This window comes from Amphiura filiformis, chromosome 16 (assembly GCF_039555335.1).
Source record: "Amphiura filiformis chromosome 16, Afil_fr2py, whole genome shotgun sequence".
In the NCBI taxonomy this organism is placed as follows: domain Eukaryota; kingdom Metazoa; phylum Echinodermata; class Ophiuroidea; order Amphilepidida; family Amphiuridae; genus Amphiura; species Amphiura filiformis.
The window spans coordinates 59,998,494-60,142,672 of NC_092643.1; the positions used below are offsets into that span (position 1 = coordinate 59,998,494).

The window sequence follows — 144,179 nt, forward strand, 5'->3', positions numbered from 1 at the left end:
AAGATTATTTATGTATTAAGATTATTTATGTATTACATTGTTTTGTGATGAAAATCGTAATGATTTATTCATCAATTAAAAAAAAAAGAAAGATTTTTTATGTATTTCATGAGGAAAATGTTTTGTGACGAAAATCGCGACGTTTCACTCGATCACGTTGGAAAAATATTCTAATTAAAACTTTGTTGTAACGTTTCCACAATAAAATAGATTAGTATTTCTTTTCCATAAAATGTTAGCTATTACTAACATAAATGACCCCTTTTAATTTTGAGCCGGACAACTGAGGTAAAGCAAAGAATACTGAAATGTATTACGAGCGCAGAATTATTGTGTTGTGAACATCGTGTACGCGTTCGACTAATATTTCCATCGTAATAATAAAAAACGACGATTCCTGGGTTTTATTCAAAATCTCGAATTTTGACAAAACTACAACACCTAAAGTCTTGATTTTTGAGGGCATGTTAGTTTAATAAAGTACATTACAATCGTGTAAAAAACAGAAGTTTGACAAATATTGAGGGCGTCCTGCTCAGCACTATTAAATTATTACGAGCTATTACGCATAGTACACACTTTCTCTTAGTATAAAAAGTAATCATGTACCTAATTAACCTGGACAGTGGAGCTGCACTATATACCTTTATTTCCAAACCCACCAGAATTTGACAGATGAAATGATAGAATTAATAATAACCCCAAACTACCTCTACATTGAAGTTTAAACTGCAGAATAGGCAAAAAAATGCACTTCAAGACTCATTAGGAGTATCTAAATCATTAAAGTCGCACACAAATTTGAAAATGTTAAATCATGAACTATTACATAATAATGTACACTGAGGTAGCTTGAACCTGAGCTTGAATCAGATTATCACCAGATACTCACACTTGCCATTGTTTACCGTTTGTTTATGTGATGTGCCCTGAGTAACTTAATTTAATTTTTGTTTATAATTTAAAGCTATGTCATGAGAGATATGAGGAAGGGGTGAATGGGAAGTACCGATGTGTGTTTTAAATGTATGTGTTTTTATGTGCTTGGGATGGAGGGCGAAAGCGTGGGCGAGAGCTTATTTTGTTAGGGTTAAGAGATGTGTGGGTGCGCGTGAATTTATGTTGCTGCGTTAATGTATGTTTGCTGTGTTTGTTTTTGTTGGTGGTGGTGTTCTTGGTTTTCGAACCGCACCGCACACACAGATTTATAGGTCTACACAGTTACAATGAAAATCATACAACAAACAGGTTTAGCTCGCTCTTATATGAAATATAATTTGTTCTTTTACATCTCTTACAATCGAACCTGTAATGCAACATTATTGTATCTAAACAAACGGTTCAGTATCAGCATTTTTATGATATTGATCAACGTTAAAGCCATATTGTAACATTTCTATAAGATATAGAATTGTATTCCTATTCCACAAAATATTGGTTTTCACTGTCTGGTATTTACAGATTCTCAAAATGGGTTGTTTGGTCATACCTAAGAATTCACTCATTTCTAGGAAAGCTAATTATATGTAGAACTTAGAATTTGAAAACAACACCACCTATAATTGTAGTGCTATTCATACCTCAACAAAATTAAACTTCCCTGGTATAGATCATTCTGGGACACCCAGTATATCAAAAAGGGAATAGAGAGTTCCCGTGTTTTGGGTTACCCGCCATCTTGGAGGGAAACCTAAACTCCGTTTACAATTTTCAGAATACCAACACTCGCGCAATAATTAGCAAATGTTATTTTGTAGAATGTAGCACCAATAGGGTCATTGACCAAATCAAAGGAATGAGGAATACGGCGGTTCGAATCACGTTATAAACACTATTGTAGTCCGTTCCGCTTGAAAACACGGGAACTCTCTATAGCTTTGAATTGATGTGATGGGATTCGATTTTATTCAATATCTATGCTACCAACAGATCGTTCTACGGTTTCACGATTTAAATTACTATCCAATAAAAATACAGTCCTAGAAGGCATTGAGACAAATAGCATGTATGTGAAATGTTCTGAAGGTTAACGATCGAGATGAAGGTAATATGAGGTATGAGGTAATTATCTAATAGTTATATTAAATGAAATGAAATCATAATACAAACAAACCTCATCTTCATTCAATCGTCTATATACTAATTTTGTTCTCTTGAAAGCAAGTAGAAGTATAGATTGTCAACTTTCAACATGGCACCACGTTATGATGTATATCTGAGGTTGTCGCGAAGGTTAAGTCAAGTTTGACATGGAGATCCCTTTAGGGCGCACCATTTGATTTCCATGGAAAAAGCTTTTGCCTGCCGAGGGCGGGTAAAAATCAAAGTAGCATGCCCTCTCAAAATCGAATGGTGCGTCCTATAGGATTCTTGGTCCTAAGACAGAGAGGAGAAAAAAAATAACCTAAAAGTTGAAGTAAAAGAATTGAAAATGTCATATGCCTACGTTTGTGAAAAAATACTTCAGCGTCCAATAATACAGGCTGAGTCAAAAAGAAGTAAACTCTTGTTTGAAGGGCTGTAAAAGGAGATCTGTAAGGAATCTGCTAAAAATGAAAATATCATTGAAAAGAGCACATTCTACACATCTAATTTAAAAAAAGAATGGTTGGAATTGCTCACATGCACAGCAAACTCAAGTTATACTCATTTGAATACAACCACCCATTTTTGTAGCTGCACACGGTTTCACTTCCCAAGTACCTATTATATTGTTTGGTAAGGCGCGATATTCAAATGCAAATAAAGTTCTGTGGCAGGTGTGGTTTCGATCAATAATTCCCTCATGTTAATGGGTTCTTTTCAATATGAATCTTACCTCATTGCACTACATTATTATGAAACGGGCCAAATGACAACATGGCACTACAATTTACCGCACGGGATAGCACGTTTCTGTCGACGAAATATCATGAGTCCTACTGAAGTTCATCGTCTTTTGCGTCTCCAGTCTCCCACAGCTAATCGGATTCCATGTAAGGGAGCAGTATATAAGAATGTGATCAAGCACAATGTGCATGGGACACTAAAAACAGACATCCGGAAGCTTCACGCACACAACGAACTGCTAGATCACAAGTGAAGATTGCTAGAGTTAGACATGCGTTACAGCAAGACCCAAAGATCAGCTCAAGACAATCCTTTACCCAACATTCCCCAGTCAAGCTTCTGCCAGATCGTTCGTAAAGACTTGACTTTGAATTGGTATCCATACAAACTACAGTACCGTCATGGACTTCATCCTGGGGACGCCGTTTGTAATTAATTAAAAGCAAAAGTTGTCAATTCAACAATAAATCTTGTTAGTACTTTGTTGATTCGAAATTGAAATGGATGAAAATCAATCGGCCGTGTGCAGCTACAAAAATGGGTGGTTGTATTCAAATGAGTATAACTTTAGTTTGCTGTGCGCAATTACAACAATTCCTTTTTTTATTTAGACGTGTAGAGTTTGCTCTTTCCAATGATATTTTCATTTTCAGCAGATTTTTTACAGATCTCTAGTTACAGCCCTTCAAACAAGAGTTTACTTCTTTTTGACTCAGCCTGTATGTAATTGTGTATAGTAGGCTCTATATGAAAAACAATATTTTCTTTCTGAATTGGCTGTATTTTTATGTGTAAGAAAATTTATTGCATTATCATTGTTCACTGTAGCGTAAATTGGGGCCCTATTGGACTCATTGGAATGTTCTTAACGAATGAATTGATCGGTTCTTACATTACGCAGACTGCAGACTAGCAGACTCGATTGTTGCAGGTTCATGAAATTTGTTGGGAACGACCCTCAAAGCAAGACCAAAAAATGTCAAATTCATTTTGGGGTCATCCGGGGTCAAATCACCATAGAAAAGTTTTGAGTGAGACAAAAGAATGTCAAAGTAATTTCGGGATCATCTGAAATCCCCATATCATTGATTGTTGCAGATTCATGGAAAATTGGTGCGAACAAAAAATGTCAAGGATAAAATGCAGACAAAGAAAATAAAACACACCCAGAAAAGACTATGGCTCTTGGAGAGTTGCAAACTTTTAATTTGTGCAAACGATCCTTTAGGCCTATAAACATTCCTGCACACGTAGTACAACAATGTAGTTTAATAAAAGAACCATGTATGTATTATGCTTAGGGTGGTACTACACCCCTGGCCAAGTTTGTGCTTATTTTTGCATTTTTCTCAAAAATTATAGCGCGTTGGTGACAAGAAAGATATGTATATTATAGGGGCAAGGACTACAGCTACCGCACTGGAAATTTTATTTCAGCACAGACACCAGCTGTGGAGTTATAGTAAAAAATGAGGGAAAACCAATCTTTGATCAATAAATCAATAACTACTTGCCCTGAGTTGCTGAATTTCCAGTGTAGTAGTTGTAGTCCTTGCCCCTATAATATACATATCTTACTTGTCAACAACGCGCTATAATTTTTGCGAAAAATTCAAAAATAGGCACAAAATTGCCCAGGGGTGTAGTACCCCCTTAAGCTTATTAAAGGGGAATAGTTGGTATGACATATACCATTATCTTTCCATCATTCTATTAACCCAGGCCTTGCTATAACACCCATAAAAATTATTACAAACTGTTTGGAATGAAATTCTCTTGTATATTATGTCCTGATTAAGATACCTATAAATTAGCCAGCATACCAAAATGTTATTAACATCAATAATCATGATAATAGAAACACTTAATGAATGAATCCTCTATAATAGCTCTACATATCAATCCTTCTTGAATGAATCCATTGTGGCATTACGCTGCTTCTAAGGGATTGTTGCCATTCTGCATACAGTTTATTTCTAGAGTTTCTAGAGATATTAGTCTCAGGTTCTAACCTAGTTTGCTACTGCCACTGCCAGTCAGCCAGTCTGCTAGTCTGCCAGTCTGCAGTCTGCCAGTCTGCATAATGTAAGAACCGTGAATTGATTATGATTTACGTCTCCATTGAAATTCCATACAGATTGGCATATATCTGACTAGATTCTACGTATAATTATGTGCAAATGTACCGCGTGACACTTTTTAGGTGTAATTAAAGAAAGGTAAACGCACGCTTGGAGGACTATTATTGTTAACTAGCGCACACCAGGATTTTTGGCCATTAAGTGTACATCTTGCTCGTGTCCTCTCCTGAACGTGAATGTTCCTCGTGTTTACCGCGTTTGCATCCCGCGCATAACAATTTCAACTCCTTGCGATACTGATCATACCGAAAGGCATAAATAAATGGGTTACATGCTGAATTTAGTATAGCCATGCTGATAGAAAACCCATTTAACCACCCATCGTAATCAATATACCCTCCCAGATTGTATTGTAGAAATAAGAACTGATTCGTTGACCAGCAGATAAAATAAACAGCAAACACCATAATAAGCGTAGTGGTGACATTTCGCGTTTCCTTGGATGCTGCGGATGTCGAAGATGTTGAAGCAGACTGTTGCGACCTACTATTACACCCAGCATTTCCCCTTCCTTGAGAATCAGTCGCATTTCCCGTGTTTGTTCTATAAAGATAAATCGTTGCCCCGGATACAGTTGGTATTTCTGTTTTCTTCCAGCATTTTCCGCGTTTCCGTAAGTTTAGTGCGATGCGAGTGAAACAAAACCCCATTATAATACATGGGATGAAGAACTCCCAGAAAAAGACGAGTACCCCAATTATGGATTTGTCTTTCTGTGATTTTATATACCAATAAGGAGAGCACTCTCCGTTTTGGACGCCAGCATTACCAATGATCACATAGAGGACTTGCATCACTGTGCCTAATACCCACGCAAGTGCAGCAAAGAAGAAAACCTTTGTGCGTGAAAGGTTGTTAGCGTACGAAAAAGGGTGTAACACGGCAGTGTACCTCTCCAAAGATATAGCCACTAGATTGAATGTGGAAACAGTGAAAAGGTAATACAAAATCCAGCCAGGCGTTGAAGGCGTTAGACGGTATTGCAAGTGGGAACATTGTTGTCAAAGTCCAGAGTACTAAGGTCAGCGATGTCAGAAGGTCGACAATTGCTTGCGTAACAATTAAGATATGGACCTTTTGGTGTTTCAAGCGCACGGTAATGAGACACACCATGAAGTTACCTATCAAACCAACCAAGCCGATGATGATTTTGACAGCAGCAATGATTTTCTCTGCTGTTGATGCAGGTTCTGCATCAAATATTTTGCCTGAGTTCAGATCTTCGCTTGAGTTGGTTGCGGCAGACTCCATGCTATTATTGAATGAACGGTTTCGTTTCCGGGTTTCGTTTGTTCTCCTATCAGATCTGGTTATAGTGTCAATCGCAGTATTTATTTTCTTTAATGTGTCGTACACTTACATTCTGAAACAATACAAGCAATACAGACAATACATAATCACGACTGAGCAGAAATATGCAGCAAACACGTGTTAGTTCTAAATCTATTCATGGCCATAAGTCATGTAGAGTCATACTATAGTTCAAAATGTATAATAGCACTCTTAATCATACGGGCAAAGCTTTGAGTATTTATAATAATAATAATAATAAAACAGCATTTATATAGCGCATTGTGAATCGCAGATTCCTCAATACGCTTGAAAAAAGCGCAGTGATTTATAGTGCGCTACGCACAGGCACAACGCCTCACGTTGATCCACAAGCCTCAGCACACTTTACAGGTTGTCGCTGACCACTATGGCCCCACATCATTCCATAAACCATTAAACAACAATTCAGGGACTTTGCTGCTTCAAGAGCGCACACCCTAGACATTCCACAAATAACCATCGCAACCAGGATCAGCTCCCCGAGTTTCGTACGGGTTACAACGAGACAAATTAGCAGTGAGTTCCTTGTCCAAGAGAATTTCAAGCTAACTCAATTTTTCCACGAGAGCATACTAGGCACCACCAGGGTTCGAACTCGCAACCTCTCGCACCATAGTCGAACGCCTTATCGATTGAGCTAACTTGACTGCTATTAACCCTAACAGAACTAGGACTCACTAAAGCTCACTATTAAAACCGCTCTGCGTGCATGCATTCCACGGGACTTGATGACGCAATCAGACCAAGTCATATATACCCAGGGAATCGTTGGCCGGGCCAACGTCACCTGTGTAGCTACATGCTGGGGATCTTCTGCGTGGCATGCGAGGGGTCCGAGGTTCGAATCCAGGGGTGCCAAGTGACTTTCTTCTTCATCTTCTCTCCTTTTTCGTTCCTTCTTTCCCTTCCGATAGCCAAAAAACCTCGGGTAGGGTTAGGGTTAATGGGTACGAACGATACGAAGATGAGCTACAAAGGCCGGTAAGTACGTGTACTTACCTATTATCCGAGTTTTACTACATGTAGCAGCTAATGTACAGAATCATCAAAACAATCTGACCATAATATACTAGATGGATCAGGAGTCAAAACTGTACTATTGTAGTTTTGGCAGTGATTTTATGTGGCCTTCAAGATCAAGCTAGATTTTAACCTACTAGCATTATTAGGAGCTATTACGCATGTTGATCTGATGTAAATTATAGCTCTTTCTCTCAGTAAACAAATTAATCATATTCCTAATTAACATGGACAGGGCAAGATGTAGGGCAAGATTTGCTTTATTACTTTGTTGTTTTGTAATAAGAACCATGATGTTTCATTTGATCGCTCTCGAAAAAATAATTTATGAACGAAATATCGTGATGATTTCACAACTTTCGAAAAAAAAATGATTTCTTATGTATTACATTGTTTTGTGAAGAAAATTGTAATGTTTTATTTCATAACTCTTAAAAAAATAAATTTCTTATGTATTAACTTGTTTTGTGATCCAAATCGTGATGTTTCATTTCATCACTCAAAAAAATGATTTATGGACATTTATAAAAATCGTGATGATATTTATTCATTACTTTCGAAAAAAAATTACATTGTTTTGTGAGGAAAATTGTGATGTTTCATTTCATCATGTGAAAAAAAAATTTCCTAATTAACCTGGACAATGGAGATGCATTATTTATATTACGAGCTTTCTCTCAGTATGAAAAGTAATTATATTACTAATTAAGCTGGACAATGGAGCTGCACTATATATTCCTTTATTTACACATCCCACGATATATGCACGTTTGTATATGATCCTGTGTCACAACCTGGGGTACCTTTGTGTTACATAGTAAAAAAATGAAATGGTTCAAACATTTTACCTACACATCTCATTTGAAGTGGTTCATCCTTCTGAGGATTTTGACACCTTTTTTTTTAATGGAAATCGGTTAAAAAATGAGAGAGTGCGGGCAAAAACAATCACAAAGTAGGGAGGATGTAACCCCACCTATTTTTTCCACATTTTCAGTCATTCTGAGCAAGTATTGGTCTTTTAAATGAACTTCTGTATTTATTTACTTGGTTTAGATGTCTGGGAGTTCATTTAGACATTTTTTTACAAGATTCAAATTTTTAAAGGGGGTTTTAAATCAAATTTACAATATGAATCCCTCCCCCTAATCCTCCTCCCACTAATCTTCAGCCACCCTTGGCAAATTTTATGTCAAACGTCAAAAGAAAATAATTGAAAAATATTTTAAAACAGGATAAAAACATGAGTAATATAGAATAAATTAGCCTCAATTTAAGACCTAATTGAATCTTCTAAGTGAAGGAATACTCAAGAGACAGTGTTTTGAAATCCAAACTGCACATCAAAATGTAACAAACCCACCTTTTTGGGTACCCCAGTATATGACACAGGATCATATTCTTGACCTGTTCTCATTGGCTATCGGAATAATGCATTGTCATGATTGTAGGATATATCGAAATGGGTACACAAGAAATGGATTGGACCTGATTGGACACATCTGTTTAACCTCGCAATCTGAAGTGCAGCAACACCAGTGCCATCACGTTTAAGGTTAGCAACTATTTTAAACTGTTGTGATTTGGTAGTTCACAACATCTTGCGAATGGTAGTGAGCTTTGGCAAGAATTGCATATGAAATATAGCAAGCGTATAGAAGAAATATCACATATATACTTTTGTAGGTCCTGTGGTTCTTGAGTTATGTTGTAAAGAGGGCTGAAACAACAACACTTTTGTAGAAAGTACATAACACATTAAGGTTAGCCGAGAGTTTTTCATGCGCTTGATTTCAGAGGGGCGTAAGTTCATAACAGAAACAGCCATGCAGAAAATGAACAAGCGTACCCGGACGTAGGCCTACTTACAATAGAATATCGATCCACGGTCAAGAAAAAGGCTATGAAACTTGGCTTGGCTCGTGCCCGGAGCTCGTGAGTCGCGGGGGTGGGGGGGGGTCATGAGGGCGGCATGCCGGGTCGGATGCCGGGGGGGGGGGGGCGCAAGCCGTTTTCGGCAATTTTCATAAGGATTTTATAAATTTTAAAATTGATTGGGGGCACTTCGGCAAGCTACGCCCTGGAAAATGTGTTGATTTTGAATTTATAGCCTTGATATCTTTGATGAAATCAATGATGCTGCTATTCCCCAGATTACAATGTAATAGGGTACAACAATAACATCAACAACAATATCAAAAGGCAATTATTTGCAAATCGAATTTGGGAAGAATATCAACAAGACAGACTTAGCAGGCCTACAAATTTCTGAATTATATAAAGTGGAAAACAGTCAATCACGATTCACTGCAGTCAGCGAATCAATCAAATAAAACTAAAAAGAAAGGAGCAAATAAAGAAATAGTGAGAAAGAAAAAGAACGAAAAAGAAAGAAAGAAAGAAATGAAAAAAAATGAAAAAAGGGAGAAAGAAAATTGAGGAAAGAAAGGAAGTAAAAATGAGAAAAGAGAAAAAAAAAAAGAAAATTCAGCCACACGGGGACTCGAACCCACAAAAATTGTTCATAACATGTTCCCAGTCCAACGCTCTATCCACTCGGCCATAAATCAACTTACGCAATTGACTGTTTTCGAAGCGGATATATAACTATAATTGGATGCAATTACGTGATTACAATCGCGTCCGCACAATGGCTCTTAGAATAAACACGCATGTCGGCGCTGACATTTTGAACGAACTGATGGAGGAAATACCTTGTTTTTTGCAATACTAGCTTCAATTTGGAGTGAAAATCAAATGGGATAGCAATTGGCAGAATGTTGAGAAATAATGTAGGTATTCAGATGTCTAAATTAACGTCCCGTAATCAACATATCGATAATTTCACAAAACAGTTTTTTCTCGGGCAAGATTCTCGAAAATGTTCCCCCAAAACGGGCTTTTAAATTTTAATCGGTACTGTATTTGGTTCTTCCCCATGGCAACATTATTTCTTCAATCGATTTGTAGTACAATACAAAAAAGAAGAAAACAATCACTCGGCGTGGTTTTATACGGGGCACACATTTGAAAAAAACGTCATGGAACGTGTTTTTGATCTTGTGAACATGGTGCGAAAAATGGCTTTAAACGAAGGATTTTCAAATTTATTCTAAAATTTGTCTAAACACACAAGAAAAATGTTAAGCTACATCCAATGCACCAACATTTCACTTGCTGCGATATTTGATTACTGAGAAAACTCTGTTTTAGAGAACAACTTTATACGTCTTTTATACGTTTTTTATACGTCTATTTGTGTAACCTTAACAACAATAAATCAAGCAAGTTTTCAAAGTATATGATTTCTAGAATGAACTTTTGTAAAACATCAAAGTTTTATTTTTCAATAATATATTGATTTGGATACTGGAGATCAAATTTTTTGGGTTGCTAATCTAACCTTAAGGCTTTTTACATGCCCTTTTCTTGTTGACAGATTGTTTCGAGTTTTGTGTTCAAGAAGACCCATTAAACGAGTATTTCGTGATCCAAGCATCCTCTTTTTATGACATTTTTCAATAGATATCTACGATAAAAGCTTATTCCCAAAATGTCAGTTGATTCCGATTTTGCGTTTGCGAGTTATGCATGATTATGTGTATTACACTATATATGTTGTAATTTCGATCTGGCATACCAGAACGAAATTCAAATTTCACGATATCTTTGCTAAACGAATTAATTTGTAAGAAATTTTCTGTACATAAACATTATGTAGCCAGAGGTTTCCAGTGATATAAAAATCTCAACTTTTTTTGAGAAAAGTGGGGGATGAGGTTGTGGATCACGAAATGCCCTTTTTTGTCATTTTTGGAGCGTCTTAATTCTGTTTTCTTTCTTTTCTTGCGCTGTCAAAGATTTGTGAACTTTTCCCAGGTTTGGCTGTTTTTATGACGCTTAATTGTATACACTTTTCTTTTTACGGATGCGTGTGGGTTATAAGTGGGGGTGTGTTTGTTTGTACGTGAGGTGGTGGGCGAGAGGGGAGTATGTCAGTGTGCTAATAATATGTGAAGGTTAGGTTATGTGTGTGGGTCTGCAGGCGAGTTTATGTAAGTACATTTAGGCCTATGTAAATTAATGTGTATCTGTTTCGTTTTTTTCTTCTTGTTTTGTTGTGTATCAAACCGCATCGCGCACACGGATTTTTAAGTATACATAGTTAGGCACCAGAAACAAATTTGTTCGATCTTTGGACTGACCGTCAATGCTGTTTCGATGCTTATTATTAATGAACTAACAATTAATGATAATTAATGCTGAATTAATATTGGTCAATATCAATACTAAGGATCGACCAAGCATCGATGTTCGAGCAAAAGATCGAACTAATTTGTTTCTATTGCCTTACAAAGAAAATCACACAACAAACTGGTTTAGCTTGCTCTTACTTACCATGCTTACATTATATCAAAAATAGTGCGTTTTATTTATCATCTATTTAGAACTCTTGAGCTGAATTTATACTTATATCGCTGTGGAATTGCGATGAAAAGCAAATTTTGCAATATGTCTCTCGTCGCTTTTGCATTTGTTATGTACTAAACATGGCGATCACGATTGCAGACGACACTTGGAATATTCAGAAGGCGATCTTTTCCGATCTTACCAAACTAATTCTGCTCAGAAAATAGGCTCCTGTTATTCAACCTTTATTTTCAAAGACAGCTGCAAATTAAGACACTAATCGAAACACTAATTTCTATCAAGGGTCTTCGGGCTCTTGATACTAAATAAAATTATACCTGTTAAATACACATTTATATATACACTGTGTACTAACCTCAGCTGCCACTTTGTTGTCAAACGACTCTGACTTGCAATGACACAATTGCGCGCGGATCGCGTGAAAACTCCTGAACAAACATCACGATAATGAAGGTGAATTGTGGACTTAAAACAGTCTTTCAAATGATATATACGTTGAAATTTGCGCGAAGCTCGTGAACATTTTGACTAGGGGCGCTGAATTGGTCAATTCGGCGCCTCCTAAAACGGCATCCAGGGCACGTGCACTCCCTTTCCCCTAGCTACGCCGATTTAGGCTTGTGCATAGTCCGTTTAACAATATTAAGGTGTGGGGGTGACTATGTATTATTATTATTATTATTATTATTATTATTATTATTATTATTATTATTATTATTATTATTATTATTACATGGTAAAACACGACTAAGTTTACACATTGCTCTTCCAACAAGCGTGTTAAATATTAATATATAATTTTATAAATATAAGTCAAACTCCATAACATAATGAACGTATGTCCAGGCACTCCATAAACACAATACAATAAGAGCTAATAAGCATCTCACTCAAGCACACACAACTGCACACTCAAAACCGTCAGCTGAAAAGTTTATTCCATACAACCATTCCGCACACATACCAACAATTCACACAAAGAAACACGCCCACCCGGGCCCAATAAACCAACATTATACCCATTACACACCACGCAGGCATCTCCAATACGCATACAATTTGAGATCTATAGGCTATTACCTACATTTGCTTATTCTTTGATAGCCAGTTATCATTTTTGACACCATTAATTTCGTTAACAATATCAGTTAATCTCTAGACGAATGGAAGATTGATGTATCATCTGCAGCGTACATACTGATTTGAACACTAGAAACATAGTTCGGAAGTTAATTAATACACACAATAAACGGCAACGGCCCTAATATAGACCCTTGTGGAATACCGGATCGCGGTTGTCCATATTCCACTCGATCAATATCGGGACAATAGGCTGTGATTCGGTAGCATTATCTTGTCAATTGGATTTGTGTTTTCTTGTACTGCAGAATGTAAAGATTTCGATGAATGATAACAGACTAGCTCCGAAAAATAATCCAAGGGCACCTCCAATGTCACCTACAAACGAAAAAAAATATCATAACAAATGGACATGGCCGGCATTTTAATATCAATGTAATTTACAAATTTAACTTATTGATGAAATACTATATGTACGCTTAATATTTCTGCTTATAAATATTAATGTTAAAACAAGTCAGGAGTTGTGTACCGTGTACCCTGTGAAGGCTGCGAGAAAGTGTACGTGGGTGAAACCAAGCGAGAGAGTGTACGTGGGTGAAACCAAGCGAACCCTCGGTGAGCGCTTGAGCATACTGCCAAGACAACCTCAAATCAGTCGGCATTAGCAGAGCACAGCAAGGACACCGGACATAAACCGGACATTGCAAATGTTAAAGTCCTCTGCAGAGAAGACAAGTTTTTGCCGAGGAAAGTGAGGGAAGCCATTAAAATCAAACAAGAGACAAGCCCCACCCTAAATAGGGACGGGGCCGAGAACTTTCTAGAATATATGATTCTCTTCTAGAAACACCATCACAAAGGACAAAAAGGACATTGTCAACAACATCTAGAAACACTGTCACTGGAGAATCATCAGTCAGTCTACCAACAGCATTACACCGCTGAGGACGGAGAATGGTTTCTCTGAAATATTCGGTTCAAAAAGTGAGTGTTGTTGACCAGTTTTAAAATATACCTTTAATGTTAAAACTGTTTAATATGTACAACAACATCCAAAATATTGGTTTAAAAAGCCAAGACAACCAACGTTTCGGGAGCATAAAAACACCTCCTTTTAAGTTCCCCTGCTGGTCAGTTGGTACTGCTTTAGGTGTTTTTTTAGCTGCTTATAAATAATCAAGATGTTTTTGTGGAGAGGGAATTAAGCTTAAAGTTTTGAAACAGTAGCACGGAAACCATATTTTTATCAAGTATACAATAAGGACCTTAATGTAATGTGAAAACAAAGCAAATAATGAACGAATTTTAAAGTTATGAATGTTCAAGAAACATCTGGATATTTTGTCTTTTGAATCCTGTGGTAAAATTTGGGGAAAACGCCATGTTGGAATTGATTTTGCTTAAAATCTGACTGTGAACCCTTCCTACCCCCTTAGATTTGTTATTAGTTCATAAAAAACCCAAATATATGAATATTTTGAAGTTCTATGAACAAATTCTATCCCGGTCGGGCCCACATAATATCAAATCTGGACACAGAGATGGTTATACACAAACAAATAAATAAATAAATAAATAAATATAATATGAATTTGGTTCATTTTTTTTTCAAACCTGATTTTTTTCATATTTGTAATGTTTACACACGTCCCAACTTGCACCTGACTATTTAAATATGACTTTATGCCTTCCTATAGAACTGCGTGTTAAATGGCCAAAAAACCAGTGGGATTTCTATCACTTTGCCTTGTTATTCCAGCTTAAAATGGACAGTATAACTCTTCCCGGCAGCTAATACTAATATTATTTCAACATGGTTAAAGAATAACCAAATTAAAATTTGACGGAAATCTTAAAACTTGTGCAGGTTGATACGGATGCTGGCTGTAAGGATTTGAATCTTTGAATCCCCACGGTTGAGTTTTTTTCAAACCTCTAAGATTCATTTCCATGTCTCCACGCATTAGGGATTTACTTCGGGATTTCCCTTGAGCATTGGGGATTTGTTTGGACGCTTCGCCTTATACTTACATATCATTTGGAAAAATTCGTATCCCTTTTGCTCTTCTATCTTCTCCAATTTCAACTGTTCAAAGAAGACATCAACATGGACCAAGTTTGATCTGTAAAGAGATACAAATGTCCAAAGCTTGAATAAACCCGGTAACGTCTACTGTTTACATATAATAGGCTATTGAATTTTAAGGATCTATACAATAATTGTAAACTTAAATAGCAGATGGTTTTTATACACATTGCCTGATTTTGTAAACAGTCTGCGTATTCCTATCTGACTTATATACCAGCAACGACTCACAACCAGATGATTTTGCCTCACTAGCTGTGAATCGTAGTGCTTGGAGAAACTCTGTAGTCGCCTGCACCGAATGAAATACAGATTGAGGCTGCGGAGGACGTTGGCAATTGATTACAGCCATGGTTACAATCAGATGGCATTATACATGTACATTGTCCATAAATAGTTGAGTGCCTTTGTGGACGCCTGCTTAGCTGGGCAGATTATTACCACAATTGTGCATTTGGTGATACAAGCACCGAAATTGTCACACATGCTCCTGTTGGGTCACTTAATACAAAAATAACGTTAGCCAAATTAAAATCCAAGATGGCCGCCATTTTTCAAGATGGCCGCCATCCAATGATGGATATTAATGTTGTGGTGGATAAAGTTGCAATACAAGCACTACAAATTGGACTTAACTGTTCTTTGGGCCTTCCTATGGGTCAATAACAACATATCAGCCACTTAAAAATCCAAGATGGCCGCCATTTTTAAAGATGGCCGCCATTGAAGGCCAAATATTGATATAACCGAAGATCAAAAGGATATACAGGGACCAAAATCAACATCCCTTTGGGTCCATCATCATGAACATTGCAAATAATCATTAGTCACTTGATAATTCAAGATGGCCGCCATTTTTCAAAAGGGCAGTCACAATGCGACACATACAATGTATGCATAATCATATTACAAAGTGTCTAAGGGTCATACAGAACCAAATGTTGCAGTTCATATCTCCCTTGAACCTATCGAGACAAGAATCAACAACTTGTATCTACAAGGTGGGTCCCATTTTCAAGATGGATGTCATTATCAAGATGGTCGCCATTTTCAAGATGGCCGACACCATGCATCACAGCTTAGAAGTAAGCAGCTTGAAGTTAGTATCACATCACTCTTGCCGTTGCTTCGTGATCAACCCCATTATGTTGCCACTATCAAGCATGGCATGGACAAAGTTAGAGACACAGTGGCATTATTGAATCCAGTACTGTCATTGCTGCAGACCAACCACTCGCTACATTAGGCAAGCAGATTCAATGGTCCTGGCCTGGGAATTACGGTGAATACAAGTTTGTGATCATGTTCGAAGGATTATACACATGGAGATGGCTGCATTCCGATCCATTGGATCTCTTCTTAAAGATAGTGGTTGAACAAGTGCATTTCCTTAAGCTGGGGTGGCATCGCCTGGTACTTCAGGGTCTTTCTTGTCAGCTTCAAGCATCACAAGAACGCGCCAAGCACATCACATATTCAGCTGTCGGTCTTTATAGGCTGATGAAGATAGCATACAATGACTATATACTCTAGTGAAACACTTGCGAACAGAAAATACGCAATCAGTTTCGGAGACTGGCAAGAGGGAAATGTCAGATCCCGCAATTCCAATTCTGGTATCTCATTCTCGTCACGGAACTCACTATTCTGACACTGATACGTTCATTCAGAGTTAGCAAACTTTGCTTTGTACTGTGAGGCCTTGTCTGGATAGTACTGATACCATACTTCTTTGCTAACAATAATTTCAATTATGCACGTTGGATACAATTTATGGTAGGGATATGATGACCCTTGAGCAACGCCATCTTGAAGTAACCAATGAGTTTCGGAATGGAAATCATATCGGAACTTCTCAGCAATGGCTATAGACGAAGCTCAAGAACAAGTCAATGCTGTTATTGAAAGTGACGGGGAGCAATTGGTGTGACTGAGGATCCATCAGCCCTCCCTCAGAAGGTGGATGGTCGCTGACACTGAAGTCAACCATCTGGTTTCTGAATATGAAGCAACATCAGAGGCTAAAGATGCAACAGAAAACACCAATCACCATGAGCAAACAATGAAAGTACAACAAGAGTTCTTTGACAAAGCTTGGAACCTAACCAAAGTTCTTCAAGACATGGGCAATCCTTTCCAGGAGTCGTCAAGTGACTGGCTCTTAGCATAAAGGACATTGCACAACCTAGTGTTCATGAACTACTTGGCAAACATTATGAAAGGGGCACTGAGATATTTGGTGAGTTTATCAATCGACTAGAGAGCCAAGAACAAGACTTGTTCTATACATCCATCACAAAGAACACAATTAGCTTCTTCATTCACGAACGTGCTGCCACTGATTCCAAGCAGAAAGCTACACTGTAATCTCTTTTCACAGCTCTTCATATCATGACAAAGCAGGCAGTGTGATATAAACGAGTTCTTCAAATATGAAAACCAGCCGGGTTCCTGCATCTCTGAGTGACAACGGAATGCTATGCACGTGCCCGAAATCTGACCTTACTGATATTCTTCAATCTCAAGTGGTGATACACCAGACAAAGAGCCAGAAGCTATCGTTGTTGATGGATCAGCATTGATAAACTGTCTGTCCTCACGTACATTAACATCATTTGACGAATATGCCAGAGTAACTGTCATCCCATATGTACAAGCAATGTCTGCCAAGTACAAGATAACAGACAATGTCTTTGATGTCTACCTGCCGCCCAGCTTAAAGTCTGAAATAAGATTGAAGCGAGGACCAGGAGCCAGAAGACGGTGACAGAATGGTGCTAAGAACAATACAGAACTCTTCCACTTACTTGCAGACAAAATCGCCAACATGGATACAGTCGATCCGGTAGTCGTAACTAAGGAGGAACTTGCCCTCAGCAATAATGTGATCAGTTTGGACGATTTCTCCATGCAGCCACGAAGAGGCAGATACGCGTATGTTTGTTTTATACGCCAGGCATGCGGTAAAGAAAGGCAAGAAAGTCCTAATGATAAAGGCAAATGATACTGATATTGTCGTTGCAATACCTACTTTGCCATCCTTGCAAGAACTTGGCCTGCAGAAGTTGTGGCTTTCCTCTGGTCAATGATCATATCTGAGATGTATACCAATACATGAAATCGTTGATGCAATTGGCCATGAAAAGACTAATGGAATGCTCTTCGTTCACGCCTTTAGTGGTTGTGATATTGAGTCTGCCTTTCATGGTAAAGCAAAGCCTGGCAAACATGGAATGTGCATAGTGGGGTATCAAATGTTTTCTCAAAACTAAGTAAATATCTGCCAACACTTGATGCTGCTGCTCTTGAGACAGGTTTGTAGTCACAATGTATGACAGGTCCAGCACTGCTACAAGAGTGAATGATGCACGGTAAGAACTTTTTGTTCGTAAGCAGAGATCATTTGATTCGATCCCACCTACTCGAGCTGCATTTATTTGGTAAACAGGCTGCCTACCGTACCAGGCAGGTATTATTTGGAGTCAATCAACAGTATACCAGCCAGAAAATTGGGGCTGGACACAGGAAGCTGATATTTGTAAGATCTTCTGGAGTAACTTTCCTCCTATTGCGACTATTGGGCAAGAACTAACAAAATGTGGATGTACTAAGGAATGTCGTGGACGATGCAAGTGTTACAAATATGGTCTTCCCCGTACACCACAGTGCTCATGTTAATGCCAGGACTGATGAGAACAAGTTTTATCACATTTATGTTAAAACACAGATTTGTAAGCATCAAGGGTACAATCAAGGCTCTTCAATTATGACACTACTTAAATATATATATATATATATAGCTGTATATATTTAGATGATTTGTACTTGATAAGTGACCAAATGAGAGGTTGACTGTAGCTTCACTGTATGACCATTTGATTCTTTGTAACAATGTTTGGTATTCAATGGCGGCCATCTTGAATAAAATGGTGGCCATCTTGGATTTTTAAGTGGTTTTTATTTCTTCATGACAAGATACACAAGGAGAGGTTAACTGCAACTTTTGGTGGTTGTATGACCAATTAATTGTTGTAGCATCAATATATGTCATTCAGTGGCGATCATCTAGGAAGAAATAGCCGCCATCTTGAAAAATACAGTCACCATCTTGGATTTTTTACGTGTTTTATATTTCTGCTTGATAAGTGATACAAAGAAAGGTTAGTTGCAACTTTTGGAGCTTGTATGACCAATGAATTCTTTGTAACATTAATATGTGTCATTCAGTGGCGGCCATCTTGAAAAAATGGCGGCCATGTTGGGTTTTAATTTGGCTAACGTTATTTTTGTATAAAGTGACTCAAAGGGAGTGTCTGTACCAATTTTGGCGCTTGTATCACTAAATGCACAATTGTGGCCATATAAGTCAATAATCTGCCCAGCTAGCTCCGCATCCGAATGAAATGAATGATTCAAGCATCTTTGTTGTGCGAGTATGTGCGTCTTTCAAAGCGGCGAGAAACTGAGAACTAAATGTGCGAACTTGATCATACTACCTTGTACAAGCTAATATAACATTATTAGCTAACATTGATGGACAGACTGTATCAAAATGATTATAAATTACACCGACTAAATGATTGTATAAAGTGCTACTTGTTAGGATGAGTTTGTAATTTGTTGCGAATTTCACGCAAACGAAGAAAAAAGACCTTTTTTAAAAAGTGCTCACTTAACAGAATTACGTTATTCTCATCAGCTACGGCATTCTTAGCAATTTGATTATCTAAAAAATTTACACCAACAAGTTTCAGCAACATGAATTGAAAATAGTCTGAGAAGAACAACTTACAGCCTTTACCATGTTTACATATATGTGATGCGATCAAGCAAAATCAGTCGGAACTCGGAAATATTGATTTTGAGATATAGCCAAACAAAGGCAATATTTACACAGCCGTGACGTTAGTCACGGCTGTGTCTTTTTTCTTACAGGTTCTTTCTTCTTTCTTTCTTTCTTTCTTCTTCTGTCAACCATTACATTTGCTCTAGCACTCACACGCTTACATCGATTTTGACCTAACTTGGTCACAATGATCATTGACCGTGCCCCTACATGTCACATGAAACTTGTGGGGTCAAAGGTCACGCAGAGGTCATAGGGGTCAAAAACGTGATTTCAACTAAAAATGCATCTTCTCCCACAACTTACGTAGGACAGTGACGCCACTAGCACACATGCATTGTTATCATCCAGTGTCTATATGGTGTACACAGATTTGGGGTCAAAGGTCATTAAGGGGTCACTTCCGGTGTAAAACGAAATACCTTCAAAAATTTTTATTAGCTAAACAAAATATAGGGCAGTACGGTATGTTCACATCTGAGTTGCAGTTACCTAGTGTATATGTGATATTTTTTTTATATGGGTCAAAGGTCATTAAGGGGTCATTTCCGTTATAAAACGAAATAACCTTTAAAATGCATCTTCTCCCACAAATTACGTAGGACAGTGATGCCACTTGCACACATGTATTGTAATTACCTAGTGTCTATAGGGTGTACACAGATTTGGGGTCAAAGGTCATTAAGGGGTCACTTCCGGTATAAAACGAAATATCTTCAAAAATTTGTATTAGCTAAGAAAAACGCAGGACAGTAACGGTATATGCACACATAAATTGTGGTTGCCCAGTGTATATGTGGTATTTTTTATTTTGGGGTCAAAGGTCATTAAGGGGTCACTTCCGGTATAAAACGAAATACTTATAAAATGCATCTTCTTCCACAAATTACGTAGGACAGTGATACCACTTGCACACATGCATTGGTGTTACCCAGTGTATATGGGGTGTACACAGATTTGGGGTCAAAGGTCATTAAGTGGTCACTTCCGGTATAAAACGAAATACCTTCAAAAAAATTTTATTAGCTAAGAAAAACAAAGGACAGTAACGGTATGTTCATATATGAATTGTGGTTACCCAGTGTATATGTGGTATTTTTTTATTTTTGGTCAAAGGTCATCAAGGGGTCACTTCCGGTCTGAGACGAAAAACCTTCAAAATGCCCCTTCTGCCACAAGTAACATGGCATAGTGATGCCACATGCAAATGTACATTGACACTAGCCAATGTCTATGGGACTTTCATATATTTTGGGGTCAAAGGTCAATAAGGGGTCACAACACGGCTGTGTTCGTGGTCTTAGACCACAGCTAAGTCTAGTTCCTTTTGTTTCCTCCTGTTTTGGAAACTCTTCAATCGCTCATATCTTTGGAACTGGTTGTTGAATTTCAATGGAGATTTCTGCAAAACGCAGCTTTGCAAATGCTATTTACTATCCTATAAGAAACTGAAAATTTAATATTGCCGAGTTCCGACTGTTTTTGCTTGATCGCATCACATATGTCAGTGATGTATCGTTCGAGTCCGTCCGAATTCAAGTCATCCACTTTTGTTCGGACTCATACTCGGCTTGGACTCGGGCGCAAAAAAACAAACAAAATCGGGATTCGAAGGCGAAACCGAGTCCGGTCCGAATCCAGTCCAATCAAATTATATAACATGTGAAGTATCTAAATATATCAATTATGTGTATAATTTTCTTAAAACATTGTGGCGGTATACAGCCATGTACCATCATGTACAATGGGATTGGTTCAAAATCCTTCTCTGCCTGGAATCCTTTTTTGACTTTCTTGATGATTTATTGATAATGCAGGAAAAAACAACAAAAAAAAAAAAAAAAAACCTGGCTCATGTCCAAAAGATCACTGATCCACTTAGCATGGGTTGCCACTTTTGCCAGTCTCCTGACGCAGGTCAAAGTTGTCAGTGAAATATTAAGGTATATCGTAATTTTGTATTGAGATCATAGCTAAAAGGAATAAAATTATTAGTAACACCGCTGATCTTTCATAAGGATTATAGTTTTGCTAGACTCGGACTCAGCACCTCGGAGTTCTGGACTCGGACACAAAAGGACTCTGATAAAAATGGATTCAGCTCGGTACGGATGAGGTGGACACAGTTATAAATTCAAGCTTCATGCGTGTAACTGAGGATATAAAACGAAACCACATTGGTTACACATACCTCATATAGTCTGTCGTCACAATCTCCAAATCTAGTGTAGGCAACACTTCGGTTTCAGCCACATTTTTCATCAATTCATACTCAGCATCATATGAAGCGTTGAAAACTTGATAAAAGAAATTTTCAAACTGAAACTGATCGTATACGTAATCCACGTAGGTATCATCAACGTCTGCAGTACCGTCATCTAACCCCGTTTTCAGCACATCCCATAGAATGTATGTCTCGACGTAATTTTCGAACCCCAAATCCACCTGCTCCCAGTAGAAGCGGCTCCCACGGCCAATACTCTTGTAACGGTTGGCCCCAATGTTTGGATACACATCGTAAAAAAGATTATTCCCCATCGAGTCATATAGATCATAAGGTACGCTATTAAAGATTGCATGGCTCATGAGATCGGAGACGCGGTCGACAATTTCCGAAGAGGTGAATTGCAGGAATGTTACTCCTTGGGAATTTTGCAGAGAAGCAATGGTCTGGCGAGTCCTCGGGACGCTACTTTCCAATAGTCCTTGAAAATATTCAAATGCCTCGTACCTATAATGAAACAGAAACAAAATATTATGTTGCGTTTTTCCGCCATAGCAGTATTTTTGATATTTTAATACCACAAATTTTGAGATCAAATTTTGAATATTTGGTTTCTGTGCATGAGATATTTGACATTTGACCTTATTTACTCAACAGGGTGTCCCAGAATGATTTGTACCGTGTTTGCAAAAATAACTAAAAATAGAAGACGGGCAGTGTTTCTAATTTTGATACCTGCATTATAATGTTGGACATGTCTTCTAATTATTCTGTTAATTTCAGCACGCTACCTTTATTTGTTTTGGCGTGGCATGCAATAATGTAAAATCGATGAAAAACCTGCTTTTAATTTTCAGCGCAAACGACTCGCATACCCTTGAAAAATGGCACAACACACTTGATCAACTTATGGAGTCTTTTTATGTATATTTAATGTAAATCAAACAACTTTCATTCTTTAGCTAATTTCTTCTTTTATTGTTTCAGTTTCTTTTCTGTTATTTTGCTTCTACTTTCGAATCGTATTCTCAAAATGGTAAAAACAAAGGTGTTTACATAATGTCTGTCAAAACAACAACGGAAAGCAAAAAGCAATGCAAAGACGGAAACTGGAAAGATGAAACGGCTGTAATCCAATGATTACTTCGTAACGTCATAAATAATAGATAAATATCGGCCATTTAGTGGAAATATGAACGGGGCACAACTAAAATACCTGCATAACTTTTTCCCAAATAACCGTGCTGAACGGTTAGTAATTTTACAAATTTTCAAAATAGGTTGCACTGTCAAAACTTAGAATTCACCATTTTTTCTACTAGAAATGTCCAAATTTAAAAATCTAAAAAATCTGAGAAAGCTAAATATATGTAAAACTAAAAATGAAAAACAATATGACCAATCAACATGCACTTCATACCTAAAAAATTCCATCTTTCCCGGTATAGATCATTCTGTGACACCCTGTATAACTCCCGAACTAAGCATCCTAGTTACATTGGCTGCCGGTTGGTTACAGAATTGTTTACAAACTGTTGCTCATTGTTTTTAAATCACTAAATGATCTTGCACCAGAATATATCAAATGTCTCCTCCAACCATATAACCCTCCTCATATGCTCCGTTCTAGTGACAAATCGCTTCTCTGCGAACCCCGTTCAAAACATTCATGGGGGGATAGGGCTTTTTCAATTGCTTCACCACGTCTCTGGAATACTCTGCCAACCCACATTAAACTAAGTACATCTTTAACACAGTTTAAAAGTTCTTTAAAAACTCACTTAATGAAAGAAGCATTTTACTGATGTGCATCACCATATTTTGTTCACCTATTGATTGTTGTTCATGTGTAGATTAAGTTGTAATGAAAATTAATTTTTATTTTGTAGTTTAAGTTAATCTTTGTATCGCGCCTTGAGCGCCATTGATTTGGTGGAGATGTGCGCATTAGAAATTCACATTATTATTATTAGTGTAATATGACAATTGACTTTTTTTTATTCCTAGCAATGAGAGGTACAATTTGAGATATTACAGCATGATTACAGCATGATAGAACATACATTAACTTTTGACCCCATTATGACCTTGGACACTTGTGGGAAGCATAGGGGCAAAGAAAAAATGGAACAAATTCTAGTTTTATTCTTTGAGGTGTAAGGATGCAAAAAAACATTGGTTCCACTAATGTAGGGAAAAAAGGTCCCAAATCAAAAATCACCCTTTAGCGCCCTGTACTATGCCCCTAGTATCCCAGAAACTTACGAAACTACATCGCCAAAACCCAATGCCACAAACTCCCAATCCTTATTTGACGCTAATACGTTTGGTACAGCATACGAAGGAAATAAGCTTTGTGAAAGAGATGCTTTATAATAAGTCTGATGACACGGGGTAAACAATTACAAACCTCCTGTCGAACTATGCTGAAAGATTCTAGAATGAAACAAAAAGCTCAGAATTAGACCAGAAATTCATATCGAACAATAGCAAGTGATTTGGTCACATTGGCGACACGTTCATCGTAAATGGTTATCGTAAAGGGAATGTGGAATCATGTGACGATTCAATTTGTACGTGCCTTCGTTCTCTCACCCTCATATTGGGGTCTTCCAGAAAATGCAGTGTATACGAACTCACGGAATTGTCATTTGGAGGCATGAGCCCCTCAAAATTAGGATTTACGATTGAGAACTATTTTTGCTGGATTTTTTCAAATTTAGACACTGAACATCTGGATTTTCAGCAAACATGACTCAAAATACAGTATACGGAAATCCATTTACACAGACTAAAAAACGTTTGCTTTGACACCCCTAATGCAATCATTTTTCTAGGCGAAAATCGAAAACAAAGTTTCTTACCTAAGGTTTTATAAACGCAATTGGCGAGTAGATCCGGGGAACAAAACGGAGCCTCGCCTGTGATCATAAAAATAAAATCATTAGTCGTGGTCGAAAAACTATAGGGTCATGTTAACACAACCATCAGAACATTATCGATCCACCTCCGGCCCACATTACCCGTGTTCACATTTTGTTAACACCCGTGTTACACCCAGCGTAAACTTACGCTAATAGCGATAGAAAATTCCACAAATATAGCTAAATATTTCAACTCCTGTCGTGGCGTGTCCACACTTAGCCTTCTCCTAACACTACGCCAACCAGTTCCACTTCCCATAGCAAAAAGAAAAGGTATCGGTATAGTTCCGGCTACTATACGGGATAGTATCCGGTAGGTATTCTGGAGCTATCCAAAAGTATCTGCTAGCAGATACTAGTTGGATACTAGTATCGGTATAGTGGTACTATTCCGATACTATCCCGATACTAGTATCTGATACTATAGTATCGGAATAGTACCCGCTTTCAGCTGGCGCCAATCCATGTCACATGACTAATTAGAATAACTGCCATATCGGCTTGGAGCCAAATTGCTATACAGTCAAGGAATGAGTTCCTCTGATTCAAAGGATAATATATACTGTTGTACAAGGAATTGTACAGTGTGTGCTATTTCTGGGCTTCACAATACAGGTATGGTTGTATTGGGTGACAGTTTTTGAACAGAACTTTATATTTTATCTTAATTTAGTATAAGCTTAAGAACATCGTACAATGTAGGCTATATCAAACCACGGAGTATGTTGAATTCTGCACCCAAGACAAAATGGTGCTCAATGCATGCAATAAATGTGAATGTGTATATGTGTTTAGCATGCAATTGAGCATTCATAAGGTACATTTTCAATTGCTTTTTGCCACAAATTTCAATGCTGCATGTATGTGCAATAATCAATTGCTACACATTTCACATTTAATCATGTACAACTATAATCATTTGAAATTTTCCAGTGACCTTGTCCGTATACCATGTAAATCTCTGGACATATCTCTATGACCATATTTGGGCAAAACAATTTACATGCGAAACAAATAGTATCAGACACTATCCCGATACTAGTATCAGGTACTTTCCCGATACTAGTATCGGGCACTATTCCGATACTATTTATCAGTGTCTCCCAGTAACAGTATCGGATACTATCCCGATACTATATGTCCATATATGGGCAAAAAATTTGCATGTGAAACATATCCGGATACTATACCGATACTAATATCCCACTAGGTAGCGGGTACTATTCCGGTATTAGTATCAGATACTATCCCGATACCTATTATATTTTGATATGGGTTCAACTAGGCTTATCACTTCCGGTGTTTCCGTGACCTTATTTCAACCGCACGAAATTTAATTTCTTAGCTCCGACTAAAAAGATCACAAAAGATCAAACTTACACTGGGTGCCAGGGGTAGCTGCGTTCCGATTGCAAAATACGCCTGGCGGATACTACCCCCATATTTCACCTAGCTCGCCTACTCCCGGGCGCCTACTATTGTCCGAGCAAATCGTCGGATTTACGCCTGGCGGGACGTACTGACTGTCGCTCACACTCATTCCACTCCAGCTCCACGTGGCGTACCTCAACGTTGTATTGTAAAACACCCCCAACCTCACCCCACCCCACCCCCACTCGGGGCCCCGAAAATAGTCTCCACAGCAGCCAATTTGGTTCCGCTCCCTCCACACAAACAGTCTGCCAATAATAACGAACGAGTTCTTTTTGATTGGCTAGCACTTTTCCCATGACGTCATTTAGCACGTGCTAATTATTCAGCCAGGAGTTCAACCCACTGGCAATCAAGTGCCCGGATGCATCTCTTCTGATCAGGTTCTCATAGACTTTGCATTGTCGCCCTCTTAGCTAATCAGAAACGGCGTATGCGTGGTCATTGGCAGACTGTTTGTGTGGAGGGAGTGTAACCAAACTGGCTGCGAAGCCTCGGAGATTACCCCGAACACAACCCAAACCTGCTCGTATAATAATACCTCGCATGTAGTAGGTGCGGCATTGACATTGTTCCACAAGGTATTTTGTCTCGCAATCCAGAAAGCATTTGTCGTTTGTATATCCCTTGTTCTTGACACATTTACTATAAGGCGAGCCGAGTTTCTCAACCTGAAAATATATTCCAATAAAATAAAGAATTAGCGTACGGTTGTTAGATGGCATGTAGAACTGTATTCATTTTTAACCAAAGTTGAACACTGATGGCGCCATTTATATTAAATCTTGTTTGCATCGTTGCAAGGGGCAGTGACTTGCATAATGGCATAAAACATCCGACAACTGAGTAACAAATAGCACGAAAATTTCCTTTAAAAATTATTATGAAATGAAATGAAATGAATAAATCATCTTATTGGGCTAAATTAACTTAAAATAGCGCCCTCAATTTGCACACAAGTATACAATTTATAGAATAACAAGAGCGGTTACTGCACCGCAAACTGGTGGACCGAGTTAAAGCCATATTATAACATTTGCTGAGGAAGACGCCCTCACTGAATTTTTAAAATTCCTTTTTTAACACGATTAAATTGTACTTTATTAAACCAATATACCCTGCAAAAATCAAGACTCTAAGTGCTGTAGTTTTGTCAAAATCCGTGATTTTGAATGAAAGGCTGATTCAGCGCTTTATTATTACGATGGAATTATTAGTCGAACGCATACACGATGTTCATAACACACAGTACGTCACGGCGTGCGGGACGGTGATATACACAACAAAGGGTCGTACCACAACATGACCGAAGGAGTGGTAGGTATTGGCGACATGTGCGCTGGTAGTAAATTCTAATTTTCTTTGCTTTGCCGTAGTTGTTCGGCTCAAAAATAAAAGGGATATATCTGACAGTAAAAGCTAACATTTTATGGCAAAGAAATGCTAATCTATTTTGTTTGAAAATGTTCGTACCTTATAATATTGCTTTAAGCCTATCCCGTTGACCCCATATGACCTTTGACCTTGGTTGACCTCTGTCTGATGACCTTTGACCTCGGATGGCATTAATTAATTAATTAATTATTAATTAATTCATTTATTTATGTTTTACTTATTTATCTGACTATACTTTCTCTCTCTCTTTCTCTCTCTCTCTTCATTTAGAGGGTTAATATAATGTTGCATCCACATTGCACAACATTGTAAAATCCTATAAGGGGTTATAGGACCTTTATTTCACCTATATGAATTTGGCAAGTTGCCACATACTATACGTGTCCTAACCTGTCACCCATACAGCAGCACTGAATTAAGCTCACTTGCATCTTTCTTATTTTTTTCTCTTTTATTTGACACCACTCGGAGGGTTATAGGTTTGTGGAATTTCGAGATATGCCCATTTAAGACTGGTTAGTCAGTTAGTAAGCTAGTAAGTAAGCTAGTAAGCGCGTAAGCTAGTAACATACACTAATGTAGGGTGTTCCCGCTATGCGGTCCACTGACCAAAAATTAACACAAAAAGGCAGAAAAAGATGAGAAATTTGATAAAGAATGGAAGGTTTATGTTGAAATAGCTAAAATATTATGTATGTATATTAGTATGGTAGCTGTTGGAATTGTCCAGGTCTAGAATCGAAAATTATGTTTTGTTAGAATAATTAATATAAATGATCACATTAAACAACAAGGACACAGAATACGACATTGGGGTGTGCGGCAGTAGAGAAATGACCGTATTTGCCGGAACGGGTTAGGGTTAGGGCTTCCAGCGAATACGGTCATCGTCACTCTCGTAGGGACCCTCGTGTGAATATAATGCATTTATGCATGTAGGCGTTGTCAACTTATAATGACTTAGTAGGATTGCATTTGTTTGAATACATCTATGCATGAGACCTTGTGATAAAATACGTCACTTGCAGTTAACGTTTTCAATATTCCAAACATAATTAGGGTATGCGAGCTAAAGACAATTCTTCTCTTCAAAATCCATGTACCTTTGTAACCTCGAGCCCAAATGCAACATGAGAACCTGGTTGTATTTCCTTTCCACGATCATCCATATTAGGTGGCAATTCATTCTGCGCATGTGCAAGTATTTTGAATCCAACACTCTCACGTGGAGCCGCGACGTACAGTTTCTGTTGTGCATTCAAAATGAGACTCAAACCTCGCCGCTGCCCTAAAATAAAACCATACGTTGAAACTGATTTTGTTAATCAGTATTATTATAATACATATTTGACATGTTTGATCAGGGAAGCAGTTTGATACATAAGTTTGATATGAACAAAACAGGTCCCTTTTTTTCCATGAGAAAACAGATGGCAACTAAGTTGCTTAAAAGGGTGTTGGCTCTAAAAGAAAGTTGTGCCTTGTTATGTAAATCAGTTTTCACGCTCCGTAGCTTTTACACTAGATTTCGGAGCTTGCTCAAACCTTCCCCTGTTTTTGGGTGTGCAGGGTCGTTCCTACACCAGAAGAATGAAGCATGAATATATCGTGCGGAGTAAATAACACATTAGTGTACTCAAGAATGGAATGGATATCCACACCTACGGCCTAACGTCTAGGCCAGATGAAAAATTCAATACACGAGACTATCAGGGGGAGCGGGTTAACGACGTTGTTTCTCCTCGCATTGCACCACGGAGGACCGGGATCGAGCCCCGGCGGTTCCCAGACAATCTAAAATGTATTTACAGATTCCAGTACATTATTAGCTCTTGCAGGTTTTTTCCGGGTTCTCCGGTTTCCTCTTGCATCGAAAACTGGGCTTTCTTCCCTTGGAATTGGAGGTACATGTATTGGAAAATGGCGCAAATTGTCTGGGTAAAAACCGAAAAGCGCCAATAAAATGCAAGCACCAAACCCTTATTCTTTGGTTCACCTCAATGTTCGGTATCGACATAAATGCTTTTTCGCGGTTGCGCTGCAAGCATACCGACAAACCGCCCTTGTAAGCGTGCGTGTACACTCTTCACGATTAACTTTACGCGAGCGATTCCATACTGCGACCACCGAAATACGCACCTACGTCACTACTGAACTTGAGGCGAAACAATGTATAGGAAAGTTTCTCCAATCCCATCTTTGGGGTCATTTTGGTTCACAAACTTCAGACACCCAGGGAGCATCCACCGAACTCATAAGGCACCGAGCACGAAAACAGTGTTCAATGGTTCCAAGTTACACACACTTCACACAAATTTTCTCAAGACCCCGGGTTCAAGGCGAGTTACTTTCGTTTACACCTATGTGGGCAAAGTAATGCTATCCATTTTTAAACCGGAAACTTACTGTGACCCATCTAGACGCCGAATTGACCCGGGCATATAATTAAACCAAGGTCACAAGTACTTTAAGGTCAGCACTCGAGAAAATCAAACTAATATCATTCGATCACGGGGATATCGTGACATCCCCTAAAATTCTTGGGGATAACTTTGGGGCAAACTTAGGATTGGAAGGTTTTTTGCTCGAGAACGACGTTTGATTATGCAAAAAATTCTGCGGGCGCGCCTGAAGATTTTTTTCGAATTATTTACCTGCTTGATTGACGTCCAGCGTGGGTCGACCATCTCTACCGCTATTGTAGGTATAGCATACCCATAGTTAGTCAGTATAGGTGTGAAATTTCCCGCGTTACACGGCTCGTCGTTGAAAGTACATCTGTATAAACAGTATTATAATAAATATTACAAAAATCTGTATTAATGCTGGGTTGTTCACTCCCCAGTTTGTATAATGATTTTGTAATGTAATAGAATCAGAACGGTACCGGACGGAACCGGTTGTCAACCGCCGGACGAGTTTTGATTTCATCCCTCAACAAATATTTCAACAATACCATTCTAGAGAGGTTGCCAATTAAAGGCCGATTCAGTGATTTGGTCATCCGGACGATCGTAAAAATCATCAAAATTCAGATTTTGGTACCTTTGTCATTGTCATAGATGTGCTAACAAAGCTTGCAAGTGGTTCAGTCGAAAGCTGTGTATTTCATACAAAATAAGGCATTTTACATGAATGTGTAATTTATATACTGACAGTATAATAAATTAGCTACATATATTTGAATGGGGATTTAACTTAGTCTTGCATTGCAAAAATACCAAATGACAATTTGAATGACTTATCCTTTACTTTTAAACAATTTATAAACGATTTTAAATCTTACACTTTCGCTGGAATCACTGAATGGGACTTTAATTTTAGACACTTTTCCCGAAGTCAATATCCCAGCAATTCTCCACCACCAGGAATTGAACCCGGGACCTCATGCATTAAAGGCAAGTACCCTAACCATTAGTCCATGCTCTACCCTTTTGTAATGAATTAGTGTACTTACGCGGCCAACATTTCATCCAGTCGATGAGAATGTTCCAAGATGAACGAATGTAGGTCCATATCACCCGGATAATGGTCGCTTAATTCTGGCTTTTTTGCCTCATCAATGTTGTTACCTATTCCCATCTGTGGGAATAGCTGACGTAGTTGACCTAGCCCAGGATCCACAAGTCTGTCATATCCTCCGTAGGAATTTATTAGTTTGTCATACCTAGGAACACCAAAGCATTTCCAGTAAAAATTTAAGTGATATTAAATGTGGGGATTTGAGTTGTATTCGCTATATATGTACAACAATTGGAACACAGTCTGCAAAGACCATGCACCTTTCACTTTCAAACCAATCTTGTTAAATCCCATGCGTTCCCTTACACCTCGCCTACTCCAATACATATAATTTAAATTTAATATTCTTTCCTTCGTTGATGAAATTCCTTGAACAAATCAAACCCCTTGCATTTCCTCACATCACATCCAAGCTCACATTGGGCGCGCCATTCCCTTTTAAAGGAATCTTTTATTTATTTTCAAGCTTGTTGTTAGCTAATGGTGCGCTTTTTGGCATCTAGAGCAAATCGAGGTTCAGAACAGAAAGCCTTAACTCACTTTTTGGCAATTTTGAGATTTTGGTACCAAAATAATCACAAATACCCACAGATTCTTTTTGTGAATATAATGGGTCAGTTTTTGTGTAAGAATGGTTATGTATTACACCCACAATTTTCTGTCAGGCCAATTTGCAAAACATCGGTAGATGCTAAAATTTGAGGGTTTGGCCAAAGTTAGGGTCAAACAATTTTCAATCTCGTCATTATTAGTTTCGTGAGGTAGATATTTGTAATATCTTTCATTGGATACCAAAAATGTAAAAATCAAGGCTTTTGTTAATAAATGACATGCATTGATGTCTGACGTCACGCGCCATTGCTCACGACACTCAACACATCGCACATCGTCATCATCCCTATATCTTCGTGTTAAAAATTGCCGTGATAGTACAGCGAATCCTCTCGTTTTTTAACAGCTACGCATCGCGATTTTGTTCGAGATAGGCCGAGCGACTCAGGCTAAGCATACCATGACTATCATATGAGATACCACAGGATTTTGTTTCCAGTACACTCACTCGAAAAGCAGTACACTAATTAGCGGGGCCTTGCAGCTTGCTGTGGATATCTTTTACTGCATTTTTAATGTAAAAAATTTGAAATCCAATGTAAAAATTGAGATATATTTAATTTTGAGAATGACAATTATACTTTATAGGTATAAAGGAATGCGTTTAGCCCATTTAGTTAAGTTCCAGGTACACGTCCTATAACACAATGCATATGGAAACTTTTTTTTATCTGTGTCAATAATAGAATATTGATTTCAACGGAGTATTGAGCTGTATGGAAAAAAAAAAAATTATAATACAGGGTGTTGACACTGTGCATCGCTTATAACCAGGAAAAAATAGATGAAGGAGAGAAAAGCGCATAATAATGGTGGCTTTCAACTAATACTGAGTGAAGAGGGCGCAGACTCGGAAAAAACAACACCCCTTCAAGTGCCTTCTGGATACGTCACTAATCAGTGATTTGCATAAAGAATATATTCCTATTTAAATGTTAGTTTTCACTGATCACATTATCCCCTTTTAATTTCGAGCCAAACAAAATTGATTCAAAACGAAGAAAGTTGCTATTTCATTCCTGCGCCTACAATGCGTGCATGTATTAGTTCGCCGATCGTATTATTATAATGAATATTGGCGTAGCTTCACACAGCTGGGACGAACAAACATGACGTAAGACAAATAGCGATATGCACACAGTTTACGTCAAAACGTAAGAAAGAAGTGGTTAAATTCTGATATGTTACTCAAAAACTCAAATCAGTAACATAAAAATACAGGCCAAGACGTATTCAAAACTTGGATTGGTTTTGGTTAGGCGCACAGTTATTTCTCCAATGGGGTCCAAAACGTGATTATTTTTGTTAATTTGTGAAATAAAAAGCTAATTTCTCCCAAGTGTCAATGGCACTCCCTCACTGAAAAAATAAGCTGGTGCAACCATTGACTGTGGATCACAATGACGTAGATTTCTTTTGACATGGGGTGTGGGGTGGTAAAAATTCTTGAAGTATTAATAGTGAATCCAAGTTTTTAGGTTAAATGGTCAAATATGAGGTTAATTTGGTAACAAAATCCATATATAAGCGTAAAGATGGGGTGTGTGTGGGTGGGGTGTGTGGGGGTGGGTGTGTGTGTGTGTGTGTGGGGGGGGGGGGGGATTGTATAAACCACCCCATATCAAAACATGGGGGGGGGGAGTAATCCCCCCAACCCTCCGGGATCTACGCCTATGGACTGGATCATTACCTGAATAGATTGACATTGCAAAGAGTTACAGCTGGGAAATCTAAATATTTGATGTCTTCGATGCCATATTTGGTATTGCTTGGGAACGTGCTGTACTTCTTGATTGAGTTGATGACTTGGTAAAGCAGTCCAGCGAGAGCTAAACACACAATCACTGTCCAAAAGAATCTGAAAGGATAAAAATAATCATAGTAACAATACACTAAAAATGGCAAGCGCACTAATAATTAAAATTTAAATAATTATATATTTGTTAATGATTATTATAACAATAAACAGCACAACAAAATATAATAATAAGGCCAAAAAACCAACATGTTTGTTTCCTGTAGCAGGTCAAGAAGCGGTTTTTTATTTATATTTATTATATTATATTTTATTTATTATATTTTATTAATCCATGTCTTCAAATGAAAAAAAAACAACCTTTTTGCTGCAAATTGGAATGGGAATTCACAGTGGGTCTCTCCGATCCCCTTTCAACCTGCAAATTAAAAAAAGCTATTAAAAATGTGTGATGTTTTCTCCAGTAGTTTTTCAGTACGCTCGTTTATTGTGTGATGTGTAAATGTTTACTCCAGTAGTATTTTACAATATTTTTTGCGATTTTTTCCGGTTTGGGTTTTTTTTCCTTGTAAGTGAAAACAAAATTTCTAATGCGCAAAATAAGCCGTCAAAAACATACTGCGCGCGCTACGCGCTACAGGAAACAAACTTGTTTTTGTTTTTTGACCTAATAATAATAATAAAAATAATATTAACAATAATAGTGTTTTTTATAAGAAAAATTCAGACAGCTGAGATAAGACTCAATTCAGACAGCTGAGATAAGTTATGTGATGAATACATATGGCACAATCAGTGGTTTAGCATGAATCATCGTATGGGGAAGGGGACCAGGTCTGATTGGAGAAAAAAAGCCGTTTTTGGCAATTTTCCTATGGGATTTCCTAAATGTTCAAATCGATGGGGGGGGGGGGCACGTGCCCTCCGTGCCCCTAAGACACTACGCCACTGGGCTCAATATATAGATATTGGATCAGGTGGATTTTGGCTTGCCCCAGTAACTGAGTGTCACTTTAAAACAAAAGTTCTAAAGCACGCATAAAAAATCCTGAAAATAAAAATAAATCGATATCCTTTTTATACTACTACTATCAAAAACAATTATTTTTTGATATAAACATTAAGGGCTCGGATAGTGACGTTTTCACGTAGCAGACATATCGAATTGCATTTTGAAAACGGGGAATGTCCTTCTGATATCAAATAATTTTGATTCTTTGAAATTCGCGATATGAAACACATTTTATGGCAAATTATTAAAAAATTGATATTTTTATATTTTTTATATTTTAGTCCTAAATGTAAATCTACTGATATGTACTTAAAGTGTATATAGCTGGGAGGAAAAAAATGACCTTCAGTATTGAACATTTGTATTACGTTGTATATCGCGAATTTAAAAAAAAATCAAAATTATTTAATATCGGAAGAACATTCTTCGTATACAGTATCAGGAGACTTCCCTGATCAGCAGAGGCGTAGCAGGCGGGGGACAAGGTAGACGAAATCCATGGGCCCCGAGGGTTCAGGGGCCCCGGGCAAACTAAGCGAAAATGAAATAAGAGGAAAAAGAGTAGGAACGAAAGAAAGAAAGCGTGGGCCCTGGCTTTAATGATTATACCTGGGCTTCAAGTTCAGATGTTAAAGCAGAGCCTTGATGACTGATATTGAACATGTAGCTCTTTAAGTGCAGTGTACGTATTGTCAATTATATTGACTACTAAATTTAATAACGAAACTAAACATTAAAAGCGGTTGGGCGGCTTTTCATAGTGCAGTTGAGGTTCAATACAATTATAAATGCTATTAAACTGTCCTGATTATGTCTTCTGTTCAGTTAATTTACTACATGAAAGTATGTGCCTTAATGTTGTGACATATTGTTTTATTAGTACCAAGTAATAAAAAGTGCAAACGTGAAAACGCTTTATAATTGCTTCGGAGATTGGGATAAATCCCCCCAAATATTTTAATAAATGTTGACGCCTGCACTTTTGCACCATATTTCACCATTTTAGCTTCAAAATGACGAAGATGTTAGCGCGCTTCGCGCATGTGAACCATAAACCTACTCGGACACCAAAAAGCTCCAAGAGGTGCTAGATTCACTATACTTCAGGAATTATTCTCCAACCCCATCCCCATATCAAAAAGAAATCTATGCCACTGGCTTCAGACGTGTTAGAGGAGTGAATCTTGTGCAATGGTATTATTTACTTTGAAAAAATATCCATAGTAATACAGACCTTCTTCTTTGAATTGAATGTGGAGAGCATGAGAGATGGACGTAGGACTACATGGGTTAGGTATTATGGCTGATAAAGGAAATGTTAAAAGGGCCCGCACTGCTCCTTGTCCATGGGCCCCCGAGGCTCATGTTACGCCCCTGCTGATCAGGGAAGTGGCTGTGTTGCTATCCAAGCTAGTCCTAATGAAAGGAAAATATGTTTTTTCAACCACCAAATGTACATGATGTAATAATATGATATGAAGTAATAATAATTATTTCTTGTTATTTCATTTTAAATAAAAATGGTACCAGGTGTTTTGAAGCACCTTTGTGTGTGCTGTTGGAACCAGCTTAATAAACTGGGCTTGTTCTGAAGGACTAAATTAACTAATTGATCAGTATTTTATTTAATTCAACGGCAAATTATTTTTCTCTTTTGGTAAAAAGTTGCATATCGAGAATTCCAATTTGATAACCGAATTTGAGGTATCCGCTATCGTATTTGCATAATCGCTATTCACTTTAGTAAATAGCCCTACTGATGGACCCAATATCTATCATTATATTATATATCACCAATATGGAACTTAATTGGGCAGTAATAAAAATAATGTCCTTCTTGTACATGGAACTGAATAAAAAATTATTTAATTAATTTTTAAAAAAACCCTCTTAGATAAATAAATCAAATTGATCTTAGCGGTTCCGTGCACAATTAAATTCCATATTGTGATATATAATATCAAAAGGTCCATCAGTAGGGCTATTTACTAACGTGAATAGCGATTATGCAAATTAAATAGCGGATACCATTCGGTAATCACATTGGAATTCTTGATATGCAACTTTTTACCAAAAGAGAAAAATAATTTGCCGTGGAATTAATTAAATACTGATCAATTAGTTAATTTAGTCCTTCAGAACAGGCCCAGTTTATTAAATTGGTTCCAACAGCACACACAAAGGAGCTTCAAAACACCTTGTACAATGTACCAATACCATTTTTATTTAAAATGAAATAACAAGAAATAATCATTATTACTTCATATCATATTTGCATCATGTATATTTGGTGGTTGAAAAAACATATTTTCCTTTCATTAGGACTAGCTAGCAACACAGCCACTTCCCTGATCAGGGAAGTCTCCTGATCAGGAGATCGGCCCGTATAAATGATGTGCTCTCAGGCCCCACAAAAAATACTGTGCAACGGTGGTTGACCGACCCCTTAGATAAATGTCAATTTACCTCATCAAATACGACAGACTGTTATTTCCAGCATGCTTCAAACCATCAAATCCTGTCTCTTGGAAAAATTCTTGGAAAATGTTCTCATCCGCTTCCTGCTGAGATCCACTTGCCTTAGAGTCACTGGATTTCGTCTTTGATCTTGATTTCTCCGGGTACGCGGTATCGCTATCGCTCGAATACTTGAATATGAACATGTTGTCATCGTAAGTCATGTAGGACTCACCCGACGAGGTCTTGACCTCATTGGAAGCTGCTGCTGGCAGAATTGGCTCATCATTGTGATTTGGCGAAGCCATCCAAAATCCATGATTGCTGTGTGCTGGAGATTCTGCCCTACTAGAAGGATCATGTGTAGTATATCCGTAAGGATCTCTCGCAAAACCACCAAAAGGATCCGGTCTTGTTACATTAATCCGCTGAGTAGAGCCACGGCCACCATTTGCATTTGCATTTGGTACATAATATGGCGCTCCAAGTTGAGACGTATTACTTTGCCGGTTTGGTCGAGGACTGATTACCCCTGGTGTGCCGAGTTGTCTCCAGAGTCGACTCATCTTTCGAATGATTATAATCCGGGAATATGACTACATTTGATTAGTATTTAAAAATTGTGTACTCAAAATGTGGCTATATTAAAGCCGCTTTCTTCGTAAATGGATGCTGTCTTTGGGCGCATTCATTTGCATTGTTGAGTAGTTCATTTTACACAAATTATCGCTCGCATGGATAGATTTTTCACTCGCCCACGTCACGTCCAAGTTTAACTTTATTTATTTAGTTACCTGTTCATTCGCGGTATATGCTTTATACATTAACCCTTTCAACACCAATATGCAGTCACAAGTCCGATGTTTTACCATAAAAATGACATGCAAATTGTACTTATTAGAATTAACGAAATGTAAACTACTTAAAAAATAGCTAGCCTAGTACGATCGATCCAATATACACTGGTCATCTGTTTTAATATTTAAAAAAAAACCTCTCAATAGGTATAGTTTTGATATTGCCAATAGGTAATACTATTTTAACAGTTTCCCATAAAGTTAAAATGTGTGTGAAAAATCACTGGCAAAGAACAATGGTACTTGTGCGTGTCAGTTCTGCTTCAAGTTTTTACTTCACTTCCAATATGAAATGAACGCTAATTCAGGTGGATAATTTGATGTTTATTCAAACTGAGGACCGTCAGAGTACGATAGCTCGAGCGTAAATTATTTTGTTTGTAAAGTGGTACCTACAATGCCGTAGTTAAGTTTTCGACTTTTACGTAAGTTATGTTTTTGTTAAGTAAGTTATGTTTTAGTAAGTAAGTATGCAATTTTTTTACACGGGTAACATGTCAAAGAGGGTGTTTCAAATATATGTCCTTAAAAATAATTAGGTGCATTTTACAATTGAGAGTCTATTTAATTTATATGCTGTGTCATTTATATTTCTAATCCCCGATATTAGGAACAAAAATATTGGATATATGTTTAAAACCTCATGGTTAAGTTTCGACTTTTACGTAAGACTTATATTTTTGTTAAGTTAGTATACAATAGTTGAAAGTTATGTAAATTTATCTGTTGTGTCATTAAAATGTCTAATCATGCAAAATATCATGTTCAATTTTTACGTAAGCGATGTTTTTGTTTAATAAGTTAGTATACAATAGTTGAGAGTTATGTAAATTTATTTGCTGTGTCATTTATATGTCTGATCGTGCTGCACACATGAACAAGAATATTGGATTTATGCTTAAAATCTCAAGGCACATTAAACCCATAATACGTGATTTACTCCACAGCGACACCCTCAATTTTTCGTGAATATCTTCTTTTTGTATTATTATACGCGCTGGAATGAAATAGCGGTTTTCTTTGTTTTATCTCATTTTGTTATTACAACAAGACCGAGTGACAAACTCTAATGAACTGTGACATCATCACCCACTGCAATTTACATCTCGCCGTGATTTAATAGTGTATTTATTATGCAAATAACCACTTTCCTTGCTCCACAGTGTATCGGGAACTAACCCTTTATTAATATGCTGTTTTCCGTGTCCAAAAATGACACCGAATTTCTAGCGCACTTGTTTATAATATTGTGTAAATGGTTCGCCAAATATGGGCATTATAGTGGTATATTTATGAATATTGCATGGTACCTGAAGGTAAAATACCCGGATGGTATCCAAATGTGGCTCGAATATACCTTATGGTCGATACTATCGATATTTTTATGAATGAACTGCAGTATGAATGGTAGCACACCGCCATCCACGGCCTCGATTCAGTAAAAATGCTTGGTTGAAATTACATCAGTACCTGAGTCGGTTTTTTAAATTTTTTTAAACATTTTTTGCATGAAATATGAAGATAACATATTCAAATCAATATTAATTATGATATTTTGGCCTAAATACATTTGTTTAGCAAGATACGGCTTTCGAAAGGAGTGGCTACGTGCAGTTGACCTATACCCTTGAGTGTGTGATTATTACGTAGTCAATTCACCACACACGGGTGAATGGGAGATGTCCTCCAACTTTTTCTAATGTTTGGCTCAAAATTAAAAAGGGTAAAGTGATCAGTGAAAACGAATAAGTATATATTATTCTTTATTGATATCGCACAATATTGCTTTAACACCCATGAGAGAAATTACGTTTATTTGAATATAGTTACTTCATCAGTTCATTAATAATGGTCACAATATTGTGAATGAAACTTACGAGTTCCGTCAACCAGTTATTTGGTGAAAGAAATAGCCGGCTGACGGAAATCTCCCGAGGAATGACGCTGAATATACGAAGAGAAATAAACAGATAACAAAGTATATCTTCACTATAATCTTTAATTCCGCATCTCAAATATAGACGAAGTCTCACAACATAAATTATAAATTCCCGTACGCTTGCGATCTTTCTCTTTCAAAAGCTGGCTGCCGACTACAAAGAATCGTAGGCAATCGTGATCGACGAGAGAGAAATACCGCGGAGCGTTATATTTAAATAATTGACAAATCGATAGAAAATAGCGCCATAAAAATATCAAATACCCCAAATTTTGGAAACTTATATCATAGAGTCACAAGCGCATTTTGAAGTCTGTGCTACTAACTGAAAATGCAGTAAAAATGTGCACCAAATTGGCTTTAATTAGGGCTTAATTTTTGGATTTTCCCCCTTTTGTAATTGTTAAAGGTCATCTGAGGTCGACTAAGTATAAATAATATTGTTGGAATGTTCAAATCGTGTCATTAAACGCAATCACAATTAAGCAGCAAAACCATCAAGGTCATATCAAAGTTAACAGTTACTGATAATAGATATTTGGATTGTCATGGATTGTCATGAATTGGTTATGATCACCATTGGGCAGCAAACATTCTTAAGGTCGTCTGAATATAGATTGTTGGATTGTTGCGAAACTCGGTGCATGTGATTTCCATTGATCCCTTTGTTACAAGTATGAATTAAATGTAGACCTATTTAGCACACATTTTTGAATTTAGCTTTCAACATGAAACTTCTTGAGAATTTCCTAGTCTAGTATGTCATTGGTGGTAACAATATTTCCCCATCCGGTTAGTTGTGTCGGTGTCACACACAAACAATTTCTAGCATTCTAAGTACTTGTCAATGTAAAATTATGAAACATGAACTTCATCAATGGCGTTGTCTTTTTAAAGACATTTCTTGTTTATTATTTTTTTAATTATTATTTTGTTGTTGTTGCAGATTTAGCTGTTGGGTAAGACATGTGTAAACATTGAAATTAAACTAAACCAACATACCTATTGAAAAGGAAAGCGTTCACATCACTTGTGACACAAACACCTCATATCTCATATGGCCCCATTTACCATGTTTTAGTCCCTCAGCTAGCATCGATTTAATCACCTCAGGCTCCAAAATTCTGACAGAGTCTATCTTATTCTGACAGAGTCTATCTTATTCAGAATTTTCCACAGAATTCAAAAATCAATTTCTTACTCGCCAAAGCGCTGGCCATGGGGTGAAAATTTCACTTTTTACCAAAACCTCCATTTTAATAGGAAAATCCTCAAAATTAGTATTTTGATTATTTCATCAGTATTTGGTAAGCTATTGATGTCTTAGTGTCAAATTAAAGCCACGCAAATGTTTTTCAATCGTTTTTATTACTTTTTGGTTTTTCAAATGTGTTGAAATCTTTAATGTGACTTAAAACACAACTCTGTATGCTTATCCTAAGAGACAATATTCTTTTGATTACAAAAATGTCTTTTTTTCAAAAAAATAGTGAATTTAAAGGTGAGAAATGCATTTTTTACCAAAAACCTCCAGGCAAAAATCATGGTTTTTTTACCATTTTTATTAATTTTTGATTTTTCAGATGTTTTGAAAATTTAAATGACTTAAAACACAATTCTGTATGATAAGCCTAAGAGACAATAATCTTCTGGTTACAAAAATGTCTTTTTTACCAAAAACCCCCCATTTAAAAAAAATCTAGAAATCGGTATTGTGACCATTTTATCAGTATTTGGTGAGCTACAGATGTCTTTTTGGTGTCAAGTTAAAGCCATGTAACTGTTCATGACAGTCAATTTGTAATCTTTTTTACATGAAGTACTTCTACTTTTCAAAAATACCAAAGTTGGGCAAAAATTATGGGTTTTTTTTTTACCATTTTTAATCATTTTTGTTTTTCAAACATGTTTTGAAACATTTAATGTGTATCCGCAAATAGATTCATCAGGATTGTCCAAATACAATTATATAAAATGTTCGTAAACAAATCCAATAAAAGGTGATGTTAACATACCTCAATGACGTTTCGTGCTGTATCACAGCACTTTCTCAAATTGAATGATCAGCTTTGACCTTTCTCGTCTGTTGCTTCTTGGTAGCAGACGTAGGTGGCGCTGTTAGCAGCTGATCATAAATACGTATGAAAGAACATAAAACTGAATCTGATTTGGCGTCGGAGAAACCATACAAAATGTTTTGGCCTAAATACTAAACAGTTAACTTTCTGAACACCAATCTGTCTCCGATGTCTATGCACTGTTTTTGCTGTTTGCTTAGAAACAGCGATTATATGCATGCAGCATTTTAAACACTTTGTACTTTTATACAAAGTAAAATGCACAAATCTTGCATGCGTCAAGATATCTTATGGTTAAAATGCATCAATACTGATCGCTTGATTGAAATTCACATCATGTAGTTTGCGAGATGATCTATACCGGTATCGTATAACAGATGAATTGTAAACATATCATGAAATAATTTATTGTTATGATGTATTTAAATAACATTCATATTGAGTTTTTAGCTTTTATTTTCTACCAAATACGTAAGTTTTTATGTATATAATAATTGATGAAGGTTATTCATTTTAAGCCTTACAATCTTTTGAAATAAATGATAAAAATATATCAATCATTTTATCTAATAATATTATGGAGAATAGATGAGACCCATTTTTCTGTTGACACAGCATTTCAATATGTTTATGTTCACTTTCATTCATTTAATCACTCAATATATTGAGCAAAATGATTATAGTAGTCTACTAAATTATAGGCTTGTACTTTATGGGTTCACCACTTTAGTGATGTCCATTCAACAAAATGTTCAAAAAAAAATTTAATCGGTCGTCAAAATATTAACAAAGTTTGTTGTGATGTGTTGTTTATTTACCGGTCAAAAGCAGATCGGGGCTGGCACCTTCTCTATAAAAAAAGGAACATTTGTTGTACGATTTTGACAACCATGTTTTGCATGTTTGCACAATTTTCAGAATCTTAGGGGTAAAAGCTAAGTGCTATGAACTGGACTTAATTACAGATAATATGAGTCAAAAACTTAAGTTTTTGTACTTGCATTTCATTGAAGACGGAATCAAACTCTAAAAGCTTTTATCTGTATAGTGATAATAATGCATGCAGCTACCTGCGTCATTATACACCTATCCGACTTCGCCATTACTGCGCATTACTGCAGTGTCTCCGACGTAAAACTGCGGTGTCCCGAGGTCGGGGGTTCTGCCATTATTTATTGTGTGCTATACAGAATTGTACCCGGGAATTATACACACAGTGATATTCAATACACAATCATGAGTATTGAATTACGAATTAAATCCCCCGCTCTGGTACATCTGTGGTTCCGTCAATAGAGAGCCAAATACAGTAAACGCTTCTCGGATTGGTGTATAAGATGTTCTCACAAGTGGACTTAATTCCGATCATGTAAAGCAAAACATAAGTTTCATGTACTTGCTTTTCACCAAAGAAGTATTTAAACTATACAAAAGATTTAATTATAGGCCTATACAATCTGTGTAACAGTAGTGTAACAATAGTAAAATTTATATTGTTTTGTAGTTACCTGTGTCGTGGGATGTGCTCTAAACTGGGCTTAATTTCAGATAATATATATAGTAAAAATTATGGATTCATTAATGGATTCCCGAATTCTTTCAAGTTTGTTTGTGCTCAAAATATTTTTAGCCTCCTATTGTGTACTGAGTGATATTTATCCCGGCTCCGAAGTTGTAATTAATCTTCAAAGAAATAAATATGATAAATCTTATGAAAAGATAACACTTAGCAATAGTAATAGCAATAATTGATTTCAAGCGATAGCACAATGATACTATAATTGAACGATTGTTGTCTGGTGCCCATATTTGTTTAGACCCAAATATTTACTGGGTGCCCAAATATTTACTGGGTGGGTATTTTGGGGCAATGGGCAGGTTAAGTTTACTTGGTCGGTTAGATGGCCATCTACCCACCAAGTTACGTCTACCAGTTATATACAATCCTGCTCCCCCTTTGAAAAACCTGAATTCGCCATTTTATGTTGTCTATCCTGTCGCATTTTATCCATGTTTCTCTCATGTTCTCTCCCCCTTTTTTAGGGTGGGTGAGGGCGTGTCCGCGCCTGCTCCAAAATAGCGGTTCCTTCAGTATTTGTATGTGCATCTGGACGTATCAAATGTGGATTTCAAACAAGGGGTTGCTGAAGTGTTGGGTGCGCTCAAAAGTGCGCGAAAATCTGATAAGTGACCGTAAAAAGCCTCTACTGAGCATCTCTACTACATATTTTAAGCACGGATTTTCAATTGTCACTGCACTGATCTTTAATTTCACTGCACGAACGTGTCGGGAGGCACGTTAAAATAGCCCCTGTTTTGACATGACAGTTGACACGTCACAAATGTATCTGATCGATCTGTAATTGCATCATGTTTCGCTACAGAATACTTTCTAAGTAACACTCACTGTACATGTTAAGGGTACTACACCCTGGCCAATTTTGTGCCTATTTTTGCATTTTTCTCAAAATTCTAGCACATTGGTGACAAGTAAGATATGTATATTATAGGGGCAAGGACTACCATTACTGTACTGAAAATTCAGCAACTCAAAGCAAGTAGTTATTGATTTATTGATCAAATACTGGTTTTCCTCATTTTGACTGAACTCCACAACTGTTGTCTGTACTGGAATAAAATACCCAGTGCAGTAGTTGTAGTCCTTGCCCCCTATAATATACATATCTTACTTGTCCCCATTGCGCTATAATTTTTGAGAAAAATGCAAAAATAGGCACAAAATTGGGCAGGGGTGTAGTACCCCCTTAACTCATTACAGTATTATGTATATTCCATTTCAGGGCTATCTGCTGCTCCATTGGATGTGGAAAGAATATTTAAAATAGCACTGACAGTTTCATCAGATGGGGCCAATGTTTCTTTGGGTTCTGATTTACATGTAGAATGAACTTTCTTCATGTGATTATTCAGGTTGGTTTTGTGCATAAATGTTTCTTTACACAGTTCACACTTGTAGGGGTGTTCTCGGGTGTGTGTCCGGATGTGCTTGGCAAGATAGTCGCGACGAACACACCTATACTCACACAGATGACAAGCGAATGGTCGCTCACCTGTGTGAGTGTAATTATGCTTAACCAGCTCATTGTTTTCTTTAAAGGACTTTCCACACACTTCACACACAAATGGTCTTGCTTTGAGATGTGTAATTTTTATATGGTATTCCCTTGCCCCTCGTTGAAGGAAACTTTTATCACAGTACGTGCATTTGTATGGTCTGGGTTTACTTTTACAATGTACAGTCTCCACGTGGTATTTAAGCTTTGAGCTTGTTATCAAACCTGCGCCACAGATGTGACATATGTGTTTTCTTCTGTCAACTCTGTGAGTATCTTTGTGCTCTTTCAAATAGGGTAAGGTTTTGAAACTTTTGTTACAGCCGTCATGATCGCAAATGTATGGCCTGAAAAGCGAGTGTGCGGTTATATTATGCAGCGTCATTTTGTCAATCCCTTTAAATGTCGCGTCACATTGATCACAAGTGTATGCGCGTGTCACAAGGCACTCAATCTGTGGGTGTTTATGTTTCATATGGTTCAAAAATATAGGCGCAGCTTTGTATTCTTTCGTGGGACATAGTTTGCACCTGTATGGTTTGCTCCTTATTCGTGGCTTATCCATGAGCGCCACGAGTCTTGGATCCACAAATTTTGTTGCCTCGTCCCAATCTATGTCATCAGGGGCTTTACAAGTGTTTAATTCTGCATGCTGATCAAGCGTGGCTTGATCTGCAAAACATTTTCTACACTTTCCGCATACAAAATCGGATTTCAATTCTGTTCTATGGGATTGTTTGTGCTTCGTTAGCGAATATTGTGACAAACATGTACGACCACACCCATCACATTCAAGATTCGCTTGATACCCATGAACTCTTCTCTCATGTTCATTAGCTTTCTCTCTGCTAGGGAAGGGCTTCTTACAATACCTGCACAGACGTTCTTTTCTTCTTCTTGAATGGTCAAGTCGCTTATGTATGGACAGATCTCCTTTTCTCAAAAACCCCGCACCACATACCTTGCAACAATGACCTTTAACACCTTTGTGCACATCCAAGTGGCCTTGAAAAACCTTTCTTTCCGTGAATGTGAACTTGCATTCTTTGTAAGTACACTGCTGAGGAGTCTTCAATTTGAGATGGCCATTTTTATGCTTCTTGAAAGACTTTGAAGAGTAATTCTTCCCACAAATTGGACACTTCAGTGGCTTCTCCAATGGACCTTTATCCGTGTGATATGACACATGGTTAGCAAATGTTCCAATAGTAATGAATGTTGCATTGCAAACCTTACATTTGAGGGGTCTTTTTGGATCATCTGAAGGCAATGTGAGTTCCTCAAGTTCAGGATCAAGAAACTTGGTGAGGTTTTCATCTGGTTCTTCCAGCAAATTTGATGATGCCACCAGTTCAGGATCCTCTTTCATTTGCATCAATTCCTTGACTTCTTCGGCAATGTCTTCATCTGGCTCACTCTCCATGGCAGTGTCCTCTTCATCTTGTACCTCATTGTCAGTATTTTCATAATTTGACTCCGAATCAGATTCCTTATCTTCAGTTGATACTTCATCATTATTGCTGTATTTTCTGGTTGCTATTGTACCTGTTCTTAACCTTGTAACCCTGGCGCATTCTTGGTTTACATTTACAGGTAGTTCTTGTCTGGCTACTTTTGTAGTCTTTGAATCGGTTTTGCTAGGACAATTGATGATAATCTTCGTATCTATATTCACTGGTTTTACAACATCATGGTCATTTGAAAGTATACCAAAATCTTCACTGTGACCATAGCTGTCTTCACTTAGACCACACTCTTCATTTTCACCATCGCTGTCGACATTTGGCTCTTTCGTACCAGATTGTTCAGACTTCTCAGTTTTGGCATCGTTATATGGTTTCACTTGCTTTTGGCAAATGCCACATGTGTTTGGCTCAAAGTATTTTTCTGTAAAGAGTTTTTGAAGTTCTTCTGTCACATCACAGACTCGTTGCAAACCACAAGTTTTGCAGAACAATAACTGAATTTTCTTGCTAGATGACTCCATTGTATGTCTGAAAGAGGAAAAATGTAGAGATAAATAAATAAAATGATTTTATGAAATATTCTATGCATTTGTTCATTTCATTAGCTTCTACATGTAATACCAGAAAATGGCTTTTTGATGTACAGTACCATGATTGATGGTCAAATGCAAACTTGGAATCTCAATTCTACATGGGGCCAGAGGATGTTTAAAGACATTCCCACAACCCAATGGGGTTTCTGACCTTGTATGTCTGGCTTTTGTACACATGTGGTACAGTTGATCATACCTTGCATTGGTTGTGTGTGCAAATATCTGGTGTTTTCATCCTATTATTTAACATTCAAAATATCGAGACTTATGAATAAAATTAATGCAGTGTGACAATATGAATGTTTCCTGTAAGAAAATCAAATATCAGTCATAAGTCTCAGCTATTAGCTTGTTGGCTACAGTTTTAAAATTACCATTTTGTGTGTGTGGCAATGGGGATTTTGCCTTTAAAATTAGGTTATATTGACCAAATTTCCCAATCATAGTGCATTGTAGGAATGCCTTTAAGCCTCCTCTGACATGGGGCGATGAGTTAATATATATTAAAATTGTTTCTGAACTTCTCATATCGGTACCAGGCCGGGTAACAGGCTGACAGTTGATGTAGTGGTGTATTAGGTAGGCCAAAAGCATCAGGGGGCTGTTTGAATGCCTATAATATATACTGTGAAAAATACTCGGGATTTGAAAACATCTTTACCTTTTTCTTTCAAAACCCTACATGATTTTGTAGAATTTGTCATTTTTCATGATAATAAAATGAATCATCAATTATTGAAGTACTCTACAACACATAAGCCTACACAATAATCGTCCATCTTATCTTCTGATACTACCATGCAAACGGGACTCTCTCTGAGACCTGTTTCCTAGCCCATAAGCCGCTGTTACCCATCTTTCAAATCTAGAACCAATACAAATCCAAAATGCAGGGTCTTGTTTTTAAATGCACATTTTTAATGGCAATCGAAGATTCATGGATTGTGTTAGAGCCACTTTCATTTGCATACACTGATAATTAAAGCTGGAATGGAGCAAAATGAAATTACTCTCTTAATGGAGTCAATAATCCATGATTCTTTTAAATAGTCAATGAATAATATTCATAACAGCTCACCCATTTCACCCCTGGATAGAGAGAGGAAAGTAAGGTAAAGCACCTTGCCCAAAAGCACAACACAATGGTACCTAGTTTTGGTAGCAAGATGGCGGATCCGTGCAAAGGGTGAATAGGCCTAGTCCCGCTCATGGACTTTTTCATTTTACATGAAAAGTCTATGGCGATTAAAGTGTACCAAAGATGGGAGAGATTGAGTATTTTTTAATGATTTTAAGCAACTTTTTCTATACAGAAACACTGGCATAATTTTGCAAGTAAATGTAATTCCCAGACATCATAGACTTTGAGGGCCAAGCGTAAAAATAATGACCTATATTTTTTCCCAGTCAGAGGAATCAGGCCAGGGCTAATTTCCACCATCATAGCTGTCACTAAGAATTGAGTCGCTCCTGCGAAGAAAATATGACTTTTTCTTGAGCCAAATTTAGTACATATCTCTATGGGGATTTATTTGGTGGTGTGAGATCGTATAAAGCATCATTAATTGATCTCGTACACTGTAATAGCTAGCTGTATGGGGTTCAAGTCCCCGTACAGTATGTCCGAAGTTTTTACAAATGCATGTCATGTTTCCATTTGTAAATTCATGTTTAATTATGCTAGTGTGCGAATTCTTCTTTCCCTTGTAGTAAGTTGGCTTTATTATAGATATTGGCGCGGGGGTCACTCCCATGTATTGACATACATCATGTGCCCATGAACAGACCCCCAATGACCCTGTTTTGTACAGTAGCCTACATTGAATGACCCCCTTTTTTGAACAATTAGTTTTCAAAATTGAAATTTTGGCGAGCTTGGCGCGTATTTTGAGTTTTTTCTATTTTGTACTGTAAAATTGGGTAAGAAGCTATTTTTGATTGTCAATGATGTGAAATTTTGGACGCTCCCATACAAAATCACCCTGCATCGACATTGTCAACACAGAATGACACCCTTTTTTCTGAAAATTTCTAAACCAATAGACCCCTAGTTTCGTATGCTGGTGGGCACAGGTACATGTACGTCACTTTTATATTCGAGTGCCACTCCGGGGATATCGGTCGGAGAATGTGCATAGAGAAATCCAAACACTAAGTAACTGCAAGGTGCGGTGGTGGAGTAGACTATCAAGATACAGATTATCATTTAAAAATTACGGGAACAGCGTTTGTGAGTGAAGTGCAGTCCATTGAAATACAAGCACGTTAATAAGGAGCTATAAGGGGTGGTGCAATTATGTGTACCCCTTTTGACGTGACAAAAAACCTTTCATGCAAGATTTTGGGGTACCTAAATTTAAAACCTTAAATGTGACCATCCAGCACAACTGAGCCCTGAAGTTGCCAATCATCGTTTTTGAGATATTCAACCAAAATATTCTGCTTGAAATTAGCTTTAAAATGATGTATATCATAGTACTTGACATTTAAGTAGTGAAAAATCAATAAAACAGTCAAAAACTCCTTTGTTTCCTATTGTTTATTGTTAAGTTTAATGGAGCATATCTCAAAAGTGGCACTGGCGACATCCTGGCTCAGTTGTGGTGGATGGTCACAAATTGGTTTTTTTCATATAGGCCCTATAAGCACAGCGAGCAGGATATTTTGCATTACCCCAAATATCTGTGCCAAAAATTGCTTGACCCACTCCCCTTTCGACCTGCCTAAAAATGCTGCCCCCCCTTTCGACCTGCTAATCGCTTTACCTCTCAAAAAACGCCCCCCTTTTGGCCTGCCAAATATTCTTTTCCCCCAGTAATTCACCACCCTTTTTTACGCGTAGTACGGTACACATAATTATTGCACCAGCCCTAATCTCCACCGCATATGTTCCTGTTCCGTAAAAACGAGAACGAGTACGAGTACTATCATGAATACATATACATAAAAAAAAATATATTGTACATCCTTACATTTCCGGTCTTCCTCCATTTATGATGTATTAACTGTATTGTAATACCGGCATGACCGGCCGAGTTAGACGAGTACAAAAACCTGAAGCGTACGTCCGGCACACTGCAGTCTGAACCAGAGCTTGTTGCGTCCAATGAATTATAGGGGACAGCTAATATAAAGCTGGTACATCAAATTGTGAATCGATATGCAGAATTTACCGTTTTTTGACAAAAATGAAGCAGCAATTCAAGCCAGAAAAGTGCAGTACATGTAAATGTACTGCTCGTCGGTCCTTCGCTATACCTACTATTCACAGCCCGTAACCAGACAAAACAAAGGAGGCACACCACGAAATAAACGTCCCGTCGAAATTCTGGAAAGATGCAACATAGGGCATTGGAATTGGCTGCAAATTGATTGCACCAATAAGGGTGGTGCAATAATTATGTGTACCCCAGGGGGTGAATTCTCAAAATGGTCTGCCAAAAATCGCTTGCCCCCCCCCCCTGGCCGTGCCAAAAAATCTTTGCCCCCCCCTTTCGACGTGCCAAAAAACCCTTTGCTCCCCCCTTTTGACATGCCAAAAAATCTTTGCCCCCCCCTTACACATGCAAGATTTTGGGGACCCCGAATTTAAAACCTTAAATTGTCTTAACATATAATGCGAGCGCAGCGAGCAGAAAATTTTGCATATTCAAACGTGTTCGTAACTTTTTCCTACGCCTTTTTAGGGCGTAATATAGAAACGGTGCCCAAAATATCTGTGCCAAAAATTGCTTGCCCCCCCTTTCGACCTGCCAAAAATCGCTTGACCCCCCCTTTCGACCTGCCAAAAAATGCTTGCCCCCCCCTTTTGGCCTGCCAAAAAATCTTTGCCCCCCCCCCTATAATTCACCCCCGGGGTACACATAATTATTGCACCACCCCTAAGTAATGAGAAATTTGATAAACAGGTCAATGCATGAATGTTGTATATGATGACATATTTATCAGAGTTTTAATTTTTAGTAAAGTAAGTGGTAGTAAATTCGAATTTCCTTTGCATTACATCAGTTGATCAGCTCAAAATTGAAAGGGCCTATCCGGGGGGGGGCTATCTGGTAATGAACATTTTATGGAAACCTATTTATATGGAAATGTTACAATATAGCTTTAAATATAGGTTCAAGTGGGTCACCTTATGGAAATGCCTGTTTACATGATAGTTAAAAAATATTTATGAGGTAGGCCTATAGTAAAATAAATATATAATATGGGAGAAAGAAGTGAAAACTACCATTCTGTCGGTTTGGCCTATTTTTGACTATCCACTGGTGCATCAGGATCAGTAGTTTACATTTCTTCCCCTCAAAACATGTTGTATTTGTATATGTGACATGTCATATGTTAAAAACAGACACTTTTGGGCAAGTTATCAATTCGGAGGTTTTTACATATTATTAGCATCGCAATTTTGCAAAAACCCAAATTGTGAATAAGTCACCCCAAGCATATTTTTGGCTATTTCTCCATTTATGATCCTGCCCAAAAGCTTTCGATATACATGTACCTTGTCACATATTATCTACTCAAAAAATAAAAAGAGGATTCATTTTGGAAGAAAGACATGGTTGCTCTGCAATATTTAATCTACATTTAAAATATAATTTGAATACAAATATAAATTGCAAAATTGCAATAAAACTTGGCCTTCACAATCACACCATCTCAGTTTATACATTAAGGCGACTCTTAGGCCTATATAGATTTAATTTATTGTGATAAACGCGTGTCTTTACAACCCATCTCAGTTGCATCATGGTGAAAAAAATATATTGCAAACAAAATTGCAATAAAACTTGGCCTTCACAGTCACACCATCTCAGTTACATCAAGGTGATCTAATATACTATTGTGATAAACGTAGGTCTTCACAACCCATACCAGTTGCATCATGGTAAATATTATTTAAATTTAATACAAAATTGCATTACAAAAACGGCATATTGTGACTTGCGACTGCTATAACGTTAGTGCAGTGCAGTGAGTGTACAAGCAGGATGTACATAGCTAGTTAGTCTATAATCTACATCAACATCTAATATTTCATAATAGTGGGACCCTGGAAAATTGGCAAGGACCAATTAGAAATTTTCGCTTGACAAAACCAGTAAGTTTTTACTTACTCTCTAATATTTCGTCCTACACGTCGGAGGACTTCTTCAGATGTGAGACATCTGATCCACTCAAGTTCCCGGGAAACTGACTTCCGGTTGTGATTGGTCTTGTATCCAGTCTTTAAAAGTGGGTCATATACGTGACTTAGGAAATAAGTGCCTTCCTCTCTATTCATGGTCTTTGTCCCCCTCTTTCTGATCTCCATCGCTTCTCGTACTTCTCTGGATCTTCTGATATGCTCTTTGCCAAGTATCTTGGAGTCCTCCCAGTTGACAACTTGATTTGCTCTAGCGACATGATTTCTAATTGATATGTCTTACAAACCTGATGAATCTATTCACTGAAGTTGGCAAGACCCTTGAAATTTTAAAGGCAAGTGTCCAGGATCGGACCCTTGAAAATTGGTGAGGACCCTTGAAGGTCCCCCATATCAAAAAATGAGACCTTTCCGGATAACTTCCCGATAGTCACCGGGTAGACACCGGCAAATTTCACATGCAAATTAGATAGGTAGCGGGTGACTACCCGATAATTTTTGGGAAACCATAGTGGATACCTTTCAGGTAATAGCTACCGGATGACTACCCGATGACTTTTTTGGGAAACTAGCGGGTAACTACCCGGTGACTTTTTTGGGGAACTAGCGGATAACTACCCGATAACTTTTCGGGGACCTAGCGGATAACTTTTGGTGACAATAAACCTGGTGACCTCTTTGGAGACTTCCTGTTGACCTTTTGGGGAATGCAGAAATACAAATTCATGAGTATGCACAAATTTATTAGACAGTTAGTAAGCTTATTATTTGAATTGTAGTTTTGGAGAAATACAACTCTGTAGGCATGGCAGTTGAGCTTATAAAGTGCTATCTTGCAATAAGAAACTTGAAAGTGTACAATGTAATTGTAGTTATTGTACAAAAATATTCTTCTGATGTAATTTGGTTCACACCTTTATAAGGTGCATACCTTAATTAATGTACAACCAAATTGTTATGATATAGCATATGTATTACAGTACCTAAATGTGCAGATATGACACAGCCTATAATTTATATATCAAATATTAGAATATATTTACAAAAAATACCTTAACATAAAGCTTATATCAGTTAATTGACATATTAGCTGATGATTAGTAATTTAATTGACATTAATTTACTGTCAAAATCATGTATGATTTACTAGAAAAGATATAAACTAAAACATTCAAATGTGTCATAGGTACATGTATAAAGACTGCATCAATATACAAATCATTTCATACAAATTTTCCTACCTGCATTATCATATGAAATCAAGCATTCAATGATTTATAATTCCTACAGCATGTTCCAGATTAATTAGTAAACATCTTGTAATGTCCTACATGTAAATCCATACATTTTGGACCACAAATAACTTGAATATTCTGCACAAATATATTCCAACTGCCAACAGCTAGCTGCTCCATTTTGAATTCATTCAGTGACCTTTGACCATATACCCACCCACAATGCATTCTTAAGATGCTTTATGCTATTTTCAAGGTCAAATTAAAAGCGGATAACCACCGGGTAACTCCTGCAAAGATTCTATGTTTCTGGGAACCTTCTGGGTAACTCATTTGAAATATTTGAGTTTTTGGGAGACTTCCGGATGTCTACCCAAAAACTTTTGGATAACTTAATTAGGTATCCGCAAGGTATCCGCTAGCAGGCACTTTCGGATAACTCTGGAAAAGGTACCCGAAAGGTTTCTGATGACCACCGAATGGTCATCGGGTGGTCACCGGGAAACTTTTCTTTTTGCTATGGGCCGGAGGACCCTTGGATTTTTTTCTTATTTCGAAGCCTGATTAAATATAATACAAAACTGTGACAAAACATTGTTTTCCTGAGTCTCATAGCTTGTGAGAAATTAACAATTAATGCAAAATGCTTTTTTTATACTTTTTTTGTCTGAACAGGCTTTGGGAGAAGCATTTTGTGCAGAAAGTATCCATGTCTGTTGCAAATGTAAACAAATAAAGTCACTGCTACAAAATAATTCATCTGTGTTGAAAACTTGAAATCAAATAGGAATTTTGAGTTTTATTTTCACCTTTTTGTTCAAAAAAAAAATGTGGGTGGCAGCTTTGAGACTCAGGTTTTAATTAAGATGGCATATATAACAACTTCTTTTCAAATAATCTCAGCTGCCATACAGAGAAATTAATGAATTGAATACAAAATTGCAACTTAACTTCAACCATCTCAATTACCTCATGATAAACTTAATTAAATTAAATGCTAAAGTTGATAAAGCTTCATTATCAATTATCTCGGTTGTGGTGTGATCAAGCAAAATCAGTCTCAAGTCGGACATATTCAATTTTCGGTTTTCCACATGATTGTATAAAGCATTTGAAAAGCTACATTTTGCAGAAAACCCCATTGAAATTGAACATTTAGTTCCACAGATATGAAAAGTTGAATTATTTCCAAAACAATATGCAACAAAAGAAATTATTGTCTTTGTTTGGCTATATCTGGAAATCAATAAATCCCGACTTCCGTTTGATCTTGCTTGATCACATCACATTTGGTCTTCATTGTTAGATCACCCTTTCATTATTACATGCTAAATTTACATACTACACATTTTTATGCTTCATGGTTTGGTCTGTATTAAATGACTTATTTGCAAGTAGTATTTAATACTGCCATCCAAATTACTCCAAATTACCAAAAGTCAATTACCAAAAGTCATTTACTTTACAATCACTAAACATCTTGCCATGTGTCTTGGTACCAGGTGGTAGGAGAGCCACATATACCAGTGTCTCCGCTCCTTCATCAGTGGTTTTGTTGCCAGTCCCACTTGACATGTCCGTCTTCACCCACCCTGGATCAGCCTATGGAAATAATTATGAAGAAAAAGATGACAACACATTATTGCTGAATACGATGATTACCATTAAAGCAATATTGTCACATTTCTATAAAAATAGATGAGTATTTCTTTTCCATAAAATGTTAGCTTTTACTGTCAAATATGTTCCCCTTTAATTTTGACCTAAACAAGAGAGGTGAAGAAAATGAGCAAAGAAAAATGGAATTTACTACCAGCGCCAATGTGTGTTACTCATAAGCTTAAAAAGTTACCTTTTCAGAGTCTGAGTTGAGCAAAGACGTAGCTAATTGCGACGCCATCACGGCGTCTTCATTCAGCGTAGTGATTACACTCCTCCGGTCACCTGACCACCCGGTGGGTGGACAAGTGGCAGCAGATCGTCATCGCCATTAGATGGAGGGCAGGTAGTATCCGGCATCCCTGTTGAGTGTAGGTCTTTGGGTCTTGATCTCTAAGGCTTCTCTGATCTTTCGGTTCCAGAAGTGGTCCTCCCTACCAATAACTTCAACATTGTCCAAACTGATGTCATGCTGGTGATTGGATTTATGTTCATCAACCGCTGTTAGAGGAGCTGTGGTTCTAGTGTGCTCTTTAACCCTAGTGGCTAGGGCTCTCGCTGTCTCTCCAACATAGGTGTCCGTGCACTCGGGGCAGCTGATTTTATATATAACTCCACATTTATTGGCGTCCGGGGTTTTGTCCTTGGGATGGACAAGAAAAGATCTTATAGTGTTAATCGGCTTGTGGTAGGCATTGACCCCGTGGTCACGGAAGATGTGGGTCAGCTTTTCTGACAGACCCTTGACATATGGGAGGGGGACAATGATCTTTCTCGTTTGGACGGTAGTGTCTTTGAGATCTTTCTTCTTCTTAGGCTTAGGCGTTTTGAGCATCCAAGTCTCGTATCCATTCGCTTTAAGCGCAGATTTGATATGGTTTCTTTCTTGCTCTTTGTCGTCCTCGGAGGTAACAAGTTTATCAACTCTGTCCAGTAACGTTCTCACGACTGACCGTTTATGCTCAAGATGGTGGTTAGAGTCAAAGTTCAAGTACTGGTCAGTGTGTGTGGGCTTTCTGTAGATTGTGACTTTCGTGCTACCATCATCGTTGACGTGTATACAGGTGTCCAGGAAAGGGAGTTTACCCTCCTGTTCCGGTTCCGTAGTGAACTTAATGTTTGGATCTAAGCTATTGATGTGAGTGGTAAAGACATCAATGTCGTATTCATGAATGAGAACGAATGTGTCGTCAACATAGCGAAACCAAACAGAGGGGGTGGGGTGCCGTAGCGAGGGCCCTGGTCTCAAAAGTCTAAGTAGTCATTGTGCCATCAACGCCGCCATCTTGTGGGCACGGAGTGCCTTGTTGCTAAGATCACCGCGTTAACGCTTGACTGAAGAGGTGGGTCACGCGCTGCGACTTCCGCGTCATCGGGTGCATAATGTCTAACGTGTGACGTGCAGATCGGCAGTACCCACAAGATGGCGGATCCCGCGGAAAAGGCTGACGGCCTCTATACACCTTGTTTTGCTGTTTCCTGTACATTTCAGAGCTATATTCAAGGACCTGGCCCTCGGGTCGACTACTGAGCAGTGGTGGTGCCAGGATTTTTTTTGGGGGGGGAGGGAGGGGCAGGTGGGGAAAAGTGAATTTCAGGGGAGAAAAATTAACAAATGTGGGGAGCATCTTTGTCTTGATGTGAGTTAATAGTTGCCTGTTTTAATACAGAGATGCATGTGTACAGTGTATCTCTCCACCACACCCCCACCACCCACCCCAGGGCCAGGCAGCATTTACAGATCCTTAGCAACCCGGTGTAGTTTTACTCCTGAGTAATATGGTCAATCCAAAGCATGCACACACCCTCACCATACACACCAAGCAACACCCCATGTCCACACCCAACCCCACACATGCATCCACCTACATTGTTTACACCTTCATACTCATGCACCCCACTTAGCATGTAAGTAAGTAGCTGTTCTTTGTACATTGTACACCCCTGTTTATCTTGTTTGCATGATAATATGCTCACATTATATTTGCACATGTAATACTTACACAATTGACACGAATGTCATTTATGTTATCAGCTAACATAACACACCCCCACACACCATGTAAGTAGCTGTCCTTTATACACACCTGTTTATCTTGTTTGCATATTATGCTTGCATTATATGTGACCGTCCACGGCGAATGAGCCGTAAATTCCTCCCCGGTCAATTTTGTTTTATTTCGTGTTTAAAAAAACCATCATAAACTTAATAATGGTATATCATTTGACTTCAAACGATATCCAGAAGCGGGGTTATGGTTTGTTAAACTTTGCTCCTTCAACAAAATTATAGCTTTTTACGTTTTTACATGTGTCTCTTTTTCCACATTTGTTGGCAATAAATATCAAACAGTCATAATTGGCGGTCATTTCAAATCATCCCCAAGTCAACGAGGTTTAAGAAAGTTCTCTCATTGTTAATTGTTGGTTATGCATACCTGTACAACATACAATGCCTGGTAACCCACCACTTGAACAGGATTTAGCAATATAAGCAAACAAAGACCAGAGCTATTAAAAGTTCTATAGCCATCTAAGGTAGAAGCTTATTATCCACTTCAACAATAGGATTATTGATTAGATTATCGAAATGAGACGGATGTCGGGCCAGCTTAAGTTACCGATGAATATGACCTTCGTACACATTTTACACCGTAACTCAGAATACAATTTAGGGAATTTACGGCTCATTTGTGCTGCCGGGTCACATATGTTTATGCCTGTAATACTTACACAATTGACAAGGATGTCCTCTCTACTATCAGCTAACATAGCTTCACCTTGAATCTTTGTAAGAGCACAAACACCCATCTTAGTTGTCATGAGGGCACCATCAATCCAGCCTTTATCTTTGTGCTTGTCAGTCTGAGCAAGCCTGAAATTGACAATAACAAAGCAAACATTCAAAAACAATGATTATAATACACTGCTGAAAACAAAACCAGTTACTGCAGGGAAATGTCAACACAAAGTTTCTCTGGAAAAGCAGTGGACCAAGTCACTTGTGATCATAATGGCCCACAGAACAGTATGGCAATGACCACCATGGGGGATGTGGCTATCACTTCGTCTTTCATAACATTTAAAACCTGAGAGGGGGGTCTTCAATAAAACTTGTACGGGGATGTACCATGCAGACTTTCAGATGTTGACTTTCTCTATACCTACTTTTTATTGTTTTTGCTACCCATCAGTATACCAATTTTCGACAAAAAACACCCAAATATTACCCAAATTGGGCACTTAAGGGCACTTTTGGCAGACATTGTCTTCTCTTAACTAAAAACCCACCCATTGATATGCCAAAACTGCTGAAAAGGTACCCACAACCGTGGCACATCGTTCCCTGTATACCTTCAACCAGGGAGAGACCTCACACCCACCTAAAATGGACTTCATATTTCAGACCTAAATTTTTCAGTGGGATTATGAGAAAAATGTGAGCTTTCCTGAAGCTTGCAATATCTCGATTTAAGTGTGTGTGTGTGTGTGGGGGGGGGGGGTGAGGCTGGTCACACCCCTTTAACTCATCACCACTCATTTTCCCCATATACCATTTCCGCTGCAACATGACACAAAGCACACACAGTATGCTCGGGTTAGATATACACGTTTGTGCTAATGTTTTCTAATCAGAAACGAGTCTCCGAGTATTTCTAATTTTTACTGGGGCCCGAGCACTGATGAAGACCTCAGCATCGCTGGATTTAGATGTTTTTGCCGACTTCGAACTTTTGCCATGTTCAAAGACTTTTGTCTGACATAGCGTTTATTTTATAGGCCTATTGGTCTAACGGCTCGCATCCAAACACTTTGCTTGGAAAACCACTAGTTTATCACCTACTATGCGTGCCGACGTAGCAACCTTGTCTTGTAACACACAATATGCATTGTACTTACTCTACAAATTCTGCCATTAATTTGATGACATCATCTTCTGTCTTTACTGCGTTGAATCGCTTTTTCAAATCTTCACTTATTTTCTTCCACAACATTGGGGCTACAAAACTAGCTACAGAAGATACCCTGTAATAAAATAAATATGTATAATAAATAAAAAAATAAACATGTTTCACGTCCCCTCACGCTTCCTTTTTGAGGTTTCTTCAATTTTATTTTTATTTTTTGAAATTCAGTTATAACTTTTCAAAAAATATATTTAGGAAGTAGATATGCTTTCTATAGTCTTGTATATTACAAGAAACACTTTTATAAGGTTTTGTGATAGTTAGAGGGGCCTATCTCTCAGAGCAAGAAACAAAAAGAGGCCTAGCTCTTCCTTTTTCCAGGCATTATTGTATACGCTAAAACAGCGCTATATTGGTATTCACACCGATTTTGTGGTAAAAAAAATAAAAAGCCCCCTCTTCCTCCTTTTTTTTCAAAAACCCGGACGTGAAACATGTTTTTTATTTTACTTGGCCTAATGTGTTATATGGGGTTGGAACCCGGGGTTGGAAATGTGAGAATTGGATTGAATTATTATAAACCTTTTAAGTCCTAACCCTTAACCTCATCTATATCCTATCCTTAATCCTAACCCAAAATGACATAAACCCTAACCCTATCAGACTAACGACAAACGACTCGGTTAGCTTGATCACATTACCAATTCTTATACCAAGAATATCAAAATGTACATGCCAGCCAGGCTAGTAAATATGGAATATTGCATACCCGAAAGCAAAAGCACATGTCTATTCTTGAAGAAATTCATCAGGTTTGTGTGATACAATTAACAGAATGTTCTTCTTGTCAAAACCAATTAATTTTACTGACCTGACAGTTTCGGCCATCTTGGTCGAAGGCCATCATCGGAGTGATGGTACTTGATCCTTCCTTCTGGTTGATTCGTCACCAACAGAGGGCGCACTAGCGCCCAGAAGGAAGGATCAAGTACCATCACTCCGATGATGGCCTTCGACCAAGATAGCCGAAACTGTCAGGTCAGTAAAATTAATTGGTTTTGACATTCTGTTAGTTATAAAAATTCCTTTAAAAAAGGAATGGGGCGCCCAATGTGAGCTTGGACATGATATGGTGAATTCCATGGCATGGTGTTCAGATTTGGTATTATAATGATTTTTTCTAGGGAAGAGTAGAAGATGATCAAATGCAGGAGAAATGTGTTTGATTGGGGAAGGTGTATCACAGGACCGTTTTGGATGAAATGAATTGGAATGAAGCTGTCGTGTCAATTTGCGATTATGTGGGGTGGGGGAGTTCTGTTTTGGGGGCATATTGTAGTGACGATATTGCTTTGGATATTGAATATTGTTTAATTTCGTTATGCAGGGGGGTATATGATGGATAGTATAGAAGACACAAATAGGTAAGCTCCCCCTTGCAAAATATTGGGGGGGGTTATCCCCACCCGGGATCTACCCCTATGTTGACCAAAAGAAAAGTTTTTATGAATGTATAACGTCTGTGATACATATACATCATCTACTTGCTAATACACTGAAAATCTAATAGAGATGAAGGATAAAAAACAATTACAGAACATTCATTCTTCATAAAAGTAGCTACCCAGCAAACACAAAACGTTTTCGACATCATTCGCAAAAGGTTACAAAAAGGTTGTCAGAAAACGTTTAAATGTTGGTTATATAAAGGGTACATTAAGAGTATAAAACGTTTTCATAACATTAAAAAACATTTGTTGGTAATTTACTGCACAGCAAACACAAATGTTTTACAGAAAACATTTAAATATCGTATTATATAAAGCGTATAAAAACGTAATAATAACATTCCAAAAACATTTGTGAAACCTTGGTACAAATCATTCTAAACAGAATGTTATTTTGGAGTTGAAAAAATATTTTGCCAAAAATGTTTGCCCAAAATATTTTAAATAACGAACGTTTTATAATGTTTTCACGACCTTTATATAACCCGCCATTTAAATGTTATTAAAACGTTTTGTAAAAAAACATTTTAAGAATCACCCGTTTCTCCAACATATGTAGATTCACAACCTTGGCATGGAATTTCATACACACAATCTGTGATTTTATCCTTTTCTCTTTTGTTCTTGGGATGTACCAGAATATTGCGCAGAGTGGTCATGGGCTTCATTGCTGTGGCAATATTGTGTTTTTTGAAAATCAGCTGTGCTTTTTCTGACAGACCTTGTACGTAGGGAATAACAACCAGTCCTTTATTTCTGTTGGTATCATCTTTCTTTTTTGCTGCTTTACCTTGTTGCCGCTTTTGTTTTATGGCGCTTTCCACTTTTTCAAAAGCCCACTGAGGGTAACCACATTTCTGGAGGGCTGTTTGGATGGTTTGTTTTTCAGCCTCTTTGTCACTTTCTTCTGTTACTACCTTATTCATTCTGTCTAGTAAAGTTCTTATCACACCTAGCCTGTGCTGTAGCTAATGATGAGATTGGAAGTTCAGATACTGGTTGGTGTGTGTCTTTTTGCGGTAAACAAGAAGTTTAATAGAGCCGTCTGGGTTTTTCACAATAAGTGTGTCAAGAAGTGGAATTTGATTTTCCTTGTCTGTCTCATGAGTGAATTTGATACTATTTGTTGGGTCTACTTGGTTGAGGTGCTGCGTAAGCATGTCTACCGATCCTTTCTGAATTACTTCCAAAATGTCATCAACATAACGTTTCCATAACTTTGGTTTGCAGTCAAGGGGAGCAGTATGGATGGCCTGTTGTTCTAACCACTTCATAAATAAGTTTCGGTGAAACCGGGCTTCCCATAGCCGAACCAAATTTTTGTCTGTACATGGTGCCTCTTAAGAAAGTACGTTGTGGTGAGAACAAATTTTAATAACTCTATGATGTCGTCAACTGTCAAAAGAGTTAAGAGAATCTTTTAAAGCTTTGTCTTCTTCTAGCTTACACTTGATGATGTTTAGCGCCTCGTCTATTGGAGTATTTGTGAATAATGACACTACATCATGTGAGTTGAACATGTTATTATCGTCAATTACGTAGCTTGTAAGTTCTTCTGCTAATTGACCCGAGTTGTTTACATGGTGAATGGTCTGCCCTACTAACGGTGCTAAAATGTCAGCAAGTGATCTGGACACATTATATGCAATTGAGCCTGTGTAGTCCACAATTGGCCGATAAGGACAATTTTCTTTATGGATTTTAGGAGTCGCGTTAAGTCTGGGAATGTTTTCCGCGGTAGGATACAAGAAATCCCGCTGTTGTTTGGTTATTTTCTTTCCTTCTGTGAGTCTATTTATGATGCGAACCAATTTGGATTTGTACACAGCGGTTGGATCCTTATTCAACTTCTCATAAGTCTTTTCATCTGCCAGCATGTTGGAAACCTTCTCATTATAGTCATCCTGATCAACAACAACCACTGCCTTTCCCTTATCCGCACCAATGATCATAATAGATTTCTCCTTTTTCAAATCAGAGATAGCTTTCCTTTCAACTTTTGTGAGGTTAGATTTAGGCAGCTTAGATGACTTAACAGCGCCTACTATTTCTGCTCTTAATTGAACTGCCTCATTGTATGGGAGTTTTTTTACATGCCTGTTCAGTAGCAGCTATGTAATCATCCACTGGAAACTCTTTCAGGCTAACAGCGAAATTAAGACCTTTAGCTAGAACGTCAGTTTGTGACTTGGAAAGTTTGTATTTAGAAATATTGACAACCCATTTCTTGAGTTGGGAACCTGATAAATCAGGTTCACCAGATGGAGTAGACTTACATGACTGGCTTTTAACTTTCTGTTCTAGACGATCTAATTTTTTAATTTGACGGGTTTTACACTTGCGAAATTCTTTCTCACTTATAACTTCCAGATAACTAATCAGATGATACTTTGGAAAACAAAACATTACCTCTGTCCGTTTGGCTTGTTTTTAACTGAGTGATTTTGTTGTTGATGGTACGTATTCTTTCTCTCACCAATTCCTTTTGAGCTTTGTCTATGATGATGTGGGCCCTGTTGGTTTTGATGGGGCATTTAAGCTTTAGGCTGGGAGGCACGAGATTAAGGTCTTTACATCTCAGAGTGTATATACTATCTTTTTATGCACATTCTCAAAGTCACGTAGTTGTAGCACTGTGCTTTGGCCATATTCTTCTCTAACATTCTTGATTAAGTACATCAGGACTGTAGTATTCCATTAATTAAAGATTTCTTCTATGCAAGTCCAATTGAAACACTTACTGTATGGGACGATTCAAGAGCTAAGGTCTGCTCTTTTCATCAGCCAAAAACAGATTTACCAGGGCAAACAGGAAAGCATCTGAATCAGAATTTCTCACTTCTGCATTAGCTGAGCACGTAGCTCAAAATAACCATGTTATAGGCTGGGAGGATAGCGCAATTCTTACAACTGAAAATGACAAGTATACAAGATGGGTCAAGGAATCCATTTGGATCCGGAGGCGGGGCACCCAATCTATGAACAGAGTTGATGGCACATTCAAATTAAGCCACCTTTATGATGTATTGATTTCTGGTGATGACAGTGTTACTTCAATCAATACCAACAAGAAGTCAACTGGCAACCCAAGCAGATCAGTGCATCATCTGGCTGATGAAAAGAGCAGACCTTAGCTCTTGAAACGTCCCATACAGTAAGTGTTTCAATTGGACTTGCATAGAAGAAATCTTTAATTAATCATACTCTGCAAGTTAGGTCAAATTTTGCACTATGATTGTTTATTTGAGGTTATTGGACTATGCCATTGAGATTAGGCTATTGTAGTCCATAGTGTTGGTCACCGTCTATCGGGTTCTAAGAGGCGGTAAACTGGTTAAGTCATACAAAGGTCAAAGGTCTCGATTTATTTGGTGTTTTTATAAGTCCATTAATTTTGTATTTTATACAAAGAATATACGCACAAGATTTTATCCCGTGCATATCAGAAAACAGTAATAAAATCAAATCCAAGCAAATTGTGGTTTTATTTTTAAGCTGGGCATACTTTTAGCAAAACAATTGCGAAGTGCCCCAAAAAGCACATGTCATTGGTGTTCGGCTCCTGGTTGTGTGTGGATGTGTGTTTACCTTGCACCAGGCTTGAGTATCGGAAACAAAGTCCTGCAAACATTGAGATGAGCTGTGAAGTTGGTGGCCATGGAAACACTAGCTTGCTCTGCAAATGGTGCAGGATCTTTTACCTGGAATTATTGGAAAACAAAAACTTTAAAAAATTAGAAAAAATACATGCTTCCATATCAGCAAATACAAAATGTTTTAAAAACATTATAAACATGTTACAGCCTAATCAGTAATCTCATTTTAGTTTCGGTCAAAACATTTAAAAACATTAAATCTTGGGTTATATAAGGTCATGAAATCATGAATTTTATATTAAAAATAAAATACAACAACATTTTTTTAAATGTTAATTCAAAATGTTGTTTGGCAAACACTTTTTGGTTATTTGGAATAATGAAATGTTTTCTGAGTCATATTAAAATGTTTTCTATCCTTTATAACATTTAAATGTTTCTGTAAAATCATTTGTGTTTGCTGGGATATCAACTGCATACATGTAGTTATAACAATGTTCTTATTATTGCACTGTTTTATCAAATTACAATCAAGTCAACTATATAAAGAGAATTAGTTCTATTATTTGGATTCACTGCTAGTGGAAACTTTGGGTAGAGTATATCATTTAATAGTCTCCGGTGGAAACTGTGTGTGTATATAACATATTAAAAGGGCATTTCGTGATCCACAGCCTCATCCCCCCACTTTTCTCAAAAAAAGTTGAGATTTTTATATCACTGCAATACTCTGGCTACATAATGTTTATGTACAAAATATTTCTTGCAGATTAATTCGTTCAGTAAAGATATTGCGAAATTTGAATTTCGTTCTGGTGCACCAGAACGAAATTACAACGTATTGTCTATGGAGCAGTGTAATACACATAATCATGCATAACTCGCAAACGCAAAATCGGAATCAACTGAAATTTTGGGAATATGCTTTTTCGTGGATATGTACTGAAAAAATTCCCTTTAAAAGGGAAGGCCAGCCTCAATGCAGAAGAGGTCTTGTAAATAGTTTGGGTCACCGTGAAAGGCATTTTTTTAGGATCACTCTTACATCCATGTTACATGACAGTTCACCAAACCATCAATGGTGAGAACATGCACACTGAAACAGCAAAAAACATTAACTCCTATAACTCCTGTCAACTCTTTAATTCATTACTCCAAATTGTTCTGTATTTTTGTCTTTACTGCTTTTTACCCATGCTTATTATTAAAATCAAAAAATACACTGCAGTTGTTAGTTAATTCGCTATGTAAACTCAACTTACATGCACATTTTATATTAAAATGATTTTATATTATTTTGCAATGTATAGTTTACTATAAAGTAGATAGTGGCAAGCACATGATAAAGGACTGATCATTCACTACAATCTTCACTTTTAAACTGTATTTTTTGAATGTGTTGATTGTTAGTCCGAAACTCCTGCAAAGCTATGGACATGGCATCTTACCTAATTCTGTAATAGTCTGCACTATGTGTTTTGTCAGTCTTCAATCATTTTGTTGAATGCAATTTTATGAATCAAATAAAAAAGATAGAAAGTGGCCTCACTTTAGTTATGTGTCATTTTACAGTATTTATAATTTATAAAGTAAGACAATAATTTATTTATTTTCTATAAGTGCATGTCAAAATATGGGATATATTGTTCAATATTATAGCTGGCCCCTAAAAACTTTATTTTCCATCGGATTTTTCCCGTTGAAAAGACAAAACTGATGTTAAAGATAGCAATAATATCATCAATAACATTTTGAGTCAATTTTATTTTTATCCATAAAACGATACAGGATAGGAGAGATAATTACTTTGACTTCAATGTGGTCCATATAATGAAGATTTTGATTCTACAACATTATTAGATCTGTTATCAACATATCAATTATGCACTCACAGGCAACCAAACATCATGCTATGCTCAGTAGTCCACTGATATGACCTTGTTCCAGTGATCATTCCCCACTAATTACTAATTGTTGACCATGTCATTTTTTTGATATGCTGATTGCTGAACAAGTTTATGTTTATATGTGTAGGCCTAACCTATGATAACTTTTTAAGTCATAATTAATTCAAACATAACTTTGGCATTACTCAATCGTTTTCTTTCGTTGAAACGGCAAAACATACTTTCTTTTCCTTGCAAATCGAATAAGCAGACATCAAAAACATTTCCACCACAAGAAGTAAAAAAAATAATTCATACCAATAGAAGAAGGCTATAATCTTAGCTAATCTTTAGTGTACACAAATCCCATCTCAGAATTAGATACCAGCCCTATGGGCTGGCGAAAATGTCATAAAAAGAGGATGCTAGGATCACGAAATACTCCTTTAATGAGAAAGATATTCATACATTCATACGTTTGCTTATAAGTTCAAGTTCAGGTTCAGGTAGTTATAGACTCTCAGAAATGCAATATACATATTTATAGATGAGTTGACCTACATTGTATTATGTCACATGTTTACATTTCTTTGAAATCTTTTATTTGTTATTGAAATATTGATGCAATTATAAGGCATATTTTGAACCCAAAATATTTTCAACGAAAGTCTCAATGGTGGAGAAATACACAATTTTAATCTAAACACAAATTGGTCATAAAACAGGTTTTTTTTGCGACTCTCTCCGAAAAAGAATGATTTTTAATACGCCAAACCTCTTTTTATATTTCATTTAGATTCTAATACTCTATTCCTTTTTCGAAAAATGTATACTTTTATATGTATCATGTACGTGAAAGAAGTGAAAGGACTTTTTTTTTTTTTCATTTTTGCTGGGAAGTCTCCAGCCACCTTAATCTTGGGAAATGTTAACATTTTCCAATTTCAAAGTTTGCAGATTTATTTGATTCATAATTCATAATTCACCTTAAATGCAATGGCAGCATTTTGAATAAGTATATCCAGTCCGCCATGTTCTTTCTGCAGATCATCTCTGAGTCTGTTGATGCTTTCTTGATCATTAATATCCAGTTGGTGGAAGCTAGGATTCAATCCTTCTTTCTTCAACTCTTCTATTGCGGTTTTTCCTCTTCCTTCATCTCGTGAAGTCAAATATACAATTCCACCATCAAGTTGTTTGCAGAGCGCCCTCACACATGCAAAGCCAATGCCTTTGTTGGAACCAGTTACCTACAAGAATTACGTAAGGAATAGGAAATGTGATAAGGTCACCACAATTAAGGTAATGTTTTTAGCTCTAGTACCTACAATTATTAAATAGTTTACAAGGATCTACCAACATTATTCTGAGTGATGATGCCTATCACACACCACAACCAATAGCATATATAGGTTCTACAGTAATAATCTTTCTTTATTTGGAATGACGCCCTCTATATCTAATATCCCAGGATTAACCCATGGCGCTGGGTTTATACTTAGTGGTCGTTTAAGATTATTGCGATTTCAACTGCGAGACAGGACTAGAAGCTTTTGTTATTGTAGGAAAGTGCTTTTACTTGATTGATTGCTAATCAATAACTCACAGCTTGGCGACTGATTATAGATCACTATAAATCGGATGTACTGTTGACCTCGCAGTTACGGCTAAGAATACTAGACATACACCGGTTAGTCCATGCCAGGAAAGTTGAAAAAGAAGGAGGGAGAACGGAATTATATCCTTGAGATAATCCCGTAGGTAATCCTGTCGCACCTTTTCATAGTCCTTAATCCTCAAGTAGTTACACATCTACTTGAAAGTAGCCTTTGATGTGATGTGAGTTGCCGACTACGGTTGATTAATTTTCACTCCAGAATTGAAACCATATCCAATGTTTCTATAGAGAATCCCTTGAAAGTATGACACGTGTGTGTTAAGTACCTGATGTTGCTCTGAAGGGATGCCACACGTGGATACTATAAGAAAGAAATGTAGTTTTGTAAAGATTCCAAAAAAATCCGCCCATTTTGGAACATATATTAATTATTTAGAAGAATGTTTTAGGATTTTGTTAGAAAAGGGATGATTTTTGATCATCTATATTTTATTGTTTTATGTATTTTCCTGTCATTTCCTGCAAACCTAATAAAGATATTTTGATAATTGAAAATAGGCTGTATCATAAATCGTAGAGGTTGAAAGCGTAACCAAGCGTGCAAAATTATTTGCCATGGAACTTCGGTCATATTTTATTTGAAATAAACTGGATGTTAGGATCTGCATGCATGGTATGCATAGTATTAATGGTATACAGACACTGACCTTTCCCTAAAACTAGTAAGCAGCAACTTGTGTATCACACCCGTCATGGGTTCGAACCCTTTTGTTGTATTTTATTGTTAAACCTAAATAGCGTGATTGCTTTTGAATGAGCGGCAACACACATATTTTGTTTGAGGATAGCTGGATCTATCTCCTTTCTTTACATCTTCTCTGGTCCATGCTAAGCCAAATAAAAAAAAAAATTCGTTGTATGCCCACCTCCTTCCTCATTTTCTGGGATCAGTCCATATTTTTTTATTTTTTTTTTCATATTACATTAAAAGGTTTCAATACATGAGTGAAATGTTAATCAGCATGAATCACTTGCAAGTGTTTTTGTGGAACTCCTCATTAATGATAGTTTCGTCGTTTTCCTCATTCCTGGCATATGCTGAAAACTGCTAGCAATGTCAATTTTACCCGAAAACTGCTTTATTTAGGCAATTCAGCAAAAAACAAAGCAAAAAAAAACACAGCCCGCCCTCCTCACTTTTCCAAAAGGTGGGATGCGAAACGAATTAAAAAATGTATGTGGCCATATAGCCGGGCGCTATGTTGGTATGTTATCAGGCCAAAAGGATGTATGCTACGTGTCGGATGTATGTACTGTACTTCTTTTGTTGTGTTACAATAATCGTGATAAAAAGTCCCGAACATTTATTATAAAATTAAAGATAACACGCATTCTTCTGTTTGGCTTTTTTGGACAAGAACTATTTTGTGAGCATAATAACACGGACAGTTTTTTCTTTCGGGTGGTAGAATTGGTTGTAAATTGACAGATTTACGATGTTTATTGTAATTTTTCGTTTCCATAAAAATGTTACTAGAAAAATGCCAAAATATCACATTTAAAAATTTTTCTGCCTATAATTAGGCATGTCCACTAAAAATTGAAGTACTTTTAAATTGATTCAGACCTAACTTATTGGCTGAGAATTGATGAAAGAAACATTTTGGTGTTTAAATAATCTTAATCGGACGTTTCATTCCAGAGATATGGCCTTTTGAGTGTTACGGTTTTATATAGGGCTGCTAGAACATGTTAAAAAGTTAAAGTCCAAAAAGGATTACTAACAGAAAGTGCAATTTTAAGGTACTTTTTCTTAATGTATTTATTAACTAGCGTTATCTGGAACATTATATTTGCTTATAACAACATGAAAATAAGATCATCCTGAAAATTTAATCGATTTTGTTGACATACAACAAAAAATATAAGACCTCAAAACCCATGGTTTGTTTGGTGAAACCGCAAGCATGATCATAGATGGCCGCCATGGAAAATATCTCCATAGAGGAGATGAACAATAAGTGCATTATTTCAAATGAATGGCGGTAGTCTTAAACATTGTTCAATCTTTTACGGTCAGCACATTTTATCTTCAAAAATTATTATATTTCATCATGGCATAAGTTTGGTAATATTAATCACTACCAATTTTGAGAAATTTGCTCCAACTCAAAGGTTATCTTTAATACATTGAGCAATACACTGTGTGTGCATGGAAGCCATGATGGATAGCATATGAAATGGACATGGTAGTGAGAAGTGCATGATTTGAGATGGGCCGCGGTAGGCTTAAACATTCTTAAATTTCTTAACATCCTGTACATTTTGTCTTCAAAAATAGTTACATTTTATGACTATGTAAGTTTGCTTGTCTGATTCACTCCAAATTCGGAAATAATTGCGTTTGAACACCTGATGCACGGAATGGTGTCACTTCAACCTGTTGTAGTTCTCATCTCATTAAATTTTTCATTAAAAAAGTTGATCTCTGCATGGAGGAAGGTCCTCTCTATTTACTGACCAGTCAGGAAAAAGTTTGGTTAATGTTTTCCGGTGGAATCAGGAATTTCTTGAAACACCCTGATATAGGCCTACATTTGGATCAAAAACAAGTATGTACGCCATTTAACAGGCCTGGGATTTCTTGTATCGATCAGTTTCTCCATAGACAATACGTGTGTGAGTGCACGCACACAGTAAATGAAAAATCGTTCTAGTGGAAACTGTATGGACAGTGGGCATCCCTACTATAATGTAGCTTCGACTTTAAAGTAAACATATATATGGGACATATCATATTTCATTGAGGTGTTCTATGAATGCAAACTTCGCAAAGATCATGGTGCGTCACAACAAATTCCCAAAAAATATGGCCACTTGCATGATTTATTTTAGGTATTTACGTTTAAAACGATCCCTGCAGCATAGTCTTTACCAAAGACGAAAATTTAAAGTGTGCTGCTGAATTTATGCGTGACCCTTTCATAATTATAGAGTGCTTGCACGGAAGGTTATTACAGGAATAATAGACAAAGGGATAGGCATCCTAGTCTGCTGCCCTCTTTTGAAATATGTATCCTAGGTCTCACAATAGGCGGATTAGCGGCCATTTTGTCTTCGACATGATTTTATTCACATGTCCTTATATTTTAGTACACAAATATACAAGTTAACAGGTTTACAATTTTAAAATTATATTTTGAGTATACAATATATTCTGTAGTAAATAGATCAAATGACGATGATTGTTCAGGTATTATATGCTTGATAGAATTAAACTGTTTGACCAGCCAGTATTCTCCTCCGCCGTCAGTGTGATTCCAGTCACTCCACGTACCGTGTTGCGAAGGTGGAGGAGTCTAAAGCTGTATTGACGAACACGCATGCGTTAAAAATGATGTAGCCTAGGTCGAACAATAGCGTGACGTAGTTTCCGGCATTGTTCCTATGCACTTTCACCCTCCTGGTTATTATTTCAAATCATCCACCAGACACGCTCCAGAAGACATGCAAATGCATGGAGTACACATACCAATATTCTTTTGTACTCCATCCCTCGTTTCATCTTTTCTGTTTCGGGAGCTCTATTGTTCAGAAACGAAAACGCAAGGGATTAAGTAGGATGGTGTGTAAGTTGACTTCATTGTTACGTTTGGGGCATCATGCTTCTCATTTGAAGAGGTAATAATAGGTGCTGTCAATCACACTTATGTCTGTCAATAAGGTTGGATAAGTCAATTAGGGGGCTTATATGCAACACTGGCGTCTCAAGTGGGCAATCTTACTCATGTCATAGGCCTACATCAGGTCCGAACGCAAATTTCCCCCTCCCCAACTCTCACCTGTGCCATCTTTCAGCTGATCTTTTGAATTATGTAGATATCTGAATTATATTGGATGTTGTATCTCCTCTCCTCTGAGATGAAAATAAAATGTAAACACAATATCTTACACAGATGTTCTGCATCGCTCCGTAACTGCATCACTCGTGTATTCAATAATTGCATACTTAGTAACATCGATGGTCTTTACGATAATCCTCATATATGGAATCAGTATGCCCATATTAAGACAAAATAATTGCAAAGGTATGGCAAAGACCATCGGATGCACACGATCTATGAGGTTGATGAACTACGTCATACCCCCCTGGAATAGTGCATTGTGGGATAGAGGAAAAAAGGTCTATTATCAGCGAATTTGCTTGAAAACACATGAATTCATGTTGTGTAAACATAATTAGCATGTACACAAATGAAATTACGATGCAATACAATGCAATTTGAATGCGCAGCAGATCTATAGAAATAAGGCTGCCCGGTTTTATGCAGAATTGACCATCCCTGCTCGTCCGCTTCCCTACTAACATGACTAAGGAGGATTGGGCAGTACTCAAGAAGAAGAAGACTAAATGACTATGTTATACTTACCACTGCAACTTTAGCCATGATTCGATGCTTAAAACCCGGCTTAAAATAGCTTGTTACTGAAGGAAAGAAAAAACTGCTATGTCATGGCACAGTTTTCACTAGCCCTAGAACTCTGGCAATAGTACCCGTTTTTACTTCTACTAGGGCCAGAGGCACTTACATTGAAAAATTTGTTGGAGATGCTTGAACGATCCCGTACAAAAAATTACAGTATTTCAATGCTTGATCGAACCAATACAAATGTGTGTCAGATCACAAATTAACATGATAAAACCCACTTGAGCACACACAATCGCCGGTAATTTCTAAAGATGCATTTATACCATTATACTCAATCGCTTTTGCAGAAACCTGAATCGCACGCATGATCAGTGTACTAAATCGCCGTCGTATATGCCTCACATGCGCATGATTCGTTGTTTTTCAAAAGCGACACGTAGGCCTATATTAACATCCTCTGTCGGTGAGACGAATGTCAACGTTCTCTAAAATTGTAAACATAACTTGTGCAGTTAGCGACAATGATTCAGTCTGATGATGAGTAACTCGTGGGTATAAACAAAGAGCTTTTAAATAGAAATAGAGTCGCAATAGATTATACAATCTTTTGTTCGTTTGATGCCGATTAGAAGTTGCGACAGGCTATTCATAAAAGTGGTACCATTGTTACGAATAAAGGAGTTCCGCCATTAAATTGGTCACTGATCCGGCATCATATTAACGCTCTACACAACAGGCGAGTATCAATAAGTGACCACACTACAGTCATGTGTAAGTGTAAGTGGTACCATTGTACTCATGTATCCCAAATGTGTGCTTGTGTGGGTCTGTAGACTATAAGGAGTGGTCCAAGAGATAGCAAGAATTTCTTTGACAAAAATGACCAGGTGTCTTGTTATGATAGTTGGATAGAACATCCCATGGGACATCTGAAAAGTGAAGTCTTGAGTGTCGTGAGCGGTGGAGCGTGACATCAGAGGTCAATGACCTCAAATTTGACCCGTTGTCCGCGGTGGATGAGGCGGTGAGGGCGCTTTTTTTTTCAAAATGGTCGCCAAAATCAACATAACTAGGCCAGTGAAGCTCCTACCAGCATAATTATGATGTCTACAGCCATGTTTTTAGGATCAAGGAATACTATAGTATCACTTACATCAACAGGGGACCTAAATTTCCAAGATGGCTGCCAAAATTTCAAAATGGCCGACATTGAAAATGAAAATTATCTATATCTCAGTCCTTGAAGCTCCTGCAAGCATAATTTTGATGTCTATACCCATGTTTGCAGGATCAAGGAGTCCAATAAAATCACCAAGAACAGCCCAGGACACAAATTCCAGGATGGCTGCCACTGAATTTTAAAATGGCTGCCATTTAAATCAATTTTGTCTATATCGCACTCGTTGAAGTTCTAAGGAGCGTGTCTCTGATGCATTATGCCGTATTGTCGGAATCAAGGATTCCAGCCAATACATTTAGGTTTTGAAATCCGTTTGCCTTCACATTGGCCAGCGGTGGATGAGGCGGTGAGAGCGCTGATATAAAACATGATGGTTAACATTTTATGAATATCTACAGTATCTAGAACAAAACAGCATATACTTATCTCCTGTACTAAAGGAAGAAATGATCATCAATCAATTTGATCAAACAAAAAGTCCTGGCTATGATGATATTGGACATTTTATTATAAAGAAGGCTGCAAAGGAAGTTAGTACAACTCTTGCTTTGATTATGAACTTATCAATAACCACTAGTATGGTCCCTGATCTAAAGATTGCAAAGGTAATACCCATTTATAAAAAAGAAGACCCAGAATTATACTCACATTATCGACATGTGTCATGGATAAAAACAATACACTAAATGACAAACATTTTGATTTTAGAAAAATAGGGAAAAAAACCATTCAACTGGTATGGCTATCACTGAACTGGTTGACAAAATAAACATTGCAGTTGAAATCTCTAAAAACTACAATTGGTATTTATCTAGATTTATCTAGATTTGTTTGACCTGATAGATCATCATAATTTACTTCATAAGCTGGAACATTATGATTTCAGAGGAATTGTACTTGATTGGTTTAGAAGCTACTTGTCAAATAGGAAACAATTTGTTAATTACAACGCTCATAGCTCTGAACTTAAAGAAATAAGGTGCGGTGTTCCTCAAGGGTCAATATTGGGGCCGTTGTTATTTATCTTGTACATCAATGATATTGTTTATACTTCATCAATTTTGGAGCTCGCACTTTTTGCGGACGACACTACCATCCTTTTTTCACATAAAAATATTAACTCCAAAATAAATCTGATCAATTCCGAAATAAAGGAAGTTACAAATTAGTTTCGAGCTAATAAGCTCTCGCTGAATGCGACCAAAAAACTTAATCCAGAAATATTGGAATGATTAATAAGGGCTGTGCAATAATTATGAGCCCTGGGGAGCCTTGGGGGGTGGGGGCAAGAAATTGTTAGCGAGCCGAAAGTGGGGGAGCAATTTTGGCAAGCCGAGAGGGGGAGGCAAGCGATTTATGGCACACGTGGTACGCGTTTTGAATAAAACGCTCTAAAAAGCTTAGGAACGCCGTATGGAAACGCTTAATGCTAATGTTCATGTAGATGACGTGGGAAAAAAAGACTAATTATTATGTATGCTGAAGTACCACTTTTTAGTCGTACTGGCTTCACAAGTCATATTTCTAGCAGAAGTTATATATTAAAAAACCAAAGAAAAGCGGAAAGGGGTACTACTAGCACAAGATGATTCCTGCAGAGTGGGCTATGCTGAAATAATACTTTTCGTGTGTCATTGGGTGTAGCTCCCATGCATTATATTGGTATTATACTTAAGCTTGTGAAAAACGGAGGTCATTAGGTGACAGTTTTAGCGAAAAAGGAGGTGTATTGACAAGCATATGACCCGGGCATATGACGCGTACCAAGATACGCGAGTGCCCCTTCTATTGACACCCCTTATATCAAGCTTTTGGGATCTCCTTTATATAGAACTCATATTAGTCATTTTGTGTGTCAGCTTTATTTGTATCAACATTTGAGTGCAACACCGCTAGGTCATGCCGACCCGCCTTGATCAAACACCTGAAATGTTTGTATTGTAATGATGTGTCTGCACCATCATTGTAAAATTATTTGCACGCTGATCTTCAAGTGCAGATATTTCATTTATACACAGAACAGTTTCAAAGTACTACCTACTCATCGTATGCCTACATGTTACTTCATTCTAAGCTAAAGGACCATCGGCTGCTAGTCCATCAGACGTGGAAGGAGGAATATTTAAAGTTGCGCTTTGCGGACCAATGTTTCTTTAGGCTGAAGAATGATCTTTCTTCAAATGATTATTCAGGGTAGTTTTTTGCATAAATGTTGTCTCACACAGTTCACATTTGTAGGGACGGTCTCCCGTGTGTATCCTGATGTGCTTGTTCAAATAATCGCGACGAACACATCGATACTCGCACAGATGACAAGCGAATGGTCGCTCACCCGTGTGAGTGTAATTATGAGTAACCAGCGCACATTTGTCTTGAAAGGACTTTCCACAGACTTCACACACAAAAGGTCTTTCATTGAGATGACGCAATCTTTCGTGTTTTCTCTGTAACCCCTGTGTATGGAAACCTTTGTCGCAGTACGTACATTTGTATGGTTTACTTTTCCAATGCACGGTCTCCACGTGGTTTTTAACATGTGAACGTGTTGACAAACCTGCGCCACAGATATGACAGATATATTTTCTTCTATCAACTCTGTGAGTATCTTTGTGCTCTTTCAAATATGATAAAGTTTTGAAACTTTTGTTACAGCCGTCATGATCGCACATATATGGCCTGTGAAGCGAGTGGGTCATATTATGCCGCGTCACTTCGTCATGCCTTTTAAATTTCGCATCACACTGATCACAAGTGTATGCATGTGTCACAGGGCAATCGATCTGTGGATGTTTATATTTCATATGTTTCAAAAATATGAATGCACTGTTGAATTCCGTTGGACAATGTTTGCACCTGAATGGTTTGTCCCGTATTCTTGGCTTATCCATGAGCGCCACGAGTCTTGGATCCACAAATTTTGTTGCCTCTTCCCAGTCAATGTCACCAGGGGCTTTACAAGTGTTTAATTCTACATGTTGATCAAGCGTGGCTTGATCTGTAAAACATTTTTTACACCTGCCGCACAGGAAATCAGTTGACTTGTGGAATCTTTTGTGCCTCTTTAGCATATAGAGTGACAAACATAATCGGCCACACTCATCACATTCAAGATTATCTCGTTGCCCATGAACTCTTCTCTCATGTTTCATCGCTTTCTTTCTGGTAGTGAAGGACTTCTTACAATACCTGCAAAGACGTTGTTTTCGTCCTCTAACTTGGACACTTTGATGTGCGGACAGATCTCCTTTTTTCAAATATCCAGCACCACATACCTTGCAACAATGACGTTTCAAACCTTTGTGCACATCCAAATGGCTTTGAAAAACTGTCCTCTCCTTGAATACGAACTTGCAGCCTTTGTAGATACACTGCTGAGGAGTCTCCAATTTGAGATGGCGCCTTCTATGCTGCGTGAAAGCCCTCATAGAGAAATTCTTCCCACAATCTGAGCATTTTAGGGGCTTCTCCATTGGCCCTTTATCCGTGTGATCTGATACGTGGTTAACAAATGATCCAATAGTAACGAATGTTGCATTGCATATCTTGCACTTGATGGGTTTTTCTGGATCGTCTGAAGGCGATGTGACTTCCATAAGTTCTGGATCAAGAAACTTGACATGGTTTTCACCTGTTTCTTCCAGTAATGTAGATGATGTCACCAATTCAGGATCTTCTTCCATTTGCATCAATTGTTTTACTTCTTCGTCAATGTCTTCATCTGCCTCATTCTCCATGGCAGTGTCCTCTTCATCTTGTACCTTATTGTCAGTATCTTCAGAGTTTGACTCCGAATCAGATTCCTCATCTTCGGTCGGGAATTCATCATCCTGAGGATTGGTATATTTCCTGGATGTTATTGCACCTGTTCTTAACCTTGTTGTTACCCTGGTGAGTTCTTGGTTTACATCATTTACATGTCGTTCCTTCCGGGCGACTTTAACCATTCTGGAAGTTGTTTTGCCAGGACGTTTTCTGACAACCTTCGTATCTATTTTTTCCTTTTCCACAACACTTTTTGAAAGTAGACTAATATCTTCATTCTGACCATAGGTTTCATGACTGTCTTCACTTAGACCATAATCTTCATTCTCACCATCGCTGTCATCACTTTGCTCTACTGTTGTATCAGCTTGTTCAGATTTCTCAGTTTTAGCGTCGTTATTATGTTCCACTTGTTTTTGGCAAATACCACACGTGTTTTGCTCCAAGTATTTTTCTGTGAAGAGTTTTTGGAGTTCTTCTGTCACATCACAGACTCGTTGCAAACCACAAGTTTTGCAGAATAACAGCTGGATTTTCTTGATAGATGACTCCGTCGTATGTCTGCAAGAGAAAAATGATACACCAAATGAATAAATTTATCTTAGGAAATGTTTAATACATTTCGTTCCTTTTATAATAGATTCTCCAATCAAAAATGGCTTTTTAGTGTACGATTGTAGGTTTCTGCAAACTTTGAACGAAACATAGCACAGGCGTGCTTTCTTAACTACCAAAATCTCAGTTTGATGAGGTAAAATAGGGATGACGCGGTATGACCAGTCAGTATTTGTCCCATCAGAACCATTTGCTGACATTTTATTTGAAAAATTGTATAGCCCCAGAACAGGTAGGTCTGACCTCATTGTCATTGGCACCCCACCTGACCCTTCCTGTAACAACAATTCGTCGCTGTTTTGACATTTTAAAAAAAGCGCAGTGATTTATAGTGCGCTACGCACAGGCACAACGCCTACACGTTGATCCACAAGCCTCAGCACACTTTACAGGTTGTCGCTGACCACTATGGCCCCAGATCATTCCAAAAACAATTCAGGGACGTTGCTGCTTCTAGACATTCCACAAATAACCTTCAACCTATCTTTTTCTCACTCCATGAATTTAAACGGATACAATTTTAGGGTCTGCACAGTTGAAATTGGTATTTCGGGTTTTTAGCAAAAATTTGTGTCCGTATTCATTGTCGTCCAGTTACGAATTGCACACAGTGAATCACACACACAGTCTTCAGTAAAATGGGACCAGATTTTTGTGAAAGCAGGGGTCATATCAAATTCAAAATTCCTTTATTTTGGAAAAAAGGCAATTTTGGAAGTAATAGAAGAAAAAAATCCATTTTCACATTGATAAACATAATGCATTATGGACACATATAAACAAATCTTGACAAAGCAGTATCTTAAAAATAATCTATAAGGGTATAGAACAAATAAGCCCTTCTGTAAAAATTTACTGGACCTGCATGGGTTTCTAGTTCTGGCCGGAAGTCTTGGTAGGGCAAGTGTACTTGTTTAGGATAGTTTTTGAGACTCCATGGTCTCGGCTATCTCTCCTTGTCCAAAGGTAAAGAATTTGCATTTTCTTTAAATGTTTGTGAAAACTTTGACAAACACGTAGGCCTACAGTACAGGTCGCAAGAAACTAACCGCCCTACACGCGATGATATCGCGACGGGTTCCTGTGGCAAAAACGTGGGTTTTCGTTGACCACGCAAAAACCACCCGTGGCAAATGGCATACACAACGCGTTGTGCGCGCGTGGAAAACCCGTTGACAATTCGTAGCAGATTCTCGAGTACAAAAGTCGGATGACACCTCAACGAGAAAACCACGCATTTTGCAATCTGGATTGGTTATGAGCCAGCAAGATTGACATTCTTGAGTCGATCAATAACCTCAAAAGTTAAGACGATAATCAGGTTAGTATTTGTTAGATTCATATTTTACATTCACTTCGGTTTTTGCATGACAGTAAGGCCTAAGCTTAATAATATTGTGAAAACGGCGATTTGTAATGTTTTTTCGGAGTCTCTCGTATCAATCATACGGTTTTGTATCTAATCAGATTCTTCATCGTAGCAAATCGCTTTATCTACCAGAGAACTTGACAAGAAACATCTTCTCTGACCTCTGAATTACGATCTATAATTATACTAATTATAATTCGTTATCCCGGTTCGTTATGCATCCCGATATTCATCATTTAATGTTATTTCTCTTCCAGGTGAGCAATGCAATCATGTTCCTGACAAGAAATCGAAAAATTCAGACCACCATGCACCACGGAACGTTCGAGAGAACTCCACCAGCGATATTGGCAAGAACCCGACGTTTTGGCCGTGTTTTAGCAAGCGCAAACTCATCCCGCGCTGGTGACATCAAATTTCCTCACACATCCTTGTATCATTTTGTATGGGAAACAACACATAGGCCTACATGTGCGAGTCCGACGAGTCGCAAATATTCTGCACCCAAAACATAATATTAATACTAATATTAATATCTTGCCATTAACAATTTTGTAGGCCTATATCATTCAACATTTTCGTGTAGGCCTACCTATTAAATCGCCGACATACCCAGGTTTTCATGCTGTTCTTGTTTGTTCTTACCTTACACATATTTATGATCTTAGTACTTCTGATATCATTTATCAGTATTATTGTTCTATTTCCTTTTCGTTGCAGAACTAAAAGAGCACGTAGATTTATATCCAATCATCTATTTGCCAAGTGCACCAAAGCCCCGAGACCCAGAACTGAAAGAAGCCGATACCCTGCAGTCTTCAATGACCCATCTCAGCCCCGGGATCTCAGCCCTGCATCTCAGCCCTGCATGCGGCAGCCGGACCAAACAACTCATAAATCATGCCATGAGATTTATTTAATTCCGAAGGCTTGCAAGATCGCACCCGAAAAGATCATCCTGACACGACTTTAAACTCGTAATGTCAATACAAGACACCAGTTCTTGCTGCTCAGCCTCCGACTGTACTGAATATTAAATGTCATTGTCATAATTTGATTTATACCGAATGACCAATTCCAATATCTGAATTATTCAAATTGGCCAAGTAAGTACAACTGCAGTCCCGCGATCGCTGGAATGTGAACATCACCGATGATGCACATCGCATGCACATGGTATCACCCGGGCCCCGTGGTATCACGCATGATGTAAACAATAAATTAAAGAATAGAAAGTCACTCCCCAAATTTTGATGTCATGTCATTCACCAGAGAAGATTCTCTGCATTCACTTTTATGACAATTTCAACTGTATTCAAATTAATGCTGCAATCCGAGATGAATATAACTTCGTCTCATCTGCAATCTACAAAAGTTTTTTTTTTGACAAACTTTTTAAAACTAGGTGATTCTGTTGTTTTCATAACAATAATAACTATTTTCCATTAAAAGAATCAACGAAACCCGATTATTTTGAACAGATCGGCAGGAAGCCAAGAAGAAAACAAAGAATGTTAATGTACTGCCAAATCTCCGAGTCTTTTATTTTTACACCGCGATCTCGGAGTCATTTAATTTTTGTTTACTAAGAATAAGAATTATTTTGAATGAAGGAAAGGGTGGCAGAAAGTTCCGTCTAGAAATCAACGTGATATATAAAATTATTGTTGCGACACGCAGGGAAATCCCCAGCTCTAACATGCATGATCATGACTGTCGTAATAGAGTTAGGGACCTGGGAAAGTGAATAAATAAATAACACAATTTGACCACTGAGTGAACCCTTGGTTTCATTAATGTTCCTGGGTGAGGGGCGTGGCTTAGTATTACTGTTTGGGTGTGTACGTGTGATTGTTTTTAAATACCAAGATTTGCGTTTTGTTTGTTTAAAAAACGGGCCTGAAATTTTAGGATTGGCGACATTCATACTGACAGATTTTATAAATAACTTTTATTAAGGGACGCACCATTAGATATTATGGAGAGTCTAGGGAGTTGGGTCAGGCAGAATAAAATTGTTGGCGAAATTTTTAATTTTATTAATGTACGTATTCCATTTTTTACGCATCAGTGAGGCAATTTTTTTACTCATCAGTAAGGTGATTTTTTTTACTCGTCAGTGAGGCAATTTTTTTTTCAAAAAACTCCCTAGCCCCCATTCCCCATAATAATGGTGCGTCCCTGAAATACTGCCCATGCGCAATAGGCTTGCATGTACGAATTGCTGTCAATCAGTGCCGGGCTTCAATGCATGCAACGGTTGAGTGACAGCTATGCGGGTTACATAAATCCACACAACGTACGTGAGTACGCGCGGGAGTACTCGCTGTGAGTCGCTGACATGAAAGGCGATATCAGACGATTGGCGCCTCAGTGGCCATTGAGCTAGCGTATATTTTGCGTTTGCGGTATCTACAAACAGTGAGGGGCCTACGCTGTTTAGTGTCACTTACACAAGTTACGTCCTATAGCCAATTGAAAACAGTTTTATTTGGAAATTCATTAACCAATCAGCGGATCGTCATTTCGGGGTTGTCGCCAGACGGTTTGTTTACTGAGGAACACAAACCGGCTGGGACCGAGACAAGATCGGAAATTCCCACTTGTTTACACGTTTGACCCTGGGGATTTACCGGCTGTACACAACGGCTCCTAAAAACGTGTGGGTGCAGTCAGAATTATGTGAGAGGGTTAGGGGCCAGGGGACAGTAAAGTGAGAGCGAGGGGTAGGGGAGAGTTAAGGAGAGCGAGGGGTAGTGGGACCGTAAAGTGAGAGAGGGGTAGGGGTCGGTTAACGTTAACTGAGAGGCAAAGTCAACCAATTTTGCCAAAAATTGACGCAAAAATTGTAAAATTTTTTTTTGTAAATTTGGATTTTTACTAGAGACTTGAGAGGGGCCAAGAGTCCTGACTGGGAGCATTCTGGAGGGGAGGGAGGGGCAGAAAGGTCCCGCGGCCCGGAAAGAGGTTTTAGGTAAGTTTTCTACAAATGTATTCATTTTCCTAAGGGATGCTACAATTTTTAAGTTGAGCAATCAGTATATTAATCAAGAATAATAATATATTGGAAAATACATTTCAATAATTGGAATTTTTTTTTTTTGGGGAGTGGCAAAGTGAATTTCGGGGGGGCAAATCGATAAATGTTGTGCAAAATTGCTGCAAAAAGCGGAAATTTACGTAATTTGGGGGGTTTGCCTCAAAACTGAGGGGGCAAACTGGGGGGGGGGGGCAAATGCCCCCTTGCCCCCTGTAGCGCCGCCACTGATTATAATACCAGGGTGTGAGTAACCACAGATAAAAAAAGTCTGAAATTTGGAAAGCTCCTATACTTTTGTACAGAGGAAGAGCAGAAAACGAGATAAAAATTGAGATCAAAAAATCTGAACTCTCACACCCCTGTAATACGCTATTCTCTAGTTTTGTCTGTCTCTGTCTGTCTGTGACTGCTAATGTGAGGCTGTCGTAGGTTGTACAGGGGTGGTTAGGTGAAGTTCTGCCCTGGCATGAAGAAGTTTATGTTCGTTAAGTCATCTGATCCCGGAGCCCCATCCCAGGGGTCATCTAAGGTCAAATGACTAAAAACTGTCGTGTGAAGCCGTTCTAGGTTGTACGGGGCCCAAACTCGGTGGGTAGGTGAAGTTCTGTCCTGGCAATTAAGAAGATGTTTATGTTCGTTAAGTCATCTGACCCCGGGGCAAATTGAGGTCAAATTACTAACAACTGTCGTATGGGCATGAAACTTGGTATGTACAGTCAACATTTAGAGCCAACATTTTGGAAGGTCATTTTGGGGTCATCCGAGGTCAAATTACTACAAACTGTCGTAAGGGCATGAAAGTTGGTGGGTACAGACAACATTTAGAGCCAAAATTTTGGAAGGTCATTTTGGGGCCATCCAAGGTCACCCAGGGGTTATCTGCGGTCAAATTAGTAAAACTGTCGTATGGGCATGAAAGTTGGTGGGTACAGACAACATTTAGAGCCAAAATTTTGGAAGGTCATTCCAAGGTCACCCAGGGGTTATCTGAGGTCAAATTAGTAAAAACTGTCGTATGGGCATGAAACTTGGTGGGTACAGACATCATTTAGAGCCAAAATCATATAACAAGTAAATTAATTATCAATAATAATAATATAGATGGGGAATGCCGTATATATTTCAATATTTTTTCATTTCTGAAATTGTATGCGTGTCCATAGGGTCATTTGGTGTATTGTGAAGCCAATTGCACACCAGGTAGGGTGCATACAAAATGTATCATACTGGTGCTCCCTCAAAAGAACGGAAATTCCTAGGATATGTATACTAGCGAATTCCAATATGTAAGGGATGACAGCTCTTCTAAAGTTTTATTCAGATTTCCTTTGACAGCTTAACCATCGCGTACCTATATGTGTGCGACGTCAAGCATGTGCAAGTGCAAATAATACGTGCTGGACGGCTAGCAGTACGCTCAATTTGTAAGGAAATCTGAATAAAACTTTATCACGTTATTATATTTCTGTTTAGTTGAACAACTTTTATCAATATTTACTTCAAAGCAGAATTTACAAAGAAAAATAATCTCAGGGCTATTTGCTTGAACTGAAAATGACACTGAGAAAATCGTGAAAAGGATGAAAGTGTAGAATTAAAATTCCTTCTAAAAACTTGACTCAAGTTCAGACAACACAGAGGACATAATTATATTTTTTTTTACTTATGCTCAAACCATTTTAATGATGAGTTGATCTATCATTTAACAAGTAAATTATCAATAATATAATAATACATTGTAGATGTGGAATGCTGCATATATTTCAATATTTTTCATATTTGAAATTTTATGCTACAAGTACGTGTCCATAGGGTCATTTGGTGTATTGTGAAGCCAATTGCACACCAGGCAGGGCGCATACAAAATGTATCATACTGGTGCTCCCTCAAAAGAATGGAAATTCCTAGGATATGTATACTAGCGAATTCCAATATGTAAGGAATGACAGCTCTACTATCACGTTATTGTATTTCTGTTTGGTTGAACAACTTTTATCAATATTTACTTCAAAGCAGAATTTACAAAGAAAAATAATCTCAGGGGCTATTTGCTTGAACTGAAAATGACACTGAGAAAAATCGTGAAAAGGATGAAAGTATAGAATTAAAATTCCCTTCTAAAAACTTGACTCAAGTTCAGACAACACAGAAGACATACTTTTTTTTACTTATGCTCAAACCATTTTAATGATGAGTTGATCAATCATTTAACAAGTAAATTATCAATAATAATAATAATAGATGGGGAATGCTGCCTATATTTCAATATTTTTTCATGAAATTTTATAGTACATGTAAGTACGTGTCCATAGGGTCATTTGGTGTATTGTGAAGCCAACTTTGCACATCAGGCAGGGCGCATACAAAATGTATCATACTGGTGCTCCCTCAAAAGAACGGAAATTCCTAGCATATGTATACTAGCGAATTCCAATTTTTTATGCTGGGTGATTGCGTAATTATGTAAGGAATGACAGCTCTATTATCACGTTATCATATTTCTGGTCGGTTGAACAACTTTTATCAATATTCACTTCAAAGAATTTACAAAGGAAAATAATCTAAGGGGCTATTTGCTTGAACTGAAAATGATAGAAAAATCGTGAAGAGGATGAAAGTGTAGAATTAAAATTCCCTTCTAAAAACTTGACTAGAGCTCAGACAACACAGAGGACATAATTATATTTTTTTTTACAAATGCTCAAAACATTTTAATGAGTTGATCAATCATAACAAGTAAATTATCAATAATAATGATAATAGATGGGGAATGCTGCATATATTTCAATATTTTTTCATTTTTGAAATTTTATGCTACAAGTACGTGTCCATAGGGTCATTTGGTGTATTGTGAAGCCAATTGCACATCAGGCAGGGCGCATACAAAATGTATCATACTGGTGCTCCTCAAAAGAACGGAAATTCCTAGGATATGTATACTAGCGAATTCCAAATTTTTATGCTGGGTGATTGCGTACTTATGTAAGGGATGACAGCTCTACTATCACGTTATTGTATTTCTGGTTGGTTGAACAACTTTGATCAATATTTACTTCAACGCAGAATTTACAAAGAAAAATAATATCAGGGGCTATTTGCTTGAACTGAAAAATGACAGAAAAATCGTGAAAAGGATGAAAGTATAGAATTAAAATTCCCTTCTAAAAACTTGAAACAACACAGGACATAATTATATTAAACATTTCGCATTGCAAGGGGGTCGGGACGACAATTTTTAGTAGGCCAAGGGGAGGGAATTTTTTTATCTTTTGAAGTTTGCCCATCCCGGGGGGACAGATAACTTTTGCACAGCCCTTGGGTATAAAGTACCATTGAAGTACGAGTTCCATGGGTACTTAAGTCTCAGTCCATGTCATCACTCTGGGAACATGTATGTATACCCATACAACAGGTTTTTTTAACTTATTTGACATCAGATGATCCCTGGTGACCCCGAAATGACCTTCCCAAAATCTGGTTCTAAATGGTGACTGTAACCACCAAGTTACATGCCCATACAACAGGTTTACTAATTTGACCTCAGATGACCCTGAAATGACCTTCCAAAAATTCGGCTCTAAATGTTGACTGTACCTAGCAAGTTTCATGCCCATCCGACAGTTTTAACAGATTTGTCCTCGGATGACCCCTGGTGACCCCAAAATGACCTTTCAAATAGTTGGCTCTAAATGTTGACTGTACCTACCAAGTTTCATGCCCATACGACAGTTTTTAGTAATTTGACCTCAAATGACCCCTGGGTGACCTCGGATGACCCTGAAATGACATTCCAAAAATTTAGCCCTAAATGTTGACTATACCCACCAAGTTTCATGCCCATACGACAGTTTTAATAATTTGACCTCAGATGACCCTGGGTGACCTCGGATGACCCCTGAAATGACCATCCAAAAATTTACCCCTAAATGTTGACTATACCCACCAAGTTTCATGCCCATACGACAGTTTTTAGTAATTTGACCTCAAATGACCCCTGGGTGACCTCGGATGACCCCGAAATGACATTCCAAAAATTTGGCTCTAAATGTCTGTACCCACCAACGTTCATGCCCATACGACAGTGTTTAATAATTTGACCTCAGATGACCCCTGGGTGACCTCGGATGACCCCGAAATGACCATCCAAAAATTTACCCCTTCATGTTGACTATACCCACCAAGTTTCATGCCCATACGACAGTTTTAGTAATTTGACCTCAAATGACCCCTGGGTGACCTCGGATGACCCCTGAAATGACATTCCAAAATGTGACTCTTAATTTTTATTGTACCCAGCAAGTTTCATGCCCACACGGCAGTTTTTAATAATTTGACCTCAGATGACCACTGGGTGACCCCGGATGACCCGAAAATGACCTTCCCGAAAATTTAGCCCTAAATGTTGACTGTACCTACCAAGTTTCTTGCCCATACGATAGTTTTTGCTAATTTGACCTCCAGAGTCCAGATGACCCCGGGTGACCTTGACCCACTAAACAAAACAAACTTGTTCTGTCTGGGGTCAAGATGCACCCACCCACCAAGTTTGAAGAACGTGCGACCCCTAGTCTCCGAGAAAAGAGGCGGACATCCAAACAAACAGACGGATAAACTCAGTCACAGATTGTGGTGAATTATGTTATGAGTCTCGCGACCCACAGGGCCGCAAAGAAATATCCCGGGAAATTACCAGGGCCTGAGAAATACTAGGGTATCCAATGAGATCATGCAATGGGATTGTTTCACTTGTTTCCTAGGTTTGTTAAAATACCCGCCCATTCAAATATGAAGTGAGGGGCGCACCATTAGATTTCAGGGGGGCATGGGAGTTTTTTGAAAAAAAAAACTTCGCCCACTTGTGAGACGAAGAAAAAAAACTTCGCCCACTAGTGAGAAGAAAAAAAGTTTTGTCTCACTGATGAGTAAAAAAATTCCCCCACCTAACTTTGTATTTGGTATACATTAAAATTGAAAAATAAATACTTAGCCGCCGAAAAAAAAAAATCTGCCTTCGGTGGCGAAAAAAAAAAATCCGCTGCCTTCGGCGGCAAAAAAAAATTCTACCTAACCCAAACCCCCCCCCCCCGAGAATCTATTGGTGCGTCCCTAATGATATCAGGAATCTTGGCATCGGCGCATGGCATGAAATAGCTTGTTTACTGTTTTATTCGGATTTCATGTCAACTCGCTCGTGGGAAGAATATTGAAAGATTCGTGGATATGATCAATTGGCATTTTCTGCGGAATGGGGTGCGAAAGTGACCAAAGAGTCGGCGTCAATAAAATTGCGGCCCCTCTCCTATTTTGACAACAAAAATTTTATGATTCCACCTCCCAATACACCTTACCCCTTAAACAGGTTTAAATTGTATTGAAATCAGTTTTTTTGAAGAAAATAAACACACTATCTGTAGTCATCTTGTATCACGCAATCTCTTCCGGTATGATGACAAGCAATCATGTACGTGTTGTGGTATACCATCCCATCCGGACTGAGTTACCATGGTGACGATGAATGGCCCTGGTACAATGTATTGCATGATTGTAAATGGAATGCGGTACAGCATACACTAGTAGCGGTGACCCTGGATGTTCTACAAATCCCTTGAGTTGCACCTGGGTTTCCCTGCATAACCGTGGGAATGTTTTGCGACATTCAAGTGCGTGCGTTTCAAATGAGGACGACTACTGGTGAAAATGTGAATGATCTTGTTAATATAGGAACTTTTAGGAATATAGGAATCATGGATCTTCTCCACCAACACCTTTCCTTGTGTCTTTCTTGATCACACACACGCATGCATGATACACGTACCTGGAATGACTAAATAAGGAAGTATCAAAATAGGAATGAACAGCTATTCAGGAAAATATAAAATCGTTAATCGTGTTTGAATTACTACGGTATCGTAAAAGGACAAGACGGCAAGGCCTTCGATATCAGGCCATTTCTATAAATGGAACAGCTATCGATGTTACTTTCTGGAATATATAATGGCAGCTTTATATTTTTTGATGAAGGATTTAATATAGGCCTAAAGGTAAGATTTTAAGCCAACTACATGCCCATCACGATACTACTTGGTGGTCGACTCGGCGAGAAACCTCAACGGTGATGATGATTCTGTGGTGGGTTTTGTCATAGATTATCAAAAAACATGTTTTTGATAATCTATGGTTTTGTGGAGAAGAACGTAGAACGTGAAGAAAAAGCTTCATAATTATGCTAATTGATATTAGCTCATGACCTTCTCTTTCCTATCCCACGAAGTTCGTACCCGTGAAGACTGATGACTGATGAGTGTTTCGGGCTATCGTCGTGACCGGCGATGGACGGAGCTCGGGAAGTCATTTGGTTTGGTTTCATGCTGTAAAGTGTGTTTCTCTCTTCAACTCTGGTAGCAGAATAATCTGGGTTAGACCAGAGAAGAAAGAGAATCACACTGCAGTGTAGGCCTACTAGAAAATAATTAAATTACTTACAACCACTTGGCTTCAAGTTGACTACATTTAACATCCTTTGTCATCTTGTTGACATGCACTTGACATAACAATACATCGATATTGATCAAGAGTCGGGATATTTTAGGCTTTCTCGAAAATATAGAACCCACGATTCCACGCAAAGTCAACGCAAAGTCAACGCCAAGGTGTGGGTACGATGTGTGTGAAATTCGTTGATCATGTTGATTGCCGTCCGTGGTCCGCGCGTTGTCACACGCGTTGATTCTGTAAAACACACGGGTTGATAATGCGTTGTATTTTCGTGTGATTTTCGTGTGATTTTCGTGTGATTATCGTGGCCACGGGTGTGTTTCGTTTAGTTTCTTGCGACCTGTACTGTACATCCCATCTCTAATTTATGTCCGAACTAATTTTCTAAAATTTGCAACCCAACGTGATCTAGCAAAAAACCTGAAAATGCACACAATATCTACTGCATCCCCGTACCTTAGCTACCTTATACATGTTACCAACCCATGAACCCCTCCCGTAAACACAACCATACAGGTTGTATCAAAAAAATTGTTCTTCATTCGTTTTTGGTGTTTTTGAAAAATGTCTCTTCTCAATAATCTCTTGGCGCTCTTCTATACGTGGACTTTGGTCAAATATCATATCATGTTCATGTAAATAACAACAAAACAAAACAAAAAAATAAAACAAAAACAAAAAAACCAGGCTTTATACTTCATAATAAGTCTGGTAATTTGAAGTGAATCCAATCAGGGTCTGTGGTCCAATGGTGCGCTTGGAAGAGATTACATTTAAAAAAAACCAATAACCAGAACAATCATTTTCATGATACAGCCTGTATATTTTGTCCATTCTTAGCTGCTATGTATGTACATGTGTAGGTTCTGCGGGTGCGATGGCGGAGAGTCGAATATTGGAGCTTGTTCTATCTTAATCTTATCGATGTCTGTGGTTGGTGAGTTGTCTGGTAGAGCTTGTGTTTCTATGGGGAAAACAAAGAAATACCATAGGACTATTTTTAAAAGTGAAGTTCTACATGTAAATGTTACATGTATTTAGGAGGCAGTGGCACTCGTCCTTTATGCCCTTTACTCCGGTGGGAGGGGGGGTACTCAACTTTATAGAAGTGATGGGTATGTGCCTACCAGAGTCGCGAAGTATCGGGTACAAAACGTTATTTAAATAAAAATTCCCTCTAAAAGGGAAAGCCAGCCTCAATGTAGAAGAGGTCTTGTAATTAGTTTTGGTCAATGTGAAAGGCATTTTAGGATCACGGCTTACTACATCCATGTTACATGACAGTCCACCAAACCATCAACGGTGAGAAGATGTACACTGAAACTGCAGAAAACATTAACTCCTAATCTCCTGTCAACTCTTTAATTCATTATTGTTCATTATTATTAATTCATTATTGTTCTCTAAATTGTTCTGTTCTGGTTTTATTTGTCTTTTCAGCTTTTTACCCACGATATTTCAATTTCCACTTTTTTAATACCATAACTTACGAACTCAATTTCTTCGCTTAGGAATGTCCGATTTTATTGGGGAAAACGGCGTTGTGGAGCAAAATAGCTCTTTATGTGAAAGCCTCCAAATTTATAAGCTGTCCAAAAGATGTCTGTTTTTGACATGATACACCATATTTCTTAAAGACCCATTCAGTGATCCCAGTGCAAGAGTAAAAAATTAAAATTGTTTATAAATTGCTTAAAAGAGAAGGATAGGCCTAAGTCATTCAAATTGTCATTTGGTATTTTTGAAATGCCAAATTTGGGAAAAAATGAAGAAAACAGCAGTACTGACGAAGTTCAAGCCCCGCCATTCAAATACTTGTAGCTAATTTTAGATACGTCAGTATCTAAAAATACAGATTCGTGTAAAATGTCTTATTTTGTCTTAAATAGGCCTACACGGCTTTTGGCTGAACCATTCGCAGACTTAGCACATCTATGTAATAACAAAGGTACGGTACCAAAATTTTGATGATTTTTACGATCGTCCGGATGAGCAAATCACTGAATGGGCCTTTAATATTAATAATAGATAAGCTGCCTTTAAAAATATTATTGACAATGTTGAGAGTAGGAATTACCTTGAAAAATGTCTCAAAAATACAACATGCCAGTTATATTCCGGTCTGAAACGATCAGACAATATTTTAAACATTAATAACATCATAAACCCAAATCGTGAAAAAATCACCCCGGGTAGATTTTTGGCTATTTCTCCATTTACGATCCTGCCCAAAAGTGTCTGCTTTCGATATACCACGTCACAAATACTACACTGCACTGACTGCAGGTTTTAGTTAAAAGGGCATTTCGTGATCCACAGCATCATCCCCTAACTTTTCTCAAAAAAAGTTGAGATTTTTATATCACTGGAAACCTCTGGCTACATAATGTTTATGTACAAAATATTTCTTGCAGATTAATTCGTTAGCAAAGTAATCGTGAAATTTGAATTTCGTTCTGGTATACCAGAACAAAATTGCAACACATTGTGTACACATAACCATGCATAACTCGTAAAGGCAAAATCGGAATCAACTGAAATTTTTAGAATAAGCTTTTTTGTGGATATCTACTGAAAAATGTCATAAAAAGAGGATGCTAGGATCACGAAATACTCCTTAAATTCGCCATATAACATAATATAAACTCACCTTACATGTACATTTTTTATTTTAAAATAATTTGATATTAATTCGCAATGTATAGTTTACTATATGATATGGTGGCAAGAACATTTATAAAGGACTGATTACTCACTGCAATCTTCACTCTTGTGTGTCTTGACTGTAAGTTTATGAATCAACCGGGTGAATCAAATAAAAAAGATAGAAAGTAGCTTCACTTACGTTATGTGTCATTTTATTTATAACATAGAAGTTGTTAAATTAATAAAGTAAGACAATTTATTTATATATAAGTGCATGTCAAATGGGTACATTGTTCAATACTCTAGGCCTACATGCATAAATTATGCCCATATTATAGCTAGGCCCTAAAAACTTTATTTTGCATCGGATTTTTCCCGTTGAAAAGGCAAAACTGATGTTCATGATAGCAACTATTTCATCAATAGCATTTTGAGTCATTTTTATCCATAAAACGACACAGGATATGATAGATAATTACTTTGACATCAATATGGTCCATATGATGAAGATTTTGATTCTTAGATCTGTTATCAACATGATATCACGCTGTTCAGTGGTCAATGACCCCGGGTCAAAGACACTGAAATGACACTGCTGACCATATGATGCTGTATATTAACTATTATTGTTACATTTTAGGCCTATACCTAAAACTTTTAAAGTCATATTAATTCAAACATAACTTTGGTAATACTCACTCGTTTTCATTCGTTGAAACGGCAAAACATACTTAGGCCTACTTTTCCTTACACATCGAATTAAAATATTTTTAAAAAAATTCAACCACAAAAAGTTTTAACAAAAAGTCATTCCAATACCAATAAAAATTAATCTCTTGAGCAAACTGACCCCAACCCAGAAACAGGTACCAGCCCGATGGGCTGGCGAAAGGGGGGGTCATTGGGTACAAACAAAATAAAAAAAGGGGTCATTGGGTATCCTCACTGAGTTTGATCTTGTTAGTGATGAGGAAGAGATCCTCAAGTACGTTACTAAGTCACCTGCTAAGTCTTGTCTCCTGGACCCTGTTCCAACGTGGTTTATAAAGCAAAATGTTCATGTGTTTATACCTGTAATAACTGATATTGTCAACAAGTCATTAAGTACTGGTACCTTTCCTGACCCATTGAAACATGCAATTATTTCACCGATAATTAAGAAACAGTCTCTCAAAGCTGATGAATTAAAGAACTATAGACCCGTCTCTAACATCCCATATATCTCAAAGGTTGTTGAAAAGTGTGCCATTAATAACATCAATAGGCACATTGAAAATAATGGTCTTGGTGAGGTTTTACAGTCGGCCTATAAACCAATTCACAGTACAGAGACAGCTTTGTACAAAGTGAAAGATGACATCATGAAATGTATGTGTCAACATCAGGGCGTATTTCTGGTTCTGTTGGATCTCAGCAGTGCCTTTGATACGGTTAACCATAAAGTGTTACTTAAGAGACTGGCTGACGAAATTGGGGTTCGAGGTAGAGTATTAAGATGGGTCCAGTCATATTTGTCCTGTAGAACAACTAGGGTGTGCATAGATGGTGTGCTATCTGACCCTCATGACATTGAGTTTGGTTTACCTCAGGGGTCCATTGTAGGACCTTCAATGTTCACAATTTATACTCTCCCTATAGGTAGTATTGTAAGACAGTTTGGTGTATTGTATCATATGTATGCCGATGACATACAACTTTATGTTGGCTTTAACCCAAAAGATCATGTATCCACAGCTTCTTCACTTCATCGGCTCTCTGAATGCATCAAATCCATAAAGAACTGGATGAATAACAACATGCTCAAGCTAAACGATGACAAGACAGAGTTTATGGTTATAACATCACCACACCTCAAACACCACATGTCTCCTATTTCTTTGCTTGTTGAGGACGTTGCAATATCTCCTAGCGACAGTGTTCGTAATCTTGGTGTCATCTTTGACTCACAAATGTCCATGTCTTCACATGTAAAATCTCTCTGCACAAACTTAAACTTCCAACTCCGCAATATTTCGCGTATACGTAGATTCCTGGACTATGACACCTGCCATCTCGTCACACGTGCTATTATTCTCTCCAGACTGGATTATTGTAATGGACTCCTTCTCGGATCAACCGCAAAAGACATCCAGAAATTACAGAGGATCCAGAACTGGGCCGCGAAAGTTATTTGCCAAGCGTTGAAACGAGATCATGCCACGCCTTATTTACACCAACTACATTGGCTCCCCGTTGAGGATAGAATCACCTTTAAGATCTTGGTGCTAGTGTTCAAATGCCTCAATGGGACGGCACCGGACTACTTATCGCAATGTCTCTCTCTTCACATTCCAACCCGTCAAGGTCTCCGTTCAGCAGCAGACACAACTCGCCTCTCTGAGCATAACTCAACAAAAACTTTAGTATCTTTTGAAAAAAGGACATTCTCTTACACAGCTCCTCACATCTGGAACAGTCTACCTGTCATCATCAGAGAGTCTACCACATTACCTGCTTTTAAGAAATCATTGAAAACACATTTGTTTCCTGCTTAAGTGACTTTGTTTATCTTATATGCCTTTTGTTTCTCATTTTCGTAGTTTAAATTATGGTTCATTCTTTCAGCGCTGCATTCTTTATGTAGCAGCGCTATATAAGCATTTTGTATATGTATGTATGTATGTATGTATGTATGTATGTATAATACTTTTAATTGGGTATAAGATTTTTAAAAAGGGGTCACCGGGTAGACAAATTTGAAAAAATGGAGCAAAATTCTATTTTCTTGTTTCAAAGTTTCCAATACAAATTTGTTGACATAAGAGAATTTGAAAGTTTCTGCATTATATTTGTGCCATTTTGATGATGCTATTCTAGAAAAAATGGGGTCATTGGGTAAGCCACAAGCAAAAAAGGGGGTCATTGGGGTAGCCGCAACTAATAAAGGGGGAGGTCGTCGGGTATGACTTTTATAAAGGGGGGTTATCGGGTATAGTTGACTTCAAAAGAGGGGGCTTAGACAGGCACATACCGTCACTTCCAAAGTTGAGTCCCCCCCGGGCCTTTACTAAATGGAAAAGGCTTGCTAGTCGTGCTACATTTTGGAGAAGGCCAAACATTTCTAGTGACCCCATCAAGTTATTATTATTATTATAAAACATTATATACAATATCAACAAGCAAATAAACAAAGCAATTCCAACAATTCATGAATCAAAAATACAAAAACAAGCAGCTTTTTTGATACTAATTAGGATAAAGATGAGTTTTGAGCATGCGCTTGAACCCAGACACCGACTCCACCTCTCTGATCTCCAAGAGATCAACTATATAACTCCGATCCAGCTCATTCAATTCAAGACAATGTTGTGGATGCATGTTGCGGGGCATTAACTTTTATGCACGTGCGTCATCATGTTGAAAATGTACACATCAGACATAGGGTAGGTATGAAAGGTGAATTCAAATTTGCCATCAAACCGCATCATTTAAGGGCTGGGGTATGAACGTTTCAACAGTATTTATTTTGGGACATTAGAACACATCAGACATATCGAATTGCATTCTGAATTCGATTTTTTGAAATTCGCAATTTAATACACATTTTATGGCAAATCATTAAAAATTGATATTTTTGATATTTAACAGTACTCAAAGTAAATTTTATAAATCTGATGATTTATACTTAAAGTGTATGTAGGTGGGATGAAAAGCCGACGATCAATTGAAAATTTGGACCTTTCGTGTTGAATATATGGATTTTTTTTCCAAAAACACCAAAAAAAATTAGGTCTTTTGGGAAAAAAATCCATATCTTCAATATGAAAGGTCAAAATTTTCAATTGACCGTCGCTTTTCCTCCTGCTACATACACTTTAAGAATATGTCATTAGATTTATATAATTTACCGAGGACTGTTATATATCAAAATTTGAAAAATATCAAATTTTTATAATTTGTCAAAAATTTGTATTATATTGTGATTTTCAAAATGCAATTCGATAGGTCTGAGGTGCTCTCATGTCCCACAAAAAATACTGTCGAAACGCAATAAACGCTCATTTTAGATCCCTTAAGTGAAGTATAGACAACATATTTATGTAGGTTTCCTTGTCCAATCTTTTCTTTTGAATTTCTATGTAAATATGTATTGTGTTTGGGTCCCGGTTCAGGCCAATTTGGCTGATAAGCAAATGTGTTAAGGGGCTGTGCAAAATAAAATTTCTGAACGGCTGCCAAAAATCACTTGCCCCCCCCTCTCGGCCTGCCACAAATCGCTCCCCCCTCCTCTCGGCCTGAAAAAAAATCTTTGCCCCCCCCCTGCACATGCCAAATTTTTGGGATCCCAATTTGCAAACCTTATTCTCTTGGTCAGGCTGACGTCACAAAGGGGAAATAGCCTTGTAAAATCAGTGTGCGTATGTGCAGTTTCCCCTTTCTCGAGCTGGTTGCTATGCGCGCGCTTGTGCAAAGGGGACGCAGGGGACAATGTTCCCGGATGTCGGACCGAGTGAATATGATCTAGGCCTATATATATATATATTGCGAGCGCAGCGAGCAGGAAAATTTGCATATTAAAGCATTTCCGTACTGTTTTTTTTAATTTGTGCCAAAAATCGCTTGCCCCCCCCGGCCAAAAATTGCTTGCCCTCCTCTTTTGGCTCGCCAAAAAGTCTTGCCCCCCCGGGCTCAGAATTATTGCACAGCCCTTAACTACTACATACATTAGGTATGCCAGGCAAACACATTTGCTGGTCAGCCAAATTCGCTGACAATGTCAATGCATTTTTACATAGAAATTTAAAACAACTGGCCGAAGAAAGAAACCTACATAAATATGTTTTCTATACTTCACTTGACCCAAATATATGATTTTTTAAGGTGATAAGTCACTGCACATGGAATTTTAGAGGGATTTTGATAGCAGTTCCATTAAAAAAAGCTGCTATCATCATGAGCCTAAAATCTAGAAACACCCCCGAAATGCCGTTTTGGGAAATTTTGCTAGCTGAATCTTTTTGGCATTGTTTGATGAAAGTCAATCTTTGACAAGATGTAACTTTGCTACCCCGGTTTGCTACGGAAAGTGCTATGAAAAAAAGGTTGAAATAATGAAATTTTTGGCTTTGTTTACTCAAGGGCTTTAATTTGATATATAAAATGATGCAGTTTGATGGCAAATTTGAATTCACCTAGCATACCTACATACATGATACATGTATCATGATTGATGATAGGGCCTACACATGTACCGTGCGCGGGGAGCGCCGACATCAAATTTAAATATTGGCTATTATGGTAAAACCCCGGGGGTAAAACAAACCTGCAAGACGTTTCTTCTTCTTTTCTTCTCGTTCTTCAAGTCTCCTTATCTTGCTAACATCGCAGAAAGTTTGGTAGCACTTGTAGTGATATCCAGCGAATGATGGTTTCGGGATGATACCTGTTTCCATATTCATTGTTTCTTTGAGATCGAAGCCTGCTCGTGATGCAACTTCCTTTGCTATCTCTCCTTGTTTCACGTCAAAATTCACCCAACCCCTTGCACATTCTAAGAATTTATGCCATCCTGTATCTGTACATTCCTTTATATCGCCCTTAATATCTTTATTTACGTGCATAATGCATGTTTTTTGATTAAAACATGTAAAAGACGCCATGTTTACCTGAACTCGTGTGGGGCGCACACCACTAAATAAACGTCCCATTGAAATACACGTGAAAATACAAGAAAGTAAGTTTGTTTTTCTACCCCATGCCATGTAACAATATTTTTAACATTTAGATCGCACCAAGTATAACATTTTTATTTTTAAATACAAATGTTATCAATGGCGCTAATTAAATTAATTTGATTAGCGCCATCCCGAATTTCAGCCGACACTCGCGGCGACTCCTTACCAGTTCCGGCCATTATATTGTTCCGAGAGCCTATCACCCATGGTCATTCGACATTTTCTGAACAGATTTGTAATGTTAAACTCCTATTCTATCGTTTTATCAAAACAACCAAGAGTCCCTCAGGACGCCGATATAATCGCATATGTGTTATTTTTTACCAGCACTTTGAAGGCCAAATGCGGAAGGATTTATAGTGTAGTGCACTATTTATCGGCGCACACCACTAAATAAAGTCCTATGAAATACACGTAATATACATGAAAGTAAGTTCGTTTTTCTACCCCATGTAAAACCATTTTTCATATTTTGGTCGCACCAATGTCTTAAATAAAGATTAAAATTTAATTGAAAATTTGTTTTTGGAACAAATTCAGATTAACTTTTGAGTTACGGGCACCTGAACAAGCCGTGGTCTTTCCGATACCGGTAAGCATCAATCGAATTTGTCCATAAGTGGAGCCCCGTTCCACAAACTGCCGATCCCTGAAAGCCATCACGTCTTTTATCACAGTTACTTTAATGATTTAAGAGCGAGTTTGAGTTGACAGTGATTTGAGTACAATCAGTTTCTATCGACGATTACTTGGATAGTCACCGGGATAGTCAGGCTTTTGTCTTTCTGTTAGATATTGGTGGAAACTTAATATTAAATGTATGAAAGGTGATCAATCCTTTGCTATTTTAGCACTCACTGATAATATAAGATCAATATCAAGTAATATTTTCTCATGGTCAACTGGTATCCGAAATATTTTATCACTGATTAAAAGACTTGATAGTTGGGGTCCTAACTACGGTGTCTGATCTCCGCCAAACTCCCCCTTTTATAATTCATCTCCCCAAATTTTCAGTTTTCCCCCTTTTGCGAAATGCTTTCCCCTTTTTCAAATATTTTCCCCTTTTAACTTTCCCCTTTTCAAATAGTTCCCCCTTTTCGTCTTTCCCCCTTTTCAAATAGTTCCCCCTTTTCGACTTTCCCCATTTTCAAATAGTTCCCCCTTTTCGAATTTCCCCCTTTTCATATAGTTTCCCCTTTTCGAATTTCCCCTTTTCATATAGTTTCCCCTTTTCGAATTTCCCCTTTTCATGTTTCCCCCTTTTCGAATTTCCCCTTTTCATATAGTTTCCCCTTTTCGAATTTCCCCCTTTTCATATAGTTTCCCCTTTTCGAATTTCCCCTTTTCATATAGTTTCCCCTTTTCGAATTTCCCCTTTTCATAGAACCCCTTTTCGAATTTCCCCTTTTCATATAGTATCCCCCTTTTCGAATTTCCCCCTTTTCATATAGTTTCCCCTTTTCGAATTTCCCCTTTTCATAGAACCCCTTTTCGAATTTCCCCCTTTTCATATAGTACGGTATCCCCCCTTTTCGAATTCCCCCTTTTCATATAGTTTCCCCCTTTTCGAATTTTCTTTTCACCTTTTACATAATACCATTTTAAAAACAGATATCCCCCATTAAAATAGTTTCTCCCTTCTTAAATTTTTACTCCCTTTTTTTATTCCCCCGTTTGACGATGCGTAGGCTTTACCAGTAGGCACCGACCATCTATAATAGTGCCAGCCTTCATGCTTCGATCGTGCATACATGTAGCCTACTTCGATATTGAAATAGGTCCAGCCTACACGTTGAAAGCACGTGATTGTCTGATACAAATTCTTGAGCTAAATCACACCACTCCACGCCATACATAAATTCTGCCAGTCACATTTCCCCAATATGAAATTTTTTAAAAGTAAAATTTTAATTTTACTTCATTAAAGTTTGGCGGAGGCGGGGTTCGAACTCACGGCGGCGGACTGCTTTGGATACACTATGAACCCAGCGCCTTAGACCACTCGACCACTTGTCACTTGGAATTCATTTGAAACTTATTTGAAGATATAATCGCAACTTCAACATAGGCCTACCACGTGACAAGCAAAGGCAGAAAACGTACCATATTTTGGAATTTTATTTGCCTAAAACATTTATGTGTATTATTAGCGCTCAATTATTGTTAACTGCGTGTTTTATACAAAAAAAATCCAATAATAAACATGATAACTGGGCGTCTGTATGGACAATACATTATATCGATTTTGACACGTGCTTGTGTCTCAGTACATTTCCATGGTCAGTAAAATACTATAGAGGAAAACCTACCATTTTCTTGTATACACGTTCGATGTTTTTATCAATTACATTAAAAATCCATTTTAGACCCCAAATGTTTTTTCAGGAAATAAAAGATTAGATTACCATAAAAACGAAACAGTAATCTTTTGCCGGGTCTAATGTAATATTCACATAGGATTTTCAACGTTTTTTCTATCCTTATTTTTGCTCAATTAAAAAAATTATTTTGGCGTATATAAAATTGAAATTAAATTCTCTGCTTCTTAAACGACATAAATGTGCCACAATTGGGTATCACGAATCGTTATATATGATGTGCAGTTAATATTCATATTTTCTTTTATACAGAAGATGCTTCAGTTTTGACAGGAAAAATATTTTCTTGAAAACCCTCTCACTCGGTTATTTTAAAAGGTAACCACGCTTCCCTAGAATGTGCAATAAATTAGCATTAAAATTTTTCTTATTCTAACAGCAAGCGTTTCTAGAATGTATTATGGCGAAATGTGGTGTAGAGCTAAATAAAATGAATAAAATGATACTTATTATGTAATTTATGAATTCTAATTCTATAGGATATAGATCTACATTTAAGAAAAAATCATAATCTGAATTATATCATGCAACTAAATATAGACCCAGGAAAAGGCCAGGAGATTGGAATTCGAATCAATTAGATTGATTAATCGTTATTATTTTGGACTTGTCTCGACTTTTAAAAAGACTAGGCTTAATTGCTACTTAATTCTTCATCTAACATATAGGGCCTACTAATTCTTTTTGGATTTTTGAGGCGTGCACCACTGACCGAAGTCCCTGGTTCATTTGTCTGATCAATTGAATATATGCCATAGAGCCTTTGATTAGAAAGCACATTTTTATTGTTAACGGGATTGTTGACAAACAAAGAATAGCGAAAATTACTCGGAACTGGCTTAAAAATAAAGTTGCATAAAATCACACAGCCACACTTGTCATAAATATGCAATGCCCATTTTGTCCAGGCCCGTTTTATAAATGTATGCTTTTATTGTCATTTCACTGTTAAGACCGCTTGTTTTAAACTTTGGTGCTAACTTTAAAAAAACACTTTTGAATATATAGCACAAACAATTCTTATTAGGCCTATCTAGGCTTCTGTAACAATGGCAGCCAGTTGTTTGTTGTCTCTGACATATCCCTGTTTATAGACAAGTTCTTCACATACTTTCAAACATCGTTGCTATGAATTTGACCAGCATAAATATTTATGCATGCCATTTCACCCGTTTAACATTCTGAACATCATTTGGTTTATCAATCATATCGGGTTTGCTCTTTGTACAGCCCCTCTAATAACGTACATAAAAGTTGACGGATCCCTAACCCATTGAATTTAGCGGGCGCTTGCACAACAGGCTATAAATCTACCTACGTTGGTATCCAAATTCATGTAGGACGCCTTTCCAATAATGGATGTAGCGGAATGAGCTCTAGTGAGTGCACGGTACTCTCCAGGGTCCAGGCTTACTGGTAAAGCCTACGCACGGAAAACGGGGAGTACCCAAACAAAAGGGAGTATTAAAAACAAAAAGGGAGTATTATTTTAAAAGGAGAAACTATTTAAAATGGGAACCTATTTGTGAAAAGCGGGAGGAAAGTTAAAGGGATTATTTGTAAAAAGGGGAACTATTTACAAAATGGGTGAAAATAAAAAGGGTATTATTTGTAAAGGGGTAATTCGAAAACGGGGAAACTATTTGAAAAGGGGAACTTAAAAAGGGGGAAACTATTTGAAAAGGGGTGATTCGAAAACGGGGAAACTATATGAAAAGGGGGAAAGTCGAAAAGGGGAAACTATTTGAAAAGGGGAAAGTCGAAAAGGGGAAACTATTTGAAAAGGGGGTAAGTCGAAAAGGGGGAAACTATTTGAAAAGGGGAAAGTTAAAAGGGGAAATATTTGAAAAAGGGGAAAGCATTTCGCAAAAAGGGGGAAAACTAAAAATTTGGGGATATGAATTATAAAAGGGGGAGTTTGGCGGAGATCAGACACCGTACCTAACATTATTATGTGTAGTAATTTTAAGGATATTATTGATTCTAGTTTGCAGAATACTTGCAGTTCACTTTGGGTCTCTCAAATCAATACATTTCAGTCTAAACTTAGAACTTACTGTATTTTTAAGAAGTCATTCCAAATAGAAAATTACGTTTTAATGCTTAACCGTTCATTACGAACTCCGTACAGTACTATACATATTAGAACCTCATAATTTAAGACAATATGTGACCCCTCGGCACAACTGAGCCCGGATGTCCCCAGTGCCACTATTGAGATATGCTCCATCGAACTTAACAATAAACAATAGGAAACAAAGGATTTATTGACTGTTTTATTGATTTTTCACTACTTAAATGTCAAGTACTATAGACATGATATACATCATTTTAAAGCTAATTTCAAGCAGAATATTTTGGTTGAATATCTCAAAAATGATGATTGGCGACTTCAGGGCTCAGTTGTGCCGAGGGGTCACATATTACATAAAATTCCAGTACACTTTACCGTACTGCCAGACAAATTTGTTGTGTTTGAAGGTCAACAGAGCAAAGTTCGACATAGAGTCATAATTAAGACTTTACGTCCTCCAGAACTGCATGTTAAACGGCCAAAATACTATAAGTAAGCCGTAGAGTTTCTGTCACTTTACCTTTTTATTTCAGCTCAAAATGGACAGAAACCCTTTATTACCGTTGAGTATAGAAGCAAAAATTTAAAATTAGAAGGAAATCGTGTATTAAGGCTTTAAAGGCGCATTCAGTGATTTGCTCATTCGGAAAATTGGGAAAATCACAATTTTTTTACACTTTCGCTGGAATCACTGAATGGGCTTTAATAACTCATTTAGAGTATATGTATATTCCATGCACGCTCCACAATTTGCGGGGGCAATGTTATTGTTTCATAAGCTATCTCTTGTTTTGTCTCAATAGGAGGAGTATTAGAAGGACCATCGGCTGTTACAGTTGTGGAAGGGGGAATATTTAAAGTAGCAATGACAGTTTCATCAGATAGTGCCAATGTTTCTTTGGGCTGTGATTTACATGTAGAATGAACTTTCTTCACGTGATTATTCAGATTGGTTTTATGCATAAATGTTCTCTTACACAGTTCACATTTATAGGGATGTTCTCCCGTGTGTATCCGGATGTGCTTGGTAAGATAGTCGCGACGAGTACAGCGATACTCACACAGATGACAAGCGAATGGTCGCTCACCTGTGTGGGTGTAATTATGAGTAACCAGCTCACTGTTTTCTTTGAAGGACTTTCCACAGACTTCACACACAAAAGGTCTTGCTTTGATATGTATAATTCTTATATGGTAATCCATTGCTCCTTGCTGAAGGAAACCTTTATCACAGTACTTGCATTTGTATGGTCTGGGTTTACTTTTACAATGTACAGCCTCCACATGGTGTCGAAGTTTTGAACCTGATGTCAAGCCTGCGCCACAGATGTGACATATGTGCTTTCTTCTATCAACTCTGTGAGTAATTTTGTGCGCTCCCAACAGGTACGGGGTTTTGAAAACTTTGTTACAGCCGTCATGATTGCATGCATATGGTTTGACAGTAGAGTGAGTCATATTATGTCTTACCAATGTTTTAAAAGTTTTAAATTTCGCATCACATTGATCACAAGTATACGCACGTGTTACCGGACAATCAATCTGTGGGTGTTTATATTTCATATGTTTCAAAAATATACTCGCAACTTTGAATTCTGTTGCTGGACATTGTTTGCACCGGAATGATTTATCCCGTATTCTTGGCTTATCCATGAGTGCTACAAGTCTTGGATCCACAAATTTGGTTTCCTCTTCCCAGTCAATGTCACCAGGGGCTTTACATGTGTTTAAGTTTGCATGCTGATCAAGCGTGGCTTGATCTGCAAAACATTTTGTACACTTACTGCAAACGAAATCGGTTTTCAATTCTCTCTTGTGGGATTTTGCGTGCCTCTTTAGCTTATATTGTGACCAAAAATTAAGACCACACTCGTCACATTCAAGATTCCCTTGATGTTCATGAACTCTTCTCTCATGTCGTCTCACTTTAAATTTGTAAGTGAATGGTTTCTTGCAATATTGGCAAGGATATTGGGTCGCTTCTTTGGAATGGTCTCGTTCATGTACAGACAGATATAGTTTTCTCAAATATCCTGCACCACATATCTTGCAAAAGTGACGCTTGACACCTTTGTGCACATCCAAATGACTTTGAAAAACTTTTTTACTGATGAATGCGAACTTGCATCCTTTGTAGGTACACTGCTGGGGAGTCTTCGATTTGAGATGACACATTCTGTGCTTCTTAAAAGCCTTTGTAGAGACATTCTTTCCACAATCTGAGCACTTCAGTGGCTTCTCCATTGGCCGTTTATCCATGTGATCTGACACGTGGTTAACAAATGATCCAATAGTAATGAATTTTGCATTACAAACCTTGCACTTCAGGGGTCTTTCTAAATCATCTGATGGCAATGTAAGTTTCGCAAGTTCCGGATCAAGAAATGTGACAAGGTTTTCATCTGGTTCCTTCAGTACAGTTGATGATGTCACCATTTCAGGATCTTCTTCCATTTGCATCAATTTTTTGACTTCTTCATCAATGTCTTCATCTTGCTCACTCTCCATGACAGTGTCATCTTCATCTTGTACCTCTTCATAGTTTGATCCCAAATCAGATCCCTCATCTTCAGTGGAGACTTCCTGAGGATTGGTGTATTTTTTGGTTGTTATTGCACCGGTCCTTAACCTTGTTACCCTGGTGCTTTCTTGGCTTACAACATTTACGAGTTCTTGCCGGACTACCTTTGTATTCTTGGAAGTGGTTTTGCGAGGACGTTTAATGACCATCTTCTTATCTTTTCTTTCTTTTGTTACAGGTTTGGTTACAAGGTTACAAGTCTTGGAAGGTGTTTTGCTAGGACTTTTGATGACCATCTTAGCATCTAATTTCTCCTTTTTCATAACAACTCGTAAATTTGAAAGTAGACCAAAATCTCCACTCTGACCATAGCTGTCTTCATTTAGACCATAATCTTCATTCTCACCATCGCTGTTATCACTCTGTTCTCCTTTTGTACCAGATTGTTCAGACTTCTCAGTTTTAATATCTTTATTTGGTTTCACTTGTTTTTGGCAAATACCACATGTGTTTGGCTCCAAGTATTTTTCTGTTAAGAGTTTCTGGAGTTCTTCTGTCACATCACAGACTCGTTGCAAACCACAAGTTTTGCAGAATAATAACTGGATTTTCTTGATAGATGACTCCATTGTACATTGTATGTCTGCAAGAGAATAATAAAATAAGACCAAATGAATTGACAAGAATATTTTGTAATACATTACATGTATATTTAATACTCTAGGCCCTCGCGAAATTCCAGTGGCAGTTGGAGGTATCTATTACCTAGCGATTATCCCCACGACTATCATGCCTAGTACAGATAGTCTAATTAGGCAAAGACTGTATGATATTTTGTGAATCTGAATCTTGTGGAACTGTTAACTTGTGGGGTTGTCATTGCTCCCACACTATGAGTCTGTTTTACCTTCCTAGCACTATACTAAGCTGGTATCCATTTACATACCTGGGTGTAGAGAGACAAGAGGTTAACAGCCTTGTCTTGTCCACTGGCACAACACGATAGCACCACTGCCAATATTTGCCTAAATTTGACCTCACATATGGATTTATCAAGTCTTTGCCATTCTAAATGTGTACTTTTATATACTTTAGACCAACAATTTAGCAGTTATGAGGCTCAATAGTTTCCATAATTCCAGGATTAAGACCATTCTTAAGACAGAGATCACTTCTTGCTTCTCAGACATAACATATATTTCAGAAAACAAGGCTCTAAATAGGGGTAGATATTAATGAAATAATGATGACCTAAGATGTTTTAATTGTATAGTATATGAGCCTACAAATGTCCACAAATGTCCAAACTATCAAAATTACCCAAATATGGTAATACATTGTACATTTTTTGTAGATAATCTCCATATAGCACCAAATACTAACCAAGTTAAACCTATTTTCATAATCCTTAACTTTATATTTCTACTCAATAGGTTTAATAGAGTAGCCTACACTACATACATAGATTTCAATTTAAATTCATACACGTGTCTCTTATTTTGCTATCTATTAAAAAAAGAAGAAAAATGATACAACAAATTAAATTCATGATCAGCGTCATTTATAAATAGTTTCCAACAATGAAAGTGCTGTTCTTGGTTAATGATTATAATATAATAAACGTAAAAGGATAAACATAATAAATTGTATTCAAAAGTGTGCATTTGTTCTTGAATTTTTCTGAAATGCACGATTGAAGAACTTCCCCCATCCCCTATTCTGATAAATGAGGGGATGATGGAGCTTTTAATTATCTAATTTCTGGGGATCCCTGTTGGCATTATATGCCCCACCACTAGTATAATAACGTGAGAATAAAGGTATTGCTTTTAGCCACTGTTGTGCATCTATCATCTCATATGACACAAGCGACATCATTATTTTCAGTAAAACAACGATGTGAAGCCGAGTTGTTTCAGGTTTCTCTGGAATGTTGATGGCTTTTGCACACTTTTGTTGTGTATTTTTACTACTGGTTAGTCACATCTATGGTTTTATAGGTCACATGGCTGCCCCAGATATAGTTGATTGATTGAAGTCAAATTACAGAGGAAAAATTTCATGAATGTAGGTATGACAGGCAAACCTTAGTTAACACATTTGCAAGTCAGCCAAATTCGCCTAGAACGTAATACATATATACATAGAAATTAAAAAGAACAGGTAGGTCAAGGAAACCTACATAAATATGTTGTCTATACTTCACTTGACCCAAATATATGATTTTTTATGGTGATGAGACACTCACATATGGAAGTTTAGAGAGATTTTGATTGCAGTTCCACATAGAAAAGCTGCTATCATCAGTGGCGGATCCAGAGCAGTCAGAGGGGGGGGGGCCCAATTTGTTACAAATAATGTAAGTAATGGCATGAAGCTGCCATCCCGAGCGCTTGCCACCACCCCCCTGAATCCGTGCCTGGCTATCATCATGAGACTAAGATCTAGAAACACCACCGAAATGCTGATTTTGTTTATAGCTGAATCTTTTTGATGAAAGTCAATCTTTGACAATTAAGATGTAACTTTGCTATGGAAAGTGCTATGATGCAGTTTGATGGCAAATTTGAATTCACCTGTCATATCTAATGAATGTAAATTGTATCGCCACACACAAGGCAGAGCAGCCAAGCAAGTGATCCATCAAGATTTATGCATATTTCCTCGTGTAAACTGGGCATTATGCACTTTGACCATGTCACCCTTCCTGTATTGATGTAAGTACATGTAGAGAATACTTAGATTGATTGTATCAAATATAGCACATATGGTCATGTTTTATGAGGTGGGACCCAATTGCGTCACATCTTGCAAATTGTCAAAAATCAACTCCTTTTTTGTATTTCTGATTATATTTCTAAAAGTTTTCTCCCAAACTATGTAAAAGTATACATTTTTATAAAGCATAAAAGGCTGAAGCAAGCATTGGTGATTTTAATGCTGCTGTCATATTCCACTTACCAAGTAGGTTAGTTACAATATAAAACAGAGAAACTTTTACTTTAGTGAGTACTTTAATGAACTGAGATCTCACGGTGTGAATGAATACATGCTGGGGTATGTGCCCCCCCCCTCTGTTGACTGAATATTAAAATATCATACAATGTATATTTTTAATTATGCCAAACAATTATAGACTCTTAAATTACCACATTTGTGCAAATAAATTGTATTTGAACAATGTTATCCCGAAGGTCACAAATTCCCTATACTTTTGTACAGTGCAAGTCTTCCGAATTCGGCAACCTTGATTTCAAATCTTCAGGGGTATGTACAGGGGGTTAGCTTTATTGATTTGATTTTTTTCTTTTTGATAATTTATTATCTAGGGTCTGTACATATTTTAAGCACTGCAGAAAAATAATACCTGTTATTTTGTAAAATAATTCCACCCCCTAGTAATAATCTCCTTTGAGAAGCTTTAAAACAAAACCAAAGGATCTATTTTTGACAGATGAAATTTATTTTCATTCCTTTTTCATGGATGTAAAATTTAAAGCCCATTGTATTGCATGACACACATTCCACTGCATTAATTGAACTTTTAAAATAGCTCATTAAATCCTTAATTATTAAATTTATTAAGATTACCTAGGCAATTATAATTATAGAAAGTTAAAAAGTCAGATTAACATTATGCAAATGCAGTTTTACTTCTACTAGGCAACAAAGTGAACAAATTTTATTAAAGGTCCGTAACCCGATCGACAGCATCATCCCCCCGATTTTTTTCATTGTTGATGAGGTTTTGGTATCACATAATAGATACTATTTTTCTCATTATTATCCTGAAATTTGACGCTCCAAGTCGATGTATTTCCGGAGAAATCATGAAACACAGCGGTTTTTACAGGTTACCAGTTTGTAAATACTAAAAATTACTCCGGAATTCTGGGGCAGGGAATTATGAGCGATCATCAGTCTCCTCAACAGCTACTTTGGTTTCGCGTCATACACATTCTGTGAAAAAAAGCGAACCACACTAACTGCTGAGGAGACTGTACGCCGTATTTAATTATAAAACTTCCACGCTACACGTAGTGGGCGATTTAGCTCAATTGATTAGCGCGCTTGTACTTACCCGAGAGGTACCCGGTTCAAAACCCGGTACCGGACGGTTTTTTCTCTCCATTTTTAACCCAAACTTTTTATATTCATTTGAAATGTACATATTGCAAGGGAAATATATTTTGTTTCCTTTTTTTTTGAAACGGTGCGGAAAAAACAAATATTTTCCGTTCAATACGGGCCGTGCATTGTACGTCATACGAACGCGAATTGTTGTTGTTGCTTGCCTGCCCAGAATGCAATTCACGTATACCAAGGTATTGGATTGCTAATTTGGCTATTTATTCACATTTACGCTGAAAATGCTCTCGTTGTCTCACAAAGCAGCATAAAGGGGCAATATTTGATATTATTATGTAATTTTAAAGACAATCCATATCCAAAACCAATAGGGTTACCCCTTTAATGAACACCAACTTCCCATTGGAATTACACAGAGCTCCTCCTCTACCGGCTCCACCCCTAATTAACTTAATTAAGCAGTTGTAATTAATTAATACATTTGTTCAAGTTCTGTCAGCTGTATTTGTTATTTTTTCATTAAATTAATAATTTATCTTCAAAATAAGACCAACACCATCTCTTCATGATGGATTTTAGCAAAAATATAGAAATAGGAATAGAAAAAAATTTGGAAAATATGACAGCTCCACCTTTTTTGGGTGCCCACCTCAAAAAACATGACCATATACAATTACAAGGTAGGCCTAAATGTATGTTTTAAGCTTACCTGCTAACTCAAATCACGCAATGTAATGCAAGTTCGTTTTTATTAACATGATTAAATAAGTTGAACACACGACCTACTGATTGCTAAATATCAAGCAGCGAGTTTTCGTTCACCATAAAATTCTGGATTGATTCAAGTGATTCAAGGCTGGTTGTCTGAAAAAGGAAAGAAATTTTACGACTGTTCGAGTCAGCTCCTTTTCACAGCTCGTAACCAGACCAAAGCCCTCAAGGGCGCACACCACTAAATAATCGCCCCATTGAAATACGTGTGAAAACACCGGTTTTCTTTGCTCGTTTTTAGGCCTTTTCGGCGCTTTCTGAGATATTTAAAGGAGTGTTTCGTGATCCTAGCATCCTCTTTTTATGACATTTTTCAGTACATATCCACGAAGAAGGCCTATTCCCAAAATTTCAGTTGATTCCGATTTTGCGTTTGCGAGTTCTGCATGATTATGTGTATTACACTGCTCCATAGACAACGCGTTGTAATTTCGTTCTGTGCACCAGAACGAAATTCAAATTTCACGATATCTTTGCTAAACGAATTAATCTGCAAGAAATATTTTGTACATAAACATTATGTATCCAGAGGTTTCCAATGATATAAAAATCTCAACTTTTTTTGAGAAAAGTGGGGGGATGAGGCTGTGGATCACGAAATGCCCCTTTAATGATAACCAGTCGATTGCAAATCGATGAAAGTTTAACATATGTTTTGAATGTATGGATAGTCTTCCGTCTCGTTTTCCCGGTAGGAGCCACTGAACAGCGCCCTCACTGTTTTTGACATGCTCTCAAGACGTACAAACCTGTTTCTGCCATTTTTTATTCGCGGACCTATTTTTTTCGATAATTATAAAAATGCGACTATTTTGATGACTCAAATTCATGCATAGGCTTTACACTTTCATTTAAGCTCAGAATTCGCTCCTCTGTCTGATTATTAGTCCAAACAGCAGCCCATAATACCGCAAAAACTTTCCGTATTTTACCGGAACTTTAATAGTAGGGTTGCACAAATGGCGCATTGATTTAGTGGTGTGCTCCCTCAATCAGGGAGGGAGCAGCCAAGGGGGTGACACTAAATTCACAGTTGTTCTATTAGCAACGCAAAACCTATGAAAAATTCCGCTGGTTTACTAGCTAGAAAGTGATCGAGGCCAGTTATCGATCCGTTATGAATAATTCATGTTCGACCCCTTGGATCATGTTAATTGATATTGGCAAATAACAACGTCGTTAGTTTTTCGAACTTTCCCTGTTCAATGAGAATATAGCGCGCCCCCAATACATCTGGGCACAAACCAGGCGAAAACGATCCAGTTTAATGAAATGGCGGACGGCTATTCCCATTAGGCACCAGTGATATGTTTATTTGATATGAAATGACATTTTGCAATAGCAAAGTCAAAATTAGGACTTGATGTCAATAATATGAAGGAAATATGTGACAGAGGTAAGGTGTGAAAAACAAGTAGTATTTGAAGTTACAATAACCTTTGATACCCGACCTGACCTTCCATCATGGCGCCTTATTATGCTCTCAAGTAAAATAAAATACCAATGTGCACTAAGCAGACAGAATGTTACTTGGCTCCCAGCATGAATTATTGATTTTATACGGAGGTAAAGAAATGCATAGTGTATGTGCAAGCCGTGCAACAATACTCCAAATATTTACGGTAAATCTGCATAGTGGTCCCATGTTGACATATCATGTGTTCGGGAAATCACGTGGCAACATTTTAAGATTTCAGGCTTGTTTACTAGTTAATTGCCATTTGTACTCTTTATTATTTATCTTTGTTAATTAAAGCCATATTATAACATTTGCTGAGGAGGACGCCCTCACTGATTTTTTAAAATTATTTTTTTACACGATTATATTGTACTTTATTAAACCAATTATACCCTGAAAAAATCAAGACTCTAGGTGCTGAAGTTTTGTCAAAATCCGAGATTTTGAATAAAACGCCTGAATCAGCGTTTTATTATTACGACGGAATTATTAGTCGAACGCATACACGATGTTCATAACACACAGTACTTACACGGCGTGCGCGACGGTTATCTACACAACAAAGGGCCGTACCATAACATAACCGAAGGAGTGGTACGTATTGGCGACATATGCACTGGTAGTAAATTCCAATATGTTATAGTATGGCTTTAACATATATTTTAAATGCTGATAAATAGTTGTTGGCTGCCCATGATATCTGTTAAATTCAATGTTTTATGAATAGAATTTTACCACGCACTGAGGGGGTCACACGCAGCAGAATTTCACACCACCTGACTTAGCTCATTCCACCCCCACTGAGCACAAAACCGGACACTTAGCCCTAATCGCTGTGTTTACACTATCAATTGCTAATACCAGTTTAAGCATAATATGTTATTGTCCAACCGCTTTACCGTTTCAACACCCAGGAACAATTGCTTTAGTTGAGGTGAAATTCCATGTATGTAATATACCGTATTTCATGAGTTTACGCAGAAAAATGCGCATGCGGGAAATGGTGATATCATGAGTTTGCGCATCCCAAAGCTGCTCAAACCCAGCAATTCCTTGAAATGCGCAGCTCTTAAAAGCTGCGTCCTTTTGGGATTTCCTGAGTTTGCGCATCATGCTCAAACTCGGGAAATCTATGTTTTGCGCATCATGCTCAAACTCGCGAAATCTATGTTTTGAGCATCTGCGCATTCTTGGGAATTTCCTAGTTTGCGCACGACCTAGTCTCTTTTTGCAGTCGTTTTTAATAAATAAATTAGTATATTTTAACCATGTTGAAAGCTCTGATGACGTTCAAAGACTATACGAATGGCAATTTTTTAAGAACAAAATTTTTAAAAACAAAACAAGAAACAGTACCGTTTGCGTGCATCGATTCTTTTTGATATATCACATTATATAGGCCTAAAGGCCCTATCCCGGGACCAGTATATTGGGCCTACACACAAATGCCCCCACTCCCTATGCCTACATCTATGCATGCCGAGGTTTACAGGTTAATGGTAGAGTCTTTTGATGAAATAGCCGGTAGGTCTAAATGTTGGATAGTGAAATATAATAGAGATAATGTCATATTCAGATTAAAATAGCCAGAAGGGTTATTTCACTTTAATACCTTGTCATGTAGGCTTTTTTGAGTTATTATCGATATCTGTATTACTAATATTATTTGAGCATTTCATTTCAAAATACTTAGTGGATTATCCGATTTGTGTATAGGCTAGTGTGATAGGATGCATCATTATAACCCTATAATTTCGGATCGTGATTGTGTGAAAAACGCACGTACTGAAAGTCAAGTTTGCTTAGCCGAGTGTCAGGTCATGATCACGAGTCTTATAGGGCCTACTTTAAGGCCCGATGCTACTTTGCCTTTTGAAAGATCAAGCACAATTATCAATAATATTATCATCATATCCTTTGTTTTCAAAAATGCTGATAATTTTTCATCTGATCTTTTAAATCTTTTGAGGAGTGTAGTATAGTATAGGTCATTTGGTGAAAAGCTCAAATCCTCCGACTCTTTCAGCATGTTCAGAGGATTTGAGTCCTTCTTTTAAAGTTTTGAAATGCTAAAAGTCTATAAGTATATCCTTTCCTGTGAGTCCTTTCGTAAAGGAGCATACGGGATTACCGGTACGTATTGGAACAAAGTTGTGCATATTTGGACCATGGTCTAAAACATACTATTTTGGGGTTTTTCAGGGCCATGACATATTTAAGATTGACAGGTTACATCGGCGTTCTCTGAACGATATCCTCCTCACACTGTGATGAGTTCCCCGGTCATTGGTTACAGCTCGATATATTATTAGGCCTATATAGCCTAGTACGTACATGCAGTGTCATTTGGTGAAAAGCTCAAATCCTCCAATTCTTTCATCGAGTGTCCTTCTTTCTTAAGTTTCTTTCCATATTATTAGGTCTTTATTTCTTTCTTTTCTTTAATTTCTGTCTTTGATTATTTTTTTAATTTCTTTTCTTTCTTTCTTAAATTTCTGTTTTTCTTTCTTAAATTTCTTTTTCTTTCTTTCTATTTCTCTTTCTTTCTATCTTTCTTTTTTCTCCTTCAATTTGATAATGGTGTGCAACTGTCATGAGCCCGGGGTCAAGAGATGAAGTCATTAAATGTAGGCCTACGATCGTTTTAATGTTTTTCAACACTGCCTCATGCGGATTTTTGACATTATTTATAATGTCTAAACAATGTCAAAGCTTCAATTGGAATCGGTCAACTTAATGTTTGAAATCACCGGAATAGACAGGGAAATCTTTCTTGTTTAGCATTTAATTATGTTTACGAATTGATCGACAATAACGTGTTTAGTGATATAGGGCCGGTTTTGATTTTATTTTAAACTCCAGAATTCGTCATTTTTCCTGTTCACGCGTGCACTGATATAGTCTTCCCTATCTAGGTTTTTTTTTTTATCAAACACTCATCGTTTGCACGATCAGGCTGGCATGATACCTGATTCTCTCTTCTAATACGATGGGAAAAATGTGTCAAAAACTGCACTGCTAAACACTATGCTAGTATCGTGCACCACATTTTTAAACATAGGGTCATTTGGTGAAAAGCTCAAAGCCTCTGATTCTTTCACCAAGTGTTCTTCTTTCTTAAGTTTATTTCTTTATTTCTTTCTTTTATTTCTTTCTTTCTTTCTTTCTTTCTTATAAAGCTGTCAAGAGCCTGGGGTCAAGAGATGAAGTCATAATGAAGGCCTACGATCGTGTAATGTTTTTCAACCCTGCCTCATGCTGATTGTTGTGCGCATATGATAGATGTTGAGCGCATAATGCGGAAAAGTACCTTTTGAGCTCACTATATCCCAGCAAACACAAAAACGTTTTTAAAACGTTTTAAATAAGTTATATTTTGGCTTTTGGTTTAGGTAAAAACGTTTTAATAACATTAAAATGTCGGTTATATAAAGGCCATGATAACGTTTTAAAACGTTTTGTATGAAAACACACTACAACAATATTTTTAAATGTTTTCATAAAATGTTATTGTAAACTATTTTGGCAAACATATTTGCTAAATATTGTGTCAATACTTTTATAACATTATGTTAAAATATTTGAAGCCAGCAAACACAGAAATGTTCTTAAAATGTTTTTTTCAAAACCTTTTAATAACATTTAAATGTCGGGTTATATAAAGGTCATGAAAACGTTTTTAAAACGTTACTGAAAATATTTTGGGCAAACATCTTTCGCAAAATATTTTTTCAACCCCAAAATAACATTCTGTGTAGAATGTTTTGTATCAAGTTTTCAAGAATGTTTTTGGAATGTTATTGAAACGTTTTTATACCCTTTGTATAACCCGATATTTAAACGTTTTCTGTAAAACATTGCTGTTTGCTGAGTAGATTATCAAAAATGTTTTTTAAGGTTATGAAAACGTTTTATATTCTTATTATTCTTTTTATATAACCCGACATTTAAACGTTTTCTGACAACCTTTTGCGAATGATGTCGAAAACGTTTTGTGTTTGCTGGGATGTAACTGCCAACTGGCATCACAAACGCCTCATCAACTATTCAGGTCCTATATTTACCTAACAAAGCACACTCCTGTTTTTTTACATCTAGGCCTACTATAGGCACCAGTAGCGTAGCCAAGGGCGGGCAGGCCCCTCCACCACCCCCGTGAGAAGTCTTGTCCCTTTGCCGCCCTGATATTTAAGATTAAGCACCATTATATCATTTATGGACTTGATTTTGAGCGCAGAATGCCAAAAAAATTGGGTAATAATGCAAAGTTTAGAGTTGGATTTAGAGCTGACTATTAATGTCATATCACAAAATACAAATGTCTCGTGCATTATAACAACGTCTGTTTTCGTTTCGTTTTTCTCATCACGGCATGCGCTAATAATGCACAGTTATTGTCTTCCAAATCTGAGTATTTTACACACCCAGATTTGGAAGATTTTTTTCTTTGCAAAATACACGTAAATATAAAGGGTATATTTCATATTTTGGCGAGTCATTGCATAATATTATATAGCATAGGGCCTACGCCATGATTAGCCGCAGAGTCAGTATCAGCTGATTGGTAATTTCTGCCGAGGTCATTATAGACCTTTCCAAAGAAGAAAAAAGCTCCTTCGAAAAGGGTATTACAGGACAGCTAAAGAGTATGTGTGTTTTATGAGAAATTGCAAGAACCCCAAAATGGTTCTTTCTGGCCTTTGCAAAACCTTTTTCATGTCATGGTTCGTTCTGGAAATGCATATAGGCCCTACCACCAAATTCTAAGGCTTATCATATCAAAACTACAATACAAAATACACACCTATCCGCCTTACACAACCCCCACACACCCCACCCAATCCTACAAACATACACGCGGTATTATAGATGTTGAGCGCAGAATGCGGAAAATTGCGTTTTGAGCTCACCATCACAAAAGCGTCTCATCACATAAACTAACCAGCACACCCCTGTTGTATCTAGACCATTTCAGGTTTTAAAATAAACCCAAAAATTTGGCATGTGTAAAGGGGGGCATAGATTTTTTGGCGGGCCGAGAAAGGGGGGGGGCAAGCGATTTTGGCAGGCCGAGAGGGGGGGGGACAAGCGATTTTGGCGACCTGTTCGGAAATTTTTTCTTTTTAAAATGCACATAATTATCATGATCATTTAGGCCTACATATATGGTCAAATCACAATTTTTAAAAGATTGTCAAGTTCTAATATTTATAATGTTCTTTCTTTATTTCTTTCATGAGGCCTATAAAAAGTAAAACCCAAATCACGATAGGCCTATGCAAATGATTTACATAATATATGATTTATAATTATGCTGTATAATTAATCTGTATCTCGTCTGTCAATCATTGTCAAATCAATGGCGATGTTGATTAAAGGGTCTATTAACATATTTCGGTAAGTCATACAATTGTATAATACGCCGTGATTAGCCGCAAGCCGAAAACAGGAAGGTCAACTTGGCCAATAATGGTACATTTTGCGTAAATTAAAGGTCGCTAACCCCATGATTGTCTTTTTTCTTTGCAAATTACTGATTTCTAGCAAACACCACACCTATATTTATTATAATATTAATCACCTACTTATTTATGAAAAAGGGTACAATCTAACTGTTCTGATGATTGACAGCTATTTTGAATATACCAATGGATAGGCCTATTCTACATGCGGCATTGCGCGGTGCTCCTTTATTAAAAGGGAAATCCCTGTTTGGACACGGTCAACATGGTCGAAGCGCTTATAAACCAGGCCTAATTCTTTGTTGAATAATAGTATTTTCATGTCACGAATGCAACATGGCATTCGCCTGTAGGCCTACATAATAACTTTAGAATGTAAATTTGATAATAACTAAATTATCAATTATCAGTTTCGGTGGCCCTGCGCCAGTGTATTTTGCAGTACTTCCAACAATGCTGACACGACGGGCCACTACAGGGTGGGCCATTAAAAAGTTCACACTTTTTTGATGGCTTATTTCTCAAAAGTGCAAACACATATTGAAATAAGTTGAACATATTTGTAAACCTCTATGTCTGGACTGTCATTGCTGAAAAGGGCATTAACATCCATGGTCTAATTACAAAATGGCGGCCATTTGAAGCAAGGGGTCAAAAACCACTTTGCACACACGTAAGTCAAATGGAGCGGATGATCACGCGATATATGGTGGTCGCTGGTTCACACCACAATGGATTAGGAACAAAGGAAGAAAAATAACAGTACGCATGAAAGTTCTGTCAATATTTCTCTTGTAAATTAACCATATTTAAATAAATATTTCTTTTTCAAACAGAATATGTAGCCTTCCAGTTGAACAGAATATGTAACAGTAGCTTTAAATAATCTGCGCAGTTAACGTTTGTATGCAGTCGCATTCTAGATAATGTGCATAATTTTATACCTGAGTCTTCATGATGGTTATTGCACTATAACATAAATCTTATATAGAGATATAACAAGATAAATTAATAAATAGGTGTCAGGAATGTCTCTCCTTCTCTTCGGAAATTATTTCTTCATATAGACACGTGTAAACCGTAGCAGTGCTTCAATGGAAATGAGTTATTTGTCTCAAATTGTCATGAAATTAAAAATATTGCACTAGAAAGTAAGAATACAAGTAAAATCATATTTGACTCTGATAAAAATAGTTCTGTTCTTCATTACTGCTTATCATGGTTCCATAAAGTCACGTATTTATGCATGCCACAGTGAAAATGCTTCTGTCTTTAAAGTGTTCTTATCGTCCTTCAACGTGGCCTCCTTGCTCGCGAATACAAATCATCGCACGATCGTACATATGGTGAACTGCTCTTGAAGTAACCCTGGTGCGTCGGATCCTTGTGAACGCATCTGTAATGCGTCTCCTCAGCTCCCGCAAATTCCTTGGCGGACCTTCGGCATACACAGACGCCTTGACATCACCCCAAAGCCAGAAGTCCAAAGGTGTCAGATCAGGACTCCTCGGAGGCCACTCCACATGATGTCCAAGGCCGACAACACGATGCGGAAACAACTCCTGCAATCTGTCTCTAACAGCGATAAGACGGTGGGCTGGCGCTCCTTCTTGAAAGAACCACGCCCTGCGGATGGCCCCGTTCGCTTGCTGTCCAAATATTTGGACCAGTTGAGGCTCTAGTTGATCATTGATTATGTCATGGTAAACGTTTCCATTTATGTTCTGGTCAACGAATATCAACCGGTTGTTTCATGTGACGGCTGCGAGAACACTAACTTTGCGTTTGTCATGTGGAAAGTTAAAAGCAAAGTCTCTCGGAGGATTGCCTTTCGGTGCATACATCCGTACGTTTTGAGAAGAGACAGACCCGTCCATTTGAAAGTTTGCCTCGTCAACAACAACAGCGGTATCAAGAAAGCGACGTGCTCTGTTAACTAACCAGTTACAAATCTGAAGTCGCCGATTTGGATCTCCTGGTTGCAGTCCATGACGCTTAAGGATCTTGTAAGGGTGCCATTCGATATCATGAGTGATGATTCGTCTGAACGTTGTCCTTGGAATATGGGGACAATTGTTCAGTCGAGTACTCAATCTTGGGTTAGCTTGCAAATCCCTGCTAACATCGGCAATGTGATTGGCTGATCTTCCTGTTCGTGGTCTCCCACTGTTAGATTTGTTCCAATTGAGAACAGTTCCATGTAAGTGAAACTTTTGTTTAATATGATAGATGGCTCGGCGACTAGGAAGTCTGGTATTCGGAAACTGGTTCGGCCATGCATTCAGGACAGAGCGCACCTTTCCGGTTCTTGAAATTTCCTCCTCGATGAAAATTCGTTCCTCCTTTGTAAACTGCCGCATTTTGAACAGCAAGAATCACCTCAAAGTACTTACACGGGTATCTCTAACATGAATGACAAGAACGCACGCAAGGCATTTTAAATTTGAAGTTCCTCCAAAACTAGTGTATTTGTTATGTAAATGAGCATGTCCAATCAGCCTTTTGTGTCAATTTCACAGGTGAATGATTTTCAAACAGTAAACAACTCATACACGCATGAGTCCGATGACCCCGGCAATGACACTCAAGTAAATGCATATAGAGTCATCAAACTTTTTTGCTTAAGCCTAAAAACTTAATATGCATGATCATTGTCTATAGTCTTACGTGTGTGCAAAGTGGTTTTGACTTCTCTGCTTTAAATGGTCGCCATTTTGTAATTAGACCATGGATGTTAATGCCCTTTTCAGCAATGACAGTCCAGACATAGAGGTTTACAAATATGTTCAACTTATTTCAATATGTGTTTTCATTTCTGAGAAATAAGCCATCGAAAAAGTGTGAACTTTTTAATGGCCCACCCTGTAGATATTTGAGCCTAATATAACATATGAGACAAGTTATAATCAGTGATTGACATAATTTGACAGTTTCTGCTCCATTTGTCACCTGTGTGCAATTTATAGTTAGTTTCGTATATTAATTCTTATTCTTGCATTGCATGCAAATTGGAAATAATTATATGGCCGCTTCCTACAGACCCGTATACATTTTTCAAAGAGGAAAGTTTTGAAGTTAATTCGAGTAGGGTATGGAAATGTCTTCCAAATTCTACTAGGTGGAAAATTTTTAGCGTGTTTTTTTTTCATTCTTTCTAAAAACTATCCCTATACTCCAACATGTTCAGCATTCAAACATGTTTACAAAGTGATTGCATTATATAATGCGTTATAGGGATAATATATATTTCATTTTAAACTTCATAACTCGTTATTTTTCCTGTTCACGCGCCCACATAGGTCTTCCATATCTGGGTATATCAAATACCCAGATTTTGAAGCACAGAAGTTGGTCGTTTTATGCCGTGTGCATGGTTAGGCTGTAGACTGTATAATAGCATCCTTTAATTAGATAATTAATTAAGATCTTTGTAAAGTGGTGACTTTCTTTTTCAAATAAGAAAATAAAATATATTTCTTTCTTATTTGTTTTCTTTCTTTCTACACTTCAACATGTTCAACATTTAAACATGTTAAAAAAGTGATTGCAATAATATGTTTAGCGATATATTTAATTTTAAACATCATATAACTCGTTATTTTTCCTGTTCACGCTCTCACATAGGTCTTCCATATCTGGGTATAGCAAATACCCAGATTTGGAAGCATAGAAGTGGGTCGTTTTATGCCGTGTGCATGGCCAGACTGTAGACTGCATGCCCTATAATAGCATCCATAAGGGGATGACTTTATTTTTCAAATTAAAAAATCAAATATATTTCTTTCTTATTTTTTTCTCTCTTTCATTGACTTTCTTTTACTTTTAGTCCACATTTTTAACAAAACATTGCTTTGTCTTTTTGGTGTTTTTTTTTTCTTTCTTTTTAAAAACTATCCTTCAATATACTCAAACATGTTCAGCATTCAAACATGTTTACAAAGTGATTGCATTATATAATGCGTTATAGGGATAATATATATTTCATTTTAAACTTCATAACTCGTTATTTTTCCTGTTCACGCGCTCACATAGGTCTTCCATATCTGGGTATATCAAATACCCAGATTTGGAAGCACAGAAGTTGGTCGTTTTATGGCGTGTGCATGGTTAGGCTGTAGACTGTATAATAGCATCCTTTAATTAGATAATTAATTAGGATCTTTGTAAAGGGGTGACTTTCTTTTTCAAATTAGACTATTAAATTATATTTCTTATTTGTTTTCTCTCTCTCAGTGACTTTCTTTTTATTCCACATTTTTTGACAAAACATTGCTTTGTCTTTTTTCGCGTGTTTTTTCGTTCTTTCTAAACACTATCCCTCAATATACTTATCAAATTTGCAAATTAGAAAATTATATTTCTTTCTTATTTGTTTTTTCTCTTTCAGTGACTTTCTTTTAATTTTATTCCATGTGTTTTAACAAAACATTGTTTTGTCTTTTTTAGCATGGATGTTATGAGTTATTGTATAATATTAAACAGTTTTGAACTGATTTTCTTTCTTTCATTTGTTTTTCAAATTCCTTTCTTTTCATCTAAAATCGGACTAATTATTATATTTTCAAGGGCGGATTCGTTTGTTTCCTTTCTTTTCATCTAAAATCGGACTAATTATTATATTTTCAAGGGCGGATTCGTTTGTTTCCTTTCTTTTCATCTAAAATTGGGATATCGGAAAGACTGAATGGACAGGGAACCCATCTTTTTTTATTCCGCAAGTTTCTGTCTTCCTTCCTTCCTTCCTTCTCTTTTTTCTTAGTGCTATAAGCACTATCCCTCAATATACTCAAACATGTTAAACATTCAAGTTTAGTGATATGATATAGGGGCTTAGAAGTGTGACTTTATTTTAAACTTTTTTTTAATCTTTCGACAGCCATGGTGTTACCTCTGGGTGTTACCGTGTCTATGATTTATTAAACATTTTCATACAAAAGAAAGATGGCTGATTTTTAAAAATTTTTTATCAATGATAAGAATCTGGTTAAATTATAGAATCCATTGATTTTATATATATTATACAGATTTCATTGATTATATAATAGCACACCAGTCAATGATTAATAGGCCCCTACCAAAGAATTCAATATCCTAGCCATTCAGCTATTGTTCCTATTATATAACGTGACATTGCGCTAATCACCTTGTCAAGTGGACAATCGTTATGATATCCTTTCCGGTATCGTTTATCATTATTTTATTATATTATAACCAATATAGTTCCCCAAAAAGGTACTTATTTTGTTAGATGAAGTAAATAATAATAAATCAATAAATGATAAAATATGTTATGATAATAAATAAACAAACAGCCTATAAATAGATAAAAGATTCATTATAAATACATAAGTAACAGAAGAAAGAGAATAATAATATAAACAAATTAAATTCTCCAATGTGACTTTTATTATAATAAAAATAGTCCGGCTAATATCAATAATAAAACCAGAGTATATTTATAATAATATTAATAACACTAATAATAATAATAATAATAATAATAATAATAATAATAATAATAATAATAATATACAATTCTGATGTTTGCGCAGGCTGCTCAAACTCGGAAATTCCTAGTTTGCGTACGCTGCTCAAAATCGGAAATTCGGCTGCGCAAACTAGGGAATTCGTTCAAATGCGCATCTTAATTAATTACGTGCGCAAAGTCGAGATATCACTGAAATGAGCATGCTCAAAGTCGGGAAATCACTACTATGCGCATGCGCAAAACGGTGCGTCCTTTCTTGATATCCGGGGTCTCACATAGCTCGAAATTCTGCAAAACTTGCATGAGGATTAGAATAGCTCAGGTCTTTTGCATATGTCATTGGATGACTACTATATAAAGAGAAGAGAGTAGTCTTTGTTGTCCAGTCATCCGTGCATAATAGCGGTTGGGGAAATCATATAGGCCTATTCAAATTTCAAAGTACTATGTAAACAAGAAGCTAAATTGGTCACCAATAGTTTATTTGTACTTGTATTAGCAGAAGCTAGCAGAGAAGAGAACTTCTCATCTTCTCTGGTATTAGTAATAATACTGGGGTGGATGTGACAAGAATATTCACATTTCAAACCAATAGAACTGTATTTCTACCTCCATGGTTAGATGATAACAATAATTATTATTATAGAAAAAATAGTTTTAAGGGTTGGGGTATGAACGTTTGGAAAGTATTTTGTAGGACATGAGAGCGCATCAGACATATCGAATTGCATTCTGAATTGCATTCGATATAATACACATTTTATAGCATATGATTAAAACTGTTATTTTTGAACTTTAACAGTCCTCAAAGTAAATTGTATAAATCTAATGCTACGTAATTAACGTGCATGTAACTGGCCTGAAAAGCCGATGATCAATTGAAAATTTTGACCTTTCGTATTAAAGATATGGATTTTTCCTAAAAACACCAAATTAAAAATAGGTCTGGGAATGTATATCTTCATGTCAGGACAATTCAAATTTGCTCCCCTTGGAAAATGTAACGTGCTGAATATGTAAAATTTAGTATGTGTGGTTTTACAACATGTATTCATAACAAATGATTTCATCATGTATCCAACAATTTGGAAAAAACAAATAAAGTTTTTACAAACTTGGTCAACCTAGCTATTAGTTTTATTTTTGCATACCATTTCATGTAGACTACTTTTTATTTAATAAACTGGTCAGAAAATTACTTTTATTACACCGCACCCGGGAACTTGAATGAGACACAATTTGTTGTGATATCATGCAACAAGTTATTTTACTGTTTTGTATATAGTTAATTGACAACAATACTTAAAAGACTACCGTTATAACTTTTAAGAAAATATAGAGTACAAGACCATTAATTATATATCAGCAACGGGCTATGTACAAAGTGCATCTCTGATTGACAGTGCTTTGACAACTGAAATAGTTGGGCTTTTAATCTTTAATAGTAAATCATGGTATAAGCACTATAAAGCAGTAATAATCTTGGTTTAACTTAACTTTATCCTGCATGATGCAATGATACTTATATAAAATTACTGAATAAATCTGAAATTAATATAAATAAACATTTCATTTAAAGTATCTCTCATTGTATAAATCTGTCCAAGTTAAAATTCCAAAATTCTCTGACCAAAATTTGGTTTAGATGACCATGTTGAATCAAAACATTGCGAAAAGAGTGTCTAGAGATTGAACACTTTTTGTCCTCGATTTGTAAACATGTTTAATAATTACGAAACATCAATACAAGGCATCACATTCTTAAACATGTTTACAAATCGAGGACAATGTGGTGTATAGAATAGTGTTTATCCTCTATAGACACAGTTTGTGCAGTGAATTGATAAATAAATAACTTTCTTTCCATATTTATATTTAAAATCAAATATAATGATCACATCTCAATAATTTTAAAGTAAATTTAAAATGAATCAAACAAGTTGACATTTTTCAGTCATTAGCCTATACTACTACAAGGTACCAACATTTAAATCCTTCTTTTTAACTTGATCTTATCAAGGATACACCAATTATAAAGATTCACTAGAATCCCTTATTATAACACTGGAATCAGCTTATAGTAATACAAATCTATTTGGGTGTTTAACACATTATTTATTAACTCTAACAATATGAAATATTATTATGAATTTTACCTTTATATAAACACAACTTAGGCCAAATCCATGACTTCATGTGTTCAGAAAATAATCATTGACTTTATTAACCTTATACTTGAATATTTTGAAGCAGAGAAGATAATCATGAAAATATTAGCAATTACAACTACTTTTACAGAACAATATAGTTACACTCGTATTTTAACTAAAACACTGTAAAATAATCATCATCATCAATTTAAACCATTATTTGTCAGAGGAAAAGTGGCATGTTTTATTTCTACCCAAATGTCTTATTATTTTTATTGTTATATTTCTATAAAAATGTGGTTGATCCCTTTTAAATTATGAAAATTTCATTCCTTCATTCATTCATTCATTCATTCATATTTATTTTCATAAAAATCATTACATTACATCAAAAAATATACAAACACAATACATATGGAGGAAAAGGCTGGAAGACCTAAAATCAAATGAAATTAGCAACAAAAAAAGCAAACATAACCAAAAGACAAGACAAGGGACGGGGACGTGCTCACGGAAAAGATTAATTATATTGAGAAATAAGTTTTTTTTAATTCATTGCGGAAATGTTTGACAGATTTTGAAGCTTTCGGATTTTTATCTAAAGAATTCCAAAGAATGGGACCTCTTGTACGTATGGCATGATCAGAAAACACTTTCTTATTTTTGGTTAAATTTAGGTCAGTTACATATCTTGTCTTGTAGTCATGTATGTCAGAAATGGTCACTCCAAGATAGGGGTGATCAAAAGATAAAAGGCTAACTCCACAGAAATGGTACATTTGCATGAATGGTACATTAGCATGAAATTAAAAAGTTCATTCAATGCTTCCAAGACAATTTGAAGTTTGGGGAATTGGAACAGGGTTGTGTATCCTAATTTTGCAGGAAATTGCTGATCTTATGAGTATTGCCGATCCCCGTGTACATGCACAAAAGATAGTGGTTTAATATCAGCGTTGATATATAATTCCAGAACAAAATTTAAACTCATCAGTAACAGTCACGCAAAAACATAAAAAAATTGTGTATTTTCTGTCATGTCACGCACAATTAACCTGCCACACACAAATTCATGCACGAAATCCGAATTTCACTGATTTTTTATCAAACTTCAAAAATGGCTGTGATCAAACCAAACCAGATACAAATATAATTTCTTCACATGTTGTTAGTTTGATCTTTCCTCCATATTGTTGTAAAATATTGTATTCATACACCCTGTGCAAGTATTTTAAATAAAATAATATATTTTGATAGTTTTCAAGAAGCCCGGAAATCATACTCATTTTCTCCATTGAGAACACACACAATAAAGTTGCTCACAATTTGAAATACCCCTATGGGAAAGAATGGTAAATTCTGGGGTGCTACACTCTATATATGGGCATAAATTATAAATATATAAATTGTTGGTTTCAAGTTAAATCTATCTTCTATCTGACTGCTCTCATACAAACAATTACGGTAATCAAAATTGAAGATATTCCATCTCAAAATGTGTCCCATCAGTCAACATTAGCATTCTTACCATGTACAATCAATTGGGGGATTTTCAGCTTTTTACTTCAGATTCATATTCTGCACTAAATTTTGACCGATAAAAAATATTTAATGCTCATTTGACAATTAAAATTCCATCTGGCAGTCAAACCAAAATAAATCCCACAAAGTGCATTTGAGCAACTCGCCATTGCTCTAAAGAACACTGTAGAAAATGTTGCAAAAGGTCCCGTCAGTCACATCCCGTCAGTCACATCTTTGACAGGCCTATAGTCTGTATACCTTTCTCGAGTCAGTAATTTATATTGCTTTTTAAATCTATGAAGGTATAGGCCTACGGACTATAGTTTTGGAATCCACAGCTTTTATATATTGAATATAGTGTTTCGTAATTGTTTATGTATCAATGATTAAATATTGAAAAGAATTTGCAATAAATGCTATTTGAGAACAGATAGCTTCTTACAAATCTACTTTGTTTGAAAAGTGTTTTTTTTGTTGTTCCGTCAGTCACGCTCAACTTCAAGTGGTCACCAAGTTCCCGTTCCTTGGTTTGAAGTAATACTTCATATAAATTATATCCATTATATTCATATAGAATCTGGTTCTATAGATCATTGCATTTTAGTTTCCTTAAGGGCTGGGGTATGAACGTTTGGACAGTATTTATTGTGGGACATTAGAGCACATCAGACATATCGAATTGCATTCTGAATACGAAGAATGTCATTCTGATATCAAATAATTTTGATTTTTGAAATTCGCAATTTAATACACATTTTATGGCAAATCATTAAAATTGATATTTTTGATATTTAACAGTACTTGAAGTAAACTTTATAAATCTGATGATTTATACTTAAAGTGTATGTAGGTGGGATGAAAAAAATATTATGTCTTTTTGGGAAAAAAATCCATATCTTCAATACGAAAGGTCAAAATTTTCAATTGACCGTCGGCTTTTCCTCCTGCTACATACACTTTAAGAATATGTCATTAGATTTATATAATTTACTTCGAGGACTGTTATATATCAAAAATTTGAAAAATATCAAATATTGTCATAAAATTTGTATTATATTGTGATTTTCAAAAATGAAAATTATTTGATATCAGAAAGACATGCTTCGTATTCAGAATGCAATTCGATAGGTCTGAGGTGCTCTCATGTCCCACAAAAAATACTGTCGAAACGCAATAAACGCTCATTTTAGATCCCTTAACCAGCGATAAATGCACACAATTTTACCATCAATTGATTACGCAGCCTTTGTGTTTTAAATTGGATTTATCATTAATTTTAAGATGATGAGCAGTAATGCCCTGGTATGGGAAAACAGGTTTCTGGTTGCATGCTTTCATGGTACTTTTGTTGTTCATAATCTTGGCCTTGGTCATGTTGATATTCAGTAAATTTGACTATGATGTGGGCTGATTTTAATGGCAATATATAGCTGACATACTGATATTATCACTGTTCGTCAATGGTGTGAGCATGGATATACCTCCGTGAGCCATCCAGGATATCATCCTTCCTTCTGTTCTGTACTAATAATTTTGATATTATATCACGACGACTATAATACCATTGCCTGGCTGCTCCATTGCGTCAACTTGTATACGCCATTTGTGTGTCTGGACATCACCTTAGATTTCATACTTTGATTTCAATATAATCCCAGACAATCATGCATAGTCCAACGTCACCTGCTGCCTTAGTGAGAATTGAATCGGCCATGATATCCACCTATATTAATATTGTCGAACCATGGAGCAATTAATGTCCGCTGTTTTTTACTAAGTTTAGGTTAGTATCACTTGATGCCCGGGTTCAGAGGATGATTTAAGGAAGCCCCATCATGCACTGTAAAAGTGTTATCACTAGAGTTTCAACTGCCACTTTACTTTTCAAATCCCATTGAACTCTGTGCAAAAGATGTTGTTTTAGAATTGCCCGTGTGTCATTATTAGTTGGTCGATTTCAGATTTAAAGTGATGTATGCATGAAGGATAATCCACACCTTCTGTAGATAACATAAAATGTGAAATCGACCAACCTTTAGAAGGTGTTCTTATTGTAAATATATCTGTCCAAATTCAAATTTAGCCATGCACGTGTGTATGCAGTGGGCGGGCAGTGGTGTCATGTTCACTCACACAGCTGTGCTAACCGCAAGACTTGCTGGGAAGTGCTTAAATCATCCTCTGGCCCGGGTTGATGCCCTTAGTTTTTATCACTTTGCTATATAGGCTGTCCATCATAGCCATCATTGTGGTTTTTACTTTTCAATGAGTCCTACTCCTAGGTAGTTAACATGGATAATGAGTCATCATCTTCATCTTGCTCGATGGTCATTTCAGTAATCTTGGAAATGATATGATCAAAATCGTGACAGGTTGTTTTTGAGCAGGTGAGCTACTTAGAGTATAAATTATTTTTGGATAATGCTGCATGTACGATGTGCAGTGATTGTTACATGTATCTGCCACAGGTATCTGGCATAATATAAATTTCACAAAGGATAACTATACTTACAAAAATACTTTTAATATAGTAATCTGATTTGAGGTCACTGGTTTGGTTATCAATACAAATAAAAAGCATGACAAACATGAAAGGAGGGATTTACAAAGTTGAATTAAGTTAACGCACAAACAAATACATATGTACCATACCTCCCAGGGACCCGAGTATTAGTATCTAGTGTTTGCATTGCCTTCGGCTCATATACAGCTTTTGTAAAAGGTGAGTTGAAATCACTCAAGCATTTACAAAAATGGATCCAAATTTTAAGTCCGTTCCGGTTCTGATCATGAGGGCTGAAGGCCAGGTGTGGATTTTGAAGCTCTGCTCTTCAAATTCATGTAAATTTCAAAGTTTATACACTTAATATATTTAATATGATACTAATTTTTTGTTATAACCAACTGGTACACGAAATATACTAGCTTATTCCCTATACAGAAAGGTGATTTATCAGCCTTCACTCAGCAATTTGACATGCCCGGCATATGCAGCCATTCTCCGTCTGGATAACATGACTGTCGCCCTCAATTACGTCTGGGCACAAATTTAAATAACAATACGCTATTTACATATCAATGCGGCCTCATGCTAATTAAAGCTGCCGCTTCCAGGAGTTCTTCTATGGAGCAGCCCGGGCAATAAACTGAATCGCGACCTATATACTCTAGCCTGAGTCCCTGGCCTCTCACTCGCAAAATGGCGGACAAACATGGCGGCGGCTCGTTCGAGGCCTGAGAACGATACGTGCATTTTTCATGGAGGACTTTTTCATGCGCGACCCTGTATATACAGGGTCGCGCAAAATGCAACTCTAGTAATTGGTACGTTGAAATCTCAGCGCGCCTTTTATCCATATGGACATATGCAGTCCATATATGGAATATGGCCAGATCTAACAAATCAGCGCCATTTCGTCGGAATTTTAAACACCGATGCCGAAATTCAACCACGGCGCCGTGTGGAAGACACATTTTGGACAGGATATACCGATTTGTGGAATAATAAACAAGGTATAATGAACGGCAAGTGTTGAAACATCGCTTGGACCAAACTGGAAGTGAAGAAAGAGTTGTACATAATCTGATTTGGAAGAATCTCAGTGGATTGCGGCCAGGAGTGCTGCTGTGTCATGTGTGTGCAACCGCAATGTGCATGTGTTTATATGCTTATAGCTGCTATACTTTGACATGTTTTATTACATGTCATGGTGATGATGTAGTTTTTACGTACTGTCTGAGCCCAGCTGAGTGACGACAAATTTAAGCTTTAGTCGTGTACTGTCCGTAGACTTCATTCCGTTCGGCTATCGATCTCGCCTGGTTGTCGTCGGCCTGCGACGCGCGACCGTTCACTGGCTGAATGTAGTCCCAGGTCGACGGGTCAGTGGCTGCGGGAAGAGGTACCGCGACAAAAGCGCCGTCGTCCGATTCGACCGTCGCCCCTCCTCCCCCGCCGCCGACCAGGCGGGTTCGTTCCGATCACCACGAAGCTCTTAAAAATGCGTCCAACTCAGCGGGATTCGTTTGGACGTCGTCCACCGTAACGCTGGGCGTCGGGACCACGTACCGGAAATCGCCGTTCACCAGCGTGATCGGGCGCGTAGTTGAACGCGGCGCCCGTTAGCTCGTTGAACACTTCCCTCTTCAGTCAAGATTAATAGGTAAATTTTCACGGGAAAATTTTCTGGACACGTGACCAATGCGTATCAATGTGAGTGTAACCTCCAGCCTGATCTCTGACCCCGGCGGTGACCTCGCTATTCAAGTCTTAGTAATTTTGAATTGGAATAGTATTTTTGACCGCAATTTTGATAGAAATTTGTGCATTGCAAATTTATTAAATATTATGTTATCTTAATTTCTTCACAATATTATCAAAACGTAATTTCCAAAATATCTATCTACGAAAAAAATATTTATCTACGGAAACTCTTACCATAATATTATTAACTTGCGACAAGTAACTTATTTTGCATCAAAGTAGGAATTCTTCCTATTCAAATACATTGGAAGAACACCCGCTGTGCTCGGGGTCACATTCCATAATGCTAATATGTCTGCGCCCATGGGTGTCACGTGTCCAGAAAATTTTCCCGTGAAAATTTACCTATTAATTCTGACTGCTCTTGTTCAGTTCTTTTTTCGTGAAATTTGTGCACTTGTATTTGACGTTTAGTTCGGTCAAAATCGACCTTCGCCAGTCGCTCCATCAATCGGTCTAGTAGAACGGGGTGCACTACGAACGTGTCGGCGGCGCCGCGTCCTCCGACGGTCACGTCAAACTTGAGACTGGCGTCGAGATTTTTAAAAAAGGGCTGCGGGATCCGTCTGCCTGAAATTCCAACATATGAAGTTGTCGATTCTTTTGTGGTAACGACCGAAAAAAGCTCCTTTTTCGAAACGTCGTCCGCAAAAATCTTGCGCATCTCCACATACTCCAGGGGTGGACCGGCGAATAGATGCCCGTAGATAATGTGCCTGAATATCATCTGCAAAAGAGCCCACGAGTTGTTTCACCTTCATCTCGAACATTTCCTCCAGCTCCTCCACGTTGCGAGCTCTCTGCAGCAACTCCGCGGATACGTCGATCGCGCCGCCGTACATCTGCGAGGCGTAACTGCGACACACTGCGACACCCATGGCATCCAACTCGCCTACCCTGGAAAATCTGGGGGGAAATTTGGAAGGAGGAAAGAAAAAAAGAAAGGAAAGGGGGAAAGAAAAGGGAAAAGGAAGGAAAAAGGAAAGAAGGGGAAAGGAAAGAAGAGAAAGGGACGAGGGAATGGGGAAAGAAAGGGTTAAGAGGGAAGGAAAAGCAACAGAGAGGAAATGTGAATAAATAAAAAAAAAGGGAATTGAAGAAAACCAAAGGGAAGCCTAAGAGGGGTGGGTGAAGGATAGGGAAAGGAGAACGAAAGAGGGGAAAATAGGTAAAGAAAACAACTTGCATGTTTATTGTGGGGAAGCAATTCATGCACAGGGGGAAGGAGTGCAAGAAAGGGGAAGAAATTGAAGAATATGAAAGACAGGGAATTTAAGGGAGGGAACGGGAAGTGATTTGAGGGGAAGTAATTTGAGTGAGTGTAATGGAAGGGGAAAGAATGAGAGTAAGGGGAAGAAAGCGGAAAGAGAAGGAAGGGAAACTGAAAGGAAGAGAAGGGAAAGTAATTTAGGGGGGAGTAATTTAAAGGAAGGGGGAAGGAATGAGAGAAAGGGGAAGAAATTGAATGTAAAGAAGAAGGAAAGAGAACAAAGGGGGGAAGGGGAATATGGTAAAATGTTGACATACAAATGTTACAATTGTATGCAAGGAGGCTTTTCCTCATGGTATGAAAATGCCCCAAACCCATGAGCTTCGCTCCCTGGACCCCCACCAGGGCCCTAAGGCGGGCCCCTGGACCCCGCGCCATTTCACGCTCCGCTCGCTTCGCTTTATTTATTAATCAACTTGGGGGGGGGGGATTTGAGCCTTGCCCACCCTGGTAGAGAGGGCTGGGTACACCCCTGATTAGCATAGAAACAGTTTTTATCCGAGAAAATAAAACAGAGTTGAATTAATAAAGCATTTTAGCTTCTTTCTCCTTTGAACTTGCCATCGTGTCTACTTCTGTGATTATCTTGGCCATAAGTGCCAGGCTTGTTTTCGTTTACATGTAGGCTACATGAAGAGCTTATTTCCAAACCATGTTAAGTCCACTATCCCATGTTCCTGATTTCCCTGTGCGATATTACAATGTGTTGTGATTCTGGGTATTATAATTTCAGTTTGATGCACCATTACAAAGCAAACAGTGGATGGACGCACAGTAACAATACTGTGTGAGGCTTTTGTTTCCCAAATGAGAACAATAGTCTGCATATTGTTATGCAGCATTGTTATGGTAAATTATAACTTGTTTAGGGTAAAACTCATTGTTGCTAATGTCAAACTTGTGAAAGTAATTGTGATTGTATCTCACCACAAGTAAATGAGACACATGGGGTTGTGGACTTTACACGGTTGGGAAATAAGCTCTTAATATATGTAAAATTTCCAAACAAGCGGCCGCCTGTAATACTTTTTGTCCAAGCGGTCAATATCTTACTACTTATTTTAGAGTTACAGTTCTATCACAGCTATAATCATTCATCACTCGTTATTCTTCGGTTTTCTAGATTTTTTTTTATTTTTTATCATTTCTGATTGAATACAAGCACCGAGTGCATCAGTTGTCAGTTATGTTTCTGCATACGACACAACAGGTTAAAAAGTGAAACACTTATTATATTATTCTTTGAAACAAACTATTAATCTTACTATATACACAAGAATGACATCTTAGTGCATTTTATGCAAATATTAACATATATTTATCTTATAGTTTCTACATTTTCTTTCCCTTTATCCCTTAGTTCTCATTTATATTGTTTATTCCTGTCTCCCTCCAGCACTCTTCCATTTTAGCTTGTGTACTTCGTTCCTTATCTTCCAGAACTTACTTTTTGTTGTTTTGTACATTTTAGATAGTCATATCCGATTTCTGTTTTAAATTTTACAATAAACAAATTAAACTAATCACTTATTCTACACTATATTTTTTTCGTTTAATTTCGCTTCCTTTCATATTTTTATTCTGTTTTATTTTCTCATCTAATACATAATTACATTGCAATGTACACATCGGGTTATTTTATGAACAATAATACACACTAATGAAGTACAAAGACCACGGATACATAAACTGTGCATATTATAGGCTACATGTGCTTGCTTTTCTATCTTCATTCTCACATTCTATGTGAAAGGCCATTATTTGAATAAACGCTAGCAAAAATAAATGATTGGCGGATAATTGACAAAATTGACAATGTCACCCACTAAGCTTCGTATTTGGTTCAAAGATCACATAATGGGTGACACTTTAAAATGCTTTAATCAAGTTGCAAAATATCACACACTGCTCTTCTAGTTCCACGGAATAAATAAATCAACGGTAAAGTATTTCCAGGATGCCTAATAATTATTAATTAATAATCAAAATATATCAAAGAAAAAAAATTGGCTTGTTTTCGTTTACATGTAGGCTACATATAAAGAGCTTATTTCCAAACCATGTTAAGTCCACTATCCCATGTTCCTGATTTCCCTGTGCGATATTGCAATGTGTTGTGATTCTTGGTATTATAATTTCAGTTGGATGCACCATTACAAAGAAAACAGTGGATGGACGCACAGTAACAATACTGTGTGAGGCTTTTGTTTCCCAAATGAGAACAATAGTCTGCATATTGTTATGCAGCACTGTTATGGTAAATTATAACTTGTTGATGGTAAAACTCATTGTTGCCAATGTCAAACTTGTGAAAGTAATTGTGATTGTATCTCACCACAAGTAAATGAGACACATGGGGTTGTGGACTTTACACGGTTGGGAAATAAGCTCTTCATATATGTAAAATTTCCAAACAAGCGGCCGCCTGTAATACTTTTTGTCCAAGCGGTCAATATCTTACTACTTATTTTAGAGTTAGAGTTCTATCACAGCTATAATCATTCATCACTCGTTATTCTTCGATTTCTAGATTGTTTTTTTTTATCATTTCTGATTGAATACAAGCACCGAGTGCATCAGTTGTCATTTATGTTTCTGCATACGACACAACAGGTTAAAAAGTGAAACACTTATTATATTATTCTTTGAAACAAACTATTAATCTTACTATATACACAAGAATGACATCTTAGTGCATTTTATGCAAATATTAACATATATTTATCTTATAGTTTCTACATTTTCTTTCCCTTTATCCCTTAGTTCTCATTTCTATTGTTTATTCCTGTCTCCCTCCAGCACTCTTCCATTTTAGCTTGTGTACTCCGTTCCTTATCTTCCAGAACTTACTTTTTGTTGTTTTGTACATTTTAGATAGTCATATCCGATTTCTGTTTTAAATTTTACAATAAATAAATTAAACTAATCACTTATTCTACACTATATTTTTTCGTTTAATTTAGCTTCCTTTCATATTTTTATTCTGTTTTATTTTCTCATCTAATACATAATTACATTGCAATGTACACATCGGGTTATTTTATGAAAAAAAATACACACTAATGAAGTACAAAGACCACGGATACATAAAATGTGCATATTATAGCCTACATCCCAGCAAACACAAAAACGTTTTAAAAACGTTTTAAATAAGTTATATTTTGGCTTTTGGTTTAGGTAAAAACGTTTTAATAACATTAAAATGTCGGGTTATATAAAGGTCATGATAACGTTTTAAAACGTTTTGTATGAAAACACACTACAACAATATTTTTAAATGTTTTCAAAAATGTTATTGTAAACTATTTTTGCAAACATTTTTGCCAAATATTTTGTCAATACTTAAATAACATTATGTTAAAATATTTGAACCCAGCAATCACAGAAATGTTCTTAAAATGTTTTTTCAAAACATTTTAATAACATTTAAATGTCGGGTTATATAAAGGTCATGAAAACGTTTTTAAAACGTTATTGCAAATATTTTGGGCAAACATTTTTCGCAAAATATTTTATCAACCCCAAAATAACATTCTGTTTAGAATGTTTTGTATCAAGTTTTCAAGAATGTTTTTGAAATGTTATCAAAACGTTTTTATACCCTTTATATAACCCGACATTTAAACGTTTTCTGTAAAACATTTTTGTTTGCTGAGCAGTAGAATAACAAAAAAATGTTTTTTTAGGTTATGAAACCGTTTTATACTCTTAATATACCCTTTATATAACCCGACATTTAAACGTTTTCTGACAACCTTTTATAACCTTTTGCGAATGATGTCGAAAACGTTTTGTGTTTGCTGGGATATGCTTGCTTTTCCATCTTCGTTCTCACATTCTATGTGAAAGGCCATTATTTGAATAAACGCTAGCAAAATATAATTTCAAAATTTCCATTCCTTTAATCACCGTGATTGGCGCATAATTGACAAAATTGACAATGTCACCCACTAAGCTTCGTATTTGGTTCAAAGATCACATAATGGGTGACACTTTAAAATGCTTTAATCAAGTTGCAAAATATCACACACTGCTCTTCTAGTTCCACGGAATAAATAAGTCAACGGTAAAGTATTTCCAGGATGCCTAATAATTATTAATTAATAATCAAAATATGTCAAAGAAAAAAATCAATATGCTTCAAATTGAACAGTAAAAAAAAAGTATCAAATTATTCGTCTTTACAATTCAATACAAAAAAGTTTGATATGAGAGTTCATCGTGTTCTAAAATCATGGGAAGAAGTTCAACACCCTATTATCCTTGACAATTCACAGGCCATAACATTAAATCTAGACCCCGTAGATATAGCAAACTATACATTTGAGACTATTTTGAGAATAATTTGAGACTATTTTCATTGCAATAAGATCATTTTGTAAATTTTGCCCTTGTACAATTTTGTTTTTACTCTTTGACCTGTACCTCATGAATTAGGCATTACAGAGACATAAGAGTATTGACTGTTTTAATCCTTGGTCCTAAAAAGAAATTGTGATCATTATTTCATAACTTGGTCAAAGCATTTATAAATTTAATCTCATTGTGTGACCTTTGACTTGGTCAAACATTCAAACATTTATAATATACATGTGCTTGCTTTACCATCTTTCTCTTCAATTTTACTCTATACAAAATCTCGTGAAGTCATATACAAGAAAGTTTTTGAACATTGGAACATTATCAGCTAAACTCATTGCAAGTTTGAATTATAGTCATAATTATGACTTAAAATCTCCCATAGAACACCACTAGTCGAGTACATTTGGCTATTTAATGTTTAATTGTGTATGACTAATGTTTTCTTGTTTTAAGTTCATGCCTAATATGCTGCGAGGTCAAAAAAGACAGGTGCCCAGTGGATATTCTTGATTTTGATTAAAAAAGGTTGTCTCAAAAATAATGTTTGTTTTTGTTATAAGAATTCAGAAAATGAATAATTTTTAATTGTAGATAGAACAAACTATTTCTTTTCTGAATGATTATATCAATACAAACATTTAGATTCCCTTTTCATCAAAATTGGGTTTATTTTTGTGTTTGACCACTGTGCAACCCAAAATACAACCTTTTACAACCTTTGACCTCTTCGCCAATAGCTGCAGACTAATTGGCCGTAGGTAGATCAAACTATATTATTTTCTAAATTCTTCTTAGGTTTTAACAAAAACGAATGTCAATGTGAAAGCAAATCATATTAATCATACCTAATTTTACACTAGTAAGCAAGTTCATTCCGACTAGACAGTTAACCGTCTAAGATAGCAAGTGAGTTTTCTTTTGTTGTTTCTAATAATATTTTTAAATATTTAGCAAAGAATGATCAAATTTGACCGAAATTGTTTACTGTATTAATTATTTAGAGTAACCAAAATACCTTAGTACGCAAGTTATTGTCATGCGGCCATTTTCTTATTCTACCAATCTCGAGATGAAACAAGTCCAGACTTATAGTTTTATGCAATTCGTCAGTACGCGGTGATTACGCTTGCCTTGTCGTTTTTTTCTTATTCCACATAGCATCTATCTACAAACAATGTGGTAAATTTATTTATGCTACATACATGCATGATTTAAATACGCTGTGCACGATCGTGTGCATATTTTACAGGGTTATAAAATTACAGCACAAGACTTATTTTCAAGTGCTTCAATGGTGAATTTAAAGTTATTTCATGTTACTTCTATATCGTCTTTATTTGCGAACTGTGCCGTTCTACCAATATCATATCTACTCGCCGTCGCGACGGCGCGTCGTAGAGAATGCGCATACCTTAGTTCAATCTTGCTTTGCACTTAGCAGCCCAATGACTTTGTGTCGTGATCAGACCGTGTGGATCCGTACACAGATAGTTGAACCAGTTGATCTGGCAATGATCGATTTTGACGTCCCACTTCGACGGCGAATATGCTTAGTAACTTAGTAACGAGCCTATTCGTCATTTAAAATGAGGATTGTCAGTTTTTGCAGCTCTTTTTTGTTCTCTCCAATTAGAAATGACATCAGCTATAGTATACAAATATGGGTTTATTGCCGAATTAAAAGGCAACACAAAGGTCACACACCAAGCATACACAGAAGCAGGCAGGGTGATCAACTTTGTTTGTACCAAGATCCCGAGAATGACTGTCGGAGCCCAGCATAAGAAATCTGTACCAACTATGGCTGTTACCTTCATAGTAAGTCGTATCTGTTCGCTCATATCACGAGTACGCCCTGAATTTTCAGCAGATTTACCAACAGCTCTTACTATCCCAATATAACAGCCAAATATAACCAGGTAACATACACCGTTCAACCCCAAAAAGACCGCTATTGAAAAGTACAAGCCATCTTCAACTCCATCAAGTTCAAAGTTTTGGTGTGCAATAAGAACAAAGCCCGCAGCTCGATAAGTTGTATAAGAAACAAAAGTTTTTACCAAAGAGAGTGGGAGACCAATACACACATGTGAGTTATCATAAAATTTAAAATTCCTTCCAGCTAATGCAGATGGAACGATGCCTAAAACAAATGAAGTAATCCATGTAACTATCACCAAAGTTGTTGCTGTACTTTTTGTAATATTTCTGGTTGAATATGGAAATGCAATACTTATAAATCGGTGTATGCTAATGAGTGTTACAAAGAACACAGAAGCTTCCATGGAGATTATGGATAATGCCCCAGCAATTCTGCAATTAATGCCAGATCTCCACTTTTCAGACTGCATTGGGAAATGGTTTCCAAAGTAGATATCAGCGGATGCTATGATTAACATATAGACACCCATAACCGAGTCAGATATGGCCAGATTATTTAGGAACACCGAATTTACTTTATTTGTCTTTCTTTCCCTTTTGATTACTATGTTTCTCCAAATTAAAACAAAGAGATTTCCACCAATAGCATTCAAGCCAATAATCCACATAACACCAACTAGGACTTTGTCAGAAAGCAACCGATCACATGTTAGATATGGTGATATATTATCTGTTGCTGTGCACGTTACCACACTGGGTACATAACACTCACAAATCTCATGTTGGCTAACAGTTAATCTTGAATGTTCGACCAGGATAGAAAAGCTGTTATGAGTAACATATGTTAACGAATTCTTTTCCAGACGTACGCTTAATGCACTAGTTAGGGTTGTATTACTTAATATTTCCTTAATGCCGTTATTTGACAAATCGATTCTAGGTATCATATGATGCATAGCAGAACCTATGTATTGAAAAGTGTCAAGATCTAACTGCGTAAGATAATTATTTTGGAGATATATCACGACCAAGTAATCTAAACCTTGAAATACACCCTTATCCAAGTTCGTCAATCGGTTTTGATGTGCATATAAATACTCTAATTTGAACAAACCTTTGAAGTAATCAGTTTTTAATTCTATCAAACTGTTTTCTGAAACATTGAGTTCAGTCAAGTTACCAAATTCGTGAAACATTCCTGACTTTAACTGTTTTAACTTATTCATATGGGTAAGTGCAAGTATTTTCAGGTTTGGCTTGTTTTGCAATATTTTAGGTAGCAAAGTTATATCGTTAATCCCAAATTGGAGTCGTCTAAGATAACTCAATCTATTCAATATATTCCAATCCAATGTACTGTCATCACCATGGGGCAGATTGTAATAAAGGGAAAACTCAGTCAAATTATCCCAGATCTGAAACACACTTTCTGGTACATGCCATTCTGTCATCATAGTGTTAAACAGGAATAGAGATTTGAGGTTCTTTAAACCAATTATTATACTTAGATCTAATTGTACTATTTGATTGTGACTGAGGTCTAAATATTCCAAATTTGTCAAATTGTGAAAAACGTCATTATGTAACGTACTCAAATAGTTGTGATCAAGAACCAGCCATCCTAGTTTACTCATACCTTGAAACAATCCTGCAGCCAGTTTGGTAAAATGATTGGAACTTAAGTATAAAGTATACAAATTGATCAATTTGTGGTATATTGCCTCTGGTAAACTACTAAACATGTTTCCTCGAAGATACAATACCAGTAGACCTACCATTTCAAACCATCTGGAATTCGCATTGGTCAACTGATTTTTACTAAGATCGAGAGTTTTCAAATTTGTCAAATTCTGAAATATACCCTTTGGTAAAGTTCGAATCATGTTGTTATTCAGTGTCAACGTGAATAGCTTACCCAAACTTTGAAAACAATTTGCATCCAATTTAGTCAGTTGGTTGAAGCCCAAGGTTAAATAGCCCAAGTTGGTCAAATTCAAGTTCAATGTTAAAACACTCAATCTATTGTGATCAAGATGGAGCCAATCTAGGCTACTCGAATTTTGTACCAAGTCCACATTCAATGTGGTTATCGGATTGAAATTAAGTAGTAAATATCTCAAATTGTACATATTGTGACACAATCCATCTGGTAAAGTACTCAACATGTTGTAAGACAGATAAAGAAGCTTTAATTTGTTCAAACTTTGGAACGTTTTTGTACTCAATTTGGTTATTTGATTGTAACTAAGAATTAAATCTTCCAAATTGGTCAAATCGTGAAATAATCCTTCCGGTAAATGATTGAGCATGTTGAAAAAAAAATCCAACATCTTCAAGTTCTTTAAATTCCGAAATACATTCTCCGGTAACTTGCTTAACATATTGAAACCGATGTTAAGATGTTCGAGTTTTCTTAAACCTTGGAACAAATTTGAATGTAAATTGGTTAACAGATTGCCAGTTACCTCAATCTTCTCGATATCCATTAAAACTTGAAAACTACCTTCCTTTATTTCTATTAAATTTTGTTCAGTATAAACAAAATTATGTTCTTGTATATCTAAGCTAACTATACCTATTGGATATAGAATCAAAACTCTGTGGTTCTGAGATACATTATGGTCGCTACAGTGATACATTACTTCTCTTGGACCAAGTATTGTGCTACAATCAGTCTGAAACGATATTCGACAGTGACCAGAGTAATAAGACTCGCACGTTAACGTCTTATTGTACCCTTGTACATTTTTACAGAGAGAGGACTGACTTACTTTGACATCCGCGATACCTGTTACAGATTCAGGACATTGTTGCATTGTACCATCTGATGATATGCCTAAGATGGACAGACTGACAACACCTTGCACTGTTATCTGAATATTCCTGTCATTTGTAGTAGAAATACATGGCTCAGATAGTTCATTGAAAACTACGTACTTATTAGGACAATATCGGTCCCCAGTGCGTTCAATGTACATAAATGACTGGTCAAGAGAGTCATTCACTGATGGTATATTTATCTGCAGCTGGATCCGAGTTCCTTGGGATGATGTTACTTGAAGGCTACATGAGTGACTGCGACTCCCTGTGAATAGTGTCACATCTTCACTGGCATAATTCACGAAGCAATGATTCGTGTCATTGAGAGAGATGTCCCACAGAGATTTCACAAGCACTTGGGCTGATACTATCAATCCATTCCGTAATGTAACATTATGTATTGATATGAGAGCGATGATGATACAAAACGTTGGTATCAAATTTAAATTTGTTGAAATATACATCGCGATAAAGGCTCTCTCCACAAAGTAATAAATGAGTTAACCGCTACAAAACAAATGCCATGTGTCTATTTTCCTGATATACTCTTTATATAGTTATCGTCAAAAACAACTGTGTTATTAATTTATTACAATCCATAACCATACCTTTCCTAAAGACGCTGTTCTGCCTTAAGACACTACCACTGTTCAAATCTGGATTCCTTTATTTAGGTTCTCGATATGTAAATTTCCTCTCAGAAAGTCGCGATATCCCTTCCAAATATTCGTTGATTTCCTTTACGATATACTCTGCAAAATGGTCGAGTTTAATTTTACCGAATGTAACTTATATTCGATGACACAAAAAATGTATTAAAAGTAGCCAAGTCTTACCCGTGACCAAGGCAAAAACTAAATCATCGCGTCTCCGAGAAAGTGTACCTTAAGTTAAATGCCCGTGCTATCGTACTTTTATAACGCCTTTTGATTATATCCTTCATTCCATAATAATATCAGAGATGGTAGCAAATATTACAACTATATGCTGCAAACTAAGCTTCTAAACCCGAAGCATATTTCCATTCATGTACGAAGAAAATGCTGATGTAATTAGAACTTGATTGATCATTCTATATACATTGTCCAGAATCTCTTTGTTCCCTCAACCACACACACTTTATAACAAGAATGGTCTTTTAAAAAGTTGTAAACCTGTAATAATGTGTCATAGACGAGTATTCAGCAGAAACGAGACGTGAAGCAGATGTATTTGGTAGAATACTATATTGGTGTTATTTAACAATTCAATATAATTATCCTCGAGTTGGCACTTCAAGCATACCATATAGCGGAGAAGTTAATTATCTTCTCTGCATAGCTAAAAGCTTTAGTAAAAATAGCAAGAAATAGAAGGAAGCAAAGAAACCACTCTCAACAATCAATAAAACTTTTTTGCTTAAGGTTATACAGGATTTTGAACTCTTGTGTAGGCAAATTGGCTGCACGTAGCCACCTAAAATATTTTGTTTTTCAAAAAATAAACATGGCAGGCCTAAAAATCATACTTCATCTTAAAGTTGACACTCTAATGATTATTATTGTAATACTTTTAACGTCATAGCTCATACACAAATGTACTTTGTAAGTGTTTCAATTTGTGTTCAATTTCATGAGCATGAGGTTTTTGGGAAAGAGGCCAGGAAAATATGGGGAGAGGGTCCGATTTCATTGCGATTTCGCATATGTGTTACAAACAAACCAATGAAATAATGTACCTATTTATTCTTTCGATAGGTCCTCCTGATTTAAAACAGTAAGCTTACATGTTCACAGAATGTCAATGAAAATGATGGGGTAAATGTCGTCTTTTTGCAACAACAATATTAATTTAGTGTGCCAATATATTGACACAATTATTCCCTACATTATTTCTTTGAAGTATCAGCTAACACATGCATATCAAAATTTTATGAATCAGCTATGGGAAACATTAAAAATAATTTATTTCATCTCAGCATATCAGGCCAAATGGTCCAAAATGGAGTTCTGAGATATCCACACATTTAGTTTCAAGTACTCACATTTTCTGCTATTTCACAGTATCAATTCACAATCCCATAATATTCCAGGTGCAGTGCTCCTGTATTACTACTGATAATCCTTACTGCATGGGAAGTATCAATTGATTTTCACAAAACTTGCAGAAATTGACAAATTTCTGCCAAAACTTCCACACTATCTATTATCATGTTCAAACCATGTGCTGACTTGTTTACAATGCTAGTTAGTGTTGCCAGGGCCAAGGTGATAGTACTTATTTTATTGATTTTGTCTAGTATAGTGCTGGTTGAATACTCATGCTCCACTGTGCATATGCTTCAGTGATTTTAGCAATCAAATGAAAATGATAGGGTTGCCAGTTCATGCACTGGAATAATAATCACTATAAGGGGGCACATCACTAAATAAATGTCCCATTGAAATACATGTGAAAATACAATAAAGTAACTAGGTGCAAAATAATTATGAGTCCTGGGGAGGGTAGAATGGGGAGGGGGAGCAGTTTTTGGCAAACATTTACAGTGCATCTTTATAAGGCTTAGGAAACACTACAGAAACATTCAAATCTGCATCATAATATCTAGGCCATTTAAAGTTTCCACATTGGCAAAGTTAGGCTGGCCGAGAGCAGGGCCAGGGGAGGATGACAGGAAATGTTGGCATACCTTTTAAAATGTAACCCACGGGCCCCCCCCATGTATATTTGGGATTCCCCCTTCCAAAGAAAATGATAGCCCCTCACACCTTCTCTTTCTTCCATGAGTTACACCAAATGCGGAAGGATTTAGTGTAGTGTCCCCTTAAAACAAGAACTGTCTTTAAAAAAGAATTAGTGCTGTGGGATATCTAGAGCAAATATTGATACACAAAAACAATTTAAAAAATACTTTGTTGATACAATTTTTTCAATCTACATCTCTGAGATGTTTAATATATACATATACTTCATAAATAAAAATTAAAAAACAAAAGACAAGTTGAGTGGAATTTTCACCCTCCGTAACCTTAAGAGTGTCAAACAGAAAGGTAATGAAACGCATAAGTTAGAAGTCAGAGAAGATGAGAAAAATATCTTCTCTGCATAGCTAAAAGCTTTAGTAAAAATAGCAAGAAATAGAAGGAAGCAAAGAAACCACTCTCAACAATCAATATAACTTTTTGCTTAAGAGTGTCAAACAGAAAGCTAATGAAACGCATAAGTTAGTGTTTATATTTAGAGGTAAGTGGTTTTGTTAAAATTTTGATTTAAAGCGGTTTTAGTGTTTTACAATAGAGAGGCTGCGAAATGAAGTTTGAAAATTTACTTTGACTGGAACGGCAACTTCAGAAATATCGATTGGAGATCTTGCTCAATTTTACTCCAACGCGAACGTATGATTGGCAAGTTATTGCACCAACATCGTCTTGTCGCTTAAACTCGGGACATGTGTATCAATGTGCGTTGAAAAGAAGGGCATGTGTAAGAGCTTGTAACCGACTGCATCAAAGTGTATCTCAAAGTGTTAGGTCAAGTGGTTATTAGTCCCACTTCAAGACAAAAGACTCTATCTCAGGCGCTTCGTTTGAATAAACATGAATGAACTCCCGTCTGCACCAAATTGGTGTTGTTATTGCCCCATTGGTATCCATATTTAGCGATTAGTGGTTCTTTGTAGCCCTGCGGGGCAAACTACTTGGATATCTATATTTCGCGGTCAGTGGTTTTTTGAAGCTCTGAGGGAAAACTAGTTGGATATCCATATTTCGCGGTTAGTGGTTCTTTGTAGCCATGCGGGGCAAACTAGTTGGATATCCATATATCAGGGTTACTTGTTCTTTGAAGCCCTGCGGGGCAAAGTAGTTCGGTATCCACATTTCGCGGTTAGTGTGATAAATGGGACCAAGTTTAGAAAAGGGTGAAAAGCTACACAAAAAAGATTTTTTTTTAACTGTGGCCCCTTATTTACGTTTTGAAACGGTTATTGGTAGATGTTGATGCTTTTTTGAGTTGGATATCCATATTGCGCGATTAGTGGTTCTTTATTGCCCTGCGGGGTAAATTAGTTGGATATCCATATTGCGCGGTTAGTGATTCTTTGTAGCCATACGGGGTAAACTAGTTGGATATCCATATTTCGCGGTGAGCGGTTCTTTGTAGCCATGCGGGGCAAACAAGTTGGATATCCGTATATCATGGTTACTTGTTCTTTGAAGCCCTGCGGGGCAAAGTAGTTCGGTATCCACATTTCGTGGTTAGTGTGATAAATGGGACCAAGTTTAGAAAAGGGTAAAAAGCTACACAAAAAAGATTTTTTTTTAACTGTGGCCCCTTTTTTACGTTTTGAAACGGTTATTGGTAGATGTTGATGCTTTTTTTAGTTGGATATCCATATTGCGCGATTAGTGGTTCTTTATTATTGACTTGCGAAAGGCAAAATTGTCGGATATCCATATTGCGCGGTTAGTGATTCTTTGTAGCCATACGGGGCAAACTAGTTGGATATCCATATTTCGTGGTGAGTGGTTTTTTGAGGCCCTGCGGGGTAAACTAATTTAGTTTGATATCCTCATTTCGCGGTTAGTGGTTTTAACGACCCGTAACCACCCAACCAGCTACATACCTCATCCAGCTATTTTACTTAATTAAAATACTGGTTTCTTAATGTTATGGTGTAAAAGAATTATTAGAAAAATTAATAGCTGAACCCCATAGTTCAGCCAGGGACGGGAAACGACATATCAATTGTTATCGGATTATCTTTT

General features: G+C 37.0%; 4 protein-coding genes across 4 annotated transcripts; all 4 read right to left on the bottom strand.

Annotated features, from left to right (window-relative positions):
• Positions 1-12,504: 12,504 nt before the first annotated feature.
• Positions 12,505-37,825, bottom strand: LOC140136277 (acid-sensing ion channel 1C-like). Its single transcript, XM_072158004.1, has 11 exons — positions 37,111-37,825; positions 33,567-33,734; positions 31,200-31,409; positions 30,397-30,520; positions 28,846-29,030; positions 26,889-27,018; positions 24,857-24,913; positions 24,258-24,428; positions 21,960-22,499; positions 14,868-14,959; positions 12,505-13,211 (listed from the first exon to the last, which is right to left on the bottom strand). The coding sequence occupies exons 1-5, from the start codon at positions 37,665-37,667 to the stop codon at positions 29,013-29,015; spliced, it is 1,077 nt and encodes a 358-aa protein (XP_072014105.1). The 5' UTR covers positions 37,668-37,825; the 3' UTR covers positions 12,505-13,211; positions 14,868-14,959; positions 21,960-22,499; positions 24,258-24,428; positions 24,857-24,913; positions 26,889-27,018; positions 28,846-29,012.
• Positions 37,826-44,746: 6,921 nt separating this feature from the next.
• LOC140172785 (uncharacterized) lies at positions 44,747-47,036 on the bottom strand. Its single transcript, XM_072195911.1, has one exon. The coding sequence runs from the start codon at positions 47,034-47,036 to the stop codon at positions 44,757-44,759; it is 2,280 nt and encodes a 759-aa protein (XP_072052012.1). The 3' UTR covers positions 44,747-44,756.
• A 7,495-nt stretch (positions 47,037-54,531) lies between these two features.
• Positions 54,532-72,243, bottom strand: LOC140136278 (carbonyl reductase [NADPH] 3-like). Its single transcript, XM_072158005.1, has 6 exons — positions 72,098-72,243; positions 67,036-67,299; positions 64,156-64,268; positions 59,052-59,177; positions 57,885-58,026; positions 54,532-55,094 (listed from the first exon to the last, which is right to left on the bottom strand). The coding sequence occupies exons 1-6, from the start codon at positions 72,113-72,115 to the stop codon at positions 54,936-54,938; spliced, it is 822 nt and encodes a 273-aa protein (XP_072014106.1). The 5' UTR covers positions 72,116-72,243; the 3' UTR covers positions 54,532-54,935.
• A 2,378-nt stretch (positions 72,244-74,621) lies between these two features.
• LOC140136279 (uncharacterized) lies at positions 74,622-97,140 on the bottom strand. The gene is made up of 3 exons (XM_072158006.1): positions 96,507-97,140; positions 89,414-89,522; positions 74,622-77,600 (listed from the first exon to the last, which is right to left on the bottom strand). Exons 1-3 carry the CDS (start codon positions 96,943-96,945, stop codon positions 75,431-75,433), a joined length of 2,718 nt encoding a protein of 905 aa, XP_072014107.1. The 5' UTR covers positions 96,946-97,140; the 3' UTR covers positions 74,622-75,430.
• Positions 97,141-144,179: the final 47,039 nt, after the last annotated feature.

Excerpts from the sequence above, each read along its gene's own strand:
- LOC140136277 (XM_072158004.1), bottom strand. The coding sequence starts at position 37,667 with ATGAGTCGACTCTGGAGACAACTCGGCACACCAGGGGTAATCAGTCCT. Across the intron at positions 31,410-33,566 it reads TGCAATGTCAATCTATTCAG|GTATGACAAACTAATAAATT; the intron begins GTAATGATCCAG and ends TGGTGTTCCTAG. Across the intron at positions 30,521-31,199 it reads CTGGATGAAATGTTGGCCGC|ATGTACTTTCAACGACGAGC; the intron begins GTAAGTACACTA and ends CTGTTTATACAG.
- LOC140172785 (XM_072195911.1), bottom strand. The coding sequence starts at position 47,036 with ATGGAGTCATCTAGCAAGAAAATTCAGTTATTGTTCTGCAAAACTTGT.
- LOC140136278 (XM_072158005.1), bottom strand. Across the intron at positions 64,269-67,035 it reads ATGCTGCCATTGCATTTAAG|GTAAAAGATCCTGCACCATT; the intron begins GTGAATTATGAA and ends CAATAATTCCAG. Across the intron at positions 58,027-59,051 it reads TTAATGGCAGAATTTGTAGA|GCTTGCTCAGACTGACAAGC; the intron begins GTAAGTACAATG and ends TGTCAATTTCAG.
- LOC140136279 (XM_072158006.1), bottom strand. The coding sequence starts at position 96,945 with ATGGCATGGGGTAGAAAAACAAACTTACTTTCTTGTATTTTCACGTGT. Across the intron at positions 89,523-96,506 it reads GAAGAAGAAACGTCTTGCAG|AAACACAAGCTCTACCAGAC; the intron begins GTTTGTTTTACC and ends TTTTCCCCATAG. Across the intron at positions 77,601-89,413 it reads CACCCGCAGAACCTACACAT|ACATACGACGGAGTCATCTA; the intron begins GTACATACATAG and ends TTTCTCTTGCAG.